This window comes from Malania oleifera, chromosome 6 (assembly GCF_029873635.1).
Source record: "Malania oleifera isolate guangnan ecotype guangnan chromosome 6, ASM2987363v1, whole genome shotgun sequence".
In the NCBI taxonomy this organism is placed as follows: domain Eukaryota; kingdom Viridiplantae; phylum Streptophyta; class Magnoliopsida; order Santalales; family Ximeniaceae; genus Malania; species Malania oleifera.
The window spans coordinates 95,865,093-95,986,573 of record NC_080422.1 but is presented as its reverse complement, the minus strand read 5'-3'; the positions used below and the strand labels follow the sequence as shown (position 1 = coordinate 95,986,573).

Here is a 121,481-nt window from a genome sequence, read left to right as displayed (position 1 = left end):
TGAATAGTTGGTTGAGGGACGACGGCACGAAACGCCTCAATCATGTAATAAATGTTAATATGTGTGTAGATTATGTAACTTTTGGATTTATGCATAGGGATTTTGTGCCGAATTGTGAACTGTTTATGAATGGCTAGATTGGGGAACGACGGTACAAAACGCCTCAATCTCAGCAAATGAATTATATGTGTGCATTTTATATAACTCGTGGATTTATGTATAGGGTTGTTAAGCCGAATTGTGAACTAATTATGAATGGCTGGATTAAGAGACGACGGTAAGAAACGCCTCAATCTCAGCAAATGATTTATATGTGTGCAAATCATGTAACTTGTAATTTATATGTATAAGCCTTTTGAGCCGAGTTATGAACTTAAAAAAAAAAAATGTGCTATGAAATTGTATAGGTATGAGTATAGTTTAAATTGCTATTTCATTAAGTTAATTAAGAGATGAATCATATGTATATATATATAAACTCATTGCCACACACTGACACTAATTTATTCCGTTTTACTGAGAGGTGTCTCACCCTGTTAATATTTCAACATTTCAGGATCACCAGGTACCCATACCTAGGAGCTCAGGGACAAGGTGTAGATATTACATATAGGGTAAGTATTAATCTGGATTTGTGTATATAAATGTTTAGAGTTTTGGATTATAGTTCTGTCTAAGGAGATAGTATAGTAATGGTTGAGAGGTAGTACTCTAGTATGCACAGTTATGGATAGGTCTATTTTTGCTTCCGCAGGTAGTGAATGGGCAGATGTAGTATTTATATTATCATATATATATATATATACATACATATGTATATGTTGTGATTGAAATGAAAGAAAAAAAAAAGGAATATAAAAGTATGGTATCAAAGATGTCACAATGGTGTATTATTATGAATATTATTATTATATCAATAGGTATTTTTTGGGGCATTACAAGATTGTTTTTAAAAAATAAATAAATAAATAAATACTAATTAAGAGGTTATATGAGAGCATACCAAATGAAAGATGATTCCACACAATCACACACACACACACACACACACACACACACACACATATATATATATATATTCTAGATGAATTTTGATGGCTATACAACCTTTGTTGTCATTCTTTGTGTTCATTGTATGGGTAATTTCTTAAACTATGATTAAGTTTTATATATTTTTTTTCTTTGAAAGGGATGATGATGGGATGCATGAGTACTTGTAGGCGTGTGATTATGGTTTTGATAATGGCCTTATGACTACTGTTATAAAGACTTATTAGTCTCAAATGTTGGACCAATTTAAGGGTTTTTTAGAATTTGGTATCCTTGTTTGAACTCCTGCCTATCTAATGAGATACTCAAACTTCTACTTTCTCAATCAAAGTAAGATTCCATGTGAAGCTACTAAGACCTATGTGGAAGAGTTTATAAAAATGATCTATAGTAAGATTTTGCACCTTAAACCCCTCTTAAAACCTCTCTCCACTTTCATTTTGAAAAGCTATGTTGGAATTGGTGTATTCCCAATAGGGGGGTGAATTGGAGATTTTAAATTTTCTTCCTAGGTTAAATTAGATAACAATAATATTGCACAACCTATGGTCTATTTAATCAATCACAATTCTCACAATTATTTGAAACATATATGTAAAACAGTTAATACTTAAATAATCAAACATACATGAGCTGAATTTAAAATGTTGAAAATAAAATGCGCAAGGAAGAGAATGACACAAAATATGATATCGGAGTTTGGCCAATACTGCCTACATCCTCTTCTTAAGTTCACAAGCAAGAGAATTCCACTAAATACTCACTTACGGGTGGAGCGTCACCAATTACAACACCCTCTCCTTACTAGGCAAGTGAATATCCTAGGTCACATTTACATGGTTGATCCTAACCTTTACAACCACACCTTAGAAAGGTGCTCCTAGTTTTCTTAACCGAGTCTAAACCATTTGGTGCCTTCTTAATCGGGTCTAAGCAATTTGGTGCACGTTACAAGCCAATGCAATCCTCTTCCGACCACACGTCGGGAATACAAAGATATCAATATTTGTGTACAAATAAATGTGCTTCTAATATAAGCAGGTGTGTACACAAGAAGCACAAATGCTCTCACGTATGATATGAAGTAAAGCTCAATGTGAGTATGAGTATTTTCTCAAATGTAATCTTTGAATAAAATATATGTATGATGAATTCTCAAAGATTTAAACCCTAACAAAAATTTTCTCCAAAAAGTTTCTCAATCAAGGCGTAAGAGAATCTAGGGTTTTGCTTTCAAATAATTTTGCACAAACAAATATAAGCTTTTAAAATCTATGTGCAAAAAGATTACCAAACAAGAATATGTTTTTCCAAAAAAATATTTATCAATAAAATATATGGAAAAACCTCTAAGCTTACTCTAAGAAAGATTTTCAAACTTAAGATGTAAGTGAGAGTATATGTCTTTCAAAGAATGAATGCCCAAATAAATGGTTCCTCCAACAACCCTCAAATGCAATCAATTTGCAAATGAAATAGTTTTAGGAAACTCTAAAGCTCTCTTAAAAATAAATTTTTCAAATGAAAAATGAGAATATGAGTTAAAAGCTTTGGGGATGAAGAAATAGCAAAAATATTTTGAGAGAATTTTTTTTTGCTAATCTCCTTACTAATCTTGCTTATGAAGGGGCTATATATAGAGTCTGGAAAAATTTTGATCATTACGGACATAGAGGGAATAATTAAAATTATTTAATAAAAAATTAACCTCATTTAGCGTTGTAAAAATATCAAAACTCGAGAAGTTCAGTCGACCGTGGGATTGGTCGGTCAGCTGACCTCACGCGAGAATTTAAAATTTAAAAGTGGGTTCGATCCACCGAGGAATGGGCCAGTTGGCTGATCTAGGGCAATTTTATTTTCCTTCGTGATTTTGGTTGCTTGGCCTAAGGTTTAGTTTGCCGATTTTCAAAGGCCGGTCGACCGAGGCAAATTTGAACTAAAAGTTCGGTCGCCCGAGGACGGTAGAGAAGCCAAGTTTGAAGGTCAGTCGACTGTGGAAGCTATGTTCATTTTTCTAGTCGGTCAGCCGAGGCATGGTCAACTATTTGACTTCTGGCCTTAAGTATGTTCGGTTGACCGAGGTGATTCGAACTATGCAGGGTTGGTCGACTGATACTTTTTAATTAAGCCTAGAAAAGCCAACGTCGGTCAATTGAAGTCTTTGTAAAATAAATTTTGACCATAAATAATTTTATTGAAAATTTGTTGGTCTCCTATGGTCAGTTTACGTTCATTATGAGTTTTTTATTCATATCATGCACGCAATGCATTAGTACAGACCGAATAGAAAACAAAATGCATTACAAATTGAAACAAGTCTTCTTCTTCTTCTTCTTCTTCTTCTTTGCTTATTGGATTCTTCATGGAAAACGTCACTTCATGACTTCCATTAATCCTCTTCCATGCGTGTGTGCTAAATTTAATAACCTGTTCAAGTACTAGGTATACACATTAGATTCAAGTGTTTTGTCAGCATCAAAATAGAGATCGGATTCAAAAAGTCAACAATCTCTCCCTTTTTGATGATGACAAACACGCAAGAGCAAAATGGGATAAACTTGAAAAGGTTCCCCCTAACAATATGCATTCTTTAAAAATAAACAGTACACTGCTCAGACATATTCGCAAAAGAAGACATTTCAAATAAATGCATTTAGTTTGAACACTAAGGCACATACATGTAGCATGCAATATAGCTCAAAATTTTATCATTTTGTTTTCCCTCTCCCCCTTTTGGCATCAGCAAAAGTGTTAAACTAAGAAAAGATATTTAATTATTTTAAAAGAAGTATTTGCTTAAGGTATCACTCCCCCTTTATTTTTGAAAACTTTCCCCCAGTTAAGCATTTAAGCTAAAAAAAAAAAAAAAAATTCTCCCCCTTTTTTATATAGCATTTGAGCATGAACACATAAAAATTATTTGGGCATAACAATTTATAACTGTTTTGAGAAATATGACAATTAAGCACACACAACAATATAACTGGTCATTAAATATTGAAATGACATAATAAACTTGGTTAGACCAAAATTATACACAAATTATTTTAGTTCAAGTATACCATGAGAGCCGTAAAAAAAATTGAGTTCAAAGCACACGATATATGATAGCTTTATAGAGGTTTGAACATAAACATCGGTCTAACTAGTTCACATGCATTCTCATTTATGAACAGAGAACCAGTCATGCCTTAAAATATAAATATATATATATATATATATATATATATATATATATAAAATAAGGCAAGATATAAAGGATTTTAGCTTTAAAAGTATTTCTTACCATAAAACAAATATCCTCTTTGATATATTCAAAAATGCTGGGGATGATGCTTGCTGAAAAATAAACTTTAAAGATCATGCAAGTACAATTTTTCTAGTAATCATTTAAGCACATAACACAGTATGACTAGAAAATTACTGCCATATAGATCCTAAGGATTTAACAATCAAATGCAAGGTCATATGGCTACACAAGTGATTGTGGCTAGACAACATATTTCAACTAAGATTTTCAATAAAGTCAATACATTTGAGCACAAGTCACATTAAATTCAAAACAGATTTAAAATAAAAAGTGTTGGTGAGCATAACAGGATAGGTATTTAATTTTAGATGCTCCCTCTTTCGATTTGAATGATAGCCTAAATGCTTCTAACTGCTTATACATATCAAAAAATACTTTCATTTGACAAACCAAGTAGTATAAACAGTCATTTTTAAATCTTTTAATATAACTATACTGGATATTAATTAATTCATTTCAAACATTACAGCCAGTATAGTCTCCATAGAGATTACAAATGCATCAGAAAGATAGATATCAAGGCATTGCTATAGTACTCATAACCCTAAGGACAATCCATATCAATTTATAGACCTTTAAGAATTGGATATGATGTACATGGTTCTTAAAAAAGTCTCAATAATCAAAAAGCGAGGTGATGCATACGAGTCTTTATACTTTTTTTCTAGGGATGGAGCTTAGCTCCTCTAAATATTCGATGATTATGTCAGGATGAAGTTTAATATTCAATTGATTTTCATTCATCATTTCAAAAATATTTTAGCATGTATTTTATCATAATCATCTTAGCACATGATTTTAATTTGGAAAAATCCTAACAAAATTTCTGTAGCATGTTGTGACGCCCCGAACCCTTAAACCGGGGTCCGACACTTTATACCTGATAAAATTCCTAATAATCCATAATTAACATATACGCAGTGGAAAACAAAAATATAATCTCCCAACTATAAGACTAGAGTTTTCTAAAATCTATCTATAATCCATAATAAATTATCAATCACCTGCATTTCCATAAATACGTAACTCTCCAAACAATTCAATATTTTCACAATCATTCCTTACTCAATAGCCTTAAGACATAAAGGCATAAAACATAAATATTTACATTCCTCAAAATTAACATAGAAATATACCATTTCCTTTTTCTATTTCCCAATAATTATATAAAAAAACCTTGAGCTCTCAAAACTCGATCTCGAGGAAATCCTGAAAAAAAAATACATTCATATTCGGGTGAGACACTTCTCAATAAGGGAAGAAACAATATATTAAAGCAGTGTGTGACCAACATGAGTTTATAATCAACATACTATTTAACATTTAAAAATTGTTAACACAAATTTTAAAATCATTCTCTGATCCTATTCAAACACATGCAAATGTTTAACCCACGAGATTACCCGAGGATAGGGGTGATTACCCGCCCATACAAGTAGCACCCCTCTGCTCTGATATTTAGGCAACCCAAAGGTCGCAACTGAGGCATACCAGGGCACTCACCTTACTCAGTAAGCTCTCAAGTGATAAATTAATCTCGTACTCACACTGTTCAATAATAGCTTACCGGCAAAGACCCTAAGGATAAGATAATCTACCAGCCCATACAAGTAGGTTTCCTCTGCCCTAGTACATTATGCGGCTACTGCCACATCTGTAGCTACTAGTGCACTCGCCTTACTCAGCAAGCCCTTAGGCGAAAGGTACGCCTCGCCCAATCGTAACATGTTCTACGTACATACATACTTCTAATATCATAATACATCATTCTTTTCTGTCATTATACATTCATGCACATTCATTCTTGTTCATAACTTAACTTTGCATTTCGTTTCACTTTAAGTGACTCTTTCCCATTTGTATCATTCACATTTCACATTTCATTTCATTGCATTGTCATTCCTTGTCATTTCATTTCATAACATTTTCATTTCATTCATTTGTACTATAGCCGCTCTTTAGTTGTCATTTGTTAGTCCACATAGAAATGCGTTAGAATCTGCTAACACAGCTCCTTTTAGTTGTCATCAGTTAGTCCACATAGAAATGAGCTAAATCTACTAACCCGGCTTTCAGCTGTTGCACCTTTACATTGTTGCATTTAACATACACAGGCAACATTGTCCATATCATATTTTATTCTCATTGTTTTACTTATTAAACCTGCTTCTCACACATTTAACATATATTTGCATACAACATTCTATTTACTCATGCCACAAAATTTAGTAATAAAATTCATACACACCTTGTAAAATAAGTCAACCAACATTTAATGTTTATATACTAAAAATACCTTTCATGTCTTACATAAATATTCTGAAAATATTTTTCTACTTTCATCAGTTCATTTTCACACATACATATCTAATAAATAGGCCTTAACTCAAAAAATATATAATTTAAACAGTTGGCATTTTACCCATACTAAAACATATACACGTACATATAACACAATTTATTTTTCCATTAAATTCATAAAAATTCTGATTTAATATATATATTTTTTCTCTTACCTTGTTTCTTGAACTACGCTAATAGGGAGCCCGAAAAGATGCCTGCGGCGCTCACCCAGACCCTGAAATTAAATTCTTAGTTCCAATAAATTATTCCTGAATAAAATATTAATTTAATACTTCTTAGGCCTTTAAATACCCAAAAAATAATTATCTCCTTAAATTTAGCCAAATTTTCAAATCCCACTCTCGCTTTGGAGTAGGGTCTAGAAAATCTCAATTGAAAAATTACTTACGTCAAAATGATGACGACGACGACTAGGACCCCGTGGTGGCGTCCGATCGTCGATTTAACAGCATATTAATAGAGAAATTGAGAAAATATGAAAAAATTACCTTTCCCCATGAGCAGTGCCTAAGCCGTTCCCATGAAAAATTTGCTCCAGTAGAAATGTCGACAGTGGAACCAGGATTCCAACGGCACTTTCCGTTTCTCGATCCGTTGCAAATCCACCAAGAAATTAAAGAGAGAGAGGAGAGCGAGGGAGAGGCGCACAGGAGATTTGCAGAGAGGGGGGGGGGGCGTCTGACCCCTCTTCAGACTTCTTCTTCTTTCTTCTTTCTTCTTTCTTCTTTTTCTTTCTTTTACTTTACTTTATATATATGATAATAACTTACTTATATATATCATTCTAATTAGTTTTTTTTTTTAAATCCAATGTAAAAATATTTAATTTAATAACTAATTATTTAATTATTTAATTTATCTTAATTTAATTTAATTTCTTTAATTATTATTATTTTTTTCCCACGCCATTCCTTTTATTTATTTATCTATTATTTTTTCAAATTATTTTAATCCTTTTAAATTTTCGGGTCTTTACACATGTCGTCTGTAAATTAGATATTTTCCCATTTTACCATGTACTTGAAATGTGACGCCCCGATTTTCATACAATTGTTTTTTCAATAATAAATATATAATCACGTCATAAATCCACTAATCGGCCACGTCAACAATCCTATTATCATTTATACAACCCGACCCGCATTGGGTACCGGGTAAAAAGTATTTTATTATACAACTTAACAGCGGAAGACAGTATATACACATCAGTTAGAATACAACACCCAGAGTATCAACGTACATAATTACACAATATTATCTCATACCCAAAAATAATACAACCCTAGGTAATCACACCTCCATAGTCCAAACTCACCCTGTATATTAGGGTCCCAGCTCCCTACGATCACGGAACTCTACCACCTGACCTATCTCTGTCCCCTGAAAAATTTAGATAATTTGGGTGAGACACATTTCAGTAAGAAGGAATAAATTATTTACAATGTGTAGTCATATGAGTACAATTATAATACACTTTACTTTTCAAATCATCGTTTCATCTAAGAAAATATACTGATATACACATTCTCATAATCATATAGATATATAACACAAGCTTTTATAAGCTTTAAAAATCATTTCTCAAAATCAATCATTCTAACACATTTTTACTTGCGAAGTTCCTGATAATAGGAAAGATTACCCGCTCATACATGTAGCTTCCCTCTGTCCTAACACGTTATGTAGCCGGGTTTGGCCACATCTGATACTTGTCAGGGCACTCACCTTACTTAGTAAGCCCTTAGGCAGAGAGTTTCACTTCGCCGCAATTATATATGTCATTAACTCACACGGTTCATTTCTCAATTTCATCATTCTTTATTTCTCAATTTTCATTCTTTCTTTCATTTCTCATTTTAGCCAATTTTATCATTCTTTCACTTTTCATTTCCACTTTACTTTTCGGTTCATGAGTATCCTCGGTATCAAATACCAACATCGCATCTGTAACTCATGGCCACCCTGAGGACCTTTCAATACACGTCATGCTTCCCCCCATGGTCAAGGTTGTGCTGCCCGAAGGCTGGATCTAACCGTGGTTGGCTGACCCGGTTAGATCAAATATCATATCACATATTGCGTTTGTAGTACGACTAGCCGGCCTATAACCCTGATTCGGACTTAGGGGGCCCAACAACCCTACACAATGGCACAGTTGACTGTCACGCTACACGCTCCAAGAGTCTGTGTGGTTGCACTAACACCACTAGCAATGATACCGTGCTCAATATCATAACCATCCAACAGGGTTTACCACCACATACTCGCAATCATTATGTGGTATTGACATTTTATCATTCATATTTCACGTATTTCCACATTTCTCATTTTCATATTGCAGAATTAATATTGCAATATTTTCATTTCACATATTCACATTTCAATATCAGTATTCTCAACACATTTCATCATTTAAATGATATTTTCTCAGTTCATAATTCATCTTATCTCATACTATCATATACATATCTTATTTCACAATTACTCAATATTTCTCAAAACACATTTCCATATTGCACCTTTCTTCATTTTCTCAGAGAATACATTTCTTACACATTTCACTTTTATCATTTTTCCACATTTCAATTCTCATATTAAAACACATTTCAGTATCACATGTTTCACTGGATAAATCATCTAACTCAGTTTAAACATTTCTCAATATAAATCATATGCCACACAAATTTCATCTGATATTTATATCATAATAAATTTCAAGTAAAATAACATACACCATTTTCACATATTTTTCAACCCATAATTTTCATAAAAGGACTGTTATAATTTATTCCTCTTACCTGACTTATTGAGAGACTCATTAGAACCCAAATCCTACGCTCTTGGCGCCTGAAATTTAACTCCTGCAATTTGCATTTTTCCCATATTAATTAATCTATTTCTCCAAAATAATACCCATCTAACCTTCCCTAGGCTTCATATACCTCAAATTGATATTTAAACTAACATTTAACAGTTCCACTTAATTTTCTAAATTTTACCTGCGAGTCCCAAAATTACACCCACGGCGCTCACCCGAGCCCTAAATTCCAGAAATTCCACTTTAGCCCCAAATGCTCAATATTTTAGCATTTCTAAATTAATGCTAATTAATTAAAAATAAGCCCCTTAATAACCCCCGCACCCCAAATTTGGGGTTTTGGCCCGACACCTCCACTAGAATTCTGTCCTACTAGATTTGTAGAGAATCATCCCTAGATTCTCGTGGTGGTGTCCATTCGTCAATTGAGCTTATAATTTACAAGAAATCAAATAAAAAGGAGAAAATAGCTTACCCCAGGAAATATGCCTACGCTGCTCCTAACACCGATCCGCTTCGGTAGAAATGACGGCAGCGGAGAATGGAGTCTAGTGGTATCTTTGGATTTTCGAACGAGCGAAAATCCGTCACGAAATCGAGAAGAGAGGGAGAGAGAGAGAACTTGCAGAGCTGCAAGTAAAAGAAAAGGAAAAAAAAGAAAAGAAAGAATAAGAAGATAAGGTGGGGGGGAAAGTAGACGGATCCTGAAGCTTCTTTGAAGCTTCAGGATGTTAAATTTTTTATATATATATATTAATATAATAATAATAATAATAATATATTTAATTAATATTAATAATATATTTAATTAATAAAAAATAAATAAATTTTAATTATTATTATTATTATTATTATTATTATTTTTTTTTTTTTTGGGAATCACTCCACTAATCTTCTATAACCCTTTTTGGGGTTATTACATGAAACCTAGTTGTTTTCAATAAATAATTCATATAAAGCATGCAACAACCTATAATCCACTACCAGCATGCAATTCACATTATTGCATCCGCCATGCAGGAGGCATTTAATACAAACATGCATTTCAATAGACAATCAACACAAAATTTTCAGTAAAGCTCAAGGTGGATCAAAATAAATAAACAATTACTATCCATCAAAGATATTTAGTTATTCGGAAACAGTATGGACAGTATTCTACAATGCAGTTCTCATACAGGCATATAGGCATAAAATATATAATTATTAAGAGAGCATTTCAATTTATAATCATGAAAGATAAATGTTTCCCCTGAGTTATGCACTCAACTCATTAAATGCCCCCCCCTTTTTTTTTTTTATAACTTTTTAGCTAAGTGTCTTAATATTTTCAATAATTTAAGTTGGACTTTTGAATGCTTTGGCTTAGAGGACCAAAAAATCATAAACAATTCTTCTTTAGGGTAATAAGCCTATATTTCATTTTTTCTTATGAATCTCAAAGCGTGAGAGGCTCAAGTTCGAATGGCTTTGGACTTATAGTATTCGTGCATAGGTTTCCTTTGAAATATGTTTCTTCGTCTAGATTGAAGCCTAGTGCAAATAATTTTTGTTGACCTAATAGGTCACATCCAATTTTGATCATGACAAATACTCTTGGTACTGATAGTTTATACTAAGGCTTGCATGCCCTGGTCGACCGACCAAAAAACATATAAGCAACGACCTGGTCAACCGAACCCCCCATGTGGGAATTTCCAACCTTTTGGTCGACCGAACCTCTTAGTTCAAAATGATCTGATCTATCGAACCGCGTGGATTTGAAAAATCGCCTTCCACTTGGTCGACCATCTTTCTAGTTTAAAATACTCCTGGTTGACCAAACTAGGACACTCAGTCAACCAACCTTAAGTACGGTCGACCGGTGCTCTTGGGTTGGCGAATTTTACAAAGGTTAAAAACGTTGTTATTTTTATTAACCTCACTTAAACTTTTTCTAAAAAAACCAACATGTCCTGAATGGTTATAATTTGCGGAATTCTATATATACCCCCTCATTTGCAAAAATTAGGAACTGATTAGCAAACTTAATTAGTAAAAATCCTCTGAAACTAAAAAATTCATACTCTCATTTTCAAGCATCCTACTCTCATTCTTACTCACTTTTATTGCTAAAATCACATTGTAAGTGTGCTTGAGTGTTCTTCTCATTAGGCTTAAGCTCTCTCTTGTTCTTATTGATTGAGATTATTTTATTAGAGAGCAAAGCTTCAATTGTTTCTACGAGACTTTGTTAATAAGCCTTCCTTAGAAATATTTCATTGAGCTTTTGGGTTTTGTATTGTTATTGCAATACTCAAGGAGTTCACATTGTGTTTTGGTTGCGAAAAATATTCTACAAATCATTTTCAAAATATCTCTTGTGCTTATCTTTGAGAAATACATTTTGAGATATTTGCTTGAGTGCTAAAGATCTTTGTTGCTATATTTGTTGATTGATATTATCATCTTGAGACAAAGATCAAATAATTTCTTTTACAAAACCATTTTTGAATATCTCCTGTGGTTTATTTTGAGAAAAATATTTGTTGAGATATTTGAAGTGTGCTTGTGATCTTTGTTGCTGCATTGTGATTGAGACTATTATTTTGACACAAAGATCCTATCACTTACACTCTTACGTACTGATTGCAATATTTGCATAAATCTTTGAGAGTAGACACTAAGACTACATTGAGCTTATCTTATCATATCATTCGGTAGTGTATTGATTACATTTGTATATAATCTGTTTAGTTGGGAAGCATATTGATTGTTCGCAAATTTTATTGCGAAATCTGTTGTATTCCAGACGTGACTTGAGGGGACGGTAATCCAGCCTAGTAAAGATTATATGTAAAGGTTGAGGTCAGTCCTGTGCTAATTGACCTGATTGTTTAGGTACCGCTCAACCTGTTAAGTGAGCTTATAGTGGTAATCCTTGTGCTTTTAGCTAAGGCAGGGACGTAGGCAGTTTACCGAACCTCTATAACTTTTTTGATGTTGTCTCATTTACTGTTTTATTGTGCATGCTTGGTTAATTTATTTGTGTAGTTTAATTTTTGCTATATATTTATATTGATTTACTTTATCTGCACTAAATTGACCTTAAGCTTGCGTAATACTGTTGTTAGTGAATTGACCTAAGGGATAAAATTTGAAAATATCAATTCACCCCCTTTTGGGATTACGGTAAAGCTAACTGTTGGTGGCAAGAGAAATCAAATCAGAGAAATCAAAAAAGAATTGCAGAGATGCAGTATTCCGAAGTCAAGCTGTGAAGAGCTTCGTTAGGGTCGGCGGCGAGAGAAATCAAAAAATAATTGTAGGGACCACGATATTCGGAGAGTGTAGGGACCACGGCGGCGACGATGACAGCTGCGAGAGCTCCGAATGACCATGATGACGACTTTAGTATAGGGAGGAAGGTCTAAACAATGACGGCATCTTCGAGAGCTCCAAACGACCACCTAGCGCAAATATGCACAAAGAAGATTAGCTGCTCTTATACCATATTAAAGTTCATAATCCAATACAAAAGAGGGGGGGGGGGGGAGAGAGAGAGAGAAAGAGATTACAAAGAGTGAGAGAGGGTAATAGCACGCCGGCAGACTTTAATTCAATATTACAGAGATAATAATACAAAGACAAATACATGATAAAATAAACCCTAAATCTAATATATGTACATAGACCAAAATGCCCCTAATTAAATATATATTATTTAACAGGTTGTGGGAGTGGGAGATCTCAAGAAGATTCTTCCACAAATGTCTTTGTTAATGATACCCAAGACTTGCAAAAATAAAAGAAAATTCTAGTTGAAGCTAATTGAATATCTTGACAACATCGTGTATGCTCCTTACATTGCAAAACATCCATATATCTCCAATGTAAACCACGAGATTGTCCATCCAAAAGAATTGCAAACTAAGGCTACATAATCATTACAATATATTTTTTTTTCAAATAAAATAATAATGGAAGTGTTACATTATGAGTATCATGCACCAAGTGATTTATTTCACTCAGCTAAAAAAAGAAAAGCTCTACGAGCTTTTCCATTAAAAATAAGTAAGAAGGTAAACATTATTTTTTTTCACTTCAAATTAAATTTTTTGGTGTCTAAATGAAAGTGAATGTTTCCATAAATTTATGACAATAGTAATTATTTATTTTCTTGATGTTTGAATGAAGGATTTTATGTCAAAAAAAAGAAAAAAAAATAAAAATAAAGAGTAAACTCATTTTTCCTTATATATATTTTTATTATAAAAAATAAAAGGTTATTTTAATATTACTAAAACTTATAAAAAAATAAATATTAGTGATATGTAAAATTAAAAAATTTTATTTATAAATTATATATATATACTCTATTTTTATTTTTATTAATAATTAAATATGAAAATAAGGATTCTTTGATTTTTTTTCCTTTTTTTAATATTTTTGACTTATGTAACTTTGAACTTTCATGCAACTAAATTACCCAAAAATATAAGTTACTAAAAACTAAAACCCCAAAACGATGACGTTTTATCACGGGAGGACCTTTTTTTTAAGCTGGGTATGAAGCATCGATTCTCCATATAAGACGCAGGGCGTGCAATCCATGGACGCCATTACCAATGCCAAGAGCAGGGAAATGGCGCGAGGCCTCCTAATATCTTCGCAGAGCAGAACCACTTCAAACCACCTCTTCTTCAACACCATTTCTAGGGTTTCTCCATCAAAATACAGATCCCTCTTTATCCCCAATTATCTCCCAACACCTCTCTGTACCTCTCCACTACACTTGTACTGTAAGTGCTCCAATCTCCATGACAAACTAAACTCGTCCAAATACAGGGACATTTTCTCAAGGCGGATGGCCATGGCAGGGCTCAAACCCTGCCATCGTATCGGTCAGTTCCTCCTCATTCATCTCCTTTTTTCTCTATCTCCCATTTGGTTCCCGAGAAACTGCAATTTTTTATTTTCTTTTGTCAGCAACTTGATGGACTGTAACTGTCGCTCCAGAAATCGCTGACAGTTATTTATTATCTCTTTGAGTAGCTATTGGAGTGTCCGGCGGCCCTGATAGTATGGCGCTGTGCGCGTTAGCCGCCGGATGGAAAGTTGATGCCTTCAATGCCGCCGCCGGTTATAGCGTCGGTTTCATTGAAGGGCTTTTGGCAATAATTGTCGACCATGGGCTGCGTCCGGAGAGTAAAGACGAGGCGGACTTGGTTTTCCGTCGTGTTTCTGATATGGGTAATTTCATTTTTGCCATATTTATGTTTATTTTTATTCAAAGTTGAATATTGTCACACCTGATTCGTAAAAGTTCAACACTATGTTTGGGATTTTGAATGGGAGGAGTTGAAAGGGTTTTAAAAGGGAAGGAATTGAAGGGATAGGAAGGGAAAAGTAACTGATTACATTTCTTTTCTTTTCTTTTATTTTTTTGAATGTTTTATTGAAGTGTAGAGAGAGCAGGAGGGTAATTAGATTTATGCTTGCAATCCTTCAAAACTGCCGTTTCGTAGGGTCTCCTCCTACGAAAAAGGACTCCCAAAACTTTTTTCTGTCCACTCTCTGCCCTTCGACTTCCATCCTCTCCTCCCTAACATAGTGTAAGAAAGCATGGCTGCTGAAAATTTTCGTTTGCATGAGGAAAAGTAGGGCTGTGAGATTCAAACTATAAATATTTTGGTCAAAGAGGATTTGATTCCATGATGACATGTGAAAGAATTTGTTAGGAAATTAACACAAATATAACAATAAACTTGAACTCAAATCAAATACAAATACGATTCACAATTAGGCCGAGACACGGTTATCTTGTCTCTTTAAGGATATTCAAGTCCTTTTACGGTTTTTCGGCTAAGCCCATAAACCGGTGTAGCAGAACTCTGCTTGACTTGTCTCCCCTAGGATACAATAGACTGATTTGAATCGTACATCTCTCTCCAATTCTGCACAAATAGAAGAATCTAAAGTTTAAAAAAAAGCACCTTAATTAAGTTGTCAAACTCTCTAGACTTTGATAGTAGGATAGATAGTATGATAAGAATGATGTAAAGAGAATTGTGTGTAGAGAATATGTATAGAGCTAATGCTATAGGGGTCTATTTATAAGCACACTAGACCTTTTATTATCCACACACTTAATAAATAGGATGGATCTAAAATAAATAGATATATAAAATCAAGGTACACTCATATAAATGATTTATGGATTTATGAAATACATGATTGAATGACTCAACTAAATGTAGATACATTTCTCACTCCAAGGTACATCCCCTTTCCCAAGATACATTCACTTCATTTATAAATTAATAATATTAAAATATTAAAATACACTAACATAATTGATTTGCTTATAAGCTTAGCTCAAGCTTGTTAGGTGATGCTCCAGAAATAGTTTTAATATCTCTCTTGCATATATAAGATATAAGGAATTACGGAATAGAGGGCTGATGTAGAATTTGTGTAGGAATCAGATGTGAGGTTGCCCGGTGTGATTGGTCTGATGGGAGGCCAAAACAGGGCCACTTGCAAGAGGCAGCTCGTGACATGAGGTAAATTCTTTTCGTTGAGGTTTTTTACTTTGACCTCCATTTATTATATATTTATTTTGTTTTCTAAATGTGGATGTTTTAACTTTATAGCTCGTGATAGTTCTCTTTTGTGATATCAAACACAACTTTGAAATTCAGGTATCAAATTTTTCAGAATGTTTGCATCAAACATCAGATCAGTGTGTTGCTCATTGCCCATCACGCAGATGACCAGGTGTGGGCTTGCCTTAGTCTAATGCTGTTTGTATGTTTTGCGTGTTTTATGTGCTTGAGTCAGCAGATCCTGAAAGAGATCTCATTCCACATGGCTTGATACTTTTTTTTTGTTGCCCCTTTTTCTTTGAAATTTCCTTGAATGTCTGGTATTCATACATTGAAGTCTTGAACTTTGAAAATGTCTTGTGTAATAGGCAAATAACGACTACTCCTATGTGATACAGGCCGAGTTGTTTGTTCTAAGACTATCTCGCAATAGTGGTGTGCTTGGACTTGCTGGCATGGCTTTTATTTCTCAGTTGTTCTCCTCACTTGCACATTCTGATGGAGAAGCTTTAGATGGTCATGGCATATTGCTAGTACGACCACTCTTGGAGTTCTCAAAAGAAGACATGTACAAAGTTAGTACTCCTTTTCTATTTAAAAATATGAAGACATTTTATTTTCTTGCATAATTTCTTCAGATATTATGAGTGTTTTAACATGAATGGGGGGGCTAAATTTTTGGGCATTGTTATTGACATGGTTGATTTTTTTGCAGATATGCCAGGGGGCTAACCTAGAATGGGTGGAAGATCCATCCAATCAAAGTCAATTGTTTGCTCGAAATAGGATACGAATGTCACTTAGAAATTTGTCTCCATGTGAGTTATATTAGACATTGCAGCTTTTGTAGATGTTTATTTTTTATTTTTTGTTTATGATTTCATTGAGACATTCACAGAATTTGGAACTTTCAGTGGTGTGGCTTGTGATGTAGATCTTTCTCACAGATACTTTTGTGAGCCTTTTTGGTGGCAAAAAACCTATATTTCACCTGTTGTTTTGGTGGTTTTCTGAACTCAAGTAACCTTTTTAGCTTTGCATCCCATTTTAAGTGTTATTTCATGGATTTCTCTTAGTTTTGAGATTAGGCACAAAATTTTCAAATAGCTTATCTCGTATGTTTTTGTGAATTAGTTTTTGTTTTTATTGTTTGTTTTTTTTTTTTTGTTTTTTTTTTAAATTTTCCATTTTTTTGGGTTAGGTTTCAAGTCTGAATTACAAGCACTCATTTCTGCCTGTCGAAAAACACGCTCATATGTTGACCGAATTTGTTGTAATTTGATAAATCAGGCCGTGACTGTCATGGCTGTAAGCAATCTTTTGACTGTTAAGATTCCTTCGTTTGATGCCTGATTTCTATATTTAAGTGTATTGGAAACAATTAACTAAATTTTAATGAAATTTCATTTCATATATTGTTTGCAGCAAGGGTATGCTGTTATTGATGTAGAAGTCCTGAATCCATCAAAAATTGAGGATATATGCTTGTCAAAGTTTGTTGCTTTGGTATTGCAGGTGCTAATGCTAGCTATTTTGTTGGAAGAGTTCTTTTTGATTTAGACAAATTCGTTTGATGTAGTTGGTAATGGTATCCTTCTCTGTGTTTATCAGTTCATCTCACAAAGGCACAGGCCAGTTCGAGGCAGTGCTTCAAAATTGTTGCTGGACTACATCCGCACTTCCCCGTGCAAGGTACATCCAATTTCACACTTGCCAATATCCATTAAATACTTGAGTTAACCATTGACAAAATTAAAAAAAGAAAGCGAACGTGCGACTCAGATGCATTTTTGTACCACTGATATGGAGGTGTGGGCTCTTTAAATCATATATGAGCTTAACAAGCTGAGACATCCATATAGTCGAGGTTTAAATTTTCAAGTCACATATGATGATGTTTGCTGAAATATGTTGCAAAGTCCTCTGGTCTGAAAGAATGCAATACAATTAGTAGTTTAATTTATTATGAACTTTCAATTGACATCAAATGACTAATGCCTAGAAATTCTTTTATGTTATTATTAAAAATTTTATATATGACTGACACTTAGTGCTTGTGCTCTTTGTATAAAAGTTTTGCTTGAAGTTCTCAAAATGAAATTGATACCTTTTGATGCAGGAACAATTGGATCTAAGAACCACGTATTGCCCCATCCTCTTCTTTTCTACTCTTTTAACTTTATTATCAAGCCATCATAACCTCAGTTGCAGCCACCATCCACAGCACCCAACCAGCAGAGCTTTAACAGCTCCAGAATCAATCACCAGAATCCCTTTGCCCGTCATTGTCGGCCACAACCAGAGCAACCATCATCAGCAAAGCCTTGCCAGCAATAGTTGCAGCACCAGCTGCCTGCTTCTCATTTCCAACATTGCAGATTTGTGGCTCTTCCTTGTTCTGTCCTTGTGTGCCATTGAAAGTGTGAACTTCCAAAATCCGCCGCTCAGCCTCAAATTTGATCCTCAATGCTGCTGTCATCAGACTCATCACCCCACTGTCGCTCTTGCATCCCTATTGTCATCACCCAAACCCAGACCTTGCCTACAACCATGGGGACCAAGGACCAATTTGAGTCAATTAAGTTAGATTTGCTTGCATAGAAGATCTCGAGGATACCCTTGTCCTTGTTGAATGGAGAGATCTGGATCTACAATATTTCGAGAATGAAATTATAGACATTGGTGATCAATTAATAGAAGTAATGGCTTGTTTAGATACATAGATAAAAGAGGCCATAGTTATGACTTATGATCGAGCAAACTACTCCAACACTTACTGAGGTAAGCATTCAATCTGACATCATTAAAACTCACAATGTGATCGACCGAAAAGAGTTATTTTTGAAGAAGAAAAGGAGAGGTTTGTGTAGATGCCTTGTGAGCCTGTGCAATGGATTGTATTAGCAACAAAATCTAAGGGCATAAAGGACATTCCAAAACTCACTTATAAGCCCAAAGAATCCATAGAGGGACTTGATGAGGTGGAAATTGCAGAAATTAAGCCATTGATGGAGGTTATGTTTGTTGAGTTCAAGTCTAAAAACGTACATGAGGTCACATACGTCAAATTTATGAATTATCATTCCCAATAAGTTTGTTTTCAATGCCTCCACCCACTTGCGTTCATATTCATTTCTGAAGCCTACGGATTATATGATTCCAATTCAAGTTTGATTGATTAGTCAGTTCTTCATCCTTCAAGTATTCCGAATTTAAGGTTGAATTTTAACCAATCGGGGGAGAATGATGCTATATCGGCTTCAAGTCCTGCAATGGAATTGTTTGGCATTTTTGGGGTTTTTAGGCAATCTCATAGTTTATTATCTTTAGGATTTTCCCTAATTTAGAGTAGGATTTATAAGCTAATAAACTAGTTGATTATCTGGGGTCTTTATGATTGTTTATGGTTTTATGATTCAAAGATTTTACATTTGTGTTGTTTTAATTTTAGGGATTTGACATGTTTCATTAGTTAGGATTTGAAATTATATCCTAGAGATTGTTTACTTATTTAGAATTGGGAGAAAGCCTGTATAAACGGCTTCATGTGTAACCATGAGGGGACAGACTGGAATATTGAGCATTCAGCCCAATTGAGTTTTATACTTCTCTTTATTATTTCTTCTAATTTCCTGTTTATTTTCATATTTTTTTCTCTGTTTTCCTGCATTGATCTCTTTGTCCAATTGGTCCAACATCAAATTTGGTATCAGAGCTTCATCTCAATCCTCCCTTGCTACTATTATGAAGCAACCATCCACAACTGTCAGCCCAACCATCAAAGAACCATCAGTCAAGTCTGTGCAGCCACAGTTGAAGCCCCCAACTGCTGCCACCACCCCCAACACCCAACCAGCTCATCTTTAGCATCTCTCGAATCAATCATCGGAGTCTCCTTTCCGTTCAATCATGGGCCACAACCAGAGCACCATTGTCATCAAAACCTCACCAGCAATAGTTGCAACCCTTCAAGCTGCCTGCTGCGCATCTCTAACATCATGGATTCATGGCTCTTCTATCTTATGTCCTGGTTGCCATAGAAAGTGAGGACTTCTCAAATCCCCAACTCAAGCCTCAAACTTGATCCTCAGTCGTCACCCAGCATCACACTCTTGCATCCCTACCCTCATCACCCATACCCAGTCCTTGCCAAATGCGAACAACCATGGAGGCCAAGGACCAATTTGAGTAGATTCAGCAAGATGTGCTTGAATTGAAGATCTGGAGAGATATCCATGTCCTTGTTGAACTGAGAAGTCTGGAATCTGGATCAATTTCAAGAAGGAAACTGCACGCATTAGCAATCAACTGATACTAGTAATGGCTTGTTTAGATATGGGGATAAAAGAGGCTGTAGTTGTGATAGAGTGAACTGCTCTGACTGTTACCAAGCTAACCGATCAATCTGATATTGTTAAAATTCACTGCATGGTTGACTGAAAAGAGTTTATCATTGAAAAAGAAAAGGATAGGTCTATGGAGATGCATAGTCAGCCCATGCAATCGGTTGTATTAGCAATAAAATCTGAGGGCGTAAAGGACATTCAGAGTTAACTTATAAGTTCAAAGAATCCACAAGGCTGGAGGAACTTGAGGTGGTGGAAATTGCAGAAATTAAGCCATCCATGGAGGGTAAGTTAGTTGAGTTCAATGTCGAAAACATGAGGGAAATCATGTACATGGAATTTATCATTCCCCATAGTTTGTTTTCAATGCCTCCACCCACTTGCCTTCATATGTATTTCTGGAGCACGTGGATTATAACATTCCAATTCAAGTTTGTTTGTTAGTCATCTCTTCATCCTTCAAATATTTCGAATTCGATGTTGAATTTTTTACCAGCCAGGGAGAATGCTGCAATATGAGCTTCAAGGCCTGGAGTAGAAATGTTGGCATTTTTAGGATTTTTAGGCTATCTTGGAATTATTGTTTTAGATTTTTCTATTTTTTCGTAGGATTTCATAAGCTAATGAACTAGTAAATTATCTAGGGTTTTTATGATTTAAAGATTTTACATTTATTTGTTGTCTTAATTTTAGGGATTTGATATTACGTTTCATTAATTAGGATTTGGTATTACTTCCTATTGTTATATTCATTTTCCTGCATTCCTTTCTTCGCTAATAGGTTGTGCATCAAGTTTGGTATCAGAGTCTCACCTTGATACTCCCTCGAGGACATAGATGGTGGCGACGCTGCAGCAGCAACAGCAGTTTATTTTTCCTATTGTCTGCTACCTTTGCTCTGTCATGTCATTGGTTGAAAGCACCAAATTTTTTTTTTTTTTCCCCAAAAACTGCTTTTTGGCTTCTTCTGATTTTGCCTGCAGTGCTGCAAATCAAATAGGTTCTCCGTATATGTTGGATTGTTTTTTGATTGGTATTTGAGTATAGTTGTTTGAACAAGAGGAATCAGGGTTTGGATAGGTTAATTGAGGAATCTTGGGTGTCAGCTAGGGTTTTGAAAGTGGCGTTGGTTTATGAGTGATGGATGGGACGAGCATCATGCTGCTGGTGCTAGGGCAGTGACCATATGAGAAGATACGTATTGATGACTGAGGAGAATGATGGCAGTGGGGTTGGGATACTGGATGACTGAGGGTGGTCGGTGACTGTTAATGGTGGCTGTGGGAATCTGGGATTGAGATGAGGCTCTGATACCAAATTGATGCAGGACCAATTGACACAAGAGGAGGATGCTGGGAAATGCATAAAGCAGTAGGAAAATAAACAGGAAATTAAAAGAGAATAAAAATGAAGATGATGGGGAACCAACAATGGAGAAATATTTGTTTATTTTAGTTAGGAAAATTTCTGGTTATTTTAGAAATTTAGTTTGTTTAGGGTTATTTTGTGTATCTTAGGTGCTTTGATGTTATTTTGTAATTACAAGTCTTGGTTAAGGACAAAGACATTAAAGAAAGATGGTGAAGTTACTTACGTAAGTTGTTTAATGAAAACCAAATAGAAGGCTTAAACTTAGATTTGACAAATGAGAAAAAGACTAAAAATATGAGATTTATTCGCAAAATTAGAGTTAACGAAGTTAAGCTTGCACTAAAAAAGATGAAAAATGGGAAAGCTATTGGACTAGATAACATCCCAATTGAAGTTTGGAAATGTTTAGGTGATAACGGAATTATATGGTTAACTAATTTATTTAATACAATTATAAAAATTAAGAAAATGCCAGACGAATGGAGGAAAATCACTTTAATACCTATATACAAAAATAAAGAAGATATTCAAAATTGTAATTACCATTGTGGAATTAAACTTATGAGTCATACGATGAAACTATGGGAAAGGGTGGTTGAACAAAGATTAAGGTTAGAAACGAAGGTCTCAGATAACCAATTTGGTTTTATGTCTAGGAGATTTATCACAAAAGCTATATATCTTTTAAGAAGATTAATGGAAACGTTTAGGGAAAAGAAGAGGGACTTGCATATGGTATTTATTGACCTAGAGAAAGCATATGATAGGATACCTAGTGAAGTTCTCTGGTGGTTTTTAGAAAAAAGGGTGTATGTAGTAGGTATACTAATGTCATTAAAGATATGTATGATGGAGTAATGACTATTGTAAGGACTATAGATGGAGAAACTAGAGAATTTCCAATCACCATAGGTGTACATCAAGGATATACTTTGAGCCCTTATCTTTTTGCTTTACTGATGGACCAATTGACTAAGAGTATTCAAAATGAGGTTCCTTGGTGAATGTTATTTGTAGATGATATTGTATTAATTGATAAAACTAGGGGCGGAGTAGAGGTCGAGTTAGAATTATGGAGAGAAACATTGAAATCTAGAGGCTTTGGGATAAGTAGAAATAAGACAAAATACATGAAATGTAGTTTCAGTAATGGTAGGAGGAATATTAGAGACAAAGTTAAACATGATGATGAAGAAATAAATAGCACTTGTAGATTTCGATACCTTGGATCTATTATGCAAGTTGAAGGAGAAATTGAAGATGATGTAATGCACAGAGAGGTTGGGTAAAATGGAGAATGGCTTCAAGTGTGCTTTGTGATCGTAGAATACCCTTAAAATTAAAACGAAAGTTTTATAAGATGGTTATAAGACTAGCTATGCTATATGGATCAAAATGGCGGGCGATGAAGAAACAAAATATCCAAAAAGTAAGTTGTCAAGATGAGAATGCTTAGATGGATGAGTGGTGTAACACTGAAATATTAATTAAGGAATGAACATATTTGTGGTAAGCTAGGTGTAGCTCCTATAGAAGATAAGATAAGGGAGGGATGACTCAAATGGTATGGACACTTGCAATGTAGGCCACATAGTGCGCCAATGAGGAAGAGTGAGTTAGTTACTGTGAGGGGGCAGTAGAAGGGGTAGGGGTAGATTTAAAATAACTTGGAAGGAGATAGTGAGTAAGGATTTAATAGTTCTAAATCTGTCAAAAGAAATGGTCCATAATCGCATAAATTGGCAGAAAAGTATTCATATAGTCAACTCCACCTAGTGGGACTTGAGGCTTGATGTTGTTGTTGTTGTATGTTTTAGTTGGGCTTATTCTGTAATTATTTATTATTTGTTATTTATAATGTTGGGTTTATAAGTGAAGTGTTTGTGTAATGTATGAAATAGTTGTTGATTTGAAATCAGAGTGTACGGTCAGTTTCCCTCCCTCTCTCTCTCTCTCTCTCTCTCCCTCTCCTGCAGCCTTCTTTCTTCTCTTCCTTCTTCATTCTTTGTTCCTCCCATCTCTGTTCTGTTCTACGGATGAATGCTTAATATTCCAATTTTACCCTCATGCTTACACATCAATTCTTTATATAGGCTTTCTCCAATAATAAGTAGCCCATCTCTATGAATTAATATCAAATCCTAATTTCTGAAACATAATATCATATCCTTATAATTTAAAACAACACATTAAGTGTAAAACTTTTAAACAATACCCTAGATTATCATAAAGACCCTAGATAATATACTAATTTATTAGCTTATAAGATCTTACTATAACATAGGTAAAAATCATAAGAATAATAAACTTCAAGATTGCCCAAAACCCTAAAAAAGCCTACTATTTCCTTTGTAGGCTTTGAAGCTAATATTGCATCAGCCGTCTTAAATTTCTCATGCTGAGCTACTTTCTCCCTTTCTTTTGTACAACATTGTTTCATTCTCTCTCTCTCTCTCATGTGCTTGGATGCTGTGTAACATTAGAGTTCTGCTTGGTGGAAGCAAAGTTTTCCCATGTTAGCACCAGAGGAATCCATGGGTGGGCTTGATACACATAGATGAGTACCTACTTGACCCAAAAGTTTAAGCCTATTAGGTCTTAGGCCCAACCATGTATATAAGCACCTATCATCCACTGAATTTTTCCAATGTGGGACAAACTTACTAGTGGAATTTTCAACAATCTTCCCCTCACTTGTGAGTTCCAATTGCTCCCCCTTGAATGGAACTCGTCTCCCTTATGGGAGTAAGTCCAATTCTCCAATAGTTGCTCAAGTGGGCTTTACCACTGTGCCTTACGTGCCTCGGATTGCGTTCTACACGTGCTTCGGAACCAATCCTACCTCTCAGGTTTTGACCCTATTCGGATCCATCTTCCAAGCCTAGATGATCCTTATTGGCCTCGGTCACACACTTCATTCTCCAACTGTTAGCACGTCAGGAGAATTAGCTTCACACCTCGACTTTTTTTTTTTTTTTCAATGTCACTCACCCAGAGTTACGAACTATCGGCTCTGATACCATTTATTAGCACCGGAGGAGTCCATGCGTGAGCTTGATATACATGGATGAGCACCAACTTGACCCAAAAGCTTAAACCCATGAGGTCTTGGGCCCAACCATATATATAAGCACCCATCTTCCACTCAATTTTTTCAATGTGGGGCAAACTTACAAGTGGAATTCTCAACATCCCATATGTTGTATTTGACTTCAATTTAGATGGGTATGATCTTTGAAACCTTGGGCGCATGCTATTGTCTTTTTGGAAGCTTAATATATTGTTTTTAGGACTTTATATATACATATATATATATATATATATATATATATATATATATATATATTGTTGGTCCACAACTTAACAACAGAAGCTTTTAGGTCAAAGTATAACTCTATCATGGCCACAAGCTTTTGGGTTCTAGTCTTGTTGCTTGAGTTTTATTATGCTATTCTTTATAATAGGTGCTATTCATTGTTTATTTCTCTCTCTCCACATGCAATTGAGCTGCACTTGTGGGGAGGGGAGTGTTGGGGCCTGATAGACTTTGTTGGACTACAATTGGTCAACATAAGTTTAAGGTGAAGTGGTATTTTTTTTTTTTGGAGATTTCACTTTTTCCTTAGTTGAATGTAAAGTTTGATCACTAAGTGTCAATAGCCAAGCTTGTTTAGAGGCTTATGCCTGCCTTAATTGCTTGTCTTGTGCTCCTTTGGTAGGTCATCATCATATAATAGTGTAGGGTTATCTTTCAAGTTGAGTAGTGCCCCCAGGAAAAGGGGGAGTACTCCTCATGCATAACGATGTTTCCTTTGTGCTAAAGCAGGTTATCATAAACTTGTTTAGCCTACTTGCCTGCGCTTGACACGTGATTTCTACAGAGGTGTAATTAGATAAATTACATTGCTTTGCTGCTTATTACTTACCATGTACTTTCTATTGGATGCTAGTGAAAGCATTTTTGTGATGTATCCCCTGTTTACTCTTAGTCTTAGCAGACTATTTAAGCTTATGGGCTGAAACTAGTGTTGCAACAACCCTTCACATGTTGTGAACATGTGAAGTTCAGCTTGTCACACTATGTAAGGAGTTATTATAGTTGAGTTGAGTTGACACACTGGGATACTCAAACTTGACTCAGGTGTCACAGGCTGAATATTTCACATCTTTGTGATCCTTCCAATTCATCAACACGTTTAGTAAGTTGGGCCATCTCTAGGCCACATTGTTGGCTGCCATCTCAGCCTGTGCTTCTAGCAACCCAATTCTCTTGGCATTAGTTGGCATGGTCACTAGTCAAAGCTTTCCCAATCCCACAAAAAAGGCAATTGAATTCAAATAGCAATTAATCGAGCTCTAGTACACTCAACAGAACCTATTATTGTTAAATTCAAGCTCAATTAGTTTGCCAGTTCTTTAAGCTTGAGCTTGGCTTGATTAAGCTTGCTTTGGTAATAAAATATTTAAATGGCTTCCTTGGGCCATAAGGCTGCCCTCTTCGCGAGGGTAAGGGGAGGGTCATCACAGTGTACGTAGCTTTACCCCTACTTTTATGTAGAGAGGCTGTTTCCTTGGACTCAAACCTATGACCAACCGGTCACAAAGGAGCAACTTTACTGTTGATCCAAGGCCCGCCCTCATTGTAAAATATTTATAAAATAATATTAAATGTATGTATAAAATATAGACCATATATAAAATATTGAATACATGTATAAAATATATTGATCTTATATATACAGATATATAATATATTGCTTACAGGAGCAGCTTTTTACAATATGGGGCCTTAGGTCAATAATTTAATTAGGGGCTCTTAATATTTTGTTTAATTTTTATTTGTATTTAAAATTAATTTTTTTAGGTACATCAAATAATTTTAGCTGTACTGCATGTGCACTCCACCCACCAAACACGTGAATTCCATAAATCATGTTAACATTATTATATTAAAAAAAAAATTTGGGGGCCCCAAAAATTAGCAAGCACCTTAGTGGCCTTAATGAAGAGCCGGCCCTGATTACTTAAAGAATAACGAAAATTGATTAGGCTTGAGGGTAGTATTCGGAAACTCGAACTGAACTTTTCAAGCTACCTGAGTATCTCTAGCTTAACTTTAACAATAATGGTGTTGAGCTTGGTCAAGCTATAGAGAGAGTCTAGCTCTCTCATGTATACTCCTTATTAGGTGGGTGGATATTTTTTGATATTTGAGTTCAGAATCTTGAGTTTGGGCTGAACTTGAATAGAGTCCAGCTGAGTCAAGCTGTAGGGAGAGTTGAGCGAATAACTTATGATTGGCTTCACTCCTAATTAGGTAGGCTGAAGTGAATTGATATTTGAGTCTGGAGCCATTTACTCGGTGCCATGAAAATATTGAAGGACAGGAATAGTTAGTTCCCATTTAGTTATGGGTAACAGTTTTCATTTTTCTTTTTAGTTTTCCAATAAATTACAAAAAAAGTTATCCAATTTTTAATTTTCACATATTTGTATGAAATAAATGAACAATAAACAGTTCTGACATAGTTTTATTTTTTATTTCTAAATTTTCAGATAATTACAAAAATGCCACCTCCGATTTCTAAATTTATATAGAAAAGTTGGAAAACATCATTTTATTATTTTTCTAGATTTCTAACTTTTACTTTGTGTATGGGAACATGAAATTTAGATCTTGGATTGAAAATTGTATTGATTATGTGTAGAGTTTCTTGTAGACCCACACAAAAATCCAAATTCAAGCCCCAAATCTGTGATCCCAAATATTACATTATATAATTTTTGGAAATTGAATTTTTTTTTTTGCAATTATTTTGAAATATAGAAATAATAAATAAATAGTTATATTGTACATTTAAACAAACTCTTTATTTTCTACCTTTTTTATATGATTCTTGAAAAAATAAAAAATAAAATAAATTAAACTTCTTAAAATTTTAAAAATTGAAAACAGAAAATGTTTTCCACAACCAAACAGGCCCTTAGCTTTTGCAATTTTTAGATTTCATGTGCGGAAAATTCACCAGGGCATGCGTGTAATATTCTTAATATGACAAAGAGGGAATTTTCTAATGCTTGTAATATTCTTAATATGACAAAGGGCATTTGGATGGAAGTCATTGAAATTTTCTTTTTTTCAATATTAATACCATCTCCTATCTTCTATTGTACATTATCTCTGGTCTTCTACATTCTTTTCACACACACAGCTTTGAGAGTTTCGTAATCTTTTAAATACTGCAGAGGTAAATTTTTCAAAATCCAAAGGAAGCTGATTTACAAGACTTCCATCCAAACTTGTAGAGTTGTAGTTAGTTTTTTTCACTCTTATTCATTGTACTGTTTTGGCTAACCTGCAGACTTCCCTTACAGCAGCCGGTTGTTACCTTTGTGCGGCTCCTGGGTCTAAGGGCACCAGACTCCTTGTTTGCTGCTGTGTAAATTCTCCTCCACCATCAAAAATGAAATTGTTGCCTTGGAATCCTTGTGAAGGAGAGAAGCATGAAATCCCAAGTAAGGTGGAGTATGGAAAATTATATTCAGATAACTTGATTCCAGATGGTTCAGACGTTCATTTTTTGGATGTAACATCTTGTGAATCTGTTCTAACTGATGCCAGAAGACTCAACTTACTCACTGAGTCAACCATTAGGAGCATTCATATGTTGCAAACTGAGGAAACCAAACATTTCAAATCCCAAACTGAAAAAAAGTCTGACTGTGAAGTGAAGCATGAAGCTGGATCTGGCACCACTTCCACAAGTGGACGACTTCAGCCTGGTCAAATTGGTCACTTTATGAATAGGTTTTTGGTTACATGGAACCTCCATGAGAAAAGTGCTGGAGATATACTTGCAGTTGAGGCCGATAATTGTGAATGGGACATGGGAGGGAATTGTCACCATCATTGCTGCAGGTCTTGTGTAGTTGGTCATAACATGGTAGCTGAGGTGCGCCACATGGTTGATGCTGATTGGTTGTATCTTACCAAGTTGTCAAAGAGTGAGAATATTGAGCAATTCCAACAGCAAAGAAATTTATTATCTCACAAGGAGCAAGAAGCAGAGAAGACAGATTTTTGTTCAGACTATGTTCGGTTATCAGCACAAAGAGCACTCCTTTCATTGAAGTCTGTCCCAGTTGCTGCCAGGAGAGGCCTACCTGTTCTTGTCAATCCTCAAGGACTGTTACTAAGTATTCCAGTATGTTGATTCCTTTATTTAGTGTTTGGGAACAAGAAATTGGGATTCTAATGTGGAATTGTGAACTTATAATTTGTGTTAAAATTTAATCGCACATTTTCAAAAATATTCCCAAACACCGCATTAGCGTATTTGATTTTCTGTTTTAACAAAAGCCAACAAAAGTTGATTAGAACTGCCATGTTCAATAACAGCCACTTGAGAAGCAAAGCATCTTTTCTTCATAATTCCACTGTCCCACAGTATTTTTAGTAAGCTTTTGGTTGCTATATTCTTGTCAATACACGGTTTCCTTTGTATGTCCAGACTTCTTATTTAAACAAATTTTAGAAGTGCAACATTGTGTGTCTGAGTTAGCTGCTGATTTTTGACATCTGACGAGCTATTTCTTTTTCTTTCCAGAGCATCAGCTTCCAGCATTGCCCTTGCTTGATGGCCACTGCTGTATTCAAGCCAAGAGTACCACTTGGGGGAGGTCATAATTCATTCATGTAGTATTGTGAGGCATCTGTTCAGTTGATATGCACGCCAATGCAGGCTGCATAATGTTTAAATTGCTATCAAGTTGTCTTGGAAATGTTGTAAATTATGGTACCATTGGAATTTTGAAGATGTACATTTAAGCATATCAGTAGGGCAATTATTTTCGAAGGCATTGTACTGGTCATTGAAGTTTCACTTCTTCAATATTTATTGTTGATTATCGTTTTTCACTTTGTCATACCTTGTGAGATGGAGCCACAAGTTGTAAAATAGGAAGAAATTTGATAATAAATGTTTTTGAAGGCTTTAGACTTAATATCTTCTTTGGGATCTTGAAGCTTCCATGTGCAAATATGCATAACCAATACCACTCAGACATGCTATCTTTTGCTTTCATTTCTTATCTGTTGGGTTTCCTGTTCTTGAGTTTGTATTTTGCACCATCAGAAAATCAAATGTGAACTTGTGAGGCAAAGCCATACCGAGGGCCATGATGGCACAATGAGAAGGTGACAATGCTGTGCTGGTTTGGCGTAAAAACAGATTTTACCAGAAAATGTGAAGAAGTATTTGCATATATTCAGAGCATAGCTCATGATCAATGCATAAATATATAAATTCATTTCGACACCATGTTTGCGAATTTTACAGATAATGATTTGGTTTGGTGGTGTTTAGGCTCATTCTGGTTACTGTGTTTCAGGAAACTAATCACCATTTGTTTAAACAAGAAAATAAAGGTAATCAATAGGCTTGGAAAAATATAAAGTTTCTGTATATAATTTCTGAAACGTGGGAAAGATTTGTTTTTTAATTTACTGTCACAAATAAGGCTGCAAATAAGTCGAGTTGCACTTGAGCTACTCTTGTAGTTGGCTTGATAGTGGCTTGCTTGAACTCATTTCTCAAGTTAAATAAGTTGAGCTCGAGCTCAAATTTCAGGCTCGTTAACTAAATAAGTTGAGCTCGAGATAAGTCATACTTGACTTGTTAGGCTTGCAAGTTGACAAGACTTGTTTATTGGCTCGCATACTAACTTGATATTAGGATTGTAAATTAACTTGATATTAGTCTTATTAAATATTTAATTTTTAAACTTTATATATATTTTTTCACAAATTATTTTTATTAATTACCAATTATATTCTTAACTAGTTTAGTGGCTCGACTCATTCATTAATTTAAAATAAGCTTCACTTCAGCTTGAGTTTTTGAGTGACACTTGAGCTTGGTTTGTTCATTAATGTGTGTTGGGCTTTTGTGGAGTCTAGTTGTGTCTTAATTTGGATGACGACCTGACCTTTGTTTAATTAGAGATTTTTATCCTAAGGCTTACAAGTTGTACTCGTGGGGGTCTGGGGGCAACGCCCCCGGGGAAAATTTTTGGAGCCCATTCGGAACGGAACCCTAGGCGCAACATATAAAAAGGGTGCTTTCGGGTGATTAGGGTTGTGGTAGTTGTATCCGCGAGAGAGAGCGAGAGCGAGAGAATTGTATCACCACACTCTCTGTGCTTTCTTCCTGATAATATTGAAATCCCTGCAACTCCGTGGACGTAGGTAAAATTGCCGAACCACGTAAATATTGTCTTGTGCGTGTGATTAAATTTTTCTTTGGCGTTATTCTTTCTCTATTTGTTTCTCACAGGTTTCGGGAATTTGTTCTTATATTCCTAACAATGTGAAATGAGTTGCGGTCTAGTGGAGCTTGAGCCAAATTTAAATTATATATATGCTAAATGAGTTGAACTCCACACTTTAACTTTGAGTGATCCAAGCTCTCTTTCAAGGAATTGAGTTGAGCATCTCGGCTTGTTTACGGCCCTAGTTTCAAAAAATTAATGAGTGAATATCTAATTTTCATGGCATCAAAAATCATTTTTAATATTATAATTATTTAGGCTGGAGTAAAATTTTATTTACAATATCATTCAAGAAAAAGAAAAATACATGAAAAATGGAGCCTTCTATATTATCTTAGTTTTTTCCTAGAACAAAATCTCGAATGGGAGCCTTGGATTCCACAAATCGGATGGTCAGAGGCGTTTCTCCCTCATGGGAATGTCCCAAAATATATATATATATATATATATTAAAAATATATATTTATTGAGGATATTATACTTTAATCTTGACATTGCATATAAAACTTGCCGTGGCAGAATCTGCTCCTCTAAACAATCTTTCTTTTCTTTTCTCTAATAATGCCTTCTTCTAGTTGTTGATAATTTTTGTGGATAAGATTTTCTGACGTTTCTGTCCAAACAAACAACACAAAAAAAAAAAAAAAAAAAAAGAGAAGAAATTTTCTCCAGATATCACTTCACAATAGGAGCACTTGAAACACCACTACAGTCCCGCATGGGCTACATGCCCATGGAAGCTCTGCAACCAACCATGCAAATCCATTTCTCACTCCACAGTAGTTCTCAACAAGAGGTACCCGTACCCTACCCCCCCCCCCCTACAAAAAAAAATCTTGGCAACTCATGTCTTTTATTTTCAGAACTACTGTAAAATTATGAGACTGCAAATTTGCTCTGCGAAGCTCAGACTCCCACTTCATCTTTCTTCTGAAGCTGTGATCTTGAACAGTGGATAGAATTTTAGACACCCCTGTTAGTTTTGATTCTTTCCCCCTTCGTGCTTTTGGAAACAATTTCGCAGATTGGGATTTTGACTGATTTCAAGTTGGGTTCTGTAGACTTGAATTTCCTGCTAATTGCTATTCTCATATCATTTGTATTTTGTACCCTGCTTGAGTTATCCGTAATAAACATGCATGATAAGAATTTAGCTCAGTGCAGAAAGGGTTGTTTAATGTTGGCATATATTTAAAACTTGCAAACTTGTAATTGAATTACTCTGGCCTGTCTGTGGCACAGTTGAACTAGCACAGTAATTGGAACAGAAATCCATTCAGTCTTCTTTCTATTTCTGAGGAAGATATGAATTGAAACTTTCGTGAAAGTATATTTCTCTCGTCTCTTGATGGGGCAGCTACCAGAACAGGATTCTAATCCAGGCAGTAAGATTTGCTGAGACATTAGGAAGCAGCTAGATAAGAAATGGGAGAATTTGGTGAAGAGGAGGTCCATTCTGTCACCCTGATTAAGCATCAAGAGAGAAGGAGTGCAAGCAAGAAAAAGGTTCAAGCATCACCAGTCATGGTATTATTACAATTGCTTTTTTTTTTTTACTTGACTCCATTATTTTAACTGCAAATTCATTTGCATGTGTCAGAACCTGTAATGAGCATTATTAAGATTATGGTTTGAATTTTTGCCTACAACTTGTTGCTATTACAATCCTCTGTAATGATTTTAGAAGAATAAGCTGTTTTTATATTCCATTGAAATTCAATGCTAATGCCTCAGTCACGCTAAATCTAAATTTTCAAATGATATTGTGTTTGTATTTCAGAATTCCTGCATTTCTTTCAAAGTGGATATGATTACCTTAATTAAGTACAGTTTGACAGTAATGACTGGAAAATTTATCAAACTGCTTTAGTCTCACCAAGTCCAATCTCTCCTGCTTGGTTGGCCACTCACCTCCGATATTGTATTCTGTAACAATGGACGTGACTCTATTTTGTCTGAGTCAGTAGCTGATGCTATATGTGCACATTCCCAAGGAAAGGTATAATGCAGCTGTAACGAAATGTCTCCACACAATGAACCATATGTGATAAAGAGCTCACTTGTTACACCAGCAACAACTGAGCCAAAGGCTACTAGGTGGGGTTGGCTACATGAATCCTCTTCTGTGCTGCCATTGTGCACAATCTAGGACATCCTCAGAAGTTGGGAGTTCTGTCAAATCCTTATTTATTGTCTTGGTCCGAGCTATTCTAGTTCTATCCCTGCCTCTCCTACTGCCACTAACATCAACTACTCACTCCACCTCTGTGGTGCATTATTTGACCTACGTTGCAAGTGCCCAAACCATCTTATCCACCATTTAAAAATTTAAAATGATCAAATGCACTGAGATAAAACTCATTTAAATGCGAAATAAAAACAACACACTTACTCCAAGTGCTGTGAAAAATGATTTTATTTCTAATAGTGTCTGTAGTAAGTGGACATGACATGATATTTTAGAATCCTGAGGAGATCCTATCTTTTTCTCATTCTTCAAAACCAGAGTTAGCACTGCATTCAATTAATCTTCTATCTCAACATTTTGGTTTGCCACTTATGTTCTTCCCCTTCATTCAGTTCTAAGCTAAGAAACTTGGATTGTAGAAGCTGGTTCTTTAATCACTAGGATAACACTTTGGACCAGTGGGATGAATGATTAGAATGCAAAATTATCTAAACTTCTGTCTTGGAAAAAAATGTTAAGCTGCTGGTTAGCTGGGAAGATTGTTTGTTTGTTCATTTGTTTGTTGTTGTTGTGCGTTTTCCCCCCCTTTCCTGATAAAGAAAATTTTGATTAGATCAGAGAAAAGAACAAGATGAAAGGAACAAAAACATCCCAGGAAAGACCCCAAACTAACTGCTACAAATTTGCATAACTAAATACAAACCAGCAGATCATAGCCTACACCACACTACACAATGCGGTTAATTATAATAGAAACATCATTGTAACCTTCCCATCAATTTGACACCTCCCTAATCATTTACTCCTTAAATTCTGTTATTACTTTCTATCCAGCCAGATGTGATACAAAACAGCAGCAAGAACAGCTTTAAGCTTTGCCTCTGAATCACCACTTCCCCTGCAATTAATCACCATCCAGCTCACGTCTGCATCCCTCCCAGCTGTTGTTCAGTTACTACCTTACCAGACAAGCACCTCTGCCAAATTGACCTTCTTTCAGAACACTCAAGAGAAAAGATGAGCAGCATCTTCAGTTGCATTCCTGCGAAAAAAAAAGTGTCTCAAGTTGATTATGCCCCTGCTGCGTAAAATATCTTGAATAATTAGTGTGCCCTCTCAAAAAAAGCCATAAAATAAAGCTATGCTGCAGAATTATCTTTGTTCCAAACGAAACACTTCCAGCCGCCAGGACACCAAAGGCAAAGGCTGTCTTATGATCTTATTCTTCCCCAAGCGCTCTTAATGGTAAACTCACCTTTAACATTCTGAGCTCACTGAATTTCCATCTTCCACCCCCATATTTGGCAGCAGTGATTGAAAAAATTGCCAATGCTTAAGCTGATACTTAAAGACAGCATCAAGAAGATCCCAGCTGTCACTATGCAAAATATTAGCAACAAGGGCTGTTGGGTTTGGGTATCCCTCCTATGTGGAGAAACCCATTCAACCCTTTAGCCCATTTTATTTGGCTCTTTATTGGGCTTATTTAGAGGCCTTTTTTATGCCTCATTTAAGTAAAGAAAATAAGGGTTGATAGCTGTAGAATTTCCTTTTAAGTGAGAGAGAGTGTGCGGTAGAAAGAGGGAGAGAGCAGAAGAGAAAATCTGAGTTTTTGCAATAGTGTGCAGTTTTGATCAACCGATGATTGGAGGGTCATCTGTGGTCCGATTGAGCTAATTTTTTTTCAGTAGATAGAGGACTCATAGACGCCATCTTTGAACAGTCGGATTGGTCGTTCAAGCACTGTAGTATCAGATATTGGGTTTGAACAGTAACCATATTTTTAGTAAAATTCTCAACTTTCCCTCTTTAATTTTTAAGATCTCTTGTTAGCTAAAAACTGAGTTATGTATTCATTGTGATAGCTGAAAATTGTGATATCGTACCCACATTTTTATCGTAGTGAAGTTTTTGAGTGGACTCTCAAGTCCCGTGGTTTTTACCCTTTGATTTGAAGGGGTTTTCCACGTAAAATTGTGTGTCTCATGTTATTGATATTTGTGATTATTTCTTGGGCTGATTTTGTGCTGACGAAAAAATATATTTTTGTGATATTGTCATATCATAAGAACTGATTTTGTTAGTTGGGAGAGAAAGAACTTGTGGTTGTGCTTCTGCAATTTTTCGGTGAGTCTTGTTTCTTCCCAACAAGGGTCTCCTTGTTTAAACCAGAATAAGAAATTATCCTTCACCATATCTACCGGTAATAAATCCAAAAGGCAGCCAGTTATCATAGTTTTTCAAGATTTTTCTCCAGCTCCAGCTACACCTCATTTGGCTTGTGTGGATACCAAACTCATATATCTTTGTCTTAATACTTTAAATTCCCCTACATATTTTATCCATGTGAAATGAGTTAAACTTCTTAGAGGATCCTTCGTAATTTTAATCTCCTTGCCCTATTTAACTTCAGTTCATCATGTCTACTTTTTAAAAGTTAAATTCTATTGATTTTTTAATCTGCACAGGGACTGCATCTGCATGAGGACCAACTACGGTCAAGTTCAACTTCTGCAGGTTCACAAATTCAGTCCCAGTGTGTTGCTTGTTTGGGCAACAATAGTTGTCAGACAGTTCTTTCAAGAACAAAACTGATGAAGACATTGATCAGAAAGGGGAAGTCTCGGGAAGTCCAGTCCATTTTTGATAGTTTAACAGAAGGAGGACATAGGCCAAGCCTTATAACGTACACAAATCTTTTAACTGCCTTGACCATCCAAAAGCATTTTAAGTCCATTCGCTTACTCCTGTCTAAAGTGGAGGAAAACAGCCTGCAGCCTGACTCGATATTTTTTAATGCCATGATCAATGCGTTCTCTGAATCTGGAAATATAAAAGAGGCCATGGAAATCTTCCAGAAAATGAGGGAGAGCGGGGCTAAACCCACAACCAGCACTTTTAATACTTTAATTAAAGCGTATGGTATAGCTGGTCAGCCCGAGGAATCTCTAAAACTGCTGGAGAAAATGTCACATGAAGAAAATGTGAAACCCAATGACAGAACATACAACATTCTCATCAGAGCTTGGTGCAACAAGAACAGCATAGCGGAAGCATGGAAATTGGTTAATAAGATGGTGGCATCTGGTCTGCAACCTGATGTGGTCACGTACAACACACTAGCTAAGGCTTATGCTCAAAATGGGGAGACAAGTAGAGCTGAAGGGATGATTTTGGAGATGCAGACTAATAAAATCAAACCAAATGAGCGGACTTGTGGCATTGTAATTAGTGGTTACTGTAAAGAAGGTAATATGACAGATGCCTTGCGGTTTGTGTACAGGATGAAAGATCTTGGGGTGCATCCAAATCTTGTTGTCTTCAACACTCTCATAAAAGGATTTCTAGATATTTCCGACACTGATGGAGTTGATGAGGTGAAATTTTTGTTTTAATAGTCATTGATTTGCTTATGATTTTATTTTATTAATGGAATTATACTAATTTTTCAAATGCTTTAAGTAACAATTCAAAGGTACTGTTGTAATCATGTGCCTACTTCTTGGTGACATTCTAAGCACAATAGAGAATGTTGTTTATATTTGGAGGCTTTACGCTAAAAACTGATTTTGAACCCTTTTAAGTTTGAGACAGATGACATGCTCTTTTTTGTTTTGGTTTTGAATTTTTTCCGCACTGTGAAGGGCCTGGGGTCCATTGTTCTTTGTAGATTTTTTTGAGTTCTATTTCTTCTTCTGGAGTTTTTATATGTTTACCTTTTCAATACATGCTCTGTGGATTACTTGGAATAATATCATGTGAAAAAAATAAAAAATATTTTCTTATAAAAAATACAAAAATAATTTCTTAAAAACCAACATGCTAGTGAGGAAGGCACTTTTTGAGCCATTAGCTGGTCTACCGATTTTATGGCTTTCGGAGTGGAAAAGTGGTGTCATATTCCTCTTCTTCTTCTCTTATCCTTGTTGAGCTTCCTCTTACATGGTGGTCTGTAAAATTTATGAATCGGCAGGCACTGACATTGATGGAAGAATTCGGGGTCAAACCAGATGTGATAACATTCAGCACCATTATGAATGCTTGGAGTTCTGCAGGATTCATGGACAGGTGCCTTGAGATCTTCAATGACATGGGGAAGGCTGGCATAGAACCTGACATCCATGTATTCAGCATTCTTGCGAAAGGTTATGTGCGTGCTGGAGAGCCTGAGAAGGCTGAGTCATTCCTCACGTTCATGAGCAAAGCCGGTGTGCACCCAAATGTTGTAATCTTCACTACCATCATCAGTGGATGGTGCAGTGCAGGCAAAATGGAGTATGCTTGGAGGGTTTATGAAACAATGTGTAAAATGGGCATTTCCCCCAATGTGAAAACTTTTGAGACCCTTATATGGGGATACGGGGAAGCAAAACAGCCTTGGAAAGCAGAAGAATTGCTCCAAATCATGGAAGAGAATGGTGCTTCTCCTGAGAACAGCTGTATCCAGCTTGTTGCAGATGCATGGCGTGCTATTGGTTTACCAAGGGAAGCCAAGAGAATAATGGATGATGCGAAGGAAGCGTCTGAAGTGGTATTGAACACCAGGGATGATGGTATACCTGTGGAGAGGATATATCAGAAACAAAACTTGAGAGCTTCTTCTGCCAATCTTTTGCAGATACCAGGAGTAGCTTTAATCAATCAAAACGGCTCTGCTGCCACTAATATGAGAAGCCGAATGGTTCTAAAAGGGCCTTGGTTTTTCTGTGAGAGCTTATGTGCTGCTGCTAAAACCACATTTCTTTCTCATTCATTTGGGTTTGGGGTGAAACCGCTTCTTTTGTGTTAGGAGCAGTTTCAAGGCTGCATTGATAGCTGCTTACAGTTTGTGTTCTTGAGCTGAAGTCAAGGAGAGATGGGTGCTGTGATGCTATCTTAATCCGATTTTTAGTGAATACAAATTTCGTGCCTACAAAATGATTGGTACTAGAGAATGATTGTTAGCTCCCAAGAAAGGAGGAATAGTAGTGAAGCCTCTTTGATTTCATCGGACAATTCGAACCTATATTTATCATAGTGAAATTTGTTCATTTTTCAAATCAAATTATCAAATTTGGCGTAGTGTATCTTCTTACAGTGTTGTACATCAACTGTTCATAATTCAAGGGCAGATGCATACTATCATCTTCTTCACCAAAGTAGCAAAAATCCTTTAATTTGCAAAACTGAGAATTGTTTCAGTTCTCTCTTTATATCTTTTGTGCTTCACTACTACTCTGCCATGGTTAAATTACAGTTTTTAATTTCAATAAAAATAAAAAATATTACTATGATGGAAGCTAAGGCATAGAATTACCACTGCTCCTTAAAATCAATTTTGCGCCCTAGGAGATTGTGTCGTGGTGCAAACAGTTTTGGTGGTTAAATCAAAACGACGTTAAATGTAAAGATAATAAATATGCCATTATTTCGACCAGTTTGATTTTTTTGAATGTGCGCCGAAAGGAAAATGCTCGACGTCACGGGCTGTGATGATTCGAATCCACGTGATGGGATTCATTGGACATAGTAGTGCAGGGTGAACACTTCTGTATCCTGTGAATCCTTACCATGGGCCTGTGTTATCGCGAGTCTGTGCGTCACACAGCATTATTAGCGTGACTCATGCCAAAAACGACGGTGTTTTAGTTTGTTGAGGAAGAAACCATGTCAAAACGAGGTGCAAGTGTACCACGTGGCATTTTTTCAGGTGGACTATGGGTCCCATGTCACTGAATGACTCGTTCGTTCAATCAGACGGCAGACCTTGATTTGGGGTTTATCCCACACGTATCCTAATTTAACTGCATAGCTTTCAATTTTCATTTTTCATCCGAGTTCGAGAGCAGACTCGGAAGACATGGTATGTCTGCAGGTCCTCTCTTCCTCTACCCTCCTGCTACTAAACCCTAATCGTCGATTCATCCAAAGCCCCTCACCCATCAAAAACCCTAATTTGTCTATCCACAATATCCTCCCCACACCCAAAAACCTTCATTTCAGTCGCAACCCCCTCGTCCCTCTCTCCACACTCTCTACTTTTCTTGCGGTTGAGCTCCATTACTCCAAAAACGGCTTTCAAAGATTCGCTTGCTATGCGTTCAACGACTCCAGCGATGAAACCAAGGCGGTCTTGGACTCGCACGGCAGCGGCGGCGGAGGCGGCGACGGCGGCGGAGAAGATGGTGACGATGACGACGGCCAGGCCGGGAAGAAAACTGGGATTTTACCAGAATGGTTAGATTTTACTTCGGATGATGCGAAAACGGTTTTTGCGGCACTTGCGGTCTCCTTGGCGTTTCGGTCGTTCGTGGCGGAGCCGAGATACATTCCTTCCTTGTCGATGTACCCAACGTTTGATGTTGGCGATCGACTTGTTGCGGAAAAGGTTTGGTTTTCATTCTATCTTAGTAATTCGTGTTTTATTGTGATGAACTTGAGTTTTGCAGTTTTTGCTTTGCCATCAATCGCATTCGTGGAAAATGTTTACTTGTGTGGTGCCGCTTTGTCCATTATCTGTGAATTCTTATCCATTTAGGCCCCATTTAATGAAATTAGATGTTAAGTTCCGGAGTATTGATGAATCAATGAACTGGATTTGTAATCAAGTGGAATAAATTATGTACTTTAATATTAGTGTCTTCAATTTGAATTTTAATGTTTTTGCCATTTAATCCTTTAAATATGGTCCGTTCATTTAATTGTTTGAGAACCTAAAAAATAAGGAAAATATGATAAATTGTCCATTTTTCAGACTAAAAAAACATAGTAAATACTGCTGGGAAAATTTGAAAAAAAAAAATTGTCTGAAACATTGGTTTTGGAAGGGGAGGGGAAGGATTTATCTTGCAGATTCTGAAAAGAAGTTGTGCCCCACAGATTGTTTAAAAAGTGTTCATAGTTAAAAATTTCATATCCACCACATGTTTGGGGAAAAAAATTCTAACAAGGAGACAAGGACTAGATACACAAACTAAATATACTTCAAAAGAAAAAAGTAAAGGACGCATATCTGGTTGTGGTCTCCCCAATTGCAGAAATAGCGAAAAGAGAAAAAAAAAACTAAAAAACTGGATGTGAACTTCAGAGTAGAAGCAAGTCGCAAAATTATTTTTCTTTGTAAAACCACATGGAGTAGGAGGCAGAGGCTCCCATTTTCTAAATAGAATCTAAAACCTTGGTCAACTAACCCAAAATAATCTATTAAAAAAGTGCATAAACCAAAATAAATTGCTGATCAGGGAAAAAAATCAGCAGAGAACAACTCCCAAAATACATCTACCTCCCAACAACTCAATTCAACCAAAATTCTGAGGGAAAAAAAATCTAATCATTACAGAGAAGAACAGGGACAAAAGTTTCACATTTCAGATCCCCCCCCCCCCCCTTTTTTTTTTTCTCATAGACCCTTTTGCATTGTGGGGAAAAAAATTCGCAGATTGAAGCCTCCACAATTGGAGATCCAAGAAAGGACGATGCTTGCCGTTGTCTCGTTGCCGTGGCCATGGTTGGCATCGTGAGCAACACAGAGAGAGGGATGTGAACATCGATTCTCTCTTCATGGCATTAAGCAACAAATTTGTTGCAAACCAAATGAGAGGTGTTGAAAGAGGATTCTGACATGCAATCAAACAAGACTGTGATCCTAATTTAAAGTCTGTGAAGCAAACCAGTCCTATTTAGAGCCTATTAGTGCAAACCAGTGTTTTAAAAGGCTCAATCGAGGTTTGCCTTAAGGCAAAGCATGCTTAAAACACCTTGATGCTCAATCTAAAATATCAAATTCTAAAAAGGCTAATGTATTACATGATGAGGTTTTCACGTTTTTAGAAAAGGCACGCCTTTTTGCCTTCTTAAATGAGGTTTACGCATTTTGGGTGTTTGAATTCATTAGATAATTTTAACTACATGTATGTATAAAAGGAATTTCATAATATGAGTTGATTTTTAGGGCTCTTTGTTGAGAATTCCACTTGTGAGTTTGTCTCACATTGGAAAAATTGAGTGGATGATGGATGCTTATATATATGGTTGGGTCCAAGACCCAATAGACTTAAACTTTTGGGTCAAGTTGGTGTTCATCCATGTGTATCAAGCCAACTCATGGGCTCCTCTGGTACCAACAAGTGATATCAAAGTTGACGGTTTGTAACTTTGGGTGAGCAATATCGTAAAAGTCGAGACTTGAAGCTAATTCTCCTGATGTGCTAACAGTTGGAGGACCAAGTGTGTGACCGAGGTCAATAAGGATCATCTAAGCTAGGGATGGATCTGAATAGGGTCAAGATGTGGAGGTAGAATTGGTTCGGAGGCACGTGGAATGCAATTTGAGGCACGTAAGACGCCAGTGGTAAGACCCACTTGAGCAGCTGTTGGAGAATTGGGCTTCCTTCCAGAAGAGAGGCGGTTACCGTTCAAGGGGAAGCAGTTGGAACTCACAAGTGAGGGGGAAATTGTTGAGAATTTCACTTGTAAGTTTGTCCCACATTGGAAAAATTGAGTGGATGATGGGTGTTTATATATATGGTTGGACTCAAGACCTAATAGGGTTAAGCTTTTGGGTCAAGTTGGTGTTCACTCATGTGTATCAAGCCCACCCATGAGCTTCTCTGGTGCTAACACTCTTGAACCTCAACCTTTTCCAAAATGATTGAGAATTAGGAGTGAGCATAATTCGGGGAAATCTGAATTAACTGATTTAACCGACCGAAATTGGTTGGTTCGGTTCGGGCAAAAAAACCGGGTCGGTCGGTTTGGTTGGGCTTAACCAAAATTTGGTGAATCGGATTTCGGTTCGGTTAATAGGAAATATAAATTCGGTTAACCGATTTAATAATTAATTAAATTGGGTAATGGCAGATGTAGAATTGGTGCGGAAATGGTTGCCTTCAGGTTTCACTAGTACCAGGTGGTGGGGAGAGCACTCTCTTCTGAAGCACATGAGCATCCGAAGATCTACTGAATGAAACTCTGGGCTACCAATGAAGTTCACGCCAGATCCAAGTTCTGGTATTTTTTGAGGAAGCTGAAGAAAGTTAAAGAAGAGCAATGGACAAATTCTTGCCATTAATGAGATTTTTGAGAAGAATCCCACTAAGATCAAGAACTATGGGATATGGCTGCGGTATCAGAGCAGAACTGGTTATCACAACATGTACAAGGAATACAGAGAGACAACTCTTAACGGAGCTGTTGAACAAATGTACACTAAAATGGCATCACGCCACAGGGTGAGGTTTCCATGCATCCAAATTATCAAGACAACCACCATTCCTGCAAAGCTTTGTAAGAGGAAGAGCACCAACCAGTTTCACAACTCAAAAATCGAATTCCCCTTGATTTCTAAGGTGTTTAGGCCTCCAACCAGAAAGCTCAAGACAACATACAAGGCATCAAGGCCCAACTTATTTATGTAACTCTCGTCATTGCGTGCTACTGACATCATCTAAATGTCTTTCAAGTTGATTAGTTTGTTAAACTAGTGAGGATTACAAATGGGAATTGTTTTTCTATGGATTTGTTTTTTAAAAATTTTGTGCTAGAATGATCAATCTATGCCCCTGAGTTGCTATTGCCTTCATACTCCTAAAAAAAAAAATGGTAAAAAAATTGTAAGTATATTCTGTTTTTAATAATTAATTTTAAATAATTTCGGTTAAATTCGATTAACCGAATTACCCGAACAAGTAATTCGGTCGGGTGAGGTTCGGTTAATAGCCCTTATTCGGTCGGTTTGGTTAACGGAAATGGTTAACCGAGATTTTCGGTTAATTCGGTTAATTAACTGAATTTCACCGAACTGATTGTTTGCTCACCCTTACTGAGAATTGTATCTTAGAATTTAGATCATGAAAATAGTTTGAACTTTGAAATAGTATAACTATCTTTTGTCATGATTTATGTTATGTATTCAAGTTAGCAATTTTTGAATGACCAGCAAGTTGCTTGCAGAGTATATATAATTTTTTTTCCATTATATTTGTGAGTTTTTAAAATTTTTTTCTTTATTCTTAAAATATATATAATTTATTTACATATTTTTATCTTAAAAATAATTTATCAAAAGGCTTATGCCCCAATACCTCAAGGCTTACGCCTCACCTCTTAAGGGTTAAAAAGCCTCGCCTTACACCTTCGCCCTTTAAAACATTGGTGCAAGCTAACAGCCCTCAAGCGAATCATACATTAATAATAAGCGGGAATGTCTATATTGTGACAAGACACATTGTATGAGAAAGAACAAGTATTTATATTGCATACTGAATGATAAGGAAGCATCAGAATTGTTTTGATTGAAGGGACTTGCCACTGTTGTAAAGATTTTCATTATGGGCCCTGCTTTTGGCAGGAATAGCGAAGTTAATGAATTGAATGTAGATGCTTATTATGTTCCCTGCCAGGTCGTACTTCATCATTTTGAAATAGAAACAATATGTTATCAGATTTAGTTGGGTATATTTAATGAGTAGGACTAGTCTGAGGGACTTCAGTGGTTGGAAAAAAATTGTTCTTTCTATGTTTAAATCTTCATGTGAAAGCTTTATTCTCTCTTCATGCTGTTTTGTTTTGAGTTACAATATGGTAAGTGATTTATTGTTGAACTATAGTGCGTAACTGGTGTTTGTCCTAAAATTTTCAGGTTACATATTATTTTAGGAAACCATGTGCAAATGATATAGTGATTTTTAAAAGCCCACCAGTCCTTCAGGAAGTAGGCTATACTGATGATGATGTATTCATTAAAAGAGTTGTTGCCAAGGAAGGTGATACAGTGGAGGTGAGATTAGTAAACCTAAAATTAGTTGTCTTGTGCTGCTTAACTTTGTGTTCTCTTCTGTCATATTGTTGTTCTGTGCACTGCCATTTCTTTTTTATTTTCATTATTGCCCATCACTCTATTTTGGAGGTGAGATTAGTAAACCTAAAATAAATACAGTATTGTCATGGATATAAATTCCACATCGTCTTTAGTGTCATTGTCAGAAAATCAACTGCAACTCTTAAAAAATAGTGTTAATGTTTTACATCCACTCAATCAAGTCCTTGATAAAAAAGGATGGTAGTTATTTATTTTATTTTTAATTTTTGAATTTTCATCTATCTCTTTAAATATTTCAACAGTAACAATGTGCTAGTGGGTTCTTTTTTCTCTTTGCAGGTTCATAAAGGGAAGTTAATAATAAATGGCGTTGTGAGGAATGAAGATTTCACCCTTGAATCTCCCTTTTACGAAATGTCACCAATTGTAAGTTTTGCCACAGTTTAGCACTAATGCTCATAGGAAGCCTACACATTAGGTGCAGTCTTGGGTTTAAAATTCGAAACAACAAACAATGCACGTGTTATCAAGGAAGACATTTTTCAGAACATTTTTGAAACATTACATGTGGTCTCATGCAGCGTGTCCCGGAGAAATCGGTCTTCGTGATGGGTGATAATCGTAATAACAGCTACGATTCACACGTGTGGTAATATTATGTTAATCTGGATTTTATGGTCTTTGGAAACCCTGTATTGTGTGATCGTTCCCTTTCCTGTCATTCTTGCTTATATTATGAATTATGTTTTTGTGTAGGGGTCCCCTTCCCATCAAGAATATTATAGGAAGGTCAGTGTTTCGTTATTGGCCCCTAAACAGAATTGGTGGCACGGTTGTTGAGGGTGGCTGTGCTGTTGACAAGCAGGAGAGCAGTCCAGCACCGTCGTAGAATGTTGGCGATTGATCCTATCTTGGCAAGATGTATTATTCGTGGTTTATTGAATTATTGGTTTTTTTAGTTCCATATTTTTTTCCCCAATGATCTTGTATGAGTTATGACACACGTATTATTCATTGTTAGAGAGAGAGGGAGGGGGTTTGTCATTCTTATAGAACATAATTCATCTTGATATAATTGTAGGTAAAATCTTGTATTCTCTCTCTCTCTCTCTCTCTCTCTCTCATAATAATAATAGTAATGGTAAAAGACATTAACTTCTCCAAATATTTAATAAGAAGGTAAAAACCTTCGTATCAAAAATCTTAGACTGATGTTTCAAAAAGCTCATGTCTCCTTTAAAAATTTTGTTTTCTTGTCAAATATAGAAGGAATTTTGTGTCTTTTTAATATACCTGGAGGTGGTTTGAACTTATTGAGAACTCGAGGAAGTAAAGCTGGGTCTTAGGAAAAGTGAGTTCCTTATATTTTACTAATAATAAACTTGTAAAGCTCAATAGGTTTGGCATTAGTTTTGTAGAGCTAGGTTGATACCATTTCATTTGTTGTTTTAGCAACCTTTGCTGCTGTTATGTGGGTGAGTTTATATATAGGTGTGGCCTAGATGCTTGTAAACTTTGTAAATTTTTGTTTTCATTGTAATATACTCCAATCACTTAATTTATGCTGCATTTGAGTGTATGAATTTTGCACATTGAATTTGAATTCAAGTGGATTGGAACAAATTTCAATGCAATTTTGTAGTACATTTTATATAAATTTAATATAAATTTAAATTCAAACCCACTCCAAACATGGGTACATAAATTTCATTTACTTTTACATTATTTTTGAAAGCATGGATTTTGAGTCATGAAATTAAATTTGGATCAATTTAAAAAAATTTCAATATAATTTTATATTATATCTTATCTAAATTTAATACACAGTTCGCCTACAGATACACTCAATACAACAAATCCATACATCTCTAAATCTTTAGACCTTAAAACCATATCCAGATGAGGAAAAAGAAACTCAGACCACCCCAATATATGGCAGGTGGCATCCATCATATATATAGGAATATCTTGCAAACTTAATCTTTGTACACGTGTTCACGGGTTTAGAGAGAATATACAAAGCACTAAACTATAAAAACTCCTAATCAAGAAAAAGCACCAAAACTTTCAGAGAAATACAGCAATACAATGCCAGTAGGCTCCCTCTCCTTGTTTTCCAAATGATCATTCCTACTTAATACTCACTAGTATGATATCAAGTGGCAGAAATCTCTTCATTGTCATTGAAAGATATAGTGAGTGCAGTGTGAACAGCTCAAGTGAGGCATGTCAAGGTCACTGACTCGTAGGGCTGGCGATCCTCAATGCCTCAATCATAGATGCAGGAGTTATCCTTAAATCTGATGGTTTTGATGTTGTGAGAGCTGACGACTAAGGAACAGGAGACATGCCTTTGATGCGTCGATCTTACCAACTTCCCCACCACATTTCCTTGTGAATTAACATCAAACAGTAGCATCATTGGAACCCCGCCATTGCTGTCCGAGGCTGCAAATCCCGCTCCTGCCCCATACAGAGGAACCTTATTTCCTTCGAGCTTCACGGACACAGTTCTATGGCTCTTCCTTGGTTGATAGTATTCCATCAACTGCAGCCAGACACATTGAAATCGAAACATGTTTGGTAAGAAAACGGTCATTTTCTTACAATTGGAAAGCAACAAAGACTTAGCCCAAGAAGTTTCAGTTTAGATGTTTAATAGAAAAAGTTCAGAACAGGGGAAACACAATGCAATAGCAAATTGGTTTTTCAAAGTCTTCCGTGAGCAATCATTCACATTTACTTGATTCTCTACAAATGCTGCGGCCATTTGTTGTCCACAAAATTGTCTTCTATCAAGTATAAGAGATGATTTGGGATTTTGGGAGGTTCCTGAGAAGCTTTTTACTACTCCATTGTTCAATTCTTAAATAACTTAGCCAAAGTCAGCTTCTCACCTCACCAGTTGCAGCTGTGATCTCTGAATACATAAGATTGACAGGTGCGGCGCTAACATGAATGCCAAAAAATGTAGCAGGATTGTAGATGCTCATCTTAAATGAACAGTTTACCGTCAGCATCTTGGTTGGGACTCCAGTCACGTCCGATCCCTCCCCAAAATGGAAATTTTTAACTGTCAGGTTCTGAAAGAAAAATGACTCTTTGTGTGAGCACTGTTAGGGGATGAACACTTCAGATACAAAAAATGCTAGAGTATTATTACAAATAAAAATAAAATAAACTCCATTGAAGTGAAAAATGAAAGAGCAATAAGAATAGGACTTGATGTGTGTATATTGTGGCAGTCATGTCTTGCATGCATCATAAGATGCAAACAGAAATAAAATGTCAATAAGGAACCACATTGTTTAAAAGACAAAGGAAGGTCTTTCAATTTTCAGCAAGATACTAATGAGGTTAAACCAAAGAACCTGAAGCCAGAATACTTGTATTGATGGACAAAACAAGGTCTCAGTTACAAAATTAAAGGACAAATAAAAGTGATATGATCTAACCTGAACTTCAGTTCCAAGACTGAATCACTAGATACCAAAAATTTAAAGAAGAAATTTAATTGATGAAAGTTTGCCTACAATGCTGGTTAACTATCTGGACCTCATATCACTCCAGATCAACGCAACTAGGTTTTTCCTTTTCCTTTTGTTTTGTTTGCTTGTTCGTTTTGCTTTGTTTTTGTTTTTCTTTAAGGGGCCTGAGCCTGGGGATGGGGTTATCGGGTCTAAACCAACTATATTAAAGGTGCAAAGGCTCAGAGTTACAACCCATTAATACTTTGACCACTAAATGGGCCATGACTTCAATTTGAAAAAGAGAGTAGGGAAGAGCCAGATGTACAAGAACTAGCAAACAAAAGAAAATATGTACATGAAAAGCTTTAGGGTCTAAACTAACTCATATAACCTTTTACATTTGATTTGCCAACGTCTCTTGGTCATTTATTTCCCTATGTTGTTCCAACAAAGCATCAAATGCAAAGAATACTATGTAAAGGCAAAGGCTTCAAATTTTCATCTACTAGTTTTATCTCTACTCAGTGGTTAGACAAAAATTAATATTTTCAACGTGAAGTGAACTGCATTAACAAATACAAAATTAGCAAATTCCTTTCCTTATAGTCCTGTCTACATTATGTATTGTAAGAGCCTGTCCTATCATAATTTCAGAGGATAATTCCCTCAGCTGATATATGCTTTTATGAGAAAAATGCATGTCAGGATAGCATTTCATAGTAATGATAACTATTTCGCTGGAAAAAAAGAACATTATTCACTATGCCCGTATGAAAAAGGGGGAAAATTGACTCATAAGAATTGAAACATCAAGCAGCGTAGAACATGAATTAATTGGGACAAAGAGAAGGGCAATGCGTTTTAATAACTACATTACCAGAGAACTGCTTTGAACTATGAGAATAATTTAAAAGAAAAAAGTCAAAATGGTAGAAATTTTCAAGTTTCATGATGATTTCATCTTGGTCTCAGTTGAAATGAGCTTCTATAAGAAATGCATTTCCAAAACATCAACTCATGTTTTCATATTAATCATAAATGCATATAAACGGGGGAACACAAAATACTTTTCTATGCACATATGAGAAACTTGTAAGAATTGAAACACCAAGCATGCATGCAACACAAGTGAATTTGAACAAATAACCTTCTGCCTGTTAGTCCATTATGGTGGTCCTAACCATTAGAGATAGGCTAATCAGGCAATATTTAATTTATAGGCTAATCAGGCAATATTTAATTCGCATGAGGGGAGAAAAAAACTTAAATAATTGAAATTGGTTTCCACTCCGAGAATTTTCAAACCCATCCTTTGCTTTCCGTCCAAAGAAAAAGGTTGTCACTGAAGAGTCCAAACATGTATTGTAGCCAAGTAGGAACTCCCCTTACAAATTATTCTCAAAATTGGAGTAACATCTGCAGGTTTTTCACATTGTTGTATATACCCTCATCCCAAATTATGCCAATTGCCCAATGGTCTCCAGTCTCTCTCTCTCTCTCTCTCTCTCTCTCTCTCTCTCTCTCTCTCTCACACACACACACACACACACACACACACAGAAGAGTATTTTTTATATAAAAAAAAAAAAAAAAATCTGAAATTGGGCATACCTTGACGGCTATCTGAACTCTGTAAGGCCTGCTGGAACCCCACAGGACCAAACAAAACAGAGTAAAAATCAGAACAAACCCAAGAAGAGCAATCAGACACTGGCAAGGCCTGGAGATCCCTTTACGCCCATAGAGTTCGTCATAAGACCCCTCCTCCTCGATCACATTGGACTCCGGCCACCCCCTTCTCCGGCTTCCCTTCCTGAACGTTCCCGAGAAGCGGCTCGCCGACGACGCCCTCGAGTGACGGCCGCCGAAGGAAGGGTGCGACGGCGACTCCGTGGGGCTGTTGTAGACCGGCGTAGTGGCGTGAATGGACGAAGATTTATCTCCATCGTGGGAATCGCGAGATGGGCTTTGCACGTAGTACACCGGTCGCTTTGGAGATCTCGGCGACGACGGTGCAAAGCTCGTGACGTCGGAATCGGACTTGGTGTGCATCGTCTTTAAAGCTATCTCGAACTGATTATCCCAAGAGATTCAGAGCGCGCTTACACCTTCAATTCACCTCCTCGAAAAATAGAAACTGAGCATTTTGAGCGCAAAAAATTTCTACTTTTTCATCAATTCTTTCCCAAAGCTGGAAATCTTGCGGGGTCAACAGAAATTTCAAATGGAAATACAGGGGTCTCAGGAATTAACATGAATGCACGAGCATGAGGAATGAATATAGGTCGCCCATTAAAAGGAGGAGGGATTTGAAATCGTTTTAAAGCAAATTGACATGGGGAAAAAAGGGCCATCGCCCAGAAACTTATTCATCAGCACAAAAGACGATTGGAGTGGCGAGTTCGTAAGAAACGGTTCGGTTCAGATCTGTAAAAGAGCCGTTCTGCTCTCTCTCTCTCTCTCATACAGAGCGAGAAAGATGAGAAGGGGAAAGTGATTCGAGACGACCCAGAAAGCAGTTAAGAATTCAAAGCAAAGAGAGAGAGAGAGAGAGAGAGAGAGAGAGAGAGAGAGAGACGGCGACGAGGTTTGGGAAAGAAGAATGAAGCCGAGGCTGAGGCTTGGGTTGGTCGGGAGCTGACAGCTTCGGCAATGTGGGGGAGGCAGCGGCAATTTTCCGTGTAAGGAAGCGGGAGGGATAAGCGAAACGACGACGTTTATTCGTGGCGCGCTGACAGCGCCAACTACGTACCAAGCCGCAATCCCAACCTGGAAATGGGGGGTTGCTTTGGAATTTTGAACGAGAGAAGGGGGTCATCCTCAAAATGCCAATTTACACATATAGCCCCAAATTATGCACTCAATCTCACATTTATCCCCAAATTTCAATTTGTTCTAGATTCCAAACAATCATAATTGTCCAAATCTAATTTCAATGCACCTAAGTTGACAACAAATTTTTATCAATAAATTTAACTGAAATAAAACATAAAATACTGATCTTACAGATATTAAAGTACAAATATTTAAAACTATTTATAAAAAAATTTCATATTTTTTAACATATATTGAAAAACAAACTTAAATTGAATATGATATGATATGATATGTTTTAATCTCTATATTTTTAATTAGCACAAATAAAAATTTATATGTATTAATTATATTCAATTAAAGTTATCACCTAAAATAACTTAATTATGGTTATAAAATAGATGGTAAAAATTAAATGACGAGCACTTCACCCTATAGATTAGTCGGTCCACTAAATATTGTTAATTCTAAATATATATTATTTAAGTTTTTTTTATAAAATACATTTAAAGTCATTAATCACTTCATTAAATAAAATAAATTTTTTTGAGATTTTTTTACTGATAGGCTCCTAATAAAAAATACGTCATTTGCAATGTCAATTTTCAATACTATATATATGTAAGAGGGATTCACAAATATTTTAAAATTTAATTATAATGATAAAAATAATTTTACAAAAAATCTACGTATAAGTCTTTAATTATAGTAACCAAAAGTATAAGGGTTAAAATAGATTTTGTTTAATAATATTGGGATTAACTTAAGATTTCATCCATGACAGATATTATTATAATAACAGTTTTGAAAATATGGTGTATTTTTATTTACTAAATAATCAATTAATAAGTTTTTAAAACTTCAATTAAATTCAAAATTTATAATTTGGGGTTCTTATAAATCTACAATTTTAATTTCTAAATTTATTTTTCATAATTTACATTATTGTTTATCTATATAGTTTTAGATATTCCGTGATTGTTTTAAAAGGCATGAGAGGAATATACTTATTTTATTTTCATGAATAGATTTTATTTAGTATTTATAATGCTGTTATATTTATTTTATTTTTGCATCAAATGAATTTTTAAATCTTAATTTATTTAAATAATTTTAAAATACAAACTTATTTAATTTTTTTTTGAATTTAATTTTTTTTAAATTATTTTTCTTAAATAATATTTTTATGTACAAAATTATTTACAATACTTTAATATTTGTACTTTTTATCCGCTATGTATATATGCTAATTTCATTTTTAAGTTCAAACATTTAACTTGTCCAAAATAAATTTTATAAATATAATTTTATCCAACTTTGATTGAATTTACTTTATTTTTAAAATAGTTTGTCATACTTTTAATGTATAGAAATATTTTTCAGCAAATAATTATGATTTTTTTTTTCAATTTATTGCATAGTATGACATAAAGATGCATATCTATATATATTGTTAATTTATTTTATTTTTTAATCAAATGATTTTTTTTTTGGTTTAAATAACAACTTGTACACATTGATGGTCAAAACACAAAATCCCAAGATAAACCATTCCATAGTCTAATTAACATTAAATATAATAATTAATTATTCAATAAACTAAAATAATTAGCAACCAAAAGGAAAAAAAAAAGAAGAAGCAAATCAACCACACAATCACAAAAGGGAACACCAAATTTTCGTGGAAAATGCTTCAATGTGAAGAATCATGGGACCGGAATTTGCTTCTAATCTTTCATTCTGTCAAATAGTATGTTAGAATATGTCTTCCCTACTTAAACTAAAGAAGTACATCAACTAAATTCATCAATAATAAGATTTTTTTGTGACATGAAAATCAACATGAGTCATCACCAACAAAGGTGGAATCACACTTCAAGAATAATAGAGAGATCTCACAAAAAAATAGTGGCTTCTGTGCAATCCATGTGTCGACATTGGATTTTCTTCAGAGTGTCGATAAAGAAGGAATGGCGGTCTCCAAATGAGGGAAAAAAAGTTTTAAAGAAAAGGGTGCAAAAACAATTAAAACACGGAGTCACGACCTTATTTTTTGAAAACTTAGGGAAAATAAAGAAAAATCCTAAAAAGGTCCTATGAAAATAAAATTTAGGGTTCGGGAGTACATTTGTGTATAGAGAAGGTGATTAACGAGTCATCTCAGTGATAATTAATGTTTTAGCACCCCTAACGATACCTGTTCATAGAACGATTACTGTAATTACCAATGTATTGTCTTAAAAAAGAAAACAAATAGAAAATGAAATAGAAAGGATCCCTTTTTTTTTGGTACGCTAAGTTTTAATGAAGACATGATGGTGAAACTGATGGTGATGGAAAATGAAGACAATTGGTTTGAAGATATATATCTTGTATTATTGACCTAAAAAACCATGAGTTTTAGAAAAAGAGAAGACTTTGACACTAAAATGAACAAAAGACGGCTTATTTGATATAATTTAATTGATTAGAACCATAATTCTTCTCAAATTATATGATTTTCAAAGGTTTAAAACTCTTACCATGCCTAAGGATAAGGGAAAGAAAACACTATCTCAGTAAAATTCTCCCCTTTATCCTATCATTAGATAGAAATAGACTATAGGAATCACTAGGCTAAACTCATATTTTTGTGATCTTCAACATTTTTTTTTTTTTTTTGGAATTTTCAATGAAGACAAGATGAAAAATGCATGTTAAAACATAGCATTACAATATTAACTAGCATATCTACATTTATCAACATACCATACACACCTATGTACATCCATGCATGTCCACTGATAATACATTCACACACATACATTCCCCACTTGCATCATTACACATAAACTTTTAATATTTCTTTGAGATTGTATGGTGTAAATATTTTTGGTTTTTCTTCTTGAATTATTGCTTTTTTTTAGTTTTTCTAGATATTTTATCTTAAGATCTGGATCTTCAACTTCATCAATTAATTCTAGTATAGTTTCTTTATCATTTGAAATTACATTGATAGTCTTAATTCTCAAACACAAAGACCAAGGCATTCACAGTCTTGATATGACTATTCTTAATTTGAATATTATTGTGAACTATCTGATTTCTCGTTTATATGAAGAATGTCTTCTTCAGTTGAGCTTTCTTTTTTTTTGAAGAGTTCGATTCATTGATAAACATGTTGATTAATTGATTCCTAAGATTTTCTTCTAAATCTAAGTTTTGAATTTATTTTTTCATTCTACATTGAGATTTGTAGTGACCGTATCTGCCACACCAATGACATATAATTTGATTGTTTTTAGAAGTTGAATGCTTTTGTATATTTTTATTTGAGTTATGTTTCTTGACATATTTTGATTAGTTGATAATTTTTTTTTTAGTTTTTATATTTTCAATCTTTATGTTTTTGTTGTATTTATATGTGTGACTCTTATACTTAGGGCGCATAAACAAAGGAAGAAGAAAATTATATGGATTAAATGGTGCTGCATAGCAGGGACTCGTCGATGAGTGCCCTACACTTATCGACTAATAAATATCGAGATGCCCAAAAGTTCAAAGGTTCTGAGATACCAAGAGCAGGAAATTAGAGATATAAAGACTTGTTGATGAGTGGCCATACTAGTCGACGAGTGGTCTTCTTTGCCTCGTCGACGAGTGTCCTGTTCTCGTCAATGAGTGCATCTGAGTTGCAAGAAGGAATTTGAATTTTGAATTGGAACGTTGGGGTGGTTGGTAATTTGGAGGAAAACCTCCAAGGGATTGTTATTTATGCTCTTTTGGGCATACTTTGAAAGGGAGAGAGATCATTGTGAAGTGTGTTGACCTTATAGGTCACACCCGATTTTGATAATGACAAATACTTGTTGTATTTAATGGTTGATGAACTTGTGTGCATGACTAATCAGAAGTATCATATGGTGCACGCACATGGCACATGAAGTGAAGACCTGAAGACCCTGAAAACTATTCATGTTGTATTGTAATTTAATCCTTTATTTGGGTCTATAATAGTAATATAAGAACATGGTTTGTAATAATTAATGTCTTACCTGCATGGTAGGATGGATTAGCTCAAGACCATAGATAGACATTAGGGAACACCCTTCGGTCGACTGACACTGGATTTTTTCAGTGTCCTCAAACTAAAAAGGACCTATAAATGACCCTAGGACACTAACACATGCATATATATGTTTGGTCATTTGAATATGGTGATTGCACAATTGAAAAGGACCGAAATGTATGAAAATTACATGTTCGGTCGACCGTACTTCACAGTACATTTTCACCCGATCGACCGAACCAGGATCGGGTCAATAGTTTGACCACAGCCCGGTCGACCGAGCCCAACTCAGTTCATTTCACCCGGTTAACCGAACTCCCTAGAAGTCAACGCTTTGACCACCTAGTCAACCAAGCCTAAAATTCATGCCAACGCCCTGGTCGACCAAGTTTCCATGTGTGGAACTCAACGCCACGGTCAACTGAACTACCTAGTTCAAATCTTCCCAGTCGACTGAAACGCGCTAAAAAGGAAAATCTCCTTTGGACTTGCAAGTCCGGTCGACCGAACTCATAGTTCATTTAATGTCCAATCGATCAAACTTCAAGCACTTCGGTCAACCGAACTCATCTCGATCGACCGGTGCTCTTGGGTTGCCCCAAAAATTTACCGCGGTTAACATTTTTTTAACAGGGTTAAATTAATTAAATGATATTAAAAGTTTTATAATTATTTCATTTGTGTCCTTAACAGTTATAATCAGGGGGAAGTGTAATGCCCCGAACCCTTAAACCCGGGCCCGGTGCGTTATAGCTAATCATATCCCTGATAAATCATGATCCATAATATACACAGCGAAAAATATAAACATAATCTCCATATAACATAATACCAGAGTTTATTAATTCTAACTATAATCCATATTAAATCATCCATCACCTGCATTTCCATAAATCTACATAACTCTCAAAACAATTCAGTATTTTCACAATCATTCCGTTCTCAACGGCTTAAAATATAAAAACTTAAAACATAAATATTTACATTCCCCAAAGTATTATAAAAATATACCCTTTCTATTTAAGTTCCTCAAAATGCTAAATACCCTCAAGCTCTCTAAGCTCAACCTCGAGGATGTCCTAAAAAAGAAATACATTTATATTCGGGTGAGACACATCTCAGTAAGGGAAGAAACCATATATTAAAACAGTGTGTGGCCAACATGAGTTTATTTATAACATAAGATTTAATATTTGAAAATCGTTAATATAATTTCTGAAATCATTCCCTGATCCTAATCAAATACTTGCAAATGTTTAATCCACGAGATTACCCAAGGATAGGGATGATTACCCGCCCATACAAGTAGCACCCCTCTGCGCTGGTATATTTAGTAACCTGAAGGTCACAATTTAAGCATACTAGGGCACTCACCTTACTCAGTAAGCCCTCAAGTGATAAATTAATCTCGTACTCACGCTGTTCAACAATAGTTTATCGGCAAAGGCCCTAAGGATAGGAAAATCTACCCGCCCATGCAAGTAGGTTCCCTCTACCCTAGTATGTTATACGGATACTGTCACATCTGTAGCTACTAGTGCACTCGCGTTACTCAGCAAGTCTTTAAGCGAAGAGTATGTCTCGCCCAATCGTAACATGTTTTACATACACACATACTTTTATTATCATAATACATCATTCTGTTCTATCATTATACATTCATGCACATTCATTCCTATTCATAACTTAACTTTGCATTTTGCTTCACTTTAAGTGACTCTTTTCCATTTACATCATTGACCTTTATTATTTCATTTCATTGCCATTTCATCGTCATTTCATTGCATAACATTTCATTTCATTACTTCGTACTACAGCTGGTCTTTAGCCATCATCAGTTAGTTTACGTAGAAACATGCTAGATCTGCTAACACAACTCCTTTTAACTGTCATCAGTTAGTCTACACAGAAGTGTGCTAGATCTACTAATATGACTGTCTTTCAGCTATCTTACATTTACATGGTTGCATTTAACATACACAGGCAACATTATCCATATCATATATTTATTCTCATTGTTTTACTTACTTAGCCTGCATCTCATATTTTCAGGATAATTTAAACAGTTGGCGTTTTATCCATACTGAAACATATACACGCACATATAACACAATTTATTTTTCCATTAAATTCATAAAGATTTAATAAATATTTTTCCCCTTACCTGATTTCTTGAACTACGCCAATAAGGACTCCGAAAAATACGTGCGGCGCTCACCCAGACCTTGAAATTAAATTCCTAATTCCAATAAATTATTCTTGAATAAAATATTAATTTAATACTTCCTAGGGCCATAATTCCTAAATAAATAATAATATTCTTAAATTTAACCAAATTCTCAATTCTTACTCTCGCTTTAGAGTAGGGTTTAGAAAATCCTAATTGAAAAATTATCTACGTCAAAATGACGATGACGACGACTAGGACCCTGTGGTGGTGTCCGTCCGTCGATTTAACCACATATTAACAGCGAAATTGAGAAAATGGGGAAAAGTTACCTTTCCCTAGGAGCAGTGCCTAAGCTGTTCCCATGAAAAATCTGCTCTAGTAAAAATGTTGGCAGCGGAACCAAGATTCCAACGGCACCTTCCGTTTCCCAAGAAATTGAGAGAATGAGAGAGACAGAGACGGAGTGGCAAGCACTGTAGGAACTTGTAGGAGGGGGGGGGGGGGGGAAGCCGCAGGTTTGTTTCTTCATTCTTCTTTACTTTTACTTTTACTCTATATATATAAATATATATATATATATATATATATATTATAATAACTTATTTATATATATCATTCTAATTAGTTTTTTTTTTAAATCCAATGTAAAAATATTTAATTTAATAATTAATTATTTAATTATTTAATTTATCTTAATTTAATTTAATTTATTTAATTTTAATTTTTTTTCTTTTCCCACCCCATTCCTTTTATTTATTTATCTGTTATTTTATTTATATTTTTTTTTCTAATTATTTTAATCTTTTTTTAAATTTCTGGGTCTTTATAGGAAGTCTATATATACCCCTTCATTTGGAATGATTAGCATGAGATTAGCAAAACAATTAGCAAATTTTCTCTGATTTTCAAAAGCTCTATTTCTCATATCAAAACTTTATTTCTTCATTCTTACTCATCCTCATTGCAAACCTCGCTAAATAAAAGTACTACTGTGAGTATCTAGTTAAACTTACACACACTCTCGTTAGTTCTAGTTGATTGATATATATTTTTATTCGAGAGTAAGCTTGAAGTTTTTTAGGAGACTTCATTAATAAGTCTTCCATAGGAAAACTTCATAGAGCTTGTGAGTTTTGCATCATCATTACAATACTCAAAAGTTCGTATTGCTTTTTGTTTGTGAAATAAATTTTTATAAAACGATTTCAAATATCTCGTGTAATTTACTTTGAGAAATATTTTGTTGAGATATTTGTGCATATGCAAAAAGATCTTTCTTGAACACAAAGATCAAATTGTTTTATAAATTAAATCTGAATATCTCTTGTGGGTTATATTGAGAAATATTATTTGTTAAGATATTTGAAGTGTGCTTGTGATCTTTGTTTGTGTATTGTGATTGAAATCATTATTTGATACAAGGATTATATCACTTACACTCTCACGCACTGACTGCAATATTTGTATAGATATTTGAGAGTAAACACTTGGACTGCACTGAACTTGTCAAATCCTATTTTTTGGTAGTGTATTAATTATATTGTGTGTATTGGGTACATATATGCTTTACATGAAAGCATAATCAATGTATCATTTGATTGAAAAATTACTGTTGTATTTCTAGGCGTGGCCTGAGGGGGCGGTAATCCAATTCGGAAGGATTGTATAGGTTGAGGTCAGCCCTATGTTAATTGACCTGATTATAAATGTTGAGATCAACCCTGTGCTAATTGACCTGATTATTTAGGTGCCGCTCCACCCATTAAGTGAGACTATAGTGATAATTCTTGTGCTTTTTAGCCAAGGCGGTGATGTAGACAATTTGACCGAACCTCGATAACATATTGGGCTTACTATTTACTTTTCCGCACTTTACTTTTATTGCACTTGTATGTTATTTGTTAATCACATAGACTGACTCTAGGTTGTGCAATACTGTTATTAAATTGATTGACCTAGACAATAATTTTTAAATACCCAATTCACCCCCCTCTTGGGGTTGCACCAAAGCTAACAAAGTGTATTGTATACTTACATATTTCTTAGTGAAATTCTTGTACCAATTGCTTCCGTGGATGTAGGTTTTGCCGAACTGCGTATATTGTCGTGTTGTTCTCTTTATTTGCTTTCAGAATTTTGGTTGTGTATGAATTGTGTCTTGTGGTGCTCTATTATTTGTTGCAAGTTTAATTATTCCGCTGTATATCTTATACTCGATTTCCACAACAAATTGGTGTTAAAGCGTTGTTGTCATGGCATCAAGATCATCTTCTGCAAGATTTGATGTAAGAATGGCAAAAGAAAAAAATGGTATGGAATTCGAAGTAAGAAATTTCAATACAAGTTTCACCAATGAAGAGAAAAAAAAATTTACATTTTCTTCCTACAGCAAATTATGAGCAGTTTATTCATCTATATTTTTCTTCTTCTTCTTCTTCTTCTTCTTCTTCTTCCTCTTCCTCTTCTTTCTTTTTTTCTTTTTTTTTTTTCAATTCCATAACACCCAAACTAACCTTTTTTTTTTTTTTAATTTGGGTTGTATTATTTGTACTATTAATTTTTTTAATAGAATAACAAAACTTGCTCTTACTCTTTTAACTCTTCAACAAACTTTTTCTCTTCTTCAATGACTAAGCAAATAACAAATTTTCTTGAAAAGGTAGGATGAGTATTTATGGGTTAAAAGGTATGGTTAATGAAAGAAAAATGGCCGTGTGTTTATGGCTCAAAGGAGTAACTAGAGATAGATAATTAGGGTAGACTAGAAAAGCTCAAACATTCCAAAGATGGCCTAGATCATTTCTCTAGTGGTGTGCTGCTTAGGATTTCGCCTCGAGAGATTATAAAATAGGTTCTAGAGTTCAGTGAGATCTTATAAAATATCTAATTCACATAAATACACTCTAAGCTAACAAAGCAACTTATTGATCATAGTATTGTGCAAAAGTGTTCAAAGGAATTCAAATAAATCAAGCAAACACAAGAACTAAGCACAAAACAAGATAAATTTAGCATTTTCCACAAATCCAATTCAATTTCAATCACATAATATCATAGGCTTGTGATCATCAACCCATAACCAAAACAAAATGAAAATGAAAAAAAAAAATTGTGAATTTCAAAATTTATATATACTTTTTAAAAAATAAATAGATACTCTAAAATAAATAACCCCTATACCTCCCAAACTTAAAGAACACATTGTCCCCAATGTGAAGAATCAAAATAGATGAAAAAATAAAATAAAATGAAATGATAAAAGTAAAAAAGAAACACGGGCTGCCTCCAAAAAGTGCTTGGTTAGTCTTTAGCTTGACTTTTCCTTCCTTGAATCACTGATCAATCAAATCAATGGAGACTTTTAGCTTGTTAAAATCTCCCTGGAAGTAGGATTTTAGATGTTGACCATTAACTTTGAATGTGCCTTTTGAGTTGTTACCAAAATTAAAGATATAATCTCAATGAATTGGGTGTTTAAAAAAAATTATTTGGCGGAATCTAAGTTTATTTTAAACCTCTAAAATTAAACAAATCACAACTTCACACAATGTCAAACACAACCAACTAATCAACGATCATACCCATAGTCAAATTCAAGTACCAGCACTTGTTTGAATTTTTAGCCAATGCTATAAAACATACAACCCTTCAAGAACCAATTAATTAACTTGAAACAAGAACAATCAAAACCCAACGTTTAGCAGATTTCCCAATAAATTCATAAAATACATGCAAAATATAAAGTGCAAAATTTAAAAGATAAAGAAAGAAGAGCGAACACCATATTTTTTACAAGCTTTGGCCTAGAGCCTACGTCCTTGCCTCAAGCAACGTGCTATGAGAATTTCCTTTACCATTTCATTCAACAAGTGAACTAAACCTCTCTCTGTTAGCAGGTAGAGACTCCTCTCTAATGATAACACCCTCTTGCTAGACAATGATTCAAAACCCTGAACTGTCAAAGTTACAAGAACAACAATACAATATGTTTGTACAAGATAAACACTCTTAGTATAGCAAAATTGTACAAGTTAAATCACAATAAAATTTAGATAATCAATATAAAATCAAAGCTCACAAAGATATCTTAAGTATTCTAATTATAGGATGAAGATTTCAGAAAATCAAATCATAATTTCGCCAGGGCTTTCAGCAAAAGGCTCACAAAGGATTTTCAGAAAATATATCATGAGTAGATCAAAAATTTGAATTGTATCTGAGAGTATTAATTACCCTAAATTGCGAAAAAGTAATCTTTATATAGTTAGGAAAGATTGCCACCGTTTTCCCCAACTTTGCTCCAAGTTTAAAAACTCAAATCAATTGAAATCGAAAAGAAATCATCGCTCTAGAAAAGTTTAAAACATACGCTTCAATCACTTAAGCTAATTCAATTTAACGGCAATAGCAGTTCAATCGCTTGACCTCATTATATTTCTTTATTAACACTACAATAGCATATCAATCGCTCGATAAGGAATCATTAGTCGCCTGACCACTACACCATTTAATGTTTTTCATATTTTGATTCCAAAACTTGTTTTGGTAAACTTTGAAAAGTATTTTAGACCTAATAAAAATAATTTTCATATTCTAAATCAAGTCTCTGAGTCAAAGTTTAATCCTAAGATGTGATGACCTCAAAAATGTATACATAAGTAAAACATAGTAATATAATATATGTAAACATTAGCTGATTTTTACTTCCACACACTATTTTAGTATAATAATAAAATAATGAAGATAATCATTAAGATAACATCAATACGAAATTGTTTCTGTATTAAGATCTTTGATTCTATGTTTGATGCCTAAGAAAGACCTTATCTAAGCGAGTGCTCAGAGACCATTGTGACTTAATCGCTCTCTAAAAGTCAACCTAATTAAAGTGATATTTCATAAAATAAATAAAGTAGACACAATTAATGCGCATATATATATATATACATACAGTAATATTTTTGCCTGGCATGCATTGTGTAAATATTGGTGTGCGGAATTTAGTGGCGTAGTTATTTTTAAAATATTCTTGAGTTTATTTTTAATGCATTATGATATTCTATTAAATAAATAAATAAATATTTTTAACAAAAAAAAAAATGTGTGACTTGACCTTATTTTTATTAAATTACGTTGCATGTTTTATGAAATAATTTAAAATGATAAAATTATTATGATGCCATTTTATTGCTAAATTATATAAAATTTTTATGATGTTACTCGTTTTGTTACATAAATTATATATAAAATTTCTATAATGTTAATCAACTTATAAATGTTTGGTATCGTAACTTACAGATTATAGTTTATAATGTGGAATCTCAAATGTCATCCCATGGGTTAAAGCATTAGCAACATATTTAGCCCTACATTTTTTACATTTTGTCTTTTATTTTCCATCAGCTTTTATAAGTAACAAATAAAATTCATCACAAACAATTAATGTCTTTTTATGCGGTCTCTTTTTAGTACTGTTATCATTGATAGAAGAATTGCCTTTTCTCATAGCTATCTAAAGATTGAGTAATATTGCACTCATAATCAAAATTCAAGTTTATGATGTCCATTGTTTACAATCTCCCTAATTGATTATAATTGTTAAGACTCTAGAAAACAGTAAAATGAACAAAATAATGAAAATATTTACGCAACAAACACAATTCTACTTCTTTCCTACAAGCATATTTTTCCTTAAAAGAACCACATCAAGTCTTCACCATTCACCACCTTCTTTCTCTGTTAGGAAGATTGCAAATTACAAACAATAGATGCCATCAATTTGGATTTTAATGATGAGTGCAATACTACTTAATCTTCATATAGATATGAGAAAAACTTTTCTTCTATCAATGATAACAATAGCAAAAAGAGACCGCGTAAAAAACATCAACTGTTTGAAATGAATTCTATTTCTTACCTATAAAAGTTGATGGAAAACAAAGGTTGAATATGATACTAATGTTTCAACCCATGGGATGGCAAATTTGAGACACCACATTAATAGCTGTTCATTACATGATAACTATGATGTGAAGCATATGTATATTGATAATGGAACAAAACTTCATACTAAAAAAATTGAGCACAATGTTTATCGTAAGAAAATAACAATTGTCATAATAAAACATTACTAACCTTTTTCATGAGATGAACATTAAGGAAATCGAGATGTACATTATTATCTTAATCCTGATGTTAAACCAATTGTTAAGAACACTGCTAAGGTTGATGTTTTGAAAATACATGAAAGGGAGAATGGAAAACTTAAACTTATCCTACAAAGTGTTTTTGGTAGAGTGTGTTTGACATCTAATTGTTGATTTTTTCCTAAGATTAAAGGATATTTATGTATTACAATTTATTGTGGATAAAAATTAGATATTACATAGTAAGATTATTAACTTTCCTCACGTGTCATTCCCATATTCAAGAGTTGCTTTGTTAAACAAAACATTTAATGTATTAAAAGAAATGGATATTGATAGAAAAGTATATTCCATTACATTGGATAATGCAATTAATAATGATAGTATGTAAGATATTCTATCAAATCAACTTTCTTTGCAAACACTTTTAATAAATTGTGGTGAATATTTTCATGTAAGATGTTGTGTTCATCTTGAATCTTATTATTCAAGAAGGCTTAAAAGTGATTAAACATGTTATATATAACATTAAAAAAAGTGTAAAGTATATTAAGGGTTCGGATAACAGAAAACTTAAGTTGAAAAATGCATTAAACAACTTGATAGACTTGCTTTAATAAATTTGCGTTTGGATGCACCAATTAGGTGTAATTCAACATTCACAATGATCGTATATCGACGAATTTTAATACATTATGTTTTACTTAATGCAAATTATAAGTATTGTCAGTTATATAAAAAGTGAAATAGAGCTGAGGTTATTTATAATTTCTTGAAGCCATTTTATGACATGACAAAACCCTTTTCATGTTTAAATTATCTTACATCTAATTTGTACTTTTCAAATATATAGAAATTTAAATTTTATTTGCTTGAAATAATGTAAAATTTGAATTATATTTTTAATAATATGACTGTAAAAATAAAAGATAAGTTTAATAAAATATTAAAAGTGTTATAATGTCGTTTTGACATTTACAATTATTTTTTTTCTCATTATAAGCCTCAATTTGTCAAATTTTGTTAGTCAAAGATTAATACCTCTACTTCTCAATAAAAATTAAATCTTTTTCGCCAAAAATTACACTTTCTGTTCAAAAAATATTCAAACAAATCAAAATCTTTTGTGAAATCTATTGATCCATCCATTAGGAATGACAATCTCATTTGAGATAAATCAAGATAAAAGGGAGAATGAGAAGGCAGCATGTTTGCCTTTTAATGGTTGGTCTTCTCCTATTAGTACCCCAATAGATGGACCAGTAAATTTTATATAAAATTTTGATTTTGTTTGAATATTCTTAAAACAAAGAGTACAACTTTTGATGAAGAAGATATAACTTTTTCCGAGAGATTGATGAATCAATTTTTGAATAACAAAATTCGATAAATTAAGGCTTGTAATGAAAATAAAAAACAATTGCAAATGTTAAAACGACACTATAACACTTTTAATATTTTATTAAATTTATATTTTATTTTTATAATTATATTATTAAAAATGCAATCCAAGTTTTTCATTATTTCAAGTAAATGATATTTAAATTTCTATATATTTAAAAAATACAAATTAGATGTAGAATAATTCAAACATGAAAAAATTTTGACATGTCATAAAATGATTTCAAAAAATTATAAATAACCCCAGCTCTATTTCACTCTTCATATAACAAACAATGCTCATAATTTGTATAAAAAAAAACATAATGAATTAAAGCCTATAGATATATGAATACACTTTCTATCATTATTAAAGTTGAATTTCACCTAATTGATGCATCCAAGTACAAATTAATTGAAACAAGTATACCAAATTGTTTAATACATTTTTTACAATCTAAACCCTACAATATTTTACACTTTTTCTAATTTTATATTATATGTTCAATCACTTTTAAGTCTTCTTGAATAATAAAATTCAAGATATGAGCACAACATCTAACATGAAAATATTCACCACAATTTACTAAAAATATTTACAAAAAAAATTGACTTAATAGAATATCCTACAAACTATCACAAGTAATTACATTATCAAATGTGATTGAAGATATTTTCATATCAATACCTCATTCCTTCAATACTACATTAAATGTTTCACTAACAAAACAACTCTTGAATGTGAGGATAACATGAAAAAAGTTAATGATCTAATAACTAATTCTCATCCACAACATAAACTATAATACATAAATATCATTCAATCATAAGAGAAGACAAACAATAAAAAATCAAACAAACTCTACCAAAAACACTTTGAAGGATAAATATAAGTTTCTTCTTCCTTTTATATATTTTCAAAACATCAGCCTTAGTAGTATTCGTAAATATTGATTTAACATCAAGATTAAGATAATAATGCACATCTCGATTTCCTTCATGCTCAACCCATGAAAAAAGGTTGTAATGTTTTATTACAATAATTATCATTTTCTCACGATAAACATCTTGCTCAATTTTTTTAGCACGAAGTTTGGTTATGCTTCACAACATAGTTACCACATTATAGACAACTATTAATATGACATTTCAAATTTTTCATTCCATGGGTTGAAGCATTAGCAACATATTCAACCCCTCATTTTTTATATTTTGCCTTACATTTTCCATCAACTTTTACAAGTATCAAATAAATTCATCTCAAACAGCTAATGTCTTTTTATGCATCTCTTTTTGCTACTGTTATCATTAATAGAATAATTGTTTTTCTCAGAGATACCTGAAGATTGAATAGTATTGAACTCATCATCAAAATCCAAGTTTATGATGACTATTGTTTGCAATTTGCAATCTCCCTAACTAAGAATAATTGTTAAGACTTTGGGAAATAGTACAATAAACAAAAAGAAAATGTTCAGCCAACAAACACAAATCTGCTTCTTTCTTACATGCAAATTTTTCCTAGAGGAACCACATCAAGTCCTCACCATTCACCTTCTTTCTGAGATTGCAAATTACAAATAATGGATACCATGAACTTTAGATTTTGATGAGTACAATATTTATCAATCTTCAAATAGCTCCAAAAAGACATTAACTATTTGGGATGAATTATATTTGTTACCTATATCATGTTGATGGAAAATAGAAGGCAAAAGAGTATTTATATCTTGGGTGAAATGCATTGCCAAATAATAATATCATAACATTGTTGCTATATATGTTATATAGCAAATTTAAGGAAGAAATACAGCCAATTTAATCAGCAAATCAACAATGTTAAATGGCTCAGATTAAAAAATAATAGACAAAACAGGTAAAATTAATAAATAATCAGTGTGAAAATAACCTACGAAATAGCTAAAATTAATAAATATGTAAAATAATCAGTTTGAGAAATGAGAATAATGTCAAATAATAATAACAAAACATTGTTGCTGGAAAAACAAATGCACACAATTTAGTCAACATAACGGCAATTAATAAATAATTAGTGTGATAGTAATTAACAGACAAAATAGCTAAAATTAATAAATATTTAGTGTGATAGTAATTAACAGACAAAATAGCTAAAATTAATAAATATTTAGTGTGATAATAACTACAAAATAGCTAAAATTAATAAATAAGCAAAATAACCAATGTGAGAAATGAGAATAACTGAAAAGCAAATCTGAGAGTTCTGAGAACAGAACCTATGTGATTTGAGTTCAAGCACTAGAGCAAAGCTTATCTCTTCCATGCTGAAACAATGAAACACTTCACCCCAAAACACATCATGAATTCATGATTCATTAATAGATCCATGAATAGACCCAAAATAAAGAGAACTAGGAGTGGAGAGTAGAGACAAGTCTATGGAGCTAGGGGACCTAACGCCTATGGAGGAGACAACTCAAGAGAACTCAAGCTCAATGGGTGGCCATGGGTCACAAATTCGCAGCAGCGCACCAACAAGAGGCAAGGAAGCCGGAGGAGAGCCACGACACACAAGGATAGGGATTAGGATTTTGTGTGGATGGATTATAATAATATCTATATATACGATCCAAATAAACGATGAGTGACCCAGCAAAACCCAAATTAAAACATTTATAGAATTTACAAGTTCACCTATTAATAAACAAGTTGACTTCCATAATAAACAATTATGACCCATTTTGCCAGCCCAAACAGTTCTCAATGAATATATACATAGTTAGGTTCAAGACCCAATAAATTTTTAACTTTTAAATCAAATTAGTACCACCCACAAATGCCAAGCCCAAGGACAACTTCAATAACATATGGATGGATTTATAAAAAAGCAAACTAAGTTTACTGCAATTAGAGGCAACCTTGGAAATTGTAATTGCAACTAAATTAGAGTAATGGAAAGGACGAAAAAATATGACACCTTATTAAAAATATGAATGAAAATACTAAAAAAAATTATCAACCTAAAGGACAAACCAAAATCTACTTATTCATTGAATCTTGTCACTAAGTTTTTATACAAAATGGAATAGAATTTTCATTCTCTACATTTAAATTTTCATTTTACTCTAAACATCATCACAAGCCTGCATGCAACTTACAAGAACTTACTTATGCCAAATTGAAGGATGATAAAACTGCTGGCAGTATCTAATAAAGCAGGAAGAGTTGACAAATATGCTTAATCTCCATTTTCAAAACGAGGTTGTAGCAAGGATTTTGTAGTAGGGAAATTCCAAGGATTCAGTTCTATGTAGAATTATGCAAATTTGATGGCCATTATCCTTACTATTCATCTCCAACTGCCATAATGGTTTGCAAAGACAATGCTCTAGCTCTAAACCATAAAACACAAATGCTGCATCAAACAAAAAAGGACGCATCCAACACTGCCTCTCAACCCTACAGGCTTACAGAATGGCCACTGGCTTATAAAACAAATAAATTTGATGTGTTTTAACTGCACTTGTCAATGCGCCAACTTATAGAAAGCCTTTTCCACCAGGGGGGGGGCCACCAACCAAACTATTATATTTGAATCTTATAAAATGCACACGCCCTAAACCCATTCAGGAATTCAATTCATGAAGCAAAAGCATCACAAACCAAAATGCAAAGTTGGCAAAATACTAGAGCTGAGCAATGAGAATGTCAAACCAATTTGCCTAGTACATACTCTATGATCAATAATGAGGAAGAAAAATGCAACAAGAGATTGATGTGAGAGTCATCAGATAGGAGCGAAAGAAGTATAAAGTGATAATCACAGTATTTATCATCTGAACTATGCAACTATTCATCATATGACCCTCGCATAAATCATCATTCATTCATTGGGTTAAGCAATCATTCATAGAGAAACCAATACTATGCAAATGTTAAGGTAAACAAAAATAAAAGATTGATTTGAACCTCAAAATAAAGGCAGGAATGACATTAATTGAACCCCCTTCCTAGCCCACCAAAAAAACAGACGTGCAAGAAAAACCACACAATGCTTTTGAACAGGCCTCATAGAGAAGATTAGTTTGTCAACACCAATTGCTTCAGACATATGCTTGTCTTTGTAAAGTTTATAATCATTGGCCTGTGGACAAAACAGAAAAGGGAAACAGAACCCAGAGGACTTACAAAAATACAGTAAAAGTCTATCAAGCTAAGATATTTCGTAATGAATAATGAAAAATTATTGACTTTGTCTTTTCTATATGGGACTCAGAATATGGGTGGTGATATATCAGGATGGTCGTCAAGGCAAATATGCCATTACGACGAACGAGACCTTTCACAAGTCATCACCGTCCCTCTCATTCAAACCCTGAAAAATTGGCTAGTTATGAAAACATAGAGCCCTAATGACCCATTATGGATAAATACAATTTCTCGCAGCATGCTATTCTTTCTTATCAAGTCGCAAGCCTGTTGGGTTTGGGCTACTGAAAGAAAAAGGGCAGGGGATGGACAATAGCTGTGATATTTCTAGGTTGCGATTCTCCCAGGAAGTGCTAAGATAACAATCAATCATTTTAATAAAAGAACTTCATATCTAAAGAATATTAGAAAAAACTAGAATCAACATGAGTCTCATCAGATAAGAGCGAAAGACAAGATGAACTAATCACAATGAGTTTCATCTGAACTATGCTTTTGCTCATCACACAACTTTCTCACGTAACCAGTCAATCCAACTTAACATATACACACACACACACACACACAAACTACTAAAATACGGAGAAAACAAGGAAAGAATGGAAATTAACTTGAGGCCTCAGAAGGAAGGCAGTAGAGGTAATATGTAATCATTAAAACTCATACATTACACAAAAAAACTATTTTTTTCATCATTGGCCAGTTTTCAATTGCAAGCAATTTGAACAGCTAACATAAAACAAATACAAAATCCTCTGTTTCCGTACTCAAAAGAAAGATATGATCTTTAATCCAACCTTTTGAATAACAGACTTCTAATTATCTCTGAAAAAAAAATTCTAAAAGAATCTAAACTAGGCGCAGTGCGTATATGCATACATCTAGATCAGGCCTTCAAAAATCGAATGAAATTATAAGAGAACGAAAACGTATAGGCCTCATAGAGAAGATTAGATTGTCAACACGAATTTTTTTTCAGACATATGCTTGTCTAAATAAAATATTTTAATCATCGGCCAATCTTCCAAGCATAACAAAAATGAATTAATAAAAAAACAACTATAGAAATAAAAACAGCAAGATTTGGAAATACTCCACTCAGAAAATGAAAGAAAAAATGGGACTTATTGAGGGACTCGGAATATGGGTGGTGATATATCAGGATGGTCGGCAAGGCGCATACGCCATTACGACGAACGAGACCTTTCACACGAATCGTCATCGTCCCAGTAATAATACCTGAATCAAAACACAGTCCGGACACCATAACACTATACAAAATCAAAACTTGCTTGTACGTTGAAAGGAAAACAACGATTCTGCAAAGATCTGAAATTACATGCATTGATCTCGTGGACCTCCAATAGGCCCACTGTTGTCATACACACGCACAGATCGCCACAGTAAGGGAACTGCTAAGATAAAGCCCTCTCAATGCTAAACCCTAAGACGGCGGCAACGACCATAGATTTTACGCACTCGTTCCGTGGTACTTATAGAGAGGGATGGGAGAGCTAGGGTTTTGGCGGTCATTAGGGTTCGTCCCAAGTTTGCTATCATGCGCCGGGGGTGCGTATTAGTAATGCTGCTCTAGAACATAACTGTTGATACCTGCACCGCACAATCCCAACGCAAAGTCTCTTTAGAGGCCTATTTTATGAAATCGTGTTATTGAAAAACGTTTTGTCTGAGATTAACTTCGTAATGCAATTTAATACTTGATTCTTAATTTTTCTTATTGGTCAACTTATACTTTATAATATTCAATTAAATGTTAACAATTGCAAAGTAAACACATACCACAAATCACAAAACAGAGTCAAAGAAAAATTTTATAATCTTTTTATAAGTCAACATTATATTCTTTTTTTTTATTATAAACATATACTCTCAATTTTATATATATTCTACTAGTTGTCACCATTTAATTGAATTAGTTTATAGATGATGTGATAGGCCCAGTCTACCTAATAATTTCTCCAAGAAAATGCTATGTTCTTTTTAAGTTTGATAATAGACGTAGATCTCTCTCGAGGTTCTAGAAAATTCTCACAAATGTTTCTTGAAATTTGACTAAAAGCGTAGAAACATTTTGAGATTAAAAACTTTAGTTTTCATGATAGTCATTGATATTTAATTTTTAAGGCATTTATTTCTCCTCGTTGATTTATCTTTTGTCAAATATGAAAAAAAAATTATGCAAAATGTTGCCCACGTTTTGTTTTTTGTTTTTTTTTCCCCCTAGTATTTAAGTTTCTGATCAATTTATGGCTTGTATAGCTTTAAAAAGATTAAGCTAATTGGAGAAGCAATTTGGTTAAATTCAATCAACCAAATTAACCGGCCATACTTTGGTTAATTTTTATTTTGGTATGGGATTTGGCTAACATTGGTTAATATAAAGAGTTTAACCAAAATTTTCAGTTTAATTACTGCACCGGATTAGTCATACCAATCAAATGTTTAGCATTAGATAAAATGGCCGTGAATTTGTAAAATTATAAAACTAAAACAAATTCAGTTTTTGAAATTTCACTAATTTATGGAACTTAAATTTAATTTGAGCAGAATTTCAAAAAAAAATCAATTCAATTTTATGTTAAAGTTGTGTCGGAGAGCATGAGTTTCACGCATTAAATTGAGATTTAGGTAGTTTTTGATAAAAGTTGGTATAATTTTATATTGAATTTAATTTAAATTTACATAAATAGAAATTTAATATCCAATTTCTATACTCATAAACACAAAGAAAACATATTGTTTATGTTTACATAGTTCTAACATTTTTTAGAGACACTGACATTTCTTGAGATTTCCCAAAAATTCTAGCGACCACTCGTGAGGTTTGTCAAAAAGACACAAATCTTACCTTATATTTTGCAAAAATACAAGTCTTTTGAAGGGAGGTTTGTATTTTTTTTTTGGTAAATGAGGATTTGTGACATTTTTGAAACCTCAGATGTGGTCAATGAGATTTTTGAAATCTCGAAAAAGATCCTTAATTTTTTTTGTCAAATCTCGAAGAAGGTCAGTGTCTTTTAACTTATTTTTTACGAGTGTGCCTCTCGAATATTGTTATTTTAAGGTGTAGTACCACAACATTCAATTTAATTCAAGCACTAGGATAAAAATTTTGTTTGATGAGAAGAAAATCGACTTTATATTATATTTTCTTTGTATTACCATTACAAATAAAAAAGTTTTAATATAATTAAATATTTAAACAATTAAGCATTGACAACAAATAAAATTAGAATACTTTTTCATTTATTTGATATATATTTTATTTTTACTTTGATAACAAAATATGAAATAATAAATTTTTTCATATTTTTCTTTACCTTATCGAGAAACTAAAATTTAACATCATTTTTGAACTCGTTTCTGTCACTAAATTTTTTAAATATTGGGAATTAAAGTTTCCATCTTGCAGTTCACATACAAAATTAATGCAATTATTTGCAGTTCTACTGTGACCACCTTTGTCTTCTGACGAAGGGGCAAACACGGAATTTTGCAAAAGGGTCGCTCAAATTTAAACCTATGATGATGATGATGATGATGAATACCACTTCATCCACAAAACAAAATGGACGTTGAACATCTTTGAAATGTGAAAAACTCATCAAACGAGATCAGTTCAGTACAAATATAGGCTAAAAAAGAAAAAACCAAAACCAGAACCATCCGTGACCAAAAAACATGCAAAACCATATAGAGAGAAGGAAAAAGGAAAAAGGAAAAAGAAAGGCCTATCATCCTGATCCAAACCTATATTAATTTCCAAGCAAACACTTGACATTTCTACATTGTACAGGCAGCCAATGTTACACATGCCATCAGAAATTCCACACTTCCCACCATCAAGCAATCAACAATCTTATTTCAGATTCCTCACTGCTCAAGATGAACAATACCACAAGGCACATTCTGATGACGTACTTGAAGCCCCCCAGCACTACCACGGTACCACCACCCACAAGGTATTTTCAATAAATAGCTTTCTTATGAATCCTCCACCCCGGCCTCTGCCTCTGCCTCAGCCTCTGTCAGGTCTACTTCGATCCACTTGAATAACTCGTGAATCCAGTGTTGACAGGATCTGGGGCATCGACATGCCTCCTGACACTACGATTTCTGCATTTGAAAAAAAAAAAAAAAAAAAAGAGATATGTTGACATCATTATAATCTATGATCGGTGCAAATGTACAAAATATATATATTTCAGTTTCTCTTCTGATATTTTTGGACCACTCAATCATGCACACCTCTCTTCAGTTTTAAACCAATGGCTCACCCCACGCAGTGCATACTGGTAAAATGATAGCCCCAGTGCCCTTACAAAACAGGGGTTTCAAACTTTTACATATATTTTTTCCTCGGGTAAAAGCAGAGGTGCGGGGAGGTGCAGTGTGTTCATGAAATGCCCAATTACTACATCAACTGGTAGTTGACAGAAAGCTGAGTCCAGTCAGGTGACAAATTATACAGGGGGCATGCCCCTTTATGTCGTCCATGTGCCTCTTTTGATTGTGAAAGGCAAGTAGGCTGTGCTCCTTATACATTCAATGCTAATAAATGTAAAAACCATTGTCACATGTTTCCCATCCAAAATAAAAAAAGGCACATGGACACATGGAGAGGCAGATTCTCTGTACAATCTCTCCTACCAGGCCACTTTTTTTTTTTTAACTAACCTTGTTTCTCTCTTTGAAAAACAGAAAAAAAAAATCATAATAGAAATAGTGACAAATACAGAAACAAAATCCTCACCTATTCCTTCTCGAACTGACAAATTTGGCCTAATAACATCCTTGGAATTGACCAGGAATATATCCCCTATGTAAAGATGGTTGGTGGGTACATAGACACAGCATAGCTCCTCATCCCCCGAATAATTCTGGGTGTAGAGGGAAAACAATAATTTAGTACTCAAATATGAAGAAAACTAACTGTATCCTGCTACTTCATTTCTCAGAATTCCAACAAAATGGATGAGATGTTCTGATTTTGGAGCAGATTGAAATTTACACGAGCAATCAATGAAAAACATTTATAGGAGACAGCCGCAAGAATCAATGAAACCAGGATAGATAAGCATAATACATTTGAACACATAAAGCATGACATTCAGTCATCAAATAGTGCCTTATGAGAACAAACATAATCAGTTAAAAGTGGCAACCAGTGAAGGTTTTCAGCTACGCAACTACTCTCAGAAAATCTCATCCATGCTCAAAGTATTATATTAGGAAACAGGGGGTCTTGATTCTAGAAAACTTCAGATAAATTACTTGATGTTGAAAAACAAAGTTCATGCATTCATTTGTAGCAGGTTCCATAGAGATATAAGATTGTGAAGAAAAAAAAGATTAGGAAACATACTTCTATCACTCAAATCTATACTATATATAAAAGTATGAGTAGCGTAAATCATTTAATGTACAAAAATATCTTTATCTTTTAAAAGTAAAACAAGAAATTCCTATAAGTTAATTTCTATATTATATATTAAAGTATGAAACAATTTGTAGACAAAAGTATCTTAGTTTTATAAAAGCAAGACTAAGCATTCCTAAAAGAAATAAATTTTTATAGTATATACAAGTGGAAATTGAGTAAACTATATCGAGTACAAAAAAATATCATTATCGTTTTAGAGTAAGGTTCAGTAATCCTAAAAGAAGTAAATCTCTAGACTAATAATTCAATCAAAATATGATAAAATTATATTTAGAACGTTTAGATATTATTGCTTAAAAATAAAAGGAAAACCTTCATTTGATTAAAAAATAAAACAAACAAACAGCGTGTATACATATCTATCTCTATATCTATACAATAAGTTAATAAAAATACAAATAGGATAAATAATTTCATTCAAAAAATAATAATAAATAAATAATTTTTTATACCTTGAAAGTAAGACTATATTCCTAAAAGAAAGTAAATTTAACCAAAACTGGATAAAATTGTGTTTACAAAATATATTTTGGATAAGTTAAGTTTTTGAACCTAAAAAAGGAAATTTCATTTGTCTAAAAAAACTAAACTAGCAGTATATATACATGTCATATATAAAAGTACGAATAGTGTAAATCATTTTGTAAACAAAAATACTATTATCTTTTAAAAACAAGCTAGAAAAATAAAATTCAAGAAAAATTCGACAAATTTGCATTGAAGAAAATTTTATTTTAAAAAGGTTAATATTTTAAAATTAAAAATCCATTTAATTAAAAAATAAAATAAATATAATGGAATTAGAAATACTATATAAAAGGTAATAACTACAAACCAAGCCTTAAGTTCCATCAGGTGGGGTCAGCTGCATGAATCTTTTTCTGCCAATTTATAGCATACACAATTGTGGGCAATTTCCTCCTCCAATTTCAGGGCTATTAAATCCTTATTATCTCATTCCAAGTTACTTTAGGTCCTGCCCTTACCCCTTTGACTGTCCTTCGCAGTAACTAGCTCACTCCTCACTAATGCACTACTAGACCTCCACTAAAAATACCCAAAATCCACCTCTCCCTTATCTTCTAAAGGAGCTAGCCTAACTTGTCTTAAACATGTCCATTCCTTAATTTATCTTTAAACATTATATGACATTACCACTCACTAGCAACTTTTATGCTTTGGATATGTTGTTTCTTAGTTGCCCACACTTTGATCCATAAAGCATAGCTGATATTATAGCCATTATATAAAACTTGTCTTTCAATTTTAAGGGTACTCTACAATCACATAGCAAACCCAAAACACTTATTCGTTGGTTAAACCAACCTCCTTTAACTCTATGTATTTTGCTTCTTCTTCAATTTCTCATTTAGTTTGCAAAATATATTCAATGTATTAAAATGTACGAGTGCTATTAATTTCTTGACCATCAAGTTTAATCCTTTATCCAATATTTCTCCTACTATGATTGAAATCATATTTTATATATTCTATATTACTTCTACTTATCCTAAAGCCTCTAGATTCTAAAGCTTCTTCCCATTATTCTAAGCTTGGATTCTACTCCACCCCTACTTTCATCAATCAAGACAATATCATCTGCAAACAACATACACCATGGAACCTCATTTTGGATACTCCTAGTAAGTTTATCCATCAATAGTGCAAAAAGATAATAACTCAACGCAAATCTTTGATGTACACTTATTAAAGGGCAGCCCGGTGCACAAAGCTCCCAAGTATGCGGGGCCCATTGTGATTGAAAATTTCCTAGACTCTTCACCTATAGTCCTAATGCTAGTCATTACTCCATCATACATATCCTTTATGACATCATCATACATGTTGCATACTCCTTTTATAATAACCCACCATAGAACTTCTTTAAGTACCCTATATAAGCTTTCTCCAAGTCAATAAAAACCATATGCAAGTCTCTCTTATTTTCCCTAAGCTTTTCCTTTAATCTTCTTAAAAGATGCATAACTTTTGTAATAGATTTCCAAGCACAAACTTTTGTAATAGATTTCCAAGCACAAAACCAAATTGATTTTCTGAAACCTTCACTTCTAACCTTAGTCTTTGTTTAATTACCCATTTGCATAGTTTCATTGTGAGACTCATAAGTTTAACTCCACAATAGTAATTACACTTTGAATTTCTCTATTATTTTTGCATATAGTTACTAAAGTGCTTTTCATTCATTTCTTTCGCCATTTTCTTACTTTTTATAATTGTATTAACCAAATTAATTAACCATTAATTTTGTTATCACCTAGGCATTTCCAAGCTTCAGCTGGAATGTCATCTAATCCTATAGCTTTTCCATTTTTCAACTTTTTAAATGCAACCTTAATTTCATTAATTCTAATTTTGGAAATAAAAGCTTTTTCCTCATTTTCCAATTCTAAGTTTAATTCTTCTACTTGGTTTTCATTAAATAACTTATTGAAGTAACTTCACCATTTTCCTTTTATGTCTTCTTCCTTAACCAAGACAATATCATCCTCCTTTGTATACATTTTACATTACATAAGTCTTCGCTCTTTCTTTCACTAGCTCTAGCAAGTCTAAATACATCTCTTTCTCCTTTTTTTTGTATCTAGTCTAACACATAAATTATTATATGACCTATGTTTAGCTTCACCAATGGGATCTTTTACATATTTTCTTGCCTCTTTATACTCTTCAAAGTTTTCCATATTTCTACGTTTTCATCATGTTTTATATAAAATTCCTTTTGTCTTTACATCTTATTGAACATCTTGATCCCACTACCAACTTTTTTTGCTATCCGAGATTCTTCCTCTTAACTAATCTAAAATCTCTTTTGCTATTGTTTAATAGAGTGTTGCGTATGCACCATCCCTTTGTCCAATCACCATATTTGATTATTTTATCTTTAAATATTATTATATTTTCTCCCTTTAGGTTCCATCACATAACTCTCTTGTATTGAATTATATTACCCCTCCTCTTCCATTTTTAATACATATATCTAACACTAAAATTCTATGCATTGTAGTTAACATTTTATCTAGGATAACTTTAAAATCCTTACAGGATAAACAATCTCCACCCTCTTAGTTAATAAAGAATCTATTTAACTTTTATTTTGGCTACTTTTGAATGTGTTCAAGCAAGTACATTGTAACAAGATCATATCAAATTGAAGTCTAGCATCATATCCTCCAGACTCATTTTTATCCCCATATCCATGTCCTCCATGTACCCTCTCTCAACCTTTATTTTTCCTTTCAAATGTGTCCAATCAAATAAGCTCCTACAAAAATTTTCTCAGTCCTTGATATCGCTTGCATCATACCTATTCATATCGTCCCAAACCTGCTTTTAAGGTTTTCTGCTAAGCTTATTTGAAGAGAGCATAAGCATTAATAACATTTATTATCTCTTGACCTAAGACCATCTTGAATTGTATGATTTAATCCCCTACTATTTTAACATCTACAAACTATCTTTTGAGTTTTTGTTTACAATGATTTCCACTCCATTCTTATGTTTTACTTTTCCGGCATACCAAAGTTTGATTCTCTTGATATTTCAATTTCTCCAACTTTCTCCCCTAACACTTAGTTTCTTGAAAGCAAATTACATTAATTTGTCTTCTAATTATTGGGTCCACCACCTCCATGCTTTTACCATAAGTGTCTTTATATTGCAACTAGTCTAACCCTAGTCTCCTGAACTAACTTATTTACCCGCCCACATCTCAAAATAAAATAGGTAAATTCTTCTAACATTTTCTAAAATTATTGTGAAGTATCCGACATCATTTAGATAGATAATAATATAATTTCTGAAAAATAAATTTTAGAAATAAAATTATAAACCACTACTCCCAAACAATTTATTAACAAATTAATTGATCATTAAGTAAACAAAAATAAAAATATATATTTTAAGTAACAACTAATGAATTTGACAAAAAAAAAATTGCTACAATTTATTAATATTTTCATTGGAGGAAGTCATATATTAGGATTTTCAATATAAAATAAAAATAATAAAAATGTTATTTTTTACATTTTTTATCTATAATAATATAAAAATATTAAATTTAATATTTCGTGTAATTTAATTGGAGCATTCCTATCATATGATATCCTACATTTTAAAGAATTTTCTTGCCCCTACATCTATGTGGTGCCAGAATAGTATCCCATGTCTATGTTTATATTTTATAATTTTAAATAAAATATAATATTTTATGAATTTTGAATGTTCATATTTTAATATTTATAAAATTAATTATGACTATTGACAATACGTTATTAATTCTTTAAAAAATATATCTAAACTTTATTAAAAATTACAAAAATATTTACATAATATTATTCACATGCAATCACGTGCAGCACACATGACACTTTTACTACTTTACATTAAAGAGGCCAAGAAATTGCAAAAACATCACTTAAGAGCCTATTTAGTTATTCATAACAATGCGCCTCTCCACATATATCCTCAGATGTAGGATTGGATTGAGCGAGAATTAATTCTAAAAGCTTAAAAATGGGATGAATAGCCACAAATTGAGCTTCCAGAGGGCATAAATAGCTATGTGCATTATGATGCCCACAGCCATCTGCTTGCAACCATGTTCACACAGACATACATAATGAGAAGTTGCATAAAATTGGGTTATCACAAACAAATAATTTCAAAATAAGACAAAGATTAGTCCTTTGACATTAATACACAAACATGAAGCCTTTAGGTTGCGATACAAGCATAAATGAGCCAAAATCCTGAAACCATGTAACATGAGTTTAATTAATTTAACAACTAACATGCATGTTAACACAATTATGTGCATTATGATAGATGTGATTGCATAGAGTTCTGCAAAACACACACATAAGATGCATCAAACTACGGTCATTATAATTTCAGAACATAATAAGTCAAGAGACCTGGAGGATGACAGATGAAGTGATGAACCCAAATGCATATTCACCAATACGTGGATGCCTAATGATGGCTACTTCTTTGAAGGCCTGTGTGTTCTGATCTGAAATAATAACAGCAAGAAATAAATTATTTCTACCTAAATTCATTAAAAAGACAAGTAGAAGAAAAAAATAATGTCATGCACACCTGGTGATATTGCGGCACTAATTTGCTTGGAGGCATTGTAGATGTGACGAACAAATGGCATCCGTTTGATAAACCATTCCCCAAGGCTCAAAACAGATGCCCCCAACCAAGATGACATGAACACCCCAACCAGGAAGATGAACGTAATGGAAGTTACAAATCCAAGACCTAACCAATGAGACGAGGAAGTGATAACATAATTTACCAATTAGGTGCTCATGTATTTAAATTCTAAACAAAACAGTAAAATTAATCACAGATGGATAAAATACGTGTTAATTGAGGCATCCAGAAACAATTCGCATGTTATGAAACAAAAATATGACACTAGGACGGGAAATCATTTTGTCAAGGCAACTGGTGAACTAACATCATTTTGTACATTGAAATTCTGTCTCAGCATATCACTTCGTAAAGTGAAATTATCAATGCGTGTCATACATCTACCAACAAAAGGAGCATAGGGGGAGAAGGAGGATTGCAGGATAAGCTTACCAAAGATATCGATTCCAAGTTGAGCGTAGATTGGAGAGAAAAAGCCATCCACAAAATGGATAAACCACCATGTTATATAGAAGGTGATTGCAATGGGAAATAAGATAACACTGCAAAATGACAAAGATTGAGCAGCAGCCATCAGAGCAGAGACAACAATATGCACAGGAAGATGTTAAAAAACTGACAAATATTCATAAAATATATTCAAGATTTCAAACTTCATCAGGTAAGATAAGACATTTATCAAATACAGATAAAACTCTCTTAGCCTGCTTTCAATCTTGATCTTTTTTGTCCAAAATATTTTAAACACATCCCTCCCTCAAAACTTTAAAACATTATACAATCAAATGAATAATGGTTATGAAATAATAATTCAAAATAAAAAAGAAAGAAACCTCAAAACTACAGACCTCTCCACAACCAACCTCTTTCAACTCTCCACACTCTCCAGTCTCCTCACAGACCACCCCCAATTTCTCTTACAGGCCTCCACTCTATTTTGAGAAACCATCCTAGTCTTCTCCCATTTCCTAAGAACTCCTAAAGCTCTCCACTCATAAAGCATGATGTGCTTATGACAAGCTATTATTAGAGAACATTTTTTTTACTTGATGAAAAATAAAAATTATTCCATCATCTATACATATTATATTCAAATGTCATGAGGAAGTACTTATTCAGAGGCCAAGTCATATCCAAATTCCAACACGTTCCCCCAAACAACTTATTAAAGTTCAGCCTGCCTCCCTATTTTGTGGTTTCTACGCATTAAAGACAACAGCAGCTAAGACAAGTAGTCACGGTAGGTAAATTTTAATTAAATTTCCGGAATCAAGATTTTCTTTTGGTGCTATATTTCTTAATCCACTCGCATGTATTCAATATTTTCTAATTTAACCACCAGGATGTATTCAAGAGAGATGCATGTTTTTGGAGGGGGCTCATAGACAAGTAGTCAATGGTAGGTAAATTTTAATAAAATTGAAAGAACAAGATTCTGTTTTGGTGCCATTTTTCTTAATCCCTCACCTGTATTCAATATTTTCTAATTTAGCCATCCCCAGCATGTGTTCAAGACAGATGCATGCTTTTGGAGGGGACTTGTAGACAGCCTGCATAGCTTGAAAAGAACACTGACCATGGCCCTCCAAAGGATCATATATTGTATGAGAGACCAATGATAAACAAGGCGACGACGAAAGGACCAGTAAATAATAGTGGCTGATCTTTCAGGCTTCATATAACAACTCACAATTCACAAAGGCAGCAACAGAACATAAAAATAAGTAAATGAAGATATAAGTTCATTTTAAATTATAAAGCTTTCTTTTTGAATTTTCCTACTCAGTCAATCAGCCTTAATTCTGCGGCAACCATCTTTCTTAAATTTGATGTAGTAATTGATTGAAAAGAAAGACTGAAAAAATGAGGCTAAGGTTATCCCTTGGCCAATGATCATACCCATAACCCACTTTATTTTTCGCAATCTTATCAAACTGTATCAGGACATTTGAAAGTGATAAGATTTTAAACTCTCATTAAATCTATTTATAGAATTATGCATGCTTGTCTCAACTCTCATCAACCAAACCAGAATTTGAAGAAAGCATAAGCAAAGCAACTTCTACCAGGATCCAAGGAGATAATCATCCACAACGGCACAAAGATATTCTCTTTGATGATGCCCAGAAAAAATTGTTCTCACACAATCCTACCAGAATGTATCCCTGTTGCACATTCCCTCACAAAAGCAACTAATTCATGAACTCTTTTTCCCCAAAAATTCAGCACATCAGTTCCTCACAAAGTCTATTTGCACATCCCTAATTTGATGCATATCACATGAGTTCCTTCAATTATTACAAACTTCACCAGAGACTTTCCAAGTAGGGGAAAAAAAAAAGACAAAATCACAGATCCTCCACAACACAATTGGAAGATCTTTTTCATCACGTCCAGATTAAAATTCTGGAATCTGAATTCATTATCTTCATTGCTCTATAAATCTCCTATAATTTTTCAAAGCAACCATAATGAGTTTGGTTCCATAATAACTGATTGAACTATGTTACTGTTGTTCCGTTATACAAATACTAGAATACTTCCACACAGAATAAATACTGCACAATTTTTGCAGCAAGATCAAGCCAGTTTATCCCATGCACTTAAGCTCTCATGGTCTATATATTCAATACAGGATAAAAAGCATTTGTTCATCATCCTCACAACTTGCGATTTTTTTTGGTTGGCAGACCAATGCAACACAAAAAAAAATGATGATGTCTCAACTCTATTGACTCAGCATCAGTCCATAAAAGAAAATGGTTCACAGGCACTAATCATCCAAGGAGCATTTTCAGATGACCCACTCATCTTTCTCTAACCACAATTTTTTTCTTTTTAATTTATTTTAACAAGGAAGCAGGGGGCCTACATTGCAACATCTAAAGAGTAAACAAAGCATCTTAGTCTCTATGAAAAACAACTTCAGCGTAAAGGCAATGATCACACAAGAATGTCACATGAACCTTAAAAAATTACCCATATACAACAGACATTTGAATCAATCCGGTGACAAAAGAATTAATTTGGTCCACAACTTTTCTATCACAAAAGAACTAAAAAATTTAAAATTGATAAACAAAGCACGGTAAAAACTAAATTTTATAAGTGAAAAATAACAAACAATGCATATCAATAATATCCGACACTATCACTAATATCTGAATATTAAAGAACAGAATCAAAATAGCCCCTATAAACTTGAAGAGAAAAACACGAATGGTAGAAGAAAGAGTGCGCACCATCCAGTCATGAACTTTTTTGATGCCCAGCTCCTAACAACTTTGGAAAAGGTCTGCACAGAATGACATAATATACACCATTTGACATATGATCATTAGAAATACAGACAGAAGGAAAAAAACAAAAAATAGAAAACATAAACAACGACAGCAATGACAACAACAACAAACCAAGTCTTAAGTCCCAGTAGGTGGGATAGGCTACATGAATCATTTTCCACCAATTTATACAATCATGACATGAGTAACTTCCTCCGACAAGTTCAGGGCTATTCAATCCTTATTCACTATCTCATTCCAAGTTATTTTAGGTCTATCTATACTCATTCTACTGCCCCTCGTGATAACTGGCTCACTCTCCCTCACCGGAAAACTATTTGCCCTACATGGCAAGTACACAAACCATATGAGTCGTCCCTTCCATGTCTTGTCTTCTATAGGAACTAAACCTAACTTAACGCGAATATGTTCATTCCTTAATTTATCTTTTAATGTTATACCATTCATCCATCTTAGTATTCTCATCTCAACAACTTTTACATTTTGGATGTGTTGTTTTTTAGTTGCCCAACATTCAAATCCATATAGCATAGCTGGTCATATAGCTGCCCTATAGAACTTCACTTTTAATTTTAAGGATCTTCTATGATCACACAACGTGCTCAAAGCACTTCTCCATTTTCATCCAAACTGCTTTAACTCTACGGATTACACTTCAGTTTCTCCTTCAACTTACATAATAGATCCAAGGTATTGAAATCTACTAGAGCTATTGATTTATTGACTATCAAATTTAACCTTTTCTCCAATATTCCTCCTACTATAACTAAAATTATATTTCATATATTCTATCTTATTTATACTTATCCTAAAGCCTCTAGATTCTAAAGCTTCCCTCTGTAATTCTACCTTAGATTCTACTCCACTCCTAACTTCATTGATCAAGACAATATCATCAGTAAACAACATACACCATGGAACCTCATTTTTGATACTCCTAGTAAGTTCATCCATCACTGGAGCAAAACAATAAGAGCACAAAGCAGATCCTTAATATACACCTATAGTGATTGGAAATTCCCTAGCCTCTCCACCTATAATGGTCATTTGTCTTTTATTATTATATATGTTGAGTTTTGTTATTAATAAGTGTGAGTTAGTAAGGGTATTATGATCATTCCTGTTGTACTTACATATATTATAAATAGGGAACAAACCTATCAGTGAGTTGAGGTCTTCCATTTTACCCAATTACTCAACATGGTATCAGAGCATGATCCAAATTAAACCCTACTCTCCTCAGCTTTCGCCGGAAAACACCATTCCCGCGGCTGTCCTTCCTAGATTCGCCTTCATCCCATATTATTTCACAAAACCAACCATACACCCATAAAAAGACCCCCCCCCCCCGGGGGAACGATTCACCCCACAAAAACCCATCGCCAGAGGAGCCACCACACACCCCCACATGCGGGCCAAATGCAACAAGGGCAACCCCACATGCCGGCGCAAGTGAATTTTTGCCCCCTTTTTCTTTTTTCTTTTTTTTTTCCCTCTACCATGCTCTGATTCCTTCTCTAGACTGTATTATCAAGCTGTTACATCAGTTTTTTGCTAAAAAATTCAACCTTTTCCGATTATGCAATCGCGCCATTCCGTTAATATTTATTCAAGGCTTGTGAAGGCTTCTTTGTGAGTTTTTTGGAGTCATGGCGGCATTCATATGTTCAGTTGTGAGGCTGTGGCAGTGCTATATCCATCATTGAGTTCACCCCATCCTTAGCAGTGCGGCACCCAAGGAATGGTTGTTTGATGCTTCGTGAAGCTGTTTGTCAATTGTTAATGAGTTTATTGGGCCTGAAACAGATGGATTTGCCGTGTTTTTTTATTCACTATTCTAATTCCTTCCATATACCAAAATATCAAGCTGTTGGGCATGCGTTTTTTGCTCCAAGATCCAATCTTTGTTGTGACAATGTACTCATGGTAATTCGTTAGTTGTTGTTCAGTGTTAGTAACGGTCATTGGTAACCTTCTTGGGGCAGGGGCAGTGCTCATAAGCTGTTTTTTTTGTGTGAGGCTGTGGCAGTGTTGCTTTCTTGGGGCTGCATCTGAGGTTGTTGGTGATTGGTTCATGGTAGTTTCGGTGGTTCACCTCTCCAATTGTTCCAGTGCTGAGTGTTGCTTTCTTGGGGCTGCACATGAGTTTCTTGGTGCTATGGCAGCCTTTGTACTGATATGTATATGGCTTGTTCATGGTGGGTCGCCTTGTTCATTGTTGTTCCAATAATTAATCTTATGATCATTGGTCTAAATTTGCAAATGTTGAGGTGACATTTGCAAATTCCAAAAGTATGATTCCTTCGTTAGTCACTTGTTTGAATGAATCGCATACTGTGACTATATCAGAGGAGGGGTATTCCAAGTTTCTACGGTATCAATTGTCTAAACAAGCATCTTATCACATTGCTTCTTTTGCCCAGAAAGGTAATCCTACATTCTGCATGTTATTCCTTCCTACTAGTCCTTGGATTATCGATTCCGCTGCCACTGATCATATAATAGGTGTTGTTAGCCTTGATGGCCACACTATCATGGCTTATTGTGTTTTGATGATATTAACCTACTTGTTGTTTCTAGTGTCTTCCATCTTTGCAGATTATGCTTAATACAGGTACAAGTGTCACATTCACGAAGTAATGGATCGAAGGCAAAGATTGAACCGAGTTGACGATTGAAGTAGGAAAGATCAAAAGGTCACGTACTCGGATGAATCGAAGCACAACCGATGGAAGCTTCATCATTGAATCATTTGTAATAAGGGTTGTGTGTGGTAGGAACTTGTTGTAACTCTTGCGTTTTGTTTCTACATAATTTCTGAGTAAGAGTTGAGCCAATGCATGCATACTAGGACACTTGAGTTTATAAGATTGCACTAAAAGTCACAAACTCACATTCATGGTTTTCAAAGTTAAATTCAAAGAGTTTGTGTCAAAAACAATCCTAAACTCAAAATATGTTTTCAAAGGGACAAGTTTTTAACATCCTAGTTTTAAGAACATTTTTATACTTGGTAACAATTTTGTCAAAGCATGGTTAATGTCCTAAAGCTTTAAGAAAGTTAAGTATATTTTTGTAAAAGGACATTCTAAGTATATAAGATATCAAATGATCTTTTAATTTGTGGTTTCATAAATCAAGATATCTTATATTTGAGGAAAAGCTCACTTGGACAAGTTTTGAACTTCATTAGACTTAATATCTTTCTTATATTTTGTCCAAGAAATGTTTTAAGTCATTAAAAAGCTTTTTGATAAGGAAAAACAGAGCAATCGTCGGCTGACGTAGTGCAACCTGGAGTCCTGAGCACCCTTTGGTATTTGGGGCATAACTTTTGCTAGAAAAGTCCAAAAAAGACAATTTTGGTGTCCCTGGAAAGCTAAAAAAACATCCCACAACTTTCATGTTGATGACTTTTTCTAATTTAGGACGCTCGTCGACGAGAACAGGCGATTCGTCGACGAGTGTAGGGGACTACTCGACGAGTCCAACGGTCCAACGGGCAGAATTGCTCCAACGGGCGAAAAACGGCTAGTTTACCAAATAAAATATCTTTTCTTCCCCCCAACGACTAGTTAACGGCTCCTTTGGCTCTTGGGCTATAAATACAAGTTATTAGACTTGTATTAACATGGTTTTGAAGGTCTTTGATCATTCTTAGTGAAAAACATCATTTTATACAAAACCTAGCACATTGAATATTAGTTCTTCATTACATGTGCTCATTCTCTTTTACTCACTTATTGTGTTTGATTTCAATTCTTGAGAGAATAGTGTTGTATTCTCATCTTCTTGTAAGGTTGCTTGTAAGGTTCTTTGTGAACCGTTTGGTGAAGGTTCATTGTTAACCGAAGTGAAGGCTCTTAGTGAGTGCGGCATGGAGTTCCCGAGTGTAGGGTTTGGTACCCGAGTTGTAGCTTGCTCCGCCAGTGAAGGAGTACTCATAGTGGATTGTGGAATCCTTAGCTTTGTGCTAAGGCTTGGATGTAGGCTTGGTGCCGAAACACATTAAATCTCTGGTGTTGAGCTTTCTCTCCCTTAACTCTTTTATTTATATCTTGTGCATGATTTATATTTCATATATTGTGATATAATTACTTGTATCTTGCCAAGAATTCTATTTTGTAGAAAAATACGCATTCTGTGAAAAGAGTCTACTCCCCCCCTCTAGACTATATACTCCCAAGGCTGGGACGAATAACAGGTGCAACCAACTTCTTTTTTGATCTCCAATATCCTAAAAATCTCCCTCAAGTTACCCTTGCCAATGGGTCCACTATTGTTATTAAGGGGATAGGAACGGTAAATCCTACTTCTTCTATCTCTCTTTCTTCTACTTTCTACATTCCTAAATCTCCTTTCAATCTTATGTTAGTTAGTAAGTTTACAAAGTCACTAAATTGGTCTACACATTCCTTCCTTATTCTGTGGTTATTCAGGATCTGAAGACGAGAAAGACGATTGGCAAAGGACACGAGGCTCATGGACTTTACTACTTTTAGTCGCCTTCTCCACCCATTGCTTGCATGGTCGCAACTACACCACTTCAAATCCATTGTCTTCTTGGTCATCCGTCCTTGGACAAGTTGAAACAGCTAGTTCCTGCATTGAGTTCTGTGTCTAATCTTGCATGTGAGTCCTATCAATTGGGCAAGCATCATCATGTTTCCTTTGCTCCCCGGGTCGACAAATAGCTAGTTAGTCCTTTCATGCTTGCCCATTCTAATATTTGGGGTTCGAGTCGTGTGACATCAAAGTTGGGGTTTCGGTACTTTATTACATTTGTCGATGGCTACTCTAGGATGACTTGGTTATATTTAATAAAAGATCGTTCCAAGTTATTTGATATCTTTTGTGCTTTTTGTTCTCAAATAAAGACTCAATTTGATATGCTAGTCAGCATACTTAGTAGTGATAATGCTAAGGGGTACTTCAGTACCCAATTCAGTACTTATATGACTAACCCTGGCATGATCCATCAGTTCTCTTGTGCCCACACTCCACAATAAAATGGTGTTGCAGAGCGAAAAAACAGACATATTCTTGTCACCCTCCTATTATTGTTTTGTTAGTACTTTGTCTTCAGTACCCAATTCAGTACTTATATGACTAACCCTAGCATGATCCATCAGTCCTCTTGTGCCCACACTCCACAACAAAATGGAGTTGCAGAGCAAAAAAGCAGACATATTCTTGTCACCCTCTTATTACTGTTTTGTTAGTACTTTGTCTTCTGTAGCTCTTCCAAAATCTATTTCTAAAGCTCTATCCCATTCTGGGTAGAGGACGACAATGGTTGAAGAGATAAGTGCACTACATGATAATGATACTTGGTACCTCCTCCTCTTAATAAGTTTGTGGTTGGTTGTTGCTGGGTGTACAATGTGAAAGTAAATCATGATGGTTCTATGGCTCGTCTGAAGGCCTGCCTTGTTGCTAAAGGGTATACTCAGGTGTATGGTTTGGATTATTCAGGCATATTCTCCCCGATTGCTAAACTTGCCTCAATACGTTTGTTCATTTCTTTAACCACCACTTGTCATTGGTCTCTACATCAGTTAGATTTAAAGAATGCTTTCCTACTTGGTAATCTTTATGAGGAGGTATATATGGAGCAACCGCTTGGGTTTGTTGCTCAGAGGGAGTCAAGTAAGTATGTTGCTTCAAGAAGTCATTGTATGGATTAAAACAATCTCCAAGAACATGGTTTGCTGTTTCAGTGCTATAGTACTTGAGTTTGGCCTTCATCAATGTGCAGTAGATCACTCTGTATTTTATCATCATACTCTAGCAGGCAGTCTTTTTCTTAAGCATATGTAGATGACATTGTGATCATTGGTGATGATAGTCGTGGCTTCTAGGCGCAAGCTTTTTCTACAGAGTAAGTTGCAAACAAAAGACTTGGGACCGTTGAAGTACTTCTTGGATATAGAAGTATCAAGATCTCGTACGGGAACTGTATTGTCACAAAGGAAGTATGTTCTTGATCTTTTAGATAAGACGGGATTGTTGGGATCCAAACCTGTTGATACAACCATGGATCCCAACAGTAAGTTAATGCCAGATATGGGTGATTTGTTGCCTAACCTAGGTCGGTACCGGAAACTTGTTGGAAAGTTGAATTATTTCACAGGCACTTGACCAAATATATCCTTCGCAATAAGTGTTGTGAGCCAATTTCTCGATTCTCCAAGAACAGTCATTGGGATACAATAACATTTTGAGATATCTCAAAGGGGCACTAGGAAAAGGTCTTTTATATCAAGATCAAGGTCACACTCATATTCAAGGATATACAAATATAAATTGGGCTGAATCACCATCCGATTGGAGATCCACAACCGGGTATTGTATCTTTGTCAATGGTAATTTGACATCTTAAAAAAGTAAGAAACAAACTGTGGTTGCTAGGTTGAGTGTTGAGTTAAAGTATAGGGCTATGGCGCACACTACATGTGAACTTGTTTGGCTAAAGAACATGTTAAAAGAACATGTTAAAAGAACTAGGTTTTCCACATTCTCAGCCTAGGGAGTTGATGTGTGATAATTGAGTCACTATTCATATTGCCTCCAACCTTGTCTTCCATGTGCGGACAAAGCACGTTAAAGTTGATTGCCACTTTATTCGAGAGAAACTTGTGCAAAAACTCATTACAACCACTCATGCGAAGTCTGAGTTTCAACTTGCTGATTTGTTCACTAAAGCCTTGAGAGCTGCTAGTATGAAATTCATTTGTAACAAGCTAGGAGTACATGATATATATGCTCCAGCTTGAGAGGGAGTGTTAATGGTTATTTAGTCTTTTAGCATTATTATTATTATGTGTTAAGAGTTTTGTTAGTAATAAGTGTGAGTTAATAAAGGTATTATGGTCATTTCTATTGTACTTACATATATTATAAATAAAGGGAGAGACCTATCATTGAGTTGAGGTCTTCCGTTTTACCCAATTACTCAACAATCCTAACACTAGTCATTACTCCATCCTGCATATCCTTAATGACATTAGCATACCTACTTCATACACCCTTTATTTCTAAAACCCTCCGTAGAACTTCCCTAGGTATCCTATCATATGCTTTCTCTACATCTATAAATACCATATGCAAGTCCCTTTTCCTTTCCCTAAATTTTTCCATTGATCTTCTTTAAAGACATACAACTTTTGTAGTAGATCTCCTAGGCATAAAACCAAATTGATTTTTTGATACCTTCATTTCGAGCCTTAATCTTTGTTCAACTACCCTTTCCCACAATTTCATTATATGACTTATAAGTTTAATTCCACAATAGTTGTAACAATTTTGAATATATCCTTCATTTTTAATATGCGGGCATTAAAGTGTTTTTCCTCCATTCATATGACATTTTCTTAGTTTTTATAGTTGTGTTAAATAAATTAGTTAACCATTAAATTTCATTATCACCTATGTATTTCCAAACTTCAATTTGAATGTTTTAATGCAAACTTAACTTCATTAACTCTAATTTGTGAATGTATCACATTTTTAACATTTTTCTCATTTGTCAATTCTAAGTTTAAGTCTTTTACTTGGTTTCATTAAATAGCTTACTAGAGTAACTTCGTCATCTTTCTTTTATGTCTTCTTCCTTAACCAAGAAAATATCATCCTCACTTTTAATACATTTTACACTACCTAAGTCCTTACTCTTTCTTTCTCAAGCTCTAGCAAGTTTAAATATATCTCTCCTCCCTTATTTTTATCTAATATAGCATATAAATTATTAAACAATCTATATTTCATTTCACTAACAGCCTTTTTTCCATCTTTTCTTGCTTTTTTATATTTTCATAAGTTTTCCATGTTTCTATATTTTGCGATGTTTTACACCAAATTCCTTTTGTCTTTACAAATTTTTGGACATCTTGATCCCACCACCAACTTTCTTTGCAATTCAAGAATCTTACTCTTGATTCACCTAAAATTTCTTTTACTATTTTTTTTATCCAACTTCAAAGAGTGTTTGTGTCCACACCAACTTCTATTGTCTAGTCACCATATCTGATCATTTTATCTTTAAATTTTATTATATTTCCTACATTTAGTTTCCACCACCTAGTTCTCTTGCACTACATTTAGTAGATACATCACACAAACTCTATGTTGTGTCGTTAATATCTCACCTATAATAACTTTACAATCCTTACTTGATAAACGATCTACCCTCCTAGCTAAGAAAAAATCTATTTAACTTTTATTTTGTCCACTTTGAAGGTTTAAGCGTTCTTCTCTCTTCTTAAAGCAAGTATTCGTCGTAATAAAATCATATGACATGGCGAAGTCTAAGTTTATATCCTAGACTCATTTTTATCTCCATATCCATATCCTCCATATATCCTCTTATAGCCTTTATTATCCCTTCCAATGTTTCCATTCAATTGTGTTCCTATGAATATTTTCTGAGTCCCTAATATCCCTGTTATAACACAATCCATATCTTCTCAAAATTGTCTCATAAGGTTTTCTACTAAGCCTACTTGAAGAGCATAAGCACTAATGACGTTTATTATCTCTCAGCCTAAGAGCATCTTGATTTTCAAAATTCTATCCCCTACTCTTTTGGCATCTACAACACTATCTTTTAAGTCTTTGCCTACAATAATTTCAACCCCATTGTTATATTTTTCTTTTCCATAGTATCAAAGTTTGAATCCTAATTTTTTAATATCTCAAGCTTTTTTCCCTACCCACTTAGTTTCTTGAAAGCAAATTAGATCAACTATTCTTCTAACCATTGTGTCTACTATCTCCATGCTTTTACTCATAAGTACTCCTATATTCCAAGTTGCTAATTAAATCCAAATCTCCTAAACTAACTTTTTCACCCATCCATTTCCAAAAAAGATATGTGAACCCTTGCATGTTTGATACCATACCCAGGCATTAACAGGGCACAGTGCTTCGGGGTGAGACTACACCCACGTGGTATGTGATTTGACAAGTTTTACCTTGTCTGTCAACAAGTCTTGGCCAATATAGGATTCCAACATAAGCATATCATCCCATACGGTAAAACTTGGTAGTGTGAGCCCACAACTAGTCATAGTAGTCAAAAGCATGCTTGAGGCACGCCGAGGTGTAATGGGGCGACGAGGCTAACACCTCATCAAGGTTAAGGCAAGGTGACCTTCAAGAGGCACACTGAGGTGCACTGAGGCTCCAAGCACAGTGAGTCGCGCCTGAGATATTTGACCTTTTAACTTCATTTTTTTTTAGCCTTTTAAGAAAGAAAACGTAGTCAAATTTGAACCAGCCTTAGCCCTAGTTAGAAGCGACAAACTCGAGCTAGCAGGTCCAGGTTTCATCTCCGCGCCTTCAAACCAGCACGAAACCAATAGCCCAAGCTTTGTCTTCACATCTCTGAGTCTTTGAGCCTTCGCCGCCAAGAGAACTTCGAGCCTATGAACTAGCACAACCTTCATCCTTGAGCCTTAGAACCAGCACGAAACACCTTCATCTTCGAGCCTTCAAGTCTTCGAGCCTTCGCAACAGCCCTTCATCTTCAAGGTTCAAGCCTTCGAACCAGCACAACTGTCGTCTTCGAGCCTTCTGCCAACAAGAGAGCCTTCAAACAAGCGAGAGGCTTCAAGCCATTGAATCGTCATAGCCAATCTTCGTGATTCGTTAGGATGCTTCAAACTAGTGAGTCTTCTTCTTCTTCTTCTTCTTCTTCTTTAGTATTTCATTGCTGCCGTTACCTTCTTCTTCTTTGGTTTCTTCTTCTTCTTCTTCGGTTCTTCTACTTCCTCTTCTTTTCAGATTTTGTTCTGCTTCTTCTTCTTCTGCTGCTTCTTCTTTTTCAGCTCTTCTTCTTTTTCAGTTCTATAACTCGCCAAAAGCAAGGCTCAGTGTTTTGTTGTTGCTTCTTATTCTTCTTCATGTTCCTTAGGGTTCAGTATTTTGCTGCTACTGCTTGCTAGTGCCTAGCAGGCTGCCCTGCTTTTGGCAAGTTATAGATTAACTTGCATTAAGCCACTATGTTGATGCTTTTTGGGCCTTCAGCCTGGCAATTTCATTTCCTTTCTAATTTGAAGCTTGAACTCTTGCATACGTAATTACTTATGTTAAAATATTTGGAACTTGGTACTTGGTTGTTGTAATTTCTATGCATTTATGTTTTCGTATTGAATATTTGGCATTTTAAATTCTAATATTACTATTGATGTGTTTTCATTTATCAATTACACATTAAATAGGCATTGTACACAATTTTAATAATTGTGCGCTTCACCTTCGTGAGGCTCACGCCTTTGCCTCGTGCCTCGTGCCTCGTCTCCAAGTACCCTTTGCGCCTCTGTGTGCCTTGCGCCTTTGACTACTATGCGACCAGTAAAAATAAGACTAAGAAAGAAAACATGAATCATAATCATTGTGACTAAAAGAAAAGATAAGGGTAGATCTAGAACTAAGCTCAAAGGAAGTCATTTTAGGATAAACTAACTGCAAGCCTAACAACTAATCTAGACTAGGCTTCCATCAAAACATACTCGTCCCAATTGTTACTACAATAGATAAGCCTAAAAACTCAACCTAAGGAACCCTCCTAGGAAAGCAGCCAATACAAAGTTAGAATTATGCTATAAGCCAACTGCCAGTGAGAGTAAAGCAAGGTGAACCATGTGCTGAGTAGGCAAACATTGCTTGACAGACAAAGCATAGATAACTAGCAAATCCTCTGAGTCTCTAACTAGACTCAAATAATCAAGTTGTCTAAATCAATGCACATGTAGGACAATCTCTATCAAGAAAAGTGGTATTATGTTGTGCTAGTTCATGAAGATGCATAGAAACCAACCATTATGTTGTGCTCCTCCATGACTATGGATGCATGAACAACGATGTTGTGCTATGGTTGGGCGCGTGGATGGAAGCCACATATTTGGGTTTGTTGGAAATGAACAAAACACAATAAGAACTGGATTAAGTTCTATTGTATTCCAAACAAATCCAAATCAAAGTCTTGGCCTCCATGGTCCCAAAAACAGTTCAAGATTCTTTCCATAAAGCCTTAATAGTCAATGTCATAATGTCTATGACAAGCATGGCACAAAAGATGCAATAATTGTGATAATGTCCATTCCTAGAATCAAGCATCAAACTTTGCCATGTGCTTCTAACCAATAATACATTTTTTTCACAAACAGTTCATTCTTAATTTAACCAAACCTAACCATATGATACTAAAATATCTACTGTAGGATGCTGTTCAAGACATAGCTTGGTTAAAGCTTTTAGGATTGGTACTAAATAGACTTTTAAAATTGTAACAATTTTTTTAAAAATATAAATAAATTAATAAGTGAGGAAGATGCTAAATGAAATGATTGGATCCTATCCTACAAAAATGAATGCAACAATACAAAATTTTGTGAGCCAGTAGAAACCAAAGTATAAACTATAAATATCTCACTTTATCTTTTCAGCAAGCAAAATGGATATTGAAAATTTTTTTTTTTTTAATTCAGAGATTGATTGGTTTTTAAAAAATAAAACTGATTGCTTTTTGCCTGCCACCACTCACCCCACAAAAAATATATACAAATAAATAAAATAAAGGGCCCATTTCTCTTCTTCATCAATATAACCATATTTGCAAGTTGGGCATTAAATCAAATGAACAGATGCATATAGGGGCCTAAAATCAACTGCAAAAAAAAAAAAAAGAGGATGTCGAAATGGATTGGCTCCATGAAAATGGATTCTAGCCTGTTTTCACAACATTTTCAATAGAATTCAACCATATGTAACAGGCAATTACAGAAAACAACAGATATCTCATAAATACTGGAAATGTGACTATTTCAAATAAACCTATGAACAATCTCCAGCCAACATTTTTCAAAAACGGTTCCTTCATTCATAGCATCGCCTAAAGATTCTTTTAAACTATCAAAAGCTATCCAAAATACAGTAAATGGATGCAAATCCAATCAAACATCCAACTGCATACTAAATCAAAAACTTCACTCGGGAAATTTAGTACTGGTCGATGCATGAATAAAATTTATAGACTATTTTCAAAATTTCTCCTTATTTACAAAGTGAAAACAAAACGAACCCCAAAAAAATCCCTTACTCAAATAAAATCAAAGTTTGCTTTGAATCACCCCCTAAAACAAGTTCTAGCGTAGGTCAATGCAGACCACGATACCAACTTAACCTCGATTAGTAGCAGATAATTCACGCAGCACAAAACAACAAAACATGCAAAATCAATCGTATTAGCCCCGGACAAACAAATCCCTAAAAGCGCAAACCTAAATCCACACTAAATCAATCGAGAATCGAGCACAAAATTCAGAGAAAAAGTTCAAACAGACAGATAATTAGGAAATGAACCTCTCGACCGGAGTGGTGGTGGAGAGAAGCGGAGGCGGAAGAGGAGGGTTTGGAGGAGGCATCATCGAGGACGGAGTCGGCGACTGGGATGAGAAGCTCCCGATCTCTGTCTCTCTCCCTGCTGCCCATTACCACCAGTGACGCTTTGTCATCGCCCATCCCACAACCCCGACACGAAGACTTTCAAGTTTCAACAGTCACACCACCCCCCTCTCCTCAATCCCTCTCTCTCTCTCTCTCCTCAGACGATGATGAGCTCCAACTCTCTCTCGTGGATTGTTCCTTTGCTTATTTCTTCTTACCCCTTTGGTCGTATTTTAATCCAAAAGGTTTTGAATGGGAACAGTTGGAGAAATCGTGTCTTACGCTGCAGCCTTACCCAATCACCTTCCGCCAACTATTTCTTTAAGGACCCCTCATTGCTTTGATTTTTCTTTTTTAGACTTTTTAAAATTGTCCAATATTTAATCTAAATACAAATAAAAAGTTATCAGATCAATATTTTTCTGCTTTTAGCTTAGAATTGCACAACTAAAATAGCCTAATATGTTTAATTTAAATTATTTTAAAGTATATATAGATAAATTTAATGAGTTTGAGCAAAAGCGTACTGGTGTCTTACTTTAGGCAAATCACCAAATGCCAACTAATTTATTGGGATTAGCTCATAATTATTACTGAGTCCGTCCCTTTTTCAGACCCCACATATACGGAAGTTTTGTATACCGGACTGTCTTTTAATAGTTTGTTTTTTTCAAAAATTTTGTTCATCTTATTTTAATGTTTGAACTTAAATAATTTTACAATCAAGTCGTCGTAAAATCGATCATTCAAAAAGCTCAAATTTTTCAAAAAAAAAACATGCCTTAATGATGAACATTGATTGGGTAGTTAAACAGGTGAAATTATACAACTAAAAAAAGTTTGATATTTCGTTCAAACTATTTTGGGTATATCGGAATAGATGAAAAGTTAGATAAATTGTGTATTATAACATTATATGAGCAAATTACTTAACACCAACAAATCCTTTGAGGATAGATGGTAATTCTTTGTCATTATACGATTTTCTTAGTTTATTAGATTGAAAAGTTATATAATAGAAAACATTTAATTATATCTTTTGGGCAAATTCAATGTGACGAGAGATCGATAATGGGTTACAATAATGCTGTTTGATGTTAAAATTTTAATGAATCATCAATTTATTCTTATGAACAATGTCAGGTCTTATCATGATTTTTTTTTTCAACTAGGAGACTCGTTAAAAAGGTTTATATGTACAAACTAATATTTATATATTTGATATGTGACAAATGAAAGGAATTAAATTTGTCATTTAATTTTGCATGTTTTTATTATTTTCATTTTTTTATTTCATTTTTACTTCATTTCATTCTATAAACTAAATGTGTCATAAGAATTAACCTATCCCTTTTCTCATATCTCTATTCATTATGCCCTAAGATTTGGGCTTACTTTTTATGGCTAAACACAAGGGTGGCAAAGTGAGTCGAAACTCGGCGGGTGACCCATGATCCGTCCATTTAAATCAAGTTCGAATTTAATAGATGATGACCCATTTATAAACGGGTCAACCCGACCTATTGAATAAACAGGTTTGGCAGATTTGAAATGGGTACCCGTCGGATGACCCATTTAATTTGATATGTATGTATGTATGTATGTATGTATGTATGTGTGTGTATATATATATATATATATATATATGTATATTACATTAAAATATATATTAATTAAAGAGATGTACCATTTTATACATTTTATGTTTTTTTGCCAGGATATTAATAAATAAAATAAAATAGTGATATTTAAAAAAAAAATATTCCACTTTATATGAAATGTTTTAAAAAATTAAAAATAAATAAAATTATATTTTTAAACGGGTCCTTAACGGATACTCATTTATTAAACGAGCGGATTTGGGTTTATATATTAATCATCCATTAGTAAACGGGTCAACCCAAACCCGCTTAACATATACCCATTTATGACCCGCCAAAACTCGACCTAATAATCCATTTTGTCACCCCTAGCTAAACCACTGTACTTGATTTATTGAACATCAAGCTTACATCACATGCATACACACACTCTCCTAGCGAGTAGTTCTTTTTTTGTTGACTAAACTCGAGTTTTTAATGTATAGTTTTAATTATTTGTGGAAGATATAAAGGTCTAAAAAGATAACCTAATATTTTAATATGATATGAAATTTCCACTTACTTCAAGCCTAACAACCATAGAGAAGAGTTTTCTTTTTTATTGTAAAAAATTATTTCTATATCACAAATAAGTATAGTTTTTATCATTGCTTAAGCTTATTTACCTATGAGCTTCAACCTAACCTTCTATTACATCATACACACAATAAGTGAACAGTTGAATTTAAAATTATTATCTCACTTTTATGCACTTATTCATTCACCTCTAAATATTAAATCTTTATGTTAATTTACTTTACATCTTCACCAAAAAATAAATTTAAAAAATAGGACTAATAAAAAAAAAACATTACATCTACCATTTTATATTAAAAAAATACTATGTGACATTTTTTATAACCATATCTCACCCTCTCCCACCCCCAAAATTAAATAATATATAATTTTTTAAACATGGACATGCATGATAATACATTTCCTAATGAAATACATTCTCTAGTAAATGTATGTATGTGCTATATTAATAAGCATCATGATACTAAAACAATGGATTTCTAAGAGGGTGTCTATTTGCACTTATTAGATTCCAAAAAAAATTTGTTCACTTAATGGATTTTTAATTAAGAGACCAGACTTATTTAGTAGCTTATCTGAATGGGCTTTGAATGCCTTTAATTCAGTCAACAACAGATGTGTTGTTTAATGTCATTTCAAGAGAGACTCAATGCTATTGTTTGGCTTTTTCCATCACTCACGAAAACCACCCCCTTCTTATAGTCTTAACACATTTGATGACGACAATCAACTCTAGAGTTTGCTTTTCGTGATATGCACCGATGTTTTATCTTTAGATCAATGGCAATCAAAATGATTTATGAATTCTTTTCTCAAACTTACATGTTTGTTCTCAACAAATTTACAACATCAAGCACCGAGAATGTTGATTTGCAACAACCAAATCTCCTTCTCTCTTTTGGATCTAATTTCATCACTAAAACAAATGGTTTTGATGGATCAATTTATGGATTTCCATAAAAGAATGGAAGAGATATTTTGAGTGCTTTTACAACAAAAAGAATCATCTTGAACTAAATTTGGGAATGCATCATTTGGATATATCACCTAAAGAAAAAACACTGACACATCGAACAAATTGAATATATTAATGGCAATATGGTCAAACTTGTAGGATACAAAAAAACATTAATAAGTACCTTGATTATAATATTATGAGATATTATCTTTTTAATATTACTCGAACATAGGAAAATAGATTTCAAAAAATAGTCTACAAAGGTTGCAAGACTTATTCAACAAGCCATATAGGCCCATTTGTTTGAATAGCAAAAACCAAATGGGCAATGCCCGTATAAAAAGCTCAATGAATGACCTTGCTCATGAGGCTCGAACCCTTAAACCCGGGTCCGGCGCGTTATACCTAATAAAATCTCTAATTCATAATATACGCAGCGAAAAACATAACTACAATCTTTCAACAAATATAATACCTGAGTTTTCTACATCCATATATACACCATAATAAATCATGCATTCACCTGTATTCCCATAAATACATACATCTCCAAAACATACCAGTATTTTCACAATCATCCCTTTCTTTACAAACTTAAAACATAAAACATAAAACATAAAGTATTATCATTATATACCCTTTTATTTTTCTATTTCCCAATAATGCTATAAAAACCTCGAGCCCTCAAAGCTCGATCTCGAGGAAATCCTGAAAAAAAATACATTTATATTCGGGTGAGACATATCTCAGTAAGGGAAGAAACAATATATTAAACACAGCGTGTGGCTAACATGAGGTATATATATATATATATCATTTTAAATACATTTGCAAATCATTATCATAACATTAAAATCATTTTTTGGACCTAAACAATTACATGCAGAGATTTACCCACGAGATAACCCAAGGATATGGGTGATTACCAGCCCATACAAGTAGCACCCTTCTGCTATAATACTTAGATAATCCTAAGACCACAATTAAAACATACTTAAGCACTCACCTTACTCAGTAAGCCCTCAAGTGTAAGATTAATCTCGTACTCACACAGTTCAACAATAGTTTTCCGGCAAAGGCCCTAAGGATAGGGAAATCTACCCGCCCATATAAGTAGGTTCCCTCTGCCCTAGTACGTTATGCGGCTACTGCCACATCTGAAGCTACTAGTGCACTCGCCTTACTTAACAAGCCCTCAGGCAAAAGGTACGCCTCGCCCAATCGTAACATGTTTTACATACATACATACTTCTAATATCATAATACATCATACGTTCTATCATTATTCAATCATACACATATATTCATATTCATAGCTTAACATTGCATTGCATTTCACTATAAGTGACTCTTTCTCATTTGTATCATTCCCGTTTCACATTTCATTTCATTGCATTGTCATTCCATTGTCATTTCATTGCATAACATTTTCATTTCATTCCTTTGTACTACAGCTGGTCTTTAGCCATCATCAGTTAGTCCACATAGAAATGCACTAGAATCTGCTAACACAGCTCCTTTTACCAGTCATCAGTTAGTCCACATAGAAATGAGCTAGATCTGCTAACATGGTTGTCTTTCAGCTGTCTTACATTTGCATAGTTGCATTTAACATACACAAGCAACATTGTTCATATCACATTTTATTCATAATGTCTTACTCACTTAGCCTGCATCTCATATATTTAACATATATTTGCACAAAATCTCATGCCACACAATTTAATAGTAAAAATTCATACATATTCCTATAAAAATAGGTCAACCCACATTTAACATTTAATTATTGAAAATACAATTTCCATTTCTTACATAATTATCCAAAAAATTCCTTCCACTTTCTTCAGTTCATTTCCACAAATACATAACTAAATAAGCTGTCCTAGGCCCAGAAATCATAATTTTACATGGTTGGCATTTTAATAATTCACACCAAAACATACATATATTATAACATAATTTATTACCTTTAATTTCATAAAATCTTCTTTAATATATAATTTTCCCTTACCTGGTTTCTTGAACTACGCCAACAGGGACCCCGAAAAATACTTGCGGCTCACCCGAGCCCTGAATCAAAAATCCTAACTCCATTAAATTAACCCTAAATAAAATACTATTTTAATATTTCTTAGGCCCTTAAATATCAAATAAATAGTTGTACCCTCAAATATAGTAAAATTACCAAATTTCCCAAATCCCACTCTCGCTTTGGAGTAGGGCCTAGAAAACCCAAATTGAAAGTTTACCTACGTCAAAATGACGACAATCGTGACTAGGACCACGTGATGGTGCCTGATTGTCGATTCAACAGCAGATTTAACGAGAAATTGAGAAATTAGGGGAAAGTTGTCTTACCCCAAGAATGGTGCCTATGCCGTTCCCACGACAAATCTACTCCAGCAGAAATGTCGGTGGTGGAGTTAGGAATCCAATGACACCTTCCGTTTCCCGATCAGTCGACTATTCATGGAGAAATGAGGGGAGAGAGAGAGAGATAGAGACGAAGACGACGGACGAAGAGAATTGCAGAGAAAAAAAAAAAACGCAGGAAGCTTCTGCCTGCACCTCTGCCTCCTTATTTATTTTTTTTCTTTTCTTTTCTTCTTTTCCTTCCTTTACTCACTTTACATATATCATAATAATATTATATATATATATATATATATATATATATATATACACACTTTAACCATTAATACATATATATTATTTATTTAATACATCATATTTAATAATACTTAATTAATTAATTAATTCACAATAATTTATCTTTAAAATTTCTATTATTATTATTTTTTATTTAATTAATTTAATAATGTTTAATTAATAAATAAATTAATTAATAATTACTCTTAATTTTTTTAATTAATTTTTTGGGGTTATTACAATCATCACTTTTGCTAATCCATGCTTAATCCCTCCAAATGAATGAGTATTTATAGATCTTCAACAAATTATAATCGTTAGGGGACATAAGAGTCATTTTTAAAAATTTTAATGAAGGTTAATTAAAATTAACCTCGTTTTATCGCAGTTAAAAAATTTCAACCCGAGAGATTCGGTTGACTGATCCTCAGCGATAGTCGACCGAACAGACACAACTTTTTTGAAATGTTTGCAAGGTTCGGTTTGCTATGGGAAACGGTTGGTTGATCGAACAGAAGCAATTTCCCAAACCTTTGAGGATTGGTCGCCCGTCCATTGGTTCGGTTTGCCAAACCTCACAATTCGGTCAACCGAGCCTATTTTGAACTAAGTGTTCGGTCGCCCTGGGACAATGGATAAGTAGCTTTTAAACATTCGGTCAACTTGGGACAGTTATTCATTTTAAGGTTGGTCGGCCAAGCAAAGTCAAAAGTTGACTTCTTGGTTGTTCGATTTATCGAGGCGTTTATAGCGCTGATGTTTCGGTCGACCTAGGTCTCTTGAAAACTTTTGTTCTTCTTTTCACCTTATATGATTTAATCCCTATTTGTATGTGTTTGCAATTTTGGCTTAAGAAACATAGTCATGATGTGTCGTATGGACAATCATGGCCTTGAGAGATAACCCCAAAAATTCGATGTCAGTTGGCCGAAGGTCAATCGAAGGTGATCCCTAAGGTCAATCTATGGTTTTAACATATAATCCTATCATGCATGATGTAGTTATTACAAACCATAATAAATTACAAACCAAAGAATAATAAATGCATTTACAAATAAAGATGAACACGTCTTCTTCTTTGCTCTTCATATTTCCATGGAATATGCCAGAAGTATGTGCTTTTTAATTCCTTCTGGCTTCCATTCCCTTTATCACATGTGCATGTTAAGATATAGACCTATTCAAACACTAGATGCACACATGAGAAATATGTGCTTTGTTAGCATCAAAACAAGGATCAGACTCAAAAATTCAACATGGTTGTTTACCCCACTCTTTTATTTTTGTAAATATGGACTTGAATCACTATAAGGTCGTGCTTGCTGAAGCGAAAAAATAACGAGCAAGGAAAAAGAAGAAGAAGAGAGACTTACTAGGTGAATCTTCTCAAATGGAAGATGTCCATACGGCTGATGACGAGCAGCCTCCAACTCAGGTATTTCCACTGGCACCTACTGCTTCCGGGGGACCCATTTTTCATGACCCTACGCTTTTTGTTCCTGCTCTTCGGAGCATAGTGCACTTTGAAGATGTTTTGGAGATGAAGATGACTCTACCTGAGAATCTGTTTGCCAGCATTTGACGCACACTTATTAGGTTGCCTTGTTGGTTTTGCTTAGAAGTTTATTTTTGCTACAATCACTATATGCTGACGTTTATATTATTCTCAGCTAGCAACTATGTCTCTAAGCATGGAAGAAAAGGTGGCTGAGATATACTGAGTCTCTACGGAGTTGAAGGAGAAATATGTTGCCACGCAGAATGAGTTGTACAAAGTTCAGGCTGAAGCTGCTTATTGGAAGAAAGATCTTTAAGAGGAGATCATGAGGATTAAGAATGAAGAGGTCCTTACCGCTGCGAGCACCGCGATATCGGACTACTGAAACTCCAAGCAGTTTATCCTTAACACTCCTCAATCATACTGAGAAGGCTTTTGGAGGTGTCGAGAACAGGTCAGGATGGTGCATTCTAATATCTCTCTAACCGGTGTCTACTCATATGGTTATGGCAATGAAAGTCCATAGTAAGGGGAGGAGATTGACGAGAATGAAGAGATTGAAGAGGAGGGTGGAGAAGGTAGCAAAGCTGGTTATTAGAGAACTAGCCATGGAGTTTTATTGCTTTCTATCCTTTTGTAATTTCATTTTCAATGCTTTTGTAATTTGCTTTTGAAGCGTACAATGTAATGAATTGCAATTTATAAATAGTACTTTCTTAACATATCAATTGTAGTGATTCAAAAAATAAATAAATAAAAATTAAATTAATTAATTAATTAAATTAATTAAACAATTATTATTATTAATTAATCAATATAATATAATATTTTATATATATATATATATATATATATATATACACATCTCAAATCTTCCTAAGAAATCAGGAAGATTGAAACAGAGAGTTGCACTCAGCTCTCTCTCTCTCTCTCTCTCTCTCTCTCTCTCTCTCTCATCACGCTTTCTCAACTCTCTCTTTCCTCAACCACTCTCCCTCTCTCTTCAATTTCTTCTCCGATTCTCGGCCGATTGAAGAACGGAAAATACCTCTGGTTTCCATTCTTGGCCACCAACATTTTAACCAAAGTGGATTTGTGATTAGGGCGTTGCAGGAACCACTCTTGGGATAAGGTAAATCCACTTTCTCTCTTCAATTTCTCCCCAATATTCAGCCAAATTGATGATCGTACACCATCACAGGGGTCCCGGTTTCGATCCTCGTCAATTTAATCTGAGTAGATTTTTGATTTGGGGATCCTAAGCACTACTCTAAGACAAAGGTGAGGAATACAAATTATGTCAGTTATTTTAGAAATTCACCCGATTAAATTATGGTATATAATTACTAGAATATTGTATACGAATTTCTGAATAATTTTACGAGTATGAAAATTATAGTTTATGTATTAAATTGTAGTATTTGATTATATTAGATTTTTGGAGATATTCCTAGGATTAAATTAAACTGCAGGATTGAATTATATTAGATTTTTGGAAATATTCTCGAGATTAAATTAAATTGCCAGGATTTGATTAAATAGAATTTTTGGGGAATATTTTGGAATTAGGTTAAATTCAAGGGATTTGATCATATTGTTGTTTTTGAATATGTTAGAAATTAAATTTAAATATGGAAAGGGAATCATACCCGCGTTTTATTTAGAATTTAATCGATTAACGGTAGTGTGTGAGCTCAGGGATGTTAGGATAGTAATTATTCCGAGGTTGAGTTGATTTAATTAGGGTGTGTGAATATAGGGATTTGTGTGAACGTCGCAGACACTGCTTTAAGATCCCTGTAGGTATTTCTCCAAAAATCAGGTAAGGAGAATAAATTAGGTCAGCTTATTTTATGTAACTTAACTGTTTAAAACTGAGATTTTAAATATCAAAATGCTATACGTGATTTTATGAATGGTTAGGCATATGGGAATTTTGGATTATTATGGTTATAAGTATATTTGTGGGAAACAAGTATCTTGGGATTGAGTAAAACTCTAGAGTTTATTATACCATTATTTTCAACAATATAGTTATCACAGGCAGATTTATATTATGAATTATTATTCAAATTGTGTGGCATGAGAATAAATATTTTTACTGTGTATATAAGTATGTTGGATTATGTTATAATTGCATAGATCTAGCATGGTTTGATAACAATTTTAGAAGGTTATGAATATTACGGAAATTACGATATTGTTCAATATATTATGACAGTATAGCCGGCCTAGTGTCGTGATCAGTACACCCAACCTAGTGCCGTGACAGAATAGTCGACCTAGTGTCGTGATCAGTATAGTCGGCCCAGTGTCGTGATCAATTGTGATATGACAATATTTTATACAGAGATACGATATGATAAATTTTAACAGAGTTATAGAAAGTGTTTAATACAAAGCATTAGCATGAAAGTGTTTTTATATACAAGAGTTGTAGTATGATAGTTTGTTATATTCATGTAGATGATTAGAAAATTGTAGCTCGACCACTTACGAATACATTTAGAAACCCTTACCTTACGCACAAATTATATAACATAAATCAGACAAATTATAAAACATGAAACATATAATCTTTAACTATGAAACATGTAATAACAATAATGATAATGCACAAATTACAATTGGGACAACCCAAATTGCAAATATAACTGCACGATGAAAATGCTCATTGAAACATAATGTTGTTCATCATGGTAGTAGTACGAATGGCAAGTTTGAGGGACAACGGTACAAAACGCCTTAGAGCAAATGTATGTGATGATTGGCTGGTTTGAGGGACAGCGGTACGAAACACCTCAAACTCAGTGAAAGCATAGTATGAATGGCTGATTGAGGGACGGCGGTATGAAACGCCTCAATCATGTAGAAAATGTTTGATATGAATCATGGTATATGTATGTGATGAATATGAATGGTTGATTAAGGGACGGCAGTACGAAATGCCTCAATCATGCAGAAAATGTTGATATGTATCATAGCAAATGTATGTGATGAATTGTGAATTGAATATGAATGGCTAATTGAGGGACGACGGTACAAAATGCCCCCATCTCAGCAATTGATTTATACGTGTACACATCATGTGACTTGTAATTTATATATATAGGGTTTTTAAGCCGAGTTATGAACTGAAAAAGAATATGCGATATGAAATTGTACAGGTATGAGTATAGTTTAAATTGCTATGTCATTTTAGTAATTAAGAGATGAATCATACATTTATATATATATATATAATCATTGCCACACACTGGTACTAATTTATTCCATCTTACTGAGAGGTCTCTCACCCCGTTAATATTTCAAAATTTCAGGTATATATATATATATATATATATATATATATATATATATATATATATATATATATATATATATATACTCATTGCCACACACTGGTACTAATTTATTCCATCTTACTGAGAGGTCTCTCACCCCGTTAATATTTCAAAATTTTAGGATCACCAAGTACCGAGACCTAGGAGCTCAGGGACGAGGTGTAGATATTACAGATAGGACAAGTGTTAGTATGGATCTATGTATATAAATGTTTAAAGTTTTGGATTATAGTTCTGTTTGAGAAGATGGTATAGTAATGGTCGAGAGGTAGTACTCTGGTATGTACAGTTATGGATAGGTCTATTTTTGCTTCCGCGGGCAATGAGTGGGTAGATGTAATATTTATATTATCATATATATATATATATGTGTGTGTGTGTGTGTGTGTGTGTGTGTGTGTGTGTGTTGTGATTAAAATGAAAAAAAAAAAAAAAGGAATGTAAAAGTATGGTATTAGAGATGTCACGATGGTGTATTATTATGATTATTATTATTATATCAGTAGGTATTTTTTGGGGTGTTACATCAATGTTCTTTGATCTTCTTTCCTCCAAACCCTCAATAGCCAAGGTCTCCCGTGCCTCAGCTTTTCCTTTCAATGCCATTACATAGTAGTTTCGAGCGATTGTCTGGTCTCCTTTGACCACCCTAACCCCGTGTGGGGTAGGGAATTTCATTTTCAAAATGGTAGGTGTAAGTTATGGCCCTGGCTGTATTAAGAGCTGGGCGGCCCAATATGATATTGTAAACTGAGGGGCAATTAACCACTAGGAAGTCTGCCATCAGGGTGATTTGTTGTGGAGATGTCCCCATTGGCAAAGGGAGTGTTATCGTACCCATGGGATGGACCACATCTCCTCCAAACCCAACCAAAGGTGTGGAGATTGGTTTCAGCCATTCTTTCCCAATTTTTATCTCTTCCAGCACTGGCTAGAATAGTATGTCGGCCGAACTCCCATTGTCTATCAACACTCTTCTTATTTCGTAGTTTGCCACCAATAGCGATACTACCAGGGCATCATCATGAGGCTGCTGCATATCTTCCTTGACTTTTTTGGTGAAGGTGATAGCATTCTCTTGTTTCTATTTCTCATAATTCGGCCCCTTCCCTTTCGTTAGGAGCACCTGTTTTGCATACCTTTTACGGGCACCTCCACTGTCACCTCCGTTGGCTGGTCCATTGAACATTATAGTGATCTCCCCGACAATCTATTCCGCTTTTCATTATGCTTCAGGTATTTTCTGTCACGACCATCTATTCAATGGTTTCCTTTTCTCACAGACCCTAATAGGTACCCCCTTTTTATCAGGGCCTCAATTTCGTTCTTGAGGTGGATACACTCCTCCGTGTCATACCTGTGATCCCTGTGGAATTAATAGAATTTTGACATGTTCCACTTATGCGATGGTGCGCACATAGGTTCGAGCCATGAGACATATAATTTTTTCTTTGATATACATTAAGACATTGGTATGCGAGACGTCTAAGGGTGTGTAGGACTGGAACTTACTTGTATGTCCTAACCCCCTAGGGCTGCCTTGCAGCTTGCTACTTTCTTGCCTCTTCCCTGTTTTGGAGGCCTCCCCCATATCCCTTGAGCTCTTTCTTTTCAAATCAGTTCGATCTCCCCTTGTGTCCATTATTTCCTCTTGATTGATATACTTCTGTAACCGTGCCATCAGTTCTCTCATGTCGACTAGAGTTTTTTTTCCCAACGAGTGCAAGAAGTTCCCAAGTTAGAGGGCTGTGGTTAGGGCCGCCAATACTACCCCATGATCCAAGTTGCGAATCTCTAGGGTAGCAGCAACAAAATGATGTATAAATTTTTTCAATGTCTCCTTTTCTCCTTGGACTAGGCTCATCAGATAAGCTGAGGTCTTTGCTATCCTACGGCTGCTAATGAAGTGCCCAGTAAATTTCTGCTCAATTTCAGAAAAGGAGTCGATACCATGCCCTGACGTTCCCCTTAAGGGTGGTTGCAATGCATGGCACATGATGGCATCTGGTGCTTATTGCAATTGCTTTAACACCTTGAACATATCTAGGTGGTCGACCGGGTCGAACGAACCCTCATACCTTTCGAAACTAGGCATTTTGAACTTACTTGGCAATGGGACGTCCATCACTTCTTTGGTTAAGGGTGGATCTAAAGACTTCAACGAGGCCTCCTCGTAGGAGGGGTTGGTGCGAGCTTCCTTTATCATCTTTTCTATTTGGTTAATCTTCTTATTTATCTCCTACAACTCATTCAATCATTGTTTATTGATCCCCATGCTATTTGCGTCTTCCACCTTCTTTGCATGGTTGGTTTTTTCATGTGTCTTAGGATCTACTGGTCGATGGTGGGGAACAAATTCTTCATGAGCCTTTTGCTGTAGAATCATGTTGAACATGTCCTCCATCTTCTTTTGGGAAGCTACCATGTCTTCCATTCTCCTATGGAAAGCAAGGAATTCTCCCCTCATTGTACCAGAATGGTCTCCGGGTGTGGAGTGAATAGATTGGGGTGATAGATCACCCACAGCAGGCTCTTACCTTGAATTGTTGGACGTTGTCATGATTCAAGGATCGAAGATCGGAAGTAGGAAAGAAACCTCTTAGAAGTGTTCCCACAGACGGTGCCAATTGTTGCGTAATAGAAATGTAGAATGACCTTTGATGAACTTTCTGATCTTGATCACCTGAAAAAGGATGAAATAAGAGTGGCTTGGAGAACCAGGGTGTACTTCGGGGGATCTCTCTGATGCCTAAGTAAGGGATTGACTTGAGAGGTTATAAGAAATAATAGAATAAGTTAGGATGATCTTACCTCTTTGCAGTGCTCCCTTTTATATTGGCAAGGTTTGACCCTTATGAGGTTTGCCATTTATGAGCGTGTTTATGGCACTTGGCGTGAATCCCTCTGGTTATTACAACGTTGGCGTAGATCGCTCTGGTCATTATGGCGCTGGCATCAATTGCTCTGGCTGAGCAATTGACTTGGGTGGTAACTGCCCTCATCAATGCCGGGCTCTAGTCTCCTCTTGATGTATGGTTGGTGATATATTTAGGGCATATCAATAAGTGTATCCACAAATTATAAGTTTTAAATATATTTTGATGAATAAAACTTGTCTAGATATTGCATATCCATGTTATAAACTGAGTAAATATAATCAAAATCTTGGAGATGATCACTGAATATTTTAAAAATGCATATTAGCATATCTTTAAGATACTATTTAACACAAATTAGGTATCATATACAAATGATATAAAATCAACTAGTAGATATGTGATTATTATTGATGATACTCTTTTTTTTTTTGGGAAATCCAGGAGACGAGCGTGTATTATAAGATCTACCATGGGAGCTAAATTTATAGCCCTCATTAGAAATACTAGATTGGAAGAATTGGATAAGTTTACTCAATTTATATAGAAAAAAATACAAGACTTCGTAGCAATAAGCATTGGACTATAAGCCCATATCCCGCATGCATTGTCTCACCCTGCTTATGTTGTGTTGGGCACCCCACTTGTGCGAAACACCAATACTACAATTAATTCTATTGAATATATATAAGAAACTAAAGCAATGCGGAAACTAATAATAAAAACAGTAAAAAGAACTAGACAAGAAATTAATGAGGTTCAGTATATAATTACCTACGTCCTCGGGCGCTGACAATCAATCCATTACTTCTTGACAAAGTACAACTTCGAGGTGTGTTTTACAAATGGAGAGCTAGCTCTTTATATAGCTTCAACCTCAAGTCCAAAAAACACTTCTCACTAATGTGGGATAAATAATACAAAAAATTCAAAACAACTTTTTATACCAATGTGGAACTATTCAACCAATGTGGGACAAAAAACAACAACTTTCCACCTTGACAATAAATTCAATAAATTTTTCAGTCACCAACATTTTCCGGAGTTCCACATCATTGCGCCTTCCAAAAATATTTAGACTTGCAGGATATTGATCAAGTCCAAACAATGTTTGAACTTGATTGTTGTCACAATCTTAGTCAACATATCTGCGAGATTTTCAGCTGTAGTAATCTTCTGAAGAAGTGTCTTGCCTCCATCAATAATATCCTAAATAAAATGAAACTGAATGTCAATATGCTTCATTCATGCATGGCAGACTTGGTTCCTTGCCAAATGAATAGCACTATGACTATCACAGAATACAACAATGTGCTTCTGAACAACTCCCAAATTTTCAAGTAAACCCCGCAACCAAATAGTTTCCTTAACAGCCTCTAAAGTTGCCATGTACTCTACTTCTGTTGTATACAAGGCAATGGTAGACTATAAGGTTGACCTCCAACTCATTAGACCATTAGCAAATGTAAAAACATATCCAATAGTTGATTGACGTTTATTCAGATCACTTGCAAAATTAGAATCCACATATCCAATAACCTGTTGTTCAATACCATTATTTTTCTCAAATATTATACCAACATCAATCATATTCATAATATATCTCAAAATCCATTCCACAGCTTGCCAATGTTCTTTACCCGGATCATGCATATACCTGCTCACCATACTAACAACTTGTGAAATATCAGGTCTAGTACAAACCATTGCATACATCAGACTACCAACAACATTTGCATAAGGAACTTGTGACATATACTTACGTTCCTTGTCTAATTTAGAAGAAAAAGCTGCACTAAGTTTGAAATAAGGAACAAGAGGAGTGCTTACTGGGTTTGACTGCTCAGACATATCAAAACTCTGCACTACCTTCTTTAAATATTTTTTTTTTGAGACAAACTAACTCTTCCTCTTATTTTGTCTCTGCGAATCTCCATGCCAAGTATCTTCTTTGCTTCACCAAGATCTTTCATCTCAAACTCTTGATTTAATCGACTTTTCAACTTGTTGATAGCTTCAGAGAACTGATTTCTTCCCTGTTCTCTGAAGCTATCAGCATATCATCAACATACAAGAGTAAATATATAAAAGATCCATTTTGTAGTCTGCGAAAATAAACACAATGATCATGTTTATTTCTGATGTACTTCTGACCCATCATAAACTGATGAAATCATTTGTACCACTATCTTGGAGACTATTTTAAACCATACAACAATTTACCTAGTTGACATATCCAATTTTCTTTTCCAGCAACCTAAAATCCATTTGGCCGAGTCATATAGATTTCCTCTTCCAAATCACCATGTAAAAATAAAATTTTTACATCGAGTTGAACTAGTTTAAGATCAATTTTTGCTACCAAAGCCAACAAAATTCAAATGGAAGAATGTTTAACAACTGGAGAAAATACCTCATTGTAATCAATGCCTTCCTTCTGTACGTAGCTCTTAGCTAACAATCTAGCTTTGAAGTGAACATTATTTGCATATGGAAATCCTTCTTTCTTTACATAAACTCATTTGCAACCAATTGCTTTCTAACCCTTGGGTAGCTGGGCTAGCTCCCAAGTCTGATTCTGATGAAGAGACTGCATTTCTTCATCCATCGCTCTTTTCCACTTGTCTGATTCAGAGTTCCTCATTGCTTCTTTGAAAGTGTAAGGAACATTATCCTCCACAACTGGAAGTGCATAGGCCACCATATCAGTATACCGAGCAGGTTTTCGAATTTCTTGTCTTGGCCTCTGAGAAACAATTGATTCTTGTTGCTGTGAAGATTCTCGAATTGAAGTCTCCTCTTCTTGTACACTATTCCTCACCGTAATTAAGAGTTACCTTGTGTTGTCTCATTTCTCACTAGGTTTCCCAAAATTGTCTCAATCTTCACTTGTTGTTAAGTACCACTAGTATTCTCTTCAACTAGTGACTCCTTGTGTATTGTTTTCTTTATCATCGCAAGTTCATCAAAAGTCACATCCTTGCTTAAAATCAATTTTTTCGTCTCAAGACTACCAAAGACGATATCCTTTGACTCCTGCACTTATCCCCAAGAATATTACTTTCTTGGCTCTTGGAACCAACCTAGATTCTTCAACATGATAATAAGTCATAGTACCAAATACATGTAAAGAATCATAATCACCAGCAGGCTTTCCAGACCATACCTCATAGGGTGTTTTCCCCCTATTGCAAATGATGGTAGAAGGTTAATGAGATGACGCGCATATCTAACAGTCTCAGCCCAAAACCTTTTGTTTAACTCAGCATTAGACAACATACATTAAACTTTCTCCAGTAAAGTCTGATTCATGCGCTCTGCCACCCCATTCTGCTGTGGTGTACCTCTAACTATGAAGTGCCGAGCAATACCTTCATCCTAACATACCTTCATAAATGGGTCACTCATGTATTCACCACCATTATCTGATCTAAGCCGTTTATTCTTTCTACCAATTTGAGTTTCAACTAATTTTTTCCACTTGAGGAAAATATCACACACTTCATGTAACGACCCGAACAATAATGATATTTAAATAATAAAGAGGAAGGAAAAAATGGAAACAGTAACAGAAGGAGGCAGCCGACTTCGTCGATGAATGCTTCACGACATTGCATTTTGGAGGTGATAATTTCAAGAAATTTTCTAGGCTTTGTCAACAAAAACAGGGGTTTCGTCGACAAGGTTCCGTCTCGTCGACGAGAAGATACCGAGAGAGGATTTTTGGAATGTCTGAAATTCATCGACGAGGGTGCAGGTTCATCGATGAACTTTCTACAGGACTCGTCGATGAGGTGACATGGTTCGTCGATGAATCCTGTAGTATAAATAGTGCTGAACTCATTTTCTTACGCAAAAATTTCACCAAAACCCTCTCCTCTCTCTCTCTCTCCTACGAGTTCACCTCCTTCTCTCTTCTATTTCGGCCCCGTCAGTCACCGGATCGAAGATCTGAGGCCACCACGACGCTCCTGGTGGAGTTCTCTTCAAGTCTGCTAGGACGGATCATTGGTGGGCTCAAGTCGAATTTCTTCCCAGAATCAGGGTAAGACCTTTTAGTCAATTTTTGGCCTTTTGGCAGTTGTAGGAAATGATGAAGGTAAAGAAATATTGATGTTTTGTTTTGGTGAATGTTATTTTCAGGGTGTTGAATGGAGAACCCTGCGGGTGTAGGACCTGTCTCAGTAGGGGGATTTTAGTAGAAATCAGGTAAGAGAAATATGCTATGCTAGGTAGTTCTAAAATGATTTCCAGTATGAAATGTATATTTTTACCAGGTTATTTTTCACAGCAGGACTTTATACAGTTTATTAATTATGAATATTATGTATTAAATTACTGTGTGACTTGAGAATATAAATATAGTACAGAAGCATGTTTTACAGTATTTTTTGGGTATGTTTTACAGAATATACAGCTAGTGGATATGTTTTATAGTAATTACATAATACCATGATTATACAATTTTTAGTACCATGATTATACAGTTTTCAGTACCATGATTATACAGTTTTCGGTACCATGACTTATAGATTACAGTTCAGTTTAGAAATATAATTGACACAGTTACAGTTTATTTATGTCATGGTTAATATAGTTATTTCAAAAACATGGTAAAACAATTAGTTGTGTATAGAGATGTATTATATAGTATCAGACGTTGTTGGACCATACAGTTTACAGGGCACGGTACCATAGCTACAAATATTCAGTTTAGAGTGCAACCACCTATTCATATAATACGTGGTAGTAGGTTGATCGGGCCTAGACGTGGACAGGCTCCCCATCAGATATGGGTTGAGAAGTGGCCGATCTAACTGAGGGAGTATAGTGGTTTACCCTGGTCGGCCAGCCAAGGTAGATCCCGCCTACGGGCCGCACAACCTTGTTATAAGGAGTTAAATCATAACACACAGTTATCCACAAGGAAGTTTACAATTATTACTATATTTATACAAATTTACAGAGACAGAATATATATATTAGAAGTATTTTGGGTAGAAACCTAAAGTACAGATATGTTAAACAACAGGGAAAAGGTGATGATTTATATTACTGATATTATAATTACAGATTCAGTGATACATGATTATATAGTAATAGATTTTCATAGTATTGTAACTCAAATGTCACACACTAGCAATAGCATATTTCGTCTTACTGAGCATCGACTCATCCCATTACTTTAACATTTTTTAGGTGATCTAAGTAGGTGAGCAGACCAGGCTCACAGAGAAAGGGGCCTCAGTATTGCCCTGATAGTGGAGTGGGAGTATTTTTGTATAGCCCTAGCAAGTTGAGGGTATTTTTGAAAAACAGTCATATATGTATATTTTGGGAAACATTTTAGCACTCTGGTATTGTATATAATTATATATGGTTATGTTTATTTGATTTCCACTTCTTGTTGCTTAGGTTGATGGTCGGGTTTAATTTAGTTTGGTATCAAAGCATTATAAATGTTACAATATATATGAAAAAAAACCCCAGTTAAATAGCAGGTCGTTACACTTCATTTTTATGTTTCATATAATACACCAAAACTCTTCTGGAAAAATCATAAAAAAAGTGATAAAATAATGCATAACACCCAATTGAGCCTCTTTTGTGAGTCCCCATACATTTGTATGGGTGTAGTCTAAAATACCTTCAGTCTGGTGGATTGTAGTGCCAAATTTCACTCTAGTCTGTTTTCCTAGAATGCAATGTTCACAAAATTCAAGTTTGCACACCTTTGCACCCTTTAACAAACCTCGCTTAGCTAATTGTTGCAAAGATTTTTCTCCTGCATGTGCTAATCGCATATGTCATAACCTAGTTGTATATGAACCTGCATCTTTCTCAGAAACAACAGCTGCTAAGCCAATAGCTGTACTACCTTGTAAATAGTACAAGTTTTTTTTCCTTATTCCTTTCATCACCACCAGCGCACCTGATTTAATCTTTAAGGTTCCATCTTTCAAAGTGATAGTAAACCCTTTAGATTCCAAGGCACCCAATGAAATCAGATTTTTCTTTAGACTTGGAACATACCTAACATCAGTCAAGGTTTTAATAGTTCCCTATTGACATTTCAATTGTATTGATCCTATTCCAGTTATTTTACAGGTATTATCATTTCCCATAAAAATAACCCCACCATCTAATTCTTCAAAATTAAAAAATCATTCCCTATTGGGACACATGTGATAGGAACAACCAGAATAAAAAATTCACTCACCAAAATAATGTGACAAAAATGTTCCAACAAGAGAAAAATTTGACTCACTTCCATCATCATTGGCAATATTGACATTAGAATGTGCTTTGCCCTTATTCTTCAGCTGTAATTTAGGACAATCTTTCTTCCAATGCCCTCTCTCATGACAAAAGGTACATTCATCTTTAGAAGATATCCCATGAGATTTACTCATCCTATGAGATTTACTTCTCCTTATAGGCTTACGACTCTGAGAACGTCCCCCTATTGTTAGTGCTTCTGCTGTTTCCTTATGGAGCCTCTGATCCTTCTTTCTGCATTTAGTACTAATCAATGCAGTATAAACAACATCAAAAGTAACTTTATCTTTCCCATATAATAAAGTGGTGGTTAGATGTTCATAATCATTAGGGAGAGAATTCAGTAACAATATGACTTTATCCTCATCTTTCACCTTTTCCTCCAAATTTAACAAATCGGTCAAAATTTTATTGAAAGCATTTATGTGGTCATTAATCGAAATACCTGGTTGATAGTGGAAGCGAAACAATTTCTTTTTCAAATAGAACCGATTTTTTAGACTCTTAGTCATAAATGTATCTTTCGATGTCTTCCACAATTTCTTTGCAGATGTCTCCCTCATAACACAATATTTCTGATTTTTTGCGAGACATAGACGAATCGTACCACATGTTTGATGATTGATCTTTTCACAATCTCTACCACCCATATCCACTGGTTTATCATCCAAAGCAATATCTAATTCTTGTTGATACAGAATGTACATCACCTCACATTGCCACACACCAAAATTATTGGTACCATCAAATTTCTCCACGTCAAACCGAGCATTAGCTATCGTATTTGATGTCGAAGCTGAAGAGGTTGGAGTTCGTGTAGATAGAGTTTCTTCTACTACTACACTAGTTTCTGCCATCTTCTATATATTCAATAGTAACCAACAAAGCAAAAGGCCTAGGGTGAATAGTACATACCAACTGTGTCTACTCTGTTTTATCCTATGAAATTCCACTTTGACCAGGCCGACCTCCAGGGAGCAACTGAACCGCAATGGTCTTTGAGCACTCGCTTAGATAAGGTCTTTCTTAAGCATCAAACATGGAATCAAGGATCTTAATAGAGGAACACCTTCATATCGACACTATTCAACCTAACTCTAATACCAATTATTGTGTCAGGCACCCCACTTGTGCCAAACACCAATATTACAACTAATGCTATTAAATATATAAGAAAATAAAGCAATGCAGAAACTAATAATAAAAACAATAAAAAGAACAAGACAAGAAATTAACGAGATTCGGTATAGAATTACCTACATCCTCGGGCGCCGACGATCAATCCACTACTTCTTAACAAAGTACAACTTTGAGGTGTGTTTTACAAATGGAGAGTTGAGCTCTTTATATAGCTTCAACCTCAAGTCCAAAAAACACTTCTTACCAATGTGGGACAAATAATACAAAAAATTCAAAACAACTTTTTATATCAATGTGGAACTATTCTACCAATGTGGGACAAAAAAATAAAAAATAAAATAGCTAACACTTTGTCTTGTGTGCATAATGTCTTGATTTTAATTTATTTTACCAAAAAAAAATTACAATTTCTTGTTGCATATGTTGATTCCCACCCATCAACAAGTTTTAAACTAGTCAAATATACAATTTTCTATATTATTTTGAATTCCAACAATTGCAATAGTAGTTGACAATTTATCTGTTCAAAAATATTTTATTTACTATATTTTCTAGTCATAAGATTTTTTGTCCTATGTATAATTTTTACCTCTTGATGTCATATGAATCATGCTCTCAATACCTGTTCTCTCCTCTACCCTCGTAGACTCTCAAACTTTAATAGCTTACAAAGCTTGATTCTTGTTACTATACACTTATCAAAATTCATTAGGTCTTGTGGTTTAAAATTTGAATTTAAGAATAGTTGTCCCCCAACAAGTCAACTCTAAAAATTGTATTGTTATTTTTTCTTGTTATTATTGAATAAATTAATAACAGCAAATGTGTTTTATTTTCTGCCTAATTTGTAGGTGTGACGCCCCGATCTTCATACCATTTTTTTCTCTAATAAATAATAAATATTAATCAAACATCGGCCACGTCAAAAACTCTGATACCATATAAACATAACTCAACCCGAAGTGGGTTCCGGTTAAACAGTCATACAAACAACCCTAATAGCGGAACTCTATATTTATAAACCATTCATAATACAAATAACCAGAGTTCTAAACATCCATATATATATATATATATATATATATACATATCTAACACATCCCCAAAAATCAACCAAAAACTCTAGGAGAATCATATATTCCTAGCTCAAAACACTCACCTTGTCTATCAGGGTACCAGCTCCCCTCTATCTTGGAGCTCTATCTTCTGGTCTGTCATGGTTCCCTAAAATATTTAGATATTTGGGTGAGATACATCTTAGTAAGACGGAATAAATTATTTACAGTGTGTGGCAGTATGAGTTACGTTATATCATAATATACTCTTTTTTAAAAAAAATAAAATAAGGAGGGCGTCACCTCCATTTATTTATTGATATGCCCTCACTTTTGGTAGAGGAATATCGTGGTTACAAGAGAAGCATTGGGAGATTACAGATAAAAAAATTAAAGGCCTCCCAAAAACAACACCAACAACAAACCAAAATAGGACTGCAAATCCAAACAAAACTAAATAAGATACAAATCTAAACAGGCCAATCAAAAACAAAAATAATAAAATAAAATAAAATAAAAAAAATAAAAAAAATAAACCTACCAAACAAAAATTGAGAGGTTGAACTAATGACGAAAGGAAGTGAGACCCAACCTATCCATCCAAAGGATACCTTTAAGAGAATGTGGCAAATAATGTTATTTTTCGTATATGACATTGTTTCCCATTTTTCCTTCTCTAGCAAGAAAATCAATTGCACTATTGCCTTCCTTATATTGATGGATCATTATGAAGTTCACTCCTTCTAGCTCCGCCACAAGGTCCTCCTAAAAATCCCAAAGATACCACAAGGTATAACTACCTTTCCGAAGCCAATCAAAAACAATTCGCGAGTTACTTTCAATAATCACATTAAAATAATGAAGTCATTTGCATAAACGAGTTCCTTCCAAAATTTCTTTTAATTCCACACTGTTGTTCGTACCATTACCAAAATAACTTGAAAAAACCGCTTTCACCATGCCATGGCAATCCCGAATAATTCCTCCACCTTCTGAAGTACCTAGATTGCCCATATAGCTCCCATCACAATTAAGTTTTATCCACCCTTTTGGGGGTTTAATCCATGAAATAATTTTTTCAGGCTTGGCGCAAACTCCCTGATGCTGAATTTGAAACTCTTTCAAAATCATAATGTCTGATATCTTCAATTTTCGAAAAGAATTAGAACTCTCAGCTAAAGAACTAACCCAGTATCGAGCACTTCTCCACGTCTGATCTGCACTTTGATAAACTCCTTCCATTCTCGCTTTGCATCTTTGATTCTAAAGGCACCACGTAATCAAACACGGAATCAGACCGATTAAAATACCTTTAATAGATGATTTTCGAGCATAATGGAGCCAGTTTGTAATTCTTTTTTTTCTAGGGAATGAACTGTTGGAAAGGAATCCCGAACACCACACTAGTTCGACGCCAAACCTCTGAAGCCACCTCGCCTAAAGAAAGAATGTGACCAGTGTTTTCCTAGCTTCTCTGTACGCAACAATGACAAGCCGAAGCCATCAATATTCCTTTTGCCTGAATTCTATCATCTATTACCAAACATCTAAATCAAGCTTTCCATAAACACATTGAAATTCTTCTAGGCAATAAATAATGCCAAAAGCAGTCATTTCATGCAAAATTATCACTTTTGCTCCTCACTGCCTCCCATGTCGTTTTTGTAGAGAACTTGCCGTCAGGGGCAAACTTCTAGATGAATATATCCTGACCACTTTTACTAGCTGGCACAATATGCAAGATTTGCACTGTTCTGTTAGCCCCGTTCTATCAGCCCCAACCAATTCCATTAATAAATCAGAGTTCTAGTTGTTATTCAGCCAGCAATCCTTAATATACAGTTTTTTGTTCGAAATATTCTCAGTGCGCACACCTAACGGGCTTGATGTAAGCCACCTATCGAACCAAAAAGAAGAGTTCTCACCTCTCACCAAAATTTTAATATTATCCATAACTTCCGAAACGGTGGCCATCATTGATTTCTAGAACCGAGAGTCATTTGGTTTCCCATTCCTTATTAATAAATGATCATTTCTGCAATATTTAGCCATGAAAAAACCTGACCATAGATTGTCAGAAGGGAGCAGTCTGAAGGCAAATTTCATGAGAAGAGATTTTTGGACTTCATTAAGATCTCTCAAGGCCATACCCCCTTTCGAGGTAGGTTTACAAATGAATCTTCCTTTTACCTTTCACCTCTCCCCACAAAAAATTAGCAAGAAGAGACTCATTTCAATGATAATACCATTTGAGAAAAATATACCAATTATACTCACAACCATATAGATATAAAACATAAGCTTTTATAAGTTTTAATTCCATTTTTCAAACTCATTCACATGCAACCCATATTTATCAGCAAAAGTACCCAAGGATAGGGGAGATTATACACACATACATATAGCTCCCATCTGCTCTGATATCATTTGTAACCTTGCCCGAATAGTTCGGGTGAGGCTGCAATTGATACTTATCAGGGCACTCACCTTACTTAGTAAGCCCTCAGGCAGAGAGTTTTACTTCGCCCTAATTATTTATGTTATTAAACTCATGCTCTTTCATTTCTCATTTCCATTTCATATCTAGCTCATGAGTTTCCTCGGTAACCAATCCATGTGCCTTCTATAACTCATGGCCGCCCTGGGGATATTCTCCACATCATGCTTCCCCCCATGATTAAGGTTGCGTGGCCCGAAGACTGGATCTAAACCGCGGTTGGCATACCCAGTTAGATCAAAATAAGAACTCTACCTATCCATTTGTAGTATGATTGGCCTACCTATCCTTGGTCTGGACTCAGGAGGCAAAACTACCCTTATCACTGGCTCAATCGACTGTCACGCCATACTCTCCACGAGACTGTGTGGTTACACTAACACCTCACTAGCAATGGTACCGTGCTCTTTATCAACAACCGTCCATCAGGGTTCTCATTTCCACATTTTATTCACATTTTGTATTCACATTTCTATATTCACATTGCAGTATTCACATTGCAATATTCATATTTCCATATTCACATTTTTATATTCACATTCCAGTATTCACATTTCAACATTCACATTGCAATATTTACATTTCCATATTCACATTTTCATATTCACATTCCAGTATTCACATTTCAACATTCACATTGTAGTATTCACATTGCAATATTCACATTTTCATATTCACATTTCAGTATTCATATCTCATCTCATAATAGTATATATCACATTTCAATATTCTCATCATTTCTCAGTAAAACATATCATCATTCACATTTCCCCATTTATCATAGAAAACATTTCTATATTCATATTTCATATGTTAATTTAGGTGTAATCCCAAGAGGGGGGGAGGGTGAATTGGGTATTTTTAAACAACCTTTAATATTATTTACCACTTAAACCATATTTCTATATTTAACAAATTAATTGCAGGGGTTTGAGGTTGATTTAAATTATTATATCAATGAATGTTTTCCCAATTAATTATTAAGTGCGTGTGAAATTATTCAAACATACACACATCAAATACGAGTAATGAAATGCAGTACGAAAAGTAAAGAGAGTAAGGGAAGAGAGAAGGCAAACACATATTTTACGAGGTTCAACCAACCCGGCCTATGTCCTCGCCTTGAGCAACCCACTCAAGGATTCCACTAATTCCATGTTCCTTCAATCAGGACGGAGCTTCCCTTACGTCCGCTGCTTAAAAGAGGCACAACTTCCTCCTCACCCGGTTCACAACCCGAACCGTGATTACAATATAATTTTGAATCTACAAAACAACTCAAGATTTGCTTCTAACAAAGCTAGTGAGTACAATTGAAATCCTAACACATCCATATGATGAAACTTGAAGTTCAATATGTATGTAACGATATAATCTTTAGATGAATGATATGCTTCAACACACAATTTCCTTTTTTATCAAATCTCCCAAAATAATGATATAAGTAAAAACTTTGGAGAAAATTAGGGTTCTAGTTCACTTTGTGAAAAATGCACGAATATCAAATGTGAACTTATCAAAAGCTTTGTCCTGAATATTATATCGATCAAAATCAAAAAGCTTTCTATCAAATATTCAACCACAATACGATCTTTGTAATATACATATATATATATATATATATAATATGATTTCCAAAGATCAAAGACTGAATATAATGTTTTCTAGAAAATATCCTTCAATAAATGATATAGTGATGAACAATAAAGATATTTAATCAAGTGGTTTTAAGATATCAAAGATATAGAACCTTTAACTGAATACACACTTGAATCAAAACCGTTTAACTAATGGCGAAAGCTTTTTTCAAGTATTGATCTTATCAAAATAATTTATAAGTAAGTACACTCAAGATCAATCACTCAGCTTATATTCAATAATAGATTTTGAGATGAAAAGTTCTTTGAAAACTAAATATCAACAAGTAAATCAATTTATATGAAGAACTCTATGAGACTAAATATTAACAAATAGTTTGATTTACCAAACCTCAATATCAAACTGTTTGCACAATAATCACAAGAAAGCCTTTTGAGGATTAAAGAGCTTTAGCCTAGATGTGTAGTATAAGATTTGAAATCCCAATCACAACCTCAGCAGTGTGATCTCCCAAGCTGTACTAATATGCTCAATTGTATGTCAAAGGTTTGATTTTCTTCTTCTTGTGGTTGTTTCTTATCGTTATTCTTGTTCTTGTTAATCTTCGTTGGGGCATTAGGGTTTAGATGTTCAT

At 34.5% G+C, this 121,481-nt stretch overlaps 5 protein-coding genes, 1 long non-coding RNA gene, 5 other non-coding genes and 1 pseudogene across 15 annotated transcripts; 4 read left to right on the top strand and 8 right to left on the bottom strand.

Moving 5' to 3' along the window:
• The first annotated feature begins 14,142 nt into the window (after nucleotides 1-14,142).
• LOC131158849 (uncharacterized) lies at nucleotides 14,143-29,853 on the top strand. Of its 3 annotated transcripts, none has more exons than XM_058113757.1 (11): nucleotides 14,143-14,428; nucleotides 14,580-14,777; nucleotides 16,006-16,090; nucleotides 16,229-16,304; nucleotides 16,531-16,707; nucleotides 16,848-16,950; nucleotides 17,334-17,440; nucleotides 17,558-17,647; nucleotides 17,744-17,824; nucleotides 28,212-29,054; nucleotides 29,457-29,853. In XM_058113757.1, the coding sequence occupies exons 1-11, from the start codon at nucleotides 14,170-14,172 to the stop codon at nucleotides 29,547-29,549; spliced, it is 2,112 nt and encodes a 703-aa protein (XP_057969740.1). In that variant the 5' UTR covers nucleotides 14,143-14,169; the 3' UTR covers nucleotides 29,550-29,853. The 3 variants fall into 3 exon arrangements, with proteins under 3 accessions (XP_057969740.1, XP_057969741.1, XP_057969743.1); XM_058113758.1 differs by having other exon boundaries at nucleotides 14,316-14,428; nucleotides 14,514-14,777; XM_058113760.1 differs by lacking the exon at nucleotides 14,143-14,428 and having other exon boundaries at nucleotides 14,639-14,777; nucleotides 16,013-16,090.
• Nucleotides 29,854-31,709: 1,856 nt separating this feature from the next.
• LOC131158848 (pentatricopeptide repeat-containing protein At5g25630-like) lies at nucleotides 31,710-38,554 on the top strand. 2 transcript variants are annotated; one of them, XM_058113755.1, is made up of 4 exons: nucleotides 31,710-31,975; nucleotides 32,422-32,706; nucleotides 35,836-36,744; nucleotides 37,341-38,554. In XM_058113755.1, exons 2-4 carry the CDS (start codon nucleotides 32,605-32,607, stop codon nucleotides 38,154-38,156), a joined length of 1,827 nt encoding a protein of 608 aa, XP_057969738.1. In that variant the 5' UTR covers nucleotides 31,710-31,975; nucleotides 32,422-32,604; the 3' UTR covers nucleotides 38,157-38,554. The 2 variants fall into 2 exon arrangements, with proteins under 2 accessions (XP_057969738.1, XP_057969739.1); XM_058113756.1 differs by having other exon boundaries at nucleotides 31,770-32,706.
• A 434-nt stretch (nucleotides 38,555-38,988) lies between these two features.
• LOC131158846 (chloroplast processing peptidase) lies at nucleotides 38,989-45,262 on the top strand. 2 transcript variants are annotated; one of them, XM_058113753.1, is made up of 5 exons: nucleotides 38,989-39,734; nucleotides 43,986-44,123; nucleotides 44,505-44,591; nucleotides 44,747-44,814; nucleotides 44,922-45,262. In XM_058113753.1, exons 1-5 carry the CDS (start codon nucleotides 39,207-39,209, stop codon nucleotides 45,052-45,054), a joined length of 954 nt encoding a protein of 317 aa, XP_057969736.1. In that variant the 5' UTR covers nucleotides 38,989-39,206; the 3' UTR covers nucleotides 45,055-45,262. The 2 variants fall into 2 exon arrangements, with proteins under 2 accessions (XP_057969736.1, XP_057969737.1); XM_058113754.1 differs by lacking the exon at nucleotides 43,986-44,123 and having other exon boundaries at nucleotides 39,116-39,734.
• LOC131158847 (large ribosomal subunit protein eL20-like) lies at nucleotides 42,225-42,897 on the top strand (annotated as a pseudogene).
• Nucleotides 45,263-46,065: 803 nt separating the features above from the next.
• Nucleotides 46,066-50,245, bottom strand: LOC131158845 (uncharacterized). The gene is made up of 3 exons (XM_058113752.1): nucleotides 49,247-50,245; nucleotides 47,063-47,248; nucleotides 46,066-46,713 (listed from the first exon to the last, which is right to left on the bottom strand). Exons 1-3 carry the CDS (start codon nucleotides 49,685-49,687, stop codon nucleotides 46,435-46,437), a joined length of 906 nt encoding a protein of 301 aa, XP_057969735.1. The 5' UTR covers nucleotides 49,688-50,245; the 3' UTR covers nucleotides 46,066-46,434.
• A 17,706-nt stretch (nucleotides 50,246-67,951) lies between these two features.
• On the bottom strand, nucleotides 67,952-68,041 carry LOC131159074 (small nucleolar RNA snR60/Z15/Z230/Z193/J17). The gene has a single exon (XR_009137687.1). It is a non-coding gene; the product is annotated as a small nucleolar RNA snR60/Z15/Z230/Z193/J17 (small nucleolar RNA).
• Nucleotides 68,042-68,440: 399 nt separating this feature from the next.
• LOC131159077 (small nucleolar RNA Z43) lies at nucleotides 68,441-68,533 on the bottom strand. The gene has a single exon (XR_009137690.1). It is a non-coding gene; the product is annotated as a small nucleolar RNA Z43 (small nucleolar RNA).
• A 273-nt stretch (nucleotides 68,534-68,806) lies between these two features.
• LOC131159075 (small nucleolar RNA snR60/Z15/Z230/Z193/J17) lies at nucleotides 68,807-68,896 on the bottom strand. Its single transcript, XR_009137688.1, has one exon. It is a non-coding gene; the product is annotated as a small nucleolar RNA snR60/Z15/Z230/Z193/J17 (small nucleolar RNA).
• Nucleotides 68,897-68,996: 100 nt separating this feature from the next.
• Nucleotides 68,997-69,082, bottom strand: LOC131159083 (small nucleolar RNA U83). Its single transcript, XR_009137695.1, has one exon. It is a non-coding gene; the product is annotated as a small nucleolar RNA U83 (small nucleolar RNA).
• Nucleotides 69,083-69,331: 249 nt separating this feature from the next.
• LOC131158844 (uncharacterized) lies at nucleotides 69,332-69,927 on the bottom strand. The gene is made up of 2 exons (XR_009137524.1): nucleotides 69,721-69,927; nucleotides 69,332-69,620 (listed from the first exon to the last, which is right to left on the bottom strand). It is a non-coding gene; the product is annotated as an uncharacterized LOC131158844 (long non-coding RNA).
• On the bottom strand, nucleotides 69,514-69,608 carry LOC131159078 (small nucleolar RNA Z43). The gene has a single exon (XR_009137691.1). It is a non-coding gene; the product is annotated as a small nucleolar RNA Z43 (small nucleolar RNA).
• Nucleotides 69,928-71,973: 2,046 nt separating the features above from the next.
• LOC131158843 (protein LIKE COV 1-like) lies at nucleotides 71,974-95,062 on the bottom strand. The gene is made up of 7 exons (XM_058113750.1): nucleotides 94,692-95,062; nucleotides 82,269-82,321; nucleotides 79,459-79,568; nucleotides 78,964-79,131; nucleotides 78,780-78,877; nucleotides 73,156-73,282; nucleotides 71,974-72,518 (listed from the first exon to the last, which is right to left on the bottom strand). The coding sequence occupies exons 1-7, from the start codon at nucleotides 94,848-94,850 to the stop codon at nucleotides 72,421-72,423; spliced, it is 813 nt and encodes a 270-aa protein (XP_057969733.1). The 5' UTR covers nucleotides 94,851-95,062; the 3' UTR covers nucleotides 71,974-72,420.
• Nucleotides 95,063-121,481: the final 26,419 nt, after the last annotated feature.

What these genes read in the sequence shown, in the direction of transcription:
- LOC131158849 (XM_058113757.1), top strand. Translation starts at nt 14,170, where the DNA reads ATGGCGCGAGGCCTCCTAATATCTTCGCAGAGCAGAACCACTTCAAAC. An exon ending in CCGTCGTGTTTCTGATATGG is followed by an intron (nt 14,778 to 16,005) that starts GTAATTTCATTT and finishes GAATTTGTGTAG; the next exon opens with GAATCAGATGTGAGGTTGCC. An exon ending in TTGTTGCTTTGGTATTGCAG is followed by an intron (nt 17,648 to 17,743) that starts GTGCTAATGCTA and finishes TGTGTTTATCAG; the next exon opens with TTCATCTCACAAAGGCACAG.
- LOC131158848 (XM_058113755.1), top strand. Translation starts at nt 32,605, where the DNA reads ATGGGAGAATTTGGTGAAGAGGAGGTCCATTCTGTCACCCTGATTAAG. An exon ending in TTCAAGCATCACCAGTCATG is followed by an intron (nt 32,707 to 35,835) that starts GTATTATTACAA and finishes TAATCTGCACAG; the next exon opens with GGACTGCATCTGCATGAGGA. An exon ending in ACACTGATGGAGTTGATGAG is followed by an intron (nt 36,745 to 37,340) that starts GTGAAATTTTTG and finishes ATGAATCGGCAG; the next exon opens with GCACTGACATTGATGGAAGA.
- LOC131158846 (XM_058113753.1), top strand. Translation starts at nt 39,207, where the DNA reads ATGGTATGTCTGCAGGTCCTCTCTTCCTCTACCCTCCTGCTACTAAAC. An exon ending in TTTACGAAATGTCACCAATT is followed by an intron (nt 44,592 to 44,746) that starts GTAAGTTTTGCC and finishes GGTCTCATGCAG; the next exon opens with CGTGTCCCGGAGAAATCGGT. An exon ending in AGCTACGATTCACACGTGTG is followed by an intron (nt 44,815 to 44,921) that starts GTAATATTATGT and finishes GTTTTTGTGTAG; the next exon opens with GGGTCCCCTTCCCATCAAGA.
- LOC131158845 (XM_058113752.1), bottom strand. Translation starts at nt 49,687, where the DNA reads ATGCACACCAAGTCCGATTCCGACGTCACGAGCTTTGCACCGTCGTCG. An exon ending in GAGTTCAGATAGCCGTCAAG is followed by an intron (nt 47,249 to 49,246) that starts GTATGCCCAATT and finishes TTTTTCTTTCAG; the next exon opens with AACCTGACAGTTAAAAATTT. An exon ending in TCACAGCTGCAACTGGTGAG is followed by an intron (nt 46,714 to 47,062) that starts GTGAGAAGCTGA and finishes GTCTGGCTGCAG; the next exon opens with TTGATGGAATACTATCAACC.
- LOC131158843 (XM_058113750.1), bottom strand. Translation starts at nt 94,850, where the DNA reads ATGGGCGATGACAAAGCGTCACTGGTGGTAATGGGCAGCAGGGAGAGA. An exon ending in CTTCATCTGTCATCCTCCAG is followed by an intron (nt 73,283 to 78,779) that starts GTCTCTTGACTT and finishes CTCTACACCCAG; the next exon opens with AATTATTCGGGGGATGAGGA. An exon ending in GTCAGTTCGAGAAGGAATAG is followed by an intron (nt 72,519 to 73,155) that starts GTGAGGATTTTG and finishes TTTCAAATGCAG; the next exon opens with AAATCGTAGTGTCAGGAGGC.